Source organism: Schistocerca americana, unplaced genomic scaffold (assembly GCF_021461395.2).
Source record: "Schistocerca americana isolate TAMUIC-IGC-003095 unplaced genomic scaffold, iqSchAmer2.1 HiC_scaffold_17, whole genome shotgun sequence".
NCBI classification, from domain to species: domain Eukaryota; kingdom Metazoa; phylum Arthropoda; class Insecta; order Orthoptera; family Acrididae; genus Schistocerca; species Schistocerca americana.
In genome coordinates, this window is record NW_025725790.1 from 9,197,514 (window position 1) to 9,341,692 (window position 144,179).

The following is a 144,179-nucleotide window of genomic DNA, read 5'->3' on the forward strand; positions in this document are numbered from 1 at the left end:
CGATGGAACACTCAAATTGCGTCGATATTCAATACATCGGCCTCCAGTCGACTTGTCTCCAAGGGCCTGTTGCTGCCTCGAGCACCTTATGGTCGTTCTCCTGTGAGTTAGATTTTCGAATACGACGCAAAAATGATAGTGAATAGTAACGTTCAGGGCCTCCTAATGACGATAGAAGATTCAAATTGCGTCGAGATTCAATACATCGACCTCCAGCCGACTTGTATCCAAGGGGATATTGCAGTCTCGTGCACCATATGATCCTTCTCCTGTTAGTAGATTTTCGAATCCGACGCTAAAATTATAGTTAACTGTAACGTTCAGGGCCTTGTAATGCCGATGGAACACTCAAATTGCGTCGAGATTCAATACATCGGCCTCCAGCCGACTTGTCTCAAAGGGGATATTGCTGTCTCGGGCACCTTATGGTCGTTCTCCTGTGAGTATAGATTTTCGAATCCGACGCAAAAATGATAGTTAATTGTAACGTACAGGGCCTTGTAATGACGATGGAACACTCTAATTGCGTCGAGATTCAATACATAGACCTCCAGCCGATTTGTCTCCAAGGGGATCTTGCTGCCTCGGGTACCAAATGGTCCGTCTGCTGTGAGTCTAGATTTTCGAATCCGACGAGAAACTGATAGTTAATTGTAACATTCAGGGCCTCCAAATGACGATGGAACACTCAAATTGCTTCGCGATCCAATACATCGACCTCCAACCGACTTTTCTCCAACGGTCTACTGCTGACTCGGGCACCTTATGGTCGTTCTCCTGTGAATTTAGACTATCGAATCCGACGCAAAAATGTTAGTTAATTGTAACGTTTAGGGCCTCCTAATGACGATGGAACACTTAAATTGCGTCGATATTCAATACATCGGCCTCCAGCCGACTTGTCTCCAAGGGTCTATTGCTGCCTCGGGCACCTTATGGTCGTTCTCCTGTGAGTCTAGATTTTCGAATCCGACGCGAAACTGATAGTTAATTGTAACGTTCAGGGCCTCCTAATGACGATGGAACACTCAAATTGCGTCGAGATTTAATTCATCGGCCTCCAGCCGACTTGTCTCCAAGGGTAATTGCTGTCTCGGGCACAATATGATCCTTCTTCTGTGAGTCTAGATTTTCGATTCCGACGCAAAAATGATAGTTAATTGTATCGTTCAGGGCCTTGTAATGACGATGGTACACTCAAATTGCGTCGAGATTCAATACATCGGCCTCCAGCCGACTTGTCTCCAAGAGTCTGTTGCTGCCTCGGGCACCTTATGGTCGTCTCCTGTGAGTTTAGATTATCGAATCCGACGCAAAAATGATAGTTAGTTGTAACGTTTAGGGCCTCCTAATGACGATGGAACACTCAAATTACGTCGAGATTCAATACATCGGCCTCCAGCCGACTTGTCTCCAAGTGTCTGTTGCTGCCTCGGGCACCTTATGGTCGTTCTCCTGTGAGTTTAGATTAACGAATCCGACGCAAAAATGATAGTTAGTTGTAACGTTTAGGGCCTCCTAATGACGATGGAACACTCAAATTTCGTCGATATTCAATACATCGGCCTCCAGTCGAATTGTCTCCAAGGGTCTGTTGCTGCCTCGGGCACCTTATGGTCGTTCTCCTGTGAGTTTAGATTATCGAATCCGACGCAAAAATGATAGTTAATTGTAACGTTTAGGGCCTCCTAATGACGATAGAAGACTCAAATTGCGTCGAGATTCAATACATCGGCCTCCAGCCGACTTGTCTCCAAGGGTCTGTTGCTGCCTCGGGCACTTTATGGTCGTTCTCGTGTGAGTTTAGATTGTCGAATCCGACGCAAAATTGATAGTTAATTGTAACGTTTAGGGCCTCCTAATGACGATGGGACACACAAATTGCGTCGAGATTCAATACATCGTCCTCCAGCCGACTTGTCTCCATGGGGATATTACTGCCTCCGGCCTCTTATGTTCGCTCTCATGTGAGTCTAGATTTTCGAATCCGACGCAAAAATGATAGTTAATTGTAGCGTTTAGGGCCTCCTAATGACCATGGGGCACTCAAATTGCGTCGAGATTCAATACATCGGCCTAAAGCCGACTTGTCTCCAAGGGTTTGTTGCTGCCTCGGGCACCTTATGTTCGCTCTCTTGTGAGTCTAGATTTTCGAATCCGACGTGAAACTGATTCTTAAATGTAACGTTCAGGGCCTCCTAATGCCGATGGAACACTCAAATTGCGTCGAGATTCAATACATCGGCCTCCAGCCGACTTGTCTCCAAGGGTCTATTGCTGTCTCGGGCACCTTATGGTCGTTCTCCTGTGAGTTTGGATTTTCGAATCCGACGCAAAAATGATAGTGAATAGTAACGTTCAGGGCCTCCTAATGACGATAGAAGATTCAAATTGCGTCGAGATTCAATACATAGACCTCCAGCCGACTTGTATCCAAGGGGATATTGCAGTCTCGTGCACCATATGATCCTTCTCCTGTTAATAGATTTTCGAATCCGACGCTAAAATGATAGTTAACTGTAACGTTCAGGGCCTCCTAATGCCGTTGGAACACTCAAATTGCGTCGAGATTCAATACATCGAACTCCAGCCGACTTGTCTCCAAGGGGATATCGCTGTCTCGGGCACCTTATGGTTGTTCTCCTGTGAGTCTAGATTTTCGAATCCGACGCAAAAATGATAGTTAATTGTAACGTACAGGGCCTTGTAATGACGATGGAACACTCAAATTGCGTCGAGATTCAATACATCGTCCTCCAGCTGACTTGTCTCAAAGGGGATATTGCTGTCTCGGGCACCTTATGGTCCTTATCCTGTGAGTATAGATTTTCGAATCCGACGCAAAAATGATAGTGAATAGTAACGTTCAGGGCCTCCTAATGACGATAGAACACTCAAATTGCGTCGAGATTCAATACATCGTCTTCCAGCCGATTTGTCTCCAAGGGGATCTTGCTGCCTCGGGCACCAAATGGTCCGTCTGCTGTGAGTCTAGATTGTCGAATCCGACGTGAAACTGATAGTTAATTGTAACATTCAGGCCTCCAAATGACGATGGAACACTCATATTGCGTCGCGATCCAATACATCGACCTCCAGCCGACTTTTCTCCAACGGTCTATTGCTGCCTCGGGCACCTTATGGTCGTTCTCCTGTGAGTTTAGACTATTGAATCCGACGCAAAAAAGATAGTTAATTGTAACGTTTAGGGCCTCCTAATGACGATGGAAGTCTCAAATTGCGTCGATATTCAATACATCGGCCTCGAGCCGACTTGTCTCCAAGGGTCTATTCCTGCCTCGGGCACCTTACGGTCGTTCTCCTGTGAGTCTAGATTTTGGAATCCGACGCGAAACTGATAGTTAATTGTAACGTTCAGGGCCTCCTAATGACGATGGAACACTGAAACTGCGTCGAGATTCAATACATCGGCCTCCAGCCGACTTGTCTCCAAGTGTCTGTTGCTGCCTCGGGCACCTTATGTTCGTTCTCCTGTGAGTTTAGATTATCGAATCCGACGTAAAAATGATAGTTAATTGTAACGTTTAGGGCCTCCTAATGACGATGGAACACTCAAATTGCGTCGCGATCCAATACATCGACCTAAAGCCGATTTGTCTCCAAGGGTCTGTTGCTGCCTCGGGCACCTTATGTTCGCTCTCATGTGAGTCTAGATTTTGGAATCCGACGTGAAACTGATTCTTAAATGTAACGTCCAGGGCCTCCTAATGCCGATGGAACACTCAAATTGCGTCGAGATTCAATACATCGGCCTCCAGCCGACTTGTCTCCAAGGGTCTATTGCTGTCTCGGGCACCTTATGGTCGTTCTCCTGTGAGTTTGGATTTTCGAATCCGACGCAAAAATGATAGTGAATAGTAACGTTCAGGGCCTCCTAATGACGATAGAAGATTCAAATTGCGTCGAGATTCAATACATAGACCTCCAGCCGACTTGTATCCAAGGGGATATTGCAGTCTCGTGCACCATATGATCCTTCTCCTGTTAGTAGATTTTCGAATCCGACGCTAAAATGATAGTTAACTGTAACGTTCAGGGCCTCCTAATGCCGTAGGGACACTCAAATTGCGTCGAGATTCAATACATCGGCCTCCAGCCGACTTGTGTCCAAGGGGATATTGCTGTCTCGGGCACCTTATGGTTGTTCTCCTGTGAGTCTAGATTTTCGAATCCGACGCAAAAATGATAGTTAATTGTAACGTACAGGGCCTTGTAATGACGATGGAACACTCAAATTGCGTCGAGATTCAATACATCGTCCTCCAGCTGACTTGTCTCAAAGGGGATATTGCTGTCTCGGGCACCTTATGGTCCTTCACCTGTGAGTATAGATTTTCGAATCCGACGCAAAAATGATAGTGAATAGTAACGTTCAGGGCCTCCTAATGACGATAGAAAACACAAATTGCGTCGAGATTCAATACATCGTCTTCCAGCCGATTTGTCTCCAAGGGGATCTTGCTGCCTCGGGCACCAAATGGTCCGTCTGCTGTGAGTCTAGATTTTCGAATCCGACGTGAAACTGATAGTTAATTGTAACATTCAGGCCTCCAAATGACGATGGAACACTCAAATTGCGTCGCGATCCAATACATCGACCTCCAGCCGACTTTTCTCCAACGGTCTATTGCTGCCTCGGGCACCTTATGGTCGTTCTCCTGTGAGTTTAGACTATTGAATCCGACGCAAAAAAGATAGTTAATTGTAACGTTTAGGGCCTCCTAATGACGATGGAACACTCAAATTGCGTCGATATTCAATACATCGGCCTCGAGCCGACTTGTCTCCAAGGGTCTATTCCTGCCTCGGGCACCTTACGGTCGTTCTCCTGTGAGTCTAGATTTTGGAATCCGACGCGTAACTGATAGTTAATTGTAACGTTCAGGGCCTCCTAATGACGATGGAACACTGAAATTGCGTCGAGATTCAATACATCGGCCTCCAGCCGACTTGTCTCCAAGTGTCTGTTGCTGCCTCGGGCACCTTATGTTCGTTCTCCTGTGAGTTTAGATTATCGAATCCGACGTAAAAATGATAGTTAATTGTAACGTTTAGGGCCTCCTAATGACGATGGAACACTCAAATTGCGTCGCGATCCAATACATCGACCTAAAGCCGATTTGTCTCCAAGGGTCTGTTGCTGCCTCGGGCACCTTATGTTCGCTCTCATGTGAGTCTAGATTTTGGAATCCGACGTGAAACTGATTCTTAAATGTAACGTTCAGGGCCTCCTAATGCCGATGGAACACTCAAATTGCGTCGAGATTCAATACATCGGCCTCCAGCCGACTTGTCTCCAAGGGTCTATTGCTGTCTCGGGCACCTTATGGTCGTTCTCCTGTGAGTTTGGATTTTCGAATCCGACGCAAAAATGATAGTGAATAGTAACGTTCAGGGCCTCCTAATGACGATAGAAGATTCAAATTGCGTCGAGATTCAATACATAGACCTCCAGCCGACTTGTATCCAAGGGGATATTGCAGTCTCGTGCACCATATGATCCTTCTCCTGTTAGTAGATTTTCGAATCCGACGCTAAAATGATAGTTAACTGTAACGTTCAGGGCCTCCTAATGCCGTAGGGACACTCAAATTGCGTCGAGATTCAATACATCGGCCTCCAGCCGACTTGTGTCCAAGGGGATATTGCTGTCTCGGGCACCTTATGGTTGTTCTCCTGTGAGTCTAGATTTTCGAATCCGACGCAAAAATGATAGTTAATTGTAACGTACAGGGCCTTGTAATGACGATGGAACACTCAAATTGCGTCGAGATTCAATACATCGTCCTCCAGCTGACTTGTCTCAAAGGGGATATTGCTGTCTCGGGCACCTTATGGTCCTTCACCTGTGAGTATAGATTTTCGAATCCGACGCAAAAATGATAGTGAATAGTAACGTTCAGGGCCTCCTAATGACGATAGAACACTCAAATTGCGTCGAGATTCAATACATCGTCTTCCAGCCGATTTGTCTCCAAGGGGATCTTGCTGCCTCGGGCACCAAATGGTCCGTCTGCTGTGAGTCTAGATTTTCGAATCCGACGTGAAACTGATAGTTAATTGTAACATTCAGGCCTCCAAATGACGATGGAACACTCAAATTGCGTCGCGATCCAATACATCGACCTCCAGCCGACTTTTCTCCAACGGTCTATTGCTGCCTCGGGCACCTTATGGTCGTTCTCCTGTGAGTTTAGACTATTGAATCCGACGCAAAAAAGATAGTTAATTGTAACGTTTAGGGCCTCCTAATGACGATGGAACACTCAAATTGCGTCGATATTCAATACATCGGCCTCGAGCCGACTTGTCTCCAAGGGTCTATTCCTGCCTCGGGCACGTTATGGTCGTTCTCCTGTGAGTCTAGATTTTGGAATCCGACGCGAAACTGATAGTTAATTGTAACGTTCAGGGCCTCCTAATGACGATGGAACACTGAAATTGCGTCGAGATTCAATACATCGGCCTCCAGCCGACTTGTCTCCAAGTGTCTGTTGCTGCCTCGGGCACCTTATGTTCGCTCTCATGTGAGTCTAGATTTTCGAATCCGACGTGAAACTGATTCTTAAATGTAACGTTCAGGGCCTCCTAATGCCGATGGAACACTCAAATTGCGTCGAGATTCAATACATCGGCCTCCAGCCGACTTGTCTCCAAGGGGATATTGCTGTCTCGGGCACCTTATAGTCGTTCTCCTGTGAGTCTAGATTTTCGAATCCGACGCAAAAATCATAGTTAATTGTAACGTTCAGGGCCTCCTAATGACGATAGAACACTCAAATTGCGTCGACATTCAATACATCGTCTTCCAGCCGATTTGTCTCCAAGTGGATCTTGTTGCCTGGGGCACCAAATGGTCCGTCTGCTGTGAGTCTAGATTTTCGAATCCGACGAGAAACTGATAGTTAATTGTATCATTCAGGGCCTCCAAATGACGATGGAACACTCAAATTGCGTTGCGATCCAATACATCGACCTCCAGCCGACTTTTCTCCAACGGTCTATTGCTGCCTCGGGCACCTTATGGTCGTTCTCCTGTGAGTTTAGACTATCGAATCCGACGCAAAAATGATAGTTAATTGTAACGTTCAGGGCCTCCTAATGACGATGGAACACTCAAATTGCGTCGAGATTCAATACATCGGCCTCCAGCCGACTTGTCTCCAAGTGTCTATTGCTGCCTCGGGCACCTTATGGTCGTTCTCCTGTGAGTTTAGATTATCGGATCCGATGCAAAAATGATAGTTAATTGTAACGTTTAGGGCCTCCTAATGACGATGGAACACTCAAATTGCGTCGCGATCCAATACATCGACCTAAAGCCGACTTGTCTCCAAGGGTCTGTTGCTGCCTCGGGCACCTTATGTTCGCTCTCATGTGAGTCTAGATTTTCGAATCCGACGTGAAACTGATTCTTAAATGTAACGTTCAGGGCCTCCTAATGCCGATGGAACACTCAAATTGCGTCGAGATTCAATACATCGGCCTCCAGCCGACTTGTCTCCAAGGGGATATTGCTGTCTCGGGCACCTTATGGTCGTTCTCCTGTGAGTCTAGATTTTCGAATCCGACGCAAAAATGATAGTTAATTGTAACGTACAGGGCCTTGTAATGACGATGGAACACTCAAATTGCGTCGAGATTCAATACATCGGCCTCCAGCCGACTTGTCTCAAAGGGGATATTGCTGTCTCGGGCACCTTATGGTCCTTCTCCTGTGAGTATAGATTTTCGAATCCGACGCAAAAATGATAGTGAATAGTAACGTTCATGGCCTCCTAATGACGATAGAACACTCAAATTGCGTCGAGATTCAATACATCGTCTTCCAGCCGATTTGTTTCCAAGGGGATCTTGCTGCCTCGGGCACCAAATGGTCCGTCTGCTGTGAGTCTAGATTTTCGAATCCGACGAGAAACTGATAGTTAATTGTAACATTCAGGGCCTCCAAATGACGATGGAACACTCAAATTACGTCGCGATCCAATACATCGACCTCCAGCCGACTTTTCTCCAACGGTCTATTGCTGCCTCGGGCACCTTATGGTCGTTCTCCTGTGAGTTTAGACTATCGAATCCGACGCAAAAATGATAGTTAATTGTAACGTTTAGGGCCTCCTAATGACGATGGAACACTCAAATTGCGTCGATATTCAATACATCGGCCTAAAGCCGACTTGTCTCCAAGGGTTTGTTGCTGCCTCGGCACCTTATGTTCGCTCTCTTGTGAGTCTAGATTTTCGAATCCGACGTGAAACTGATTCTTAAATGTAACGTTCAGGGCCTCCTAATGCCGATGGAACACTCAAATTGCGTGGAGATTCAATACATCGGCCTCCAGCCGACTTGTCTCCAAGGGTCTATTGCTGCCTCGGGCACCTTATGGTCGTTCTCCTGTGAGTTTGGATTTTCGAATCCGACGCAAAAATTATAGTGAATAGTAACGTTCAGGGCCTCCTAATGACGATAGAAGATTCAAATTGCGTTGAGATTCAATACATAGACCTCCAGCCGACTTGTATCCAAGGGGAAATTGCTGTCTCGTGCACCATATGATCCTCCTCCTGTTAGTAGATTTTCGAATCCGACGCTAAAATGATAGTTAACTGTAACGTTCAGGGCCTCCTAATGCCGTTGGAACACTCAAATTGCGTCGAGATTCAATACATCGGCCTCCAGCCGACTTGTCTCCAAGAGTCTGTTGCTGCCTCGGGCACCTTATGGTCGTCTCCTGTGAGTTTAGATTATCGAATCCGACGAAAAAATGATAGTTAATTGTAACGTTTAGGGCCTCCTAATGACGATGGAAAACTCAAATCACGTCGAGATTCAATACATCGGCCTCCAGCCGACTTGTCTCCAAGGGTCTGTTGCTGCCTCGGGCACCTTATGGTCGTTCTCCTGTGAGTTTAGATTATCGAATCCGAGGCAAAAATGATAGTTAATTGTAACGTTTAGGGCCTCCTAATGATGATGGAACACTCAAATTTCGTCGATATTCAATATATCGGCCTCCAGTCGACTTGTCTCCAAGGGTCTGTTGCTGCCTCGGGCACCTTATGGTCGTTCTCCTGTGAGTTTAGATTATCGAATCCGACGCAAAAATGATAGTTAATTGTAACGTTTAGGGCCTCCTAATGACGATAGAAGACTCAAATTGCGTCGAGATTCAATACATCGGCCTCCAGCCGACTTGTCTCCAAGGGGATATTGCTGTCTCGGGCACCTTATGGTCGTTCTCTTGTGAGTCTAGATTTTCGAATCCGACGCAAAAATGATAGTTAATTGTAACGTACAGGGCCTTGTAATGACGATGGAACACTCAAATTGCGTCGAGATTCAATACATCGGCCTCCAGCCGACTTGTCTCAAAGGGGATATCGCTGTCTCGGGCACCTTATGGTCGTTCTCCTGTGAGTATAGATTTTCGAATCCGACGCAAAAATGATAGTGAATAGTAACGTTCAGGGCCTCCTAATGACGATAGAACACTCAAATTGCGTCGAGATTCAATACATCGGCCTCCAGCCGACTGGTCTCCAAGGGTAATTGCTGTCTCGGGCAGAATATGATCCTTCTTCTGTGAGTCTAGATTTTCGAATCCGACGCAAAATTGATAGTTAATTGTAACGTTTACGGCCTCCTAATGACGATGGGACACACAAATTGCGTCGAGATTCAATACATCGTCCTCCAGCCGACTTGTCTCCATTGGGATATTACTGCCTCCGGCCTCTTATGTTCGCTCTCATGTGAGTCTAGATTTTCGAATCCGACGCAAAAATGATAGTTAATTGTAACGTTTAGGGCCTCCTAATGACCATGGGACACTCAAATTGCGTCGAGATTCAATACATCGGCCTAAAGCCGACTTGTCTCCAAGGGTTTGTTGCTGCCTCGGGCACCTTATGTTCGCTCTCTTGTGAGTCTAGATTTCGAATCCGACGTGAAACTGATTCTTAAATTTAACGTTCAGGGCCTCCTAATGCCGATGGAACACTCAAATTGCGTCGAGATTCAATACATCGGCCTCCAGCCGACTTGTCTCCAAGGTGATATTGCTGTCTCGGGCACCTTATGGTCGTTCTCCTGTGAGTCTAGATTTTCGAATCCGACGCAAAAATGATAGTTAATTGTAACGTACAGGGCCTTGTAATGACGATGGAACACTCAAATTGCGTCGAGATTCAATACATCGGCCTCCAGCCGACTTGTCTCAAAGGGGATATTGCTGTCTCGGGCACCTTATGGTCCTTCTCCTGTGAGTATAGATTTTTGTATCCGACGCAAAAATTATAGTGAATAGTAACGTTAAGGGCCTCCTAAAGACGATAGAACACTCAAATTACGTCGTGATTCAATACATCGTCCTCCAGCTGATTTGTCTCCAAGGGGATCTTGCTGCCTCGGGCACCAAATGGTCCGTCTGCTGTGAGTCTAGATTTTCGAATCCGACGAGAAACTGATAGTTAATTGTAATATTCAGGGCCTCCAAATGACGATGGAACACTCAAATTGCGTCGCGATCCAATACATCGACCTCCAGCCGACTTTTCTCCAACGGTCTATTGCTGCCTCGGGCACCTTATGGTCGTCTCCTGTGAGTTTAGACTATCGAATCCGACGCAAAAATGATAGTTAATTGTAACGTTCAGGGCCTCCTAATGACGATGGAACACTCAAATTGCGTCGAGATTCAATACATCGGCCTCCAGCCGACTTGTCTCCAAGAGTCTGTTGCTGCCTCGGGCACCTTATGAGTTTAGATTATCGCATCCGACGTAAAACTGATAGATAGTTGTAACGTTTAGGGCCTCCTAATGACGATGGAACACTCAAATTGCGTCGATATTCAATACATCGGCCTCCAGTCGACTTGTCTCCAAGGGTCTGTTGCTGCCTCGAGCACCTTATGGTCGTTCTCCTGTGAGTTTAGATTTTCGAATACGACGCAAAAATCATAGTGAATAGTAACGTTCAGGGCCTCCTAATGACGATAGAAGATTCAAATTGCGTCGAGATTCAATACATCGACCTCCAGCCGACTTGTATCCAAGGGGATATTGCAGTCTCGTGCACCATATGATCCTTCTCCTGTTAGTAGATTTTCGAATCCGACGCTAAAATGATAGTTAACTGTAACGTTCAGGGCCTTGTAATGCCGATGGAACACTCAAATTGCGTCGAGATTCAATACATCGGCCTCCAGCCGACTTGTCTCAAAGGGGATATTGCTGTCTCGGGCACCTTATGGTCGTTCTCCTGTGAGTATAGATTTTCGAATCCGACGCAAAAATGATAGTTAATTGTAACGTACAGGGCCTTGTAATGACGATGGAACACTCTAATTGCGTCGAGATTCAATACATAGACCTCCAGCCGATTTGTCTCCAAGGGGATCTTGCTGCCTCGGGTACCAAATGGTCCGTCTGCTGTGAGTCTAGATTTTCGAATCCGACGAGAAACTGATAGTTAATTGTAACATTCAGGGCCTCCAAATGACGATGGAACACTCAAATTGCTTCGCGATCCAATACATCGACCTCCAACCGACTTTTCTCCAACGGTCTACTGCTGACTCGGGCACCTTATGGTCGTTCTCCTGTGAATTTAGACTATCGAATCCGACGCAAAAATGTTAGTTAATTGTAACGTTTAGGGCCTCCTAATGACGATGGAACACTTAAATTGCGTCGATATTCAATACATCGGCCTCCAGCCGACTTGTCTCCAAGGGTCTATTGCTGCCTCGGGCACCTTATGGTCGTTCTCCTGTGAGTCTAGATTTTCGAATCCGACGCGAAACTGATAGTTAATTGTAACGTTCAGGGCCTCCTAATGACGATGGAACACTCAAATTGCGTCGAGATTTAATTCATCGGCCTCCAACCGACTTGTCTCCAAGGGTAATTGCTGTCTCGGGCACAATATGATCCTTCTTCTGTGAGTCTAGATTTTCGATTCCGACGCAAAAATGATAGTTAATTGTATCGTTCAGGGCCTTGTAATGACGATGGTACACTCAAATTGCGTCGAGATTCAATACATCGGCCTCCAGCCGACTTGTCTCCAAGAGTCTGTTGCTGCCTCGGGCACCTTATGGTCGTCTCCTGTGAGTTTAGATTATCGAATCCGACGCAAAAATGATAGTTAGTTGTAACGTTTAGGGCCTCCTAATGACGATGGAACACTCAAATTACGTCGAGATTCAATACATCGGCCTCCAGCCGACTTGTCTCCAAGTGTCTGTTGCTGCCTCGGGCACCTTATGGTCGTTCTCCTGTGAGTTTAGATTAACGAATCCGACGCAAAAATGATAGTTAGTTGTAACGTTTAGGGCCTCCTAATGACGATGGAACACTCAAATTTCGTCGATATTCAATACATCGGCCTCCAGTCGAATTGTCTCCAAGGGTCTGTTGCTGCCTCGGGCACCTTATGGTCGTTCTCCTGTGAGTTTAGATTATCGAATCCGACGCAAAAATGATAGTTAATTGTAACGTTTAGGGCCTCCTAATGACGATAGAAGACTCAAATTGCGTCGAGATTCAATACATCGGCCTCCAGCCGACTTGTCTCCAAGGGTCTGTTGCTGCCTCGGGCACTTTATGGTCGTTCTCGTGTGAGTTTAGATTGTCGAATCCGACGCAAAATTGATAGTTAATTGTAACGTTTAGGGCCTCCTAATGACGATGGGACACACAAATTGCGTCGAGATTCAATACATCGTCCTCCAGCCGACTTGTCTCCATGGGGATATTACTGCCTCCGGCCTCTTATGTTCGCTCTCATGTGAGTCTAGATTTTCGAATCCGACGCAAAAATGATAGTTAATTGTAGCGTTTAGGGCCTCCTAATGACCATGGGACACTCAAATTGCGTCGAGATTCAATACATCGGCCTAAAGCCGACTTGTCTCCAAGGGTTTGTTGCTGCCTCGGGCACCTTATGTACGCTCTCTTGTGAGTCTAGATTTTCGAATCCGACGTGAAACTGATTCTTAAATGTAACGTTCAGGGCCTCCTAATGCCGATGGAACACTCAAATTGCGTCGAGATTCAATACATCGGCCTCCAGCCGACTTGTCTCCAAGGGTCTATTGCTGTCTCGGGCACCTTATGGTCGTTCTCCTGTGAGTTTGGATTTTCGAATCCGACGCAAAAATGATAGTGAATAGTAACGTTCAGGGCCTCCTAATGACGATAGAAGATTCAAATTGCGTCGAGATTCAATACATAGACCTCCTGCCGACTTGTATCCAAGGGGATATTGCAGTCTCGTGCACCATATGATCCTTCTCCTGTTAATAGATTTTCGAATCCGACGCTAAAATGATAGTTAACTGTAACGTTCAGGGCCTCCTAATGCCGTTGGAACACTCAAATTGCGTCGAGATTCAATACATCGGCCTCCAGCCGACTTGTCTCCAAGGGGATATTGCTGTCTCGGGCACCTTATGGTTGTTCTCCTGTGAGTCTAGATTTTCGAATCCGACGCAAAAATGATAGTTAATTGTAACGTACAGGGCCTTGTAATGACGATGGAACACTCAAATTGCGTCGAGATTCAATACATCGTCCTCCAGCTGACTTGTCTCAAAGGGGATATTGCTGTCTCGGGCACCTTATGGTCCTTATCCTGTGAGTATAGATTTTCGAATCCGACGCAAAAATGATAGTGAATAGTAACGTTCAGGGCCTCCTAATGACGATAGAACACTCAAATTGCGTCGAGATTCAATACATCGTCTTCCAGCCGATTTGTCTCCAAGGGGATCTTGCTGCCTCGGGCACCAAATGGTCCGTCTGCTGTGAGTCTAGATTGTCGAATCCGACGTGAAACTGATAGTTAATTGTAACATTCAGGCCTCCAAATGACGATGGAACACTCATATTGCGTCGCGATCCAATACATCGACCTCCAGCCGACTTTTCTCCAACGGTCTATTGCTGCCTCGGGCACCTTATGGTCGTTCTCCTGTGAGTTTAGACTATTGAATCCGACGCAAAAAAGATAGTTAATTGTAACGTTTAGGGCCTCCTAATGACGATGGAAGTCTCAAATTGCGTCGATATTCAATACATCGGCCTCGAGCCGACTTGTCTCCAAGGGTCTATTCCTGCCTCGGGCACCTTACGGTCGTTCTCCTGTGAGTCTAGATTTTGGAATCCGACGCGAAACTGATAGTTAATTGTAACGTTCAGGGCCTCCTAATGACGATGGAACACTGAAACTGCGTCGAGATTCAATACATCGGCCTCCAGCCGACTTGTCTCCAAGTGTCTGTTGCTGCCTCGGGCACCTTATGTTCTTTCTCCTGTGAGTTTAGATTATCGAATCCGACGTAAAAATGATAGTTAATTGTAACGTTTAGGGCCTCCTAATGACGATGGAACACTCAAATTGCGTCGCGATCCAATACATCGACCTAAAGCCGATTTGTCTCCAAGGGTCTGTTGCTGCCTCGGGCACCTTATGTTCGCTCTCATGTGAGTCTAGATTTTGGAATCCGACGTGAAACTGATTCTTAAATGTAACGTTCAGGGCCTCCTAATGCCGATGGAACACTCAAATTGCGTCGAGATTCAATACATCGGCCTCCAGCCGACTTGTCTCCAAGGGTCTATTGCTGTCTCGGGCACCTTATGGTCGTTCTCCTGTGAGTTTGGATTTTCGAATCCGACGCAAAAATGATAGTGAATAGTAACGTTCAGGGCCTCCTAATGACGATAGAAGATTCAAATTGCGTCGAGATTCAATACATAGACCTCCAGCCGACTTGTATCCAAGGGGATATTGCAGTCTCGTGCACCATATGATCCTTCTCCTGTTAGTAGATTTTCGAATCCGACGCTAAAATGATAGTTAACTGTAACGTTCAGGGCCTCCTAATGCCGTAGGGACACTCAAATTGCGTCGAGATTCAATACATCGGCCTCCAGCCGACTTGTGTCCAAGGGGATATTGCTGTCTCGGGCACCTTATGGTTGTTCTCCTGTGAGTCTAGATTTTCGAATCCGACGCAAAAATGATAGTTAATTGTAACGTACAGGGCCTTGTAATGACGATGGAACACTCAAATTGCGTCGAGATTCAATACATCGTCCTCCAGCTGACTTGTCTCAAAGGGGATATTGCTGTCTCGGGCACCTTATGGTCCTTCACCTGTGAGTATAGATTTTCGAATCCGACGCAAAAATGATAGTGAATAGTAACGTTCAGGGCCTCCTAATGACGATAGAAAACACAAATTGCGTCGAGATTCAATACATCGTCTTCCAGCCGATTTGTCTCCAAGGGGATCTTGCTGCCTCGGGCACCAAATGGTCCGTCTGCTGTGAGTCTAGATTTTCGAATCCGACGTGAAACTGATAGTTAATTGTAACATTCAGGCCTCCAAATGACGATGGAACACTCAAATTGCGTCGCGATCCAATACATCGACCTCCAGCCGACTTTTCTCCAACGGTCTATTGCTGCCTCGGGCACCTTATGGTCGTTCTCCTGTGAGTTTAGACTATTGAATCCGACGCAAAAAAGATAGTTAATTGTAACGTTTAGGGCCTCCTAATGACGATGGAACACTCAAATTGCGTCGATATTCAATACATCGGCCTCGAGCCGACTTGTCTCCAAGGGTCTATTCCTGCCTCGGGCACCTTACGGTCGTTCTCCTGTGAGTCTAGATTTTGGAATCCGACGCGTAACTGATAGTTAATTGTAACGTTCAGGGCCTCCTAATGACGATGGAACACTGAAATTGCGTCGAGATTCAATACATCGGCCTCCAGCCGACTTGTCTCCAAGTGTCTGTTGCTGCCTCGGGCACCTTATGTTCGTTCTCCTGTGAGTTTAGATTATCGAATCCGACGTAAAAATGATAGTTAATTGTAACGTTTAGGGCCTCCTAATGACGATGGAACACTCAAATTGCGTCGCGATCCAATACATCGACCTAAAGCCGATTTGTCTCCAAGGGTCTGTTGCTGCCTCGGGCACCTTATGTTCGCTCTCATGTGAGTCTAGATTTTGGAATCCGACGTGAAACTGATTCTTAAATGTAACGTTCAGGGCCTCCTAATGCCGATGGAACACTCAAATTGCGTCGAGATTCAATACATCGGCCTCCAGCCGACTTGTCTCCAAGGGTCTATTGCTGTCTCGGGCACCTTATGGTCGTTCTCCTGTGAGTTTGGATTTTCGAATCCGACGCAAAAATGATAGTGAATAGTAACGTTCAGGGCCTCCTAATGACGATAGAAGATTCAAATTGCGTCGAGATTCAATACATAGACCTCCAGCCGACTTGTATCCAAGGGGATATTGCAGTCTCGTGCACCATATGATCCTTCTCCTGTTAGTAGATTTTCGAATCCGACGCTAAAATGATAGTTAACTGTAACGTTCAGGGCCTCCTAATGCCGTAGGGACACTCAAATTGCGTCGAGATTCAATACATCGGCCTCCAGCCGACTTGTGTCCAAGGGGATATTGCTGTCTCGGGCACCTTATGGTTGTTCTCCTGTGAGTCTAGATTTTCGAATCCGACGCAAAAATGATAGTTAATTGTAACGTACAGGGCCTTGTAATGACGATGGAACACTCAAATTGCGTCGAGATTCAATACATCGTCCTCCAGCTGACTTGTCTCAAAGGGGATATTGCTGTCTCGGGCACCTTATGGTCCTTCACCTGTGAGTATAGATTTTCGAATCCGACGCAAAAATGATAGTGAATAGTAACGTTCAGGGCCTCCTAATGACGATAGAACACTCAAATTGCGTCGAGATTCAATACATCGTCTTCCAGCCGATTTGTCTCCAAGGGGATCTTGCTGCCTCGGGCACCAAATGGTCCGTCTGCTGTGAGTCTAGATTTTCGAATCCGACGTGAAACTGATAGTTAATTGTAACATTCAGGCCTCCAAATGACGATGGAACACTCAAATTGCGTCGCGATCCAATACATCGACCTCCAGCCGACTTTTCTCCAACGGTCTATTGCTGCCTCGGGCACCTTATGGTCGTTCTCCTGTGAGTTTAGACTATCGAATCCGACGCAAAAATGATAGTTAATTGTAACGTTCAGGGCCTCCTAATGACGATGGAACACTCAAATTGCGTCGAGATTCAATACATCGGCCTCCAGCCGACTTGTCTCCAAGTGTCTATTGCTGCCTCGGGCACCTTATGGTCGTTCTCCTGTGAGTTTAGATTATCGGATCCGATGCAAAAATGATAGTTAATTGTAACGTTTAGGGCCTCCTAATGACGATGGAACACTCAAATTGCGTCGCGATCCAATACATCGACCTAAAGCCGACTTGTCTCCAAGGGTCTGTTGCTGCCTCGGGCACCTTATGTTCGCTCTCATGTGAGTCTAGATTTTCGAATCCGACGTGAAACTGATTCTTAAATGTAACGTTCAGGGCCTCCTAATGCCGATGGAACACTCAAATTGCGTCGAGATTCAATACATCGGCCTCCAGCCGACTTGTCTCCAAGGGGATATTGCTGTCTCGGGCACCTTATGGTCGTTCTCCTGTGAGTCTAGATTTTCGAATCCGACGCAAAAATGATAGTTAATTGTAACGTACAGGGCCTTGTAATGACGATGGAACACTCAAATTGCGTCGAGATTCAATACATCGGCCTCCAGCCGACTTGTCTCAAAGGGGATATTGCTGTCTCGGGCACCTTATGGTCCTTCTCCTGTGAGTATAGATTTTCGAATCCGACGCAAAAATGATAGTGAATAGTAACGTTCATGGCCTCCTAATGACGATAGAACACTCAAATTGCGTCGAGATTCAATACATCGTCTTCCAGCCGATTTGTTTCCAAGGGGATCTTGCTGCCTCGGGCACCAAATGGTCCGTCTGCTGTGAGTCTAGATTTTCGAATCCGACGAGAAACTGATAGTTAATTGTAACATTCAGGGCCTCCAAATGACGATGGAACACTCAAATTACGTCGCGATCCAATACATCGACCTCCAGCCGACTTTTCTCCAACGGTCTATTGCTGCCTCGGGCACCTTATGGTCGTTCTCCTGTGAGTTTAGACTATCGAATCCGACGCAAAAATGATAGTTAATTGTAACGTTTAGGGCCTCCTAATGACGATGGAACACTCAAATTGCGTCGATATTCAATACATCGGCCTAAAGCCGACTTGTCTCCAAGGGTTTGTTGCTGCCTCGGCACCTTATGTTCGCTCTCTTGTGAGTCTAGATTTTCGAATCCGACGTGAAACTGATTCTTAAATGTAACGTTCAGGGCCTCCTAATGCCGATGGAACACTCAAATTGCGTGGAGATTCAATACATCGGCCTCCAGCCGACTTGTCTCCAAGGGTCTATTGCTGCCTCGGGCACCTTATGGTCGTTCTCCTGTGAGTTTGGATTTTCGAATCCGACGCAAAAATGATAGTGAATAGTAACGTTCAGGGCCTCCTAATGACGATAGAAGATTCAAATTGCGTTGAGATTCAATACATAGACCTCCAGCCGACTTGTATCCAAGGGGATATTGCAGTCTCGTGCACCATATGATCCTCCTCCTGTTAGTAGATTTTCGAATCCGACGCTAAAATGATAGTTAACTGTAACGTTCAGGGCCTCCTAATGCCGTTGGAACACTCAAATTGCGTCGAGATTCAATACATCGGCCTCCAGCCGACTTGTCTCCAAGAGTCTGTTGCTGCCTCGGGCACCTTATGGTCGTCTCCTGTGAGTTTAGATTATCGAATCCGACGCAAAAATGATAGTTAATTGTAACGTTTAGGGCCTCCTAATGACGATGGAAAACTCAAATCACGTCGAGATTCAATACATCGGCCTCCAGCCGACTTGTCTCCAAGGGTCTGTTGCTGCCTCGGGCACCTTATGGTCGTTCTCCTGTGAGTTTAGATTATCGAATCCGAGGCAAAAATGATAGTTAATTGTAACGTTTAGGGCCTCCTAATGATGATGGAACACTCAAATTTCGTCGATATTCAATATATCGGCCTCCAGTCGACTTGTCTCCAAGGGTCTGTTGCTGCCTCGGGCACCTTATGGTCGTTCTCCTGTGAGTTTAGATTATCGAATCCGACGCAAAAATGATAGTTAATTGTAACGTTTAGGGCCTCCTAATGACGATAGAAGACTCAAATTGCGTCGAGATTCAATACATCGGCCTCCAGCCGACTTGTCTCCAAGGGGATATTGCTGTCTCGGGCACCTTATGGTCGTTCTCCTGTGAGTCTAGATTTTCGAATCCGACGCAAAAATGATAGTTAATTGTAACGTACAGGGCCTTGTAATGACGATGGAACACTCAAATTGCGTCGAGATTCAATACATCGGCCTCCAGCCGACTTGTCTCAAAGGGGATATCGCTGTCTCGGGCACCTTATGGTCCTTCTCCTGTGAGTATAGATTTTCGAATCCGACGCAAAAATGATAGTGAATAGTAACGTTCATGGCCTCCTAATGACGATAGAACACTCAAATTGCGTCGAGATTCAATACATCGTCTTCCAGCCGATTTGTTTCCAAGGGGATCTTGCTGCCTCGGGCACCAAATGGGCCGTCTGCTGTGAGTCTAGATTTTCGAATCCGACGAGAAACTGATAGTTAATTGTAACATTCAGGGCCTCCAAATGACGATGGAACACTCAAATTACGTCGCGATCCAATACATCGACCTCCAGCCGACTTTTCTCCAACGGTCTATTGCTGCCTCGGGCACCTTATGGTCGTTCTCCTGTGAGTTTAGACTATCGAATCCGACGCAAAAATGATAGTTAATTGTAACGTTTAGGGCCTCCTAATGACGATGGAACACTCAAATTGCGTCGATATTCAATACATCGGCCTAAAGCCGACTTGTCTCCAAGGGTTTGTTGCTGCCTCGGCACCTTATGTTCGCTCTCTTGTGAGTCTAGATTTTCGAATCCGACGTGAAACTGATTCTTAAATGTAACGTTCAGGGCCTCCTAATGCCGATGGAACACTCAAATTGCGTGGAGATTCAATACATCGGCCTCCAGCCGACTTGTCTCCAAGGGTCTATTGCTGCCTCGGGCACCTTATGGTCGTTCTCCTGTGAGTTTGGATTTTCGAATCCGACGCAAAAATGATAGTGAATAGTAACGTTCAGGGCCTCCTAATGACGATAGAAGATTCAAATTGCGTCGAGATTCAATACATAGACCTCCAGCCGACTTGTATCCAAGGGGATATTGCAGTCTCGTGCACCATATGATCCTCCTCCTGTTAGTAGATTTTCGAATCCGACGCTAAAATGATAGTTAACTGTAACGTTCAGGGCCTCCTAATGCCGTTGGAACACTCAAATTGCGTCGAGATTCAATACATCGGCCTCCAGCCGACTTGTCTCCAAGAGTCTGTTGCTGCCTCGGGCACCTTATGGTCGTCTCCTGTGAGTTTAGATTATCGAATCCGACGCAAAAATGATAGTTAATTGTAACGTTTAGGGCCTCCTAATGACGATGGAAAACTCAAATCACGTCGAGATTCAATACATCGGCCTCCAGCCGACTTGTCTCCAAGGGTCTGTTGCTGCCTCGGGCACCTTATGGTCGTTCTCCTGTGAGTTTAGATTATCGAATCCGAGGCAAAAATGATAGTTAATTGTAACGTTTAGGGCCTCCTAATGATGATGGAACACTCAAATTTCGTCGATATTCAATATATCGGCCTCCAGTCGACTTGTCTCCAAGGGTCTGTTGCTGCCTCGGGCACCTTATGGTCGTTCTCCTGTGAGTTTAGATTATCGAATCCGACGCAAAAATGATAGTTAATTGTAACGTTTAGGGCCTCCTAATGACGATAGAAGACTCAAATTGCGTCGAGATTCAATACATCGGCCTCCAGCCGACTTGTCTCCAAGGGGATATTGCTGTCTCGGGCACCTTATGGTCGTTCTCCTGTGAGTCTAGATTTTCGAATCCGACGCAAAAATGATAGTTAATTGTAACGTACAGGGCCTTGTAATGACGATGGAACACTCAAATTGCGTCGAGATTCAATACATCGGCCTCCAGCCGACTTGTCTCAAAGGGGATATCGCTGTCTCGGGCACCTTATGGTCCTTCTCCTGTGAGTATAGATTTTCGAATCCGACGCAAAAATGATAGTGAATAGTAACGTTCAGGGCCTCCTAATGACGATAGAACACTCAAATTGCGTCGAGATTCAATACATCGTCTTGCAGCCGATTTGTCTCCAAGGGGATCTTGCTGCCTCAGGCACCAAATGGTCCGTCTGCTGTGAGTCTAGATTTTCGAATCCGACGAGAAACTGGTAGTTAATTGTAACATTCAGGGCCTCCAAATGACGATGGAACACTCAAATTGCGTCGCGATCCAATACATCGACCTCCAGCCGACTTGTATCCAAGGGGATATTGCAGTCTCGTGCACCATATGATCCTTCTCCTGTTAGTAGATTTTCGAATCCGACGCTAAAATGATAGTGAATAGTAACGTTCAGGGCCTCCTAATGACGATAGAAGATTCAAATTGCGTCGAGATTCAATACATCGACCTCCAGCCGACTTGTATCCAAGGGGATATTGCAGTCTCGTGCACCATATGATCCTTCTCCTGTTAGTAGATTTTCGAATCCGACGCTAAAATGATAGTTAACTGTAACGTTCAGGGCCTCCTAATGCCGTTGGAACACTCAAATTGCGTCGAGATTCAATACATCGGCCTCCAGCCGACTTGTCTCCAAGGGGATATTGCTGTCTCTGGCACCTTATGGTTGTTCTCCTGTGAGTCTAGATTTTCGAATCCGACGCAAAAATGATAGTTAATTGTAACGTACAGGGCCTTGTTATGACGATGGAACACTCAAATTGCGTCGAGATTCAATACATCGGCCTCCAGCCGACTTGTCTCAAAGGGGATATTGCTGTCTCGGGCACCTTATGGTCCTTCTCCTGTGAGTACAGATTTTCGAATCCGACGCAAAAATGATAGTGAATAGTAACGTTCAGGGCCTCCTAATGACGATAGAACACTCAAATTGCGTCGAGATTCAATACATCGTCTTCCAGCCGATTTGTCTCCAAGGGGATCTTGCTGCCTCGGGCACCAAATGGTCCGTCTGCTGTGAGTCTAGATTTTCGAATCCGACGAGACACTGATAGTTAATTGTAACATTCAGGGCCTCCAAATGACGATGGAACACTCAAATTGCGTCGCGATCCAATACATCGACCTCCAGCCGACTTTTCTCCAACGGTCTATTGCTGCCTCGGGCACCTTATGGTCGTTCTCCTGTGAGCTTAGACTATCGAATCCGACGCAAAAATGATAGTTAATTGTAACGTTTAGGGCCTCCTAATGACGATGGAACACTCAAATTGCGTCGATATTCAATACATCGGCCTCGAGCCGACTTGTCTCCAAGGGTCTATTGCTGCCTCGGGCACCTTATGGTCGTTCTCCTGTGAGTCTAGATTTTCGAATCCGACGCGAAACTGATAGTTACTTGTAACGTTCAGGGCCTCCTAATGCCGATGGAACACTCAAATTGCGTCGAGATTCAATACATCGGCCTCCAGCCGACTTGTCTTCAAGGGGATATTGCTGTCTCGGGCTCCTTATGGTCGTTCTCCTGTGAGTCTAGATTTTCGAATCCGACGCAAAATTGATAGTTAATTGTAACGTACAGGGCCTTGTAATGACGATGGAACACTCTAATTGCGTCGAGATTCAATACATCGGCCTCCAGCCGACTTGTCTCAAAGGGGATATAGCTGTCTCGGGCACCTTATGGTCCTTCTCCTGTGAGTATAGATTTTCGAATCCGACGCAAAAATGATAGTGAATAGTAACGTTCAGGGCCTCCTAAAGACGATAGAACACTCAAATTGCGTCGAGATTCAATACATCGTCCTCCAGCTGATTTGTCTCCAAGGGGATCTAGCTGCCTCGGGCACCAACTGGTCCGTCTGCTGTGAGTCTAGATTTTCGAATCCGACGAGAAACTGATAGTTAATTGTAACATTCAGGGCCTCCAAATGACGATGGAACACTCAAATTGCGTCGCGATCCAATACATCGACCTCCAGCCGACTTTACTCCAACGGTCTATTGCTGCCTTGGGCACCTTATGGTCGTTCTCCTGTGAGTTTCGATTATCGAATCCGACGCAAAAATGATAGTTCATTGTAACGTTTAGGGCCCCCTAATGACGATGGAACACTCAAATTGCGTCGATAATCAATACATCGGCCTCGAGCCGACTTGTCTCCAAGGGTCTATTGCTGCCTCGGGCACCTTATGGTCGTTCTCCTGTGAGTCTAGATTTTCGAATCCGACGCGAAACTGATAGTTAATTGTAACGTTCAGGGCCTCCTAATGACGATGGAACACTCAAATTGCGTCGAGATTCAATACATCGGCCTCCAGCCGACTTGTCTCCAAGGGAAATTGCTGTCTCGGGCACAATATGATCCTTCTTCTGTGCGTCTAGATTTTCGAATCCGACGCAAAAATGATAGTTAATTGTATCGTTCAGGGCCTTGTAATGACGATGGAACACTCAAATTGCGTCGAGATTCAATACATCGGCCTCCAGCCGAATTGTCTCCAAGAGTCTGTTGCTGCCTCGGGCAACTTATGGTCGTCTCCTGTGAGTTTAGATTATCGAATCCGACGCAAAAATGATAGTTAGTTGTAACGTTTAGGGCTTCCTAATGACGAGGGAACGCTCAAATTGCGTCGAGATTCAATACATCGGCCTCCAGCCGACTTGTCTCCAAGAGTGTGTTGCTGCCTCGGGCACCTTATGGTCGTTCTCCTGTGAGTTTAGATTATCGAATCCGACGCAAAAATGATAGTTAATTGTAACGTTTAAGGCGTCCTAATGACGATGGAACACTCAAATTTCGTCGATATTCAATACATCGGTCTCCAGTCGACTTGTCTCCAAGGGTCTGTTGCTGCCTCGAGCACCTTATGGTCGTTCTCCTGTGAGTTTAGATTTTCGAATCCGACGCAAAAATGATAGTGAATAGTAACGTTCAGGGCCTCCTAATGACGATAGAAGATTCAAATTGCGTCGAGATTCAATACATCGACCTCCAGCCGACTTGTATCCAAGGGGATATTGCAGTCTCGTGCACCATATGATCCTTCTCCTGTTAGTAGATTTTCGAATCCGACGCTAAAATGATAGTTAACTGTAACGTTCAGGGCCTCCTAATGCCGATGGAACACTCAAATTGCGTCGAGATTCAATACATCGGCCTCCAGCCGACTTGTCTCCAAGGGGATATTGCTGTCTCGGGCACCTTATGGTCGTTCTCCTGTGAGTCTACATTTTCGAATCCGACGCAAAAATGATAGTTAATTGTAACGTACAGGGCCTTGTAATGACGATGGAACACTCAAATTGCGTCGAGATTCAATACATCGTCCTCCAGCCGATTTGTCTCCAAGGGGATCTTGCTGCCTCGGGCACCAAATGGTTCGTCTGCTGTGAGTCTAGATTTTCGAATCCGACGAGAAACTGATAGTTAATTGTAACATTCAGGGCCTCCAAATGACGATGGAACACTCAAATTGCGTCGCGATCCAATACATAGACCTCCAGCCGACTTTTCTCCAACGGTCTATTGCTGGCTCGGGCACCTTATGGTCGTTCTCCTGTGAGTTTAGACTATCGAATCCGACGCAAAAATGATAGTTAATTGTAACGTTTAGGGCCTCCTAATGACGATGGGACACTCAAATTGCGTCGAGATTCAATACATCGGCCTAAAGCCGACTTGTCTCTAAGGGTCTGTTGCTGCCTCGGGCACCTTATGGTCGTTCTCCTGTGAGTTTGGATTTTCGAATCCGACGCGAAACTGATAGTTACTTGTAACGTTCAGGGCCTCCTAATGCCGATGGAACACTCAAATTGCGTCGAGATTCAATACATCGGCCTCCAGCCGACTTGTCTTCAAGGGGATATTGCTGTCTCGGGCTCCTTATGGTCGTTCTCCTGTGAGTCTAGATTTTCGAATCCGACGCAAAATTGATAGTTAATTGTAACGTACAGGGCCTTGTAATGACGATGGAACACTCTAATTGCGTCGAGATTCAATACATCGGCCTCCAGCCGACTTGTCTCAAAGGGGATATAGCTGTCTCGGGCACCTTATGGTCCTTCTCCTGTGAGTATAGATTTTCGAATCCGACGCAAAAATGATAGTGAATAGTAACGTTCAGGGCCTCCTAAAGACGATAGAACACTCAAATTGCGTCGAGATTCAATACATCGTCCTCCAGCTGATTTGTCTCCAAGGGGATCTAGCTGCCTCGGGCACCAACTGGTCCGTCTGCTGTGAGTCTAGATTTTCGAATCCGACGAGAAACTGATAGTTAATTGTAACATTCAGGGCCTCCAAATGACGATGGAACACTCAAATTGCGTCGCGATCCAATACATCGACCTCCAGCCGACTTTACTCCAACGGTCTATTGCTGCCTTGGGCACCTTATGGTCGTTCTCCTGTGAGTTTCGATTATCGAATCCGACGCAAAAATGATAGTTCATTGTAACGTTTAGGGCCCCCTAATGACGATGGAACACTCAAATTGCGTCGATAATCAATACATCGGCCTCGAGCCGACTTGTCTCCAAGGGTCTATTGCTGCCTCGGGCACCTTAATTTTCGTTCTCCTGTGAGTCTAGATTTTCGAATCCGACGCGAAACTGATAGTTAATTGTAACGTTCAGGGCCTCCTAATGACGATGGAACACTCAAATTGCGTCGAGATTCAATACATCGGTCTCCAGCCGACTTGTCTCCAAGGGAAATTGCTGTCTCGGGCACAATATGATCCTTCTTCTGTGCGTCTAGATTTTCGAATCCGACGCAAAAATGATAGTTAATTGTATCGTTCAGGGCCTTGTAATGACGATGGAACACTCAAATTGCGTCGAGATTCAATACATCGGCCTCCAGCCGAATTGTCTCCAAGAGTCTGTTGCTGCCTCGGGCAACTTATGGTCCTCTCCTGTGAGTTTAGATTATCGAATCCGACGCAAAAATGATAGTTAGTTGTAACGTTTAGGGCCTCCTAATGACGATGGAACGCTCAAATTGCGTCGAGATTCAATACATCGGCCTCCAGCCGACTTGTCTCCAAGAGTGTGTTGCTGCCTCGGGCACCTTATGGTCGTTCTCCTGTGAGTTTAGATTATCGAATCCGACGCAAAAATGATAGTTAATTGTAACGTTTAAGGCGTCCTAATGACGATGGAACACTCAAATTTCGTCGATATTCAATACATCGGTCTCCAGTCGACTTGTCTCCAAGGGTCTGTTGCTGCCTCGAGCACCTTATGGTCGTTCTCCTGTGAGTTTAGATTTTCGAATCCGACGCAAAAATGATAGTGAATAGTAACGTTCAGGGCCTCCTAATGACGATAGAAGATTCAAATTGCGTCGAGATTCAATACATCGACCTCCAGCCGACTTGTATCCAAGGGGATATTGCAGTCTCGTGCACCATATGATCCTTCTCCTGTTAGTAGATTTTCGAATCCGACGCTAAAATGATAGTTAACTGTAACGTTCAGGGCCTCCTAATGCCGATGGAACACTCAAATTGCGTCGAGATTCAATACATCGGCCTCCAGCCGACTTGTCTCCAAGGGGATATTGCTGTCTCGGGCACCTTATGGTCGTTCTCCTGTGAGTCTACATTTTCGAATCCGACGCAAAAATGATAGTTAATTGTAACGTACAGGGCCTTGTAATGACGATGGAACACTCAAATTGCGTCGAGATTCAATACATCGTCCTCCAGCCGATTTGTCTGCAAGGGGATCTTGCTGCCTCGGGCACCAAATGGTTCGTCTGCTGTGAGTCTAGATTTTCGAATCCGACGAGAAACTGATAGTTAATTGTAACATTCAGGGCCTCCAAAAGACGATGGAACACTCAAATTGCGTCGCGATCCAATACATAGACCTCCAGCCGACTTTTCTCCAACGGTCTATTGCTGGCTCGGGCACCTTATGGTCGTTCTCCTGTGAGTTTAGACTATCGAATCCGACGCAAAAATGATAGTTAATTGTAACGTTTAGGGCCTCCTAATGACGATGGGACACTCAAATTGCGTCGAGATTCAATACATCGGCCTAAAGCCGACTTGTCTCTAAGGGTCTGTTGCTGCCTCGGGCACCTTATGGTCGTTCTCCTGTGAGTTTGGATTTTCGAATCCGACGCAAAAATGATAGTGAATAAAAACGTTCAGGGCCTCCTAATGACGATAGAAGATTCAAATTGCGTCGAGATTCAATACATCGACCTCCAGCCGACTTGTATCCAAGGGGATATTGCAGTCTCGTGCACCATATGATCCTTCTCCTGTTAGTAGATTTTCGAATCCGACGCAAAAATGATAGTTAATTGTAACGTTTAGGGCCTCCTAATGACGATGGAACACTCAAATTGCGTCGCGATCCAATACATCGACCTAAAGCCGACTTGTCTCCAAGGATCTGTTGCTGCCTCGGGCACCATATGATCGCTCTCATGTGAGTCTAGATTTTCGAATCCGACGTGAAACTGATTCTCAAATGTAACGTTCAGTGCCTCGTAATGCCGATGGAACACTCAAATTGCGTCGAGATTCAATACATCGGCCTCCAGCCGACTTGTCTCCAAGGGGATATTGCTGTCTCGGGCACCTTATGGTCGTTCTCCTGTGAGTCTAGATTTTCGAATCCGACGCAAAAATGATAGTTAATTGTAACGTACAGGGCCTTGTAATGACGATGGAACACTCAAATTGCGTCGAGATTCAATACATCGGCCTCCAGACGACTTGTCTCAAAGGGGATATTGCTGTCTCGGGCACCTTATGGTCCTTCTCCTGTGAGTATAGAATTTCGAATCCGACGCAAAAATGATAGTGAATAGTAACGTTCAGGGCCTCCTAATGACGATAGAACACTCAAATTGCGTCGAGATTCAATACATCGTCTTCCAGCCGATTTGTCTCCAAGGGGATCTTGCTGCCTTCAGGCACCAAATGGTCCGTCTGCTGTAAGTCTAGATTTTCGAATCCGACGAGAAACTAATAGTTAATTGTAACATTCAGGGCCTCCAAATGACGATGGAACACTCAAATTGCGTCGCGATCCAATACATCGACCTCCAGCCGACTTTTCTCCAACGGTCTATTGCTGCCTCGGGCACCTTATGGTCGTTCTCCTGTGAGTTTAGACTATCGATTCCGACGCAAAAATGATAGTTAATTGTAACGTTTAGGGCCTCCTAATGACGATGGAACACTCAAATTGCGTCGAGATTCAATACATCGGCCTCCAGCCGACTTGTCTCCAAGGGTATTTGCTGTCTCGGGCACAATATGATCCTTCTTCTGTGAGTCTAGATTTTCGAATCCGACGCAAAAATTATAGTTAATGGCGTCGTTCAGGGCCTTGTAATGACGATGGAACACTCAAATTGCGTCGAGATTCAATACATCGGCCTCCAGCCGACTTGTCTCCAAGAGTCTGTTGCTGCCTCGGGCACCTTATGGTCGTCTCCTGTGAGTTTAGATTATCGAATCCGACGCAAAAATGATAATTAGTTGTAACGTTTAGGGCTTCCTAATGACGATGGAACGCTCAAATTGCGTCGAGATTCAATACATCGGCCTCCAGCCGACTTGTCTCCAAGAGTCTGTTGCTGCCTCGGGCACCTTATGGTCGTTCTCCTGTGAGTTTAGATTTTCGAATCCGACGCAAAAATGATAGTGAATAGTAACGTTCAGGGCCTCCTAATGACGATAGAAGATTCAAATTGCGACGAGATTCAATACATCGGCCTCCAGCCGACTTGTCTCCAAGGGGATATTGCTGTCTCGGGCACCTTATGGTCGTTCTCCTGTGAGTCTAGATTTTCGAATCCGACGCATAAATGGTAGTTAATTGTAACGTACAGGGCCTTGTAATGACGATGGAACACACAAATTGCGTCGAGATTCAATACATCGGCCTCCAGCCGACTTGTCTCAAAGGGGATGTTGCTGTCTCGGGCGCCTTATGGTCCTTCTCCTGTGAGTATAGATTTTCGAATCCGACGCAAAAATGATAGTGAATAGTAACGTTCAGGGCTTCCTAATGACGATAGAACACTCAAATTGCGTCGAGATTCAATACATCGTCTTCCAGCCGATTTGTCTCGAAGGGGATCTTGCTGCCTCGGGCACCAAATGGTCCGTCTGCTGTGAGTCTAGATTTTCGAATCCGACGAGAAACTGATAGTTAATTGTAACATTCAGGGCCTCCAAATGACGATGGAACACTCAAATTGCGTCGCGATCCAATACATCGACCTCCAGCCGACTTTTCTCCAACGGTCTATTGCTGCCTCGCGCACCTTATGGTCGTTCTCCTGTGAGTTTAGACTATCGAATCCGACGCAAAAATGATAGTTAATTGTAACGTTTAGGGCCTTCTAATGACGATGGAACACTCAAATTGCGTCGATATTCAATACATCGGCCTCCAGCCGACGTGTCTCCAAGGGTCTATTGCTGCCTCGGGCACCTTATGGTCGTTCTCCTGTGAGTCTAGATTTTCGAATCCGACGCGAAACTGATAGTTAATTGTAACGTTCAGGGCCTCCTAATGACATTGGAACACTCAAATTGCGTCGAGATTCAATACATCGGCCTCCAGCCGACTTGTCTCCAAGTGTCTGTTGCTGTCTCGGGCACCTTATGGTCCTTCTCCTGTGAGTATAGATTTTCGAATCCGACGCAAAAATGATAGTGAATAGTAACGGTCAGGGCCTCCTAAAGACGATAGAACACTCAAATTGCGTCGAGATTCAATACATCGTCCTCGAGCTGATTTGTCTCCAAGGGGATCTTGCTGCCTCGGGCACCAAATGGTCCGTCTGCTGTGAGTCTAGATTTTCGAATCCGACGAGAAACTGATAGTTAATTGTAACATTCAGGGCCTCCAAATGACGATGGAACACTCAAATTGCGTCGCGATCCAATACATCGACCTCCAACCGACTTTTCTCCAACGGTCTATTGCTGCCTCGGGCACCTTATGGTCGTTCTCCTGTGAGTTTAGACTATCGAATCCGACGCAAAAATGATAGTTAATTGTAACGTTTAGGGCCTCCTAATGACGATGGAACACTCAAATTGCGTCGAGATTCAATACATCGGCCTCCAGCCGACTTGTATCCAAGGGTAATTGCTGTCTCGGGCACAATATGATCCTTCTTCTGTGAGTCTAGATTTTCGAATCCGACGCAAAAATGATAGTTAATTGTATCGTTCAGGGCCTTGTAATGACGATGGAACACTCAAATTGCGTCGAGATTCAATACATCGGCCTCCAGCCGACTTGTCTCCAAGAGTCTGTTGCTGCCTCGGGCACCTTATGGTCGTCTCCTGTGAGTTTAGATTATCGAATCCGACGCAAAAATGATAGTTAATTGTAACGTTTAGGGCCTCCTAATGACGATGGAACACTCAAATTGCGTCGCGATCCAATACATCGACCTCCAGCCGACTTTTGTCCAACGGTCTATTGCTGCCTCGGGCACCTTATGGTCGTTCTCCTGTGAGTTTAGACTATCGAATCCGACGCAAAAATGATAGTTAATTGTAACGTTTAGGGCCTTCTAATGACGATGGAACACTCAAATTGCGTCGATATTCAATACATCGGCCTCCAGCCGACGTGTCTCCAAGGGTCTATTGCTGCCTCGGGCACCTTATGGTCGTTCTCCTGTGAGTCTAGATTTTCGAATCCGACGCGAAACTGATAGTTAATTGTAACGTTCAGGGCCTCCTAATGACATTGGAACACTCAAATTGCGTCGAGATTCAATACATCGGCCTCCAGCCGACTTGTCTCCAAGTGTCTGTTGCTGTCTCGGGCACCTTATGGTCCTTCTCCTGTGAGTATAGATTTTCGAATCCGACGCAAAAATGATAGTGAATAGTAACGGTCAGGGCCTCCTAAAGACGATAGAACTCTCAAATTGCGTCGAGATTCAATACATCGTCCTCCAGCTGATTTGTCTCCAAGGGGATCTTGCTGCCTCGGGCACCAAATGGTCCGTCTGCTGTGAGTCTAGATTTTCGAATCCGACGAGAAACTGATAGTTAATTGTAACATTCAGGGCCTCCAAATGACGATGGAACACTCAAATTGCGTCGCGATCCAATACATCGACCTCCAGCCGACTTTTCTCCAACGTTCTATTGCTGCCTCGGACACCTTATGGTCGTTCTCCTGTGAGTTTAGACTATCGAATCCGACGCAAAAATGATAGTTAATTGTAACGTTTAGGGCCTCCTAATGACGATGGAACACTCAAATTGCGTCGATATTCAATACATCGGCCTCCAGCCGACTTGTCTCCAAGGGTCTATTGCTGCCTCGGGCACCTTATGGTCGTTCTCCTGTGAGCCTAGATTTTCGAATCCGACGCGAAACTGATAGTTAATTGTAACGTTCAGGGCCTCCTAATGACGATGGAACACTCAAATTGCGTCGAAATTCAATACATCGGCCTGAAGCCGACTTGTCTCCAAGGGTATTTGCTGTCTCGGGCACAATATGATCCTTCTTCTGTGAGTCTAGATTTTCGAATCCGACGCAAAAATAATAGTTAATGGTATCGTTCAGGGCCTTGTAATGACGATGGAACACTCAAATTGCGTCGAGATTCAATACATCGGGCTCCAGCCAACTTGTCTCCAAGAGTCTGTTGCTGCCTCGGGCACCTTATGGTCGTCTCCTGTGAGTTTAGATTATCGAATCCGACGCAAAAATGATAGTTAGTTGTAACGTTTAGGGCCTCCTAATGACGATGGAACGCTCAAATTGCGTCGAGATTCAATACATCGGCCTCCAGCCGACTTGTCTCCAAGAGTCTGTTGCTGCCTCGGGCACCTTATGGTCGGTCTCCTGTGATTTTAGATTTTCGAATCCGACGCAAAGATGATAGTGAATAGTAACGTTCAGGGCCTCCTAATGACGATAGAAGATTCAAATTGCGTCGAGATTCAATACATCGACCTCCAGCCGACTTGTCTCCAAGGGGATATTGCTGTCTCGGGCACCTTATGGCCGTTCTCCTGTGAGTCTAGATTTTCGAATCCGACGCAAAAATGATAGTTAACTGTAACGTTCAGGGCCTCCTAATGCCGATGGAACACTCAAATTGCGTCGAGATTCAATACATCGGCCTCCAGCCGACTTGTCTCCAAGGGGATATTGCTGTCTCGGGCACCTTATGGTCGCTCTCCTGTGAGTCTAGATTTTCGAATCCGACGCAAAAATGATAGTTAATTGTAACGTACAGGGCCTTGTAATGACGATGGAACACACAAATTGCGTCGAGATTCAATACATAGGCCTCCAGCCGACTTGTCTCAAAGGGGATGTTGCTGTCTCGGGCACCTTATGGTCCTTCTCCTGTGAGTATAGATTTTCGAATCCGACGCAAAAATGATAGTGAATAGTAACGTTCAGGGCTTCCTAATGACGATAGAACACTCAAATTGCGTCGAGATTCAATACATCGTCTTCCAGCCGATTTGTCTCGAAGGGGATCTTGCTGCCTCGGGCACCAAATGGCCCGTCTGCTGTGAGTCTAGATTTTCGAATCCGACGAGAAACTGATAGTTAATTGTAACATTCAGGGCCTCCAAATGACGATGGAACACTCAAATTGCGTCGCGATCCAATACATCGACCTCCAGCCGACTTTTCTCCAACGGTCTATTGCTGCCTCGCGCACCTTATGGTCGTTCTCCTGTGAGTTTAGACTATCGAATCCGACGCAAAAATGATAGTTAATTGTAACGTTTAGGGCCTTCTAATGACGATGGAACACTCAAATTGCGTCGATATTCAATACATCGGCCTCCAGCCGACGTGTCTCCAAGGGTCTATTGCTGCCTCGGGCACCTTATGGTCGTTCTCCTGTGAGTCTAGATTTTCGAATCCGACGCGAAACTGATAGTTAATTGTAACGTTCAGGGCCTCCTAATGACATTGGAACACTCAAATTGCGTCGAGATTCAATACATCGGAATCCAGCCGACTTGTCTCCAAGTGTCTGTTGCTGTCTCGGGCACCTTATGGTCGTTCTCCTGTGAGTTTAGACTATCGAATCCGACGCAAAAATGATAGTTAATTGTAACGTTTAGGGCCTCCTAATGACGATGGAACACTCAAATTGCGTCGAGATTCAATACATCGGCCTCCAGCCGACTTGTATCCAAGGGTAATTGCTGTCTCGGGCACAATATGATCCTTCTTCTGTGAGTCTAGATTTTCGAATCCGACGCAAAAATGATAGTTAATTGTATCGTTCAGGGCCTTGTAATGACGATGGAACACTCAAATTGCGTCGAGATTCAATACATCGGCCTCCAGCCGACTTGTCTCCAAGAGTCTGTTGCTGCCTCGGGCACCTTATGGTCGTCTCCTGTGAGTTTAGATTATCGAATCCGACGCAAAAATGATAGTTAATTGTAACGTTTAGGGCCTCCTAATGACGATGGAACACTCAAATTGCGTCGCGATCCAATACATCGACCTCCAGCCGACTTTTGTCCAACGGTCTATTGCTGCCTCGGGCACCTTATGGTCGTTCTCCTGTGAGTTTAGACTATCGAATCCGACGCAAAAATGATAGTTAATTGTAACGTTTAGGGCCTTCTAATGACGATGGAACACTCAAATTGCGTCGATATTCAATACATCGGCCTCCAGCCGACGTGTCTCCAAGGGTCTATTGCTGCCTCGGGCACCTTATGGTCGTTCTCCTGTGAGTCTAGATTTTCGAATCCGACGCGAAACTGATAGTTAATTGTAACGTTCAGGGCCTCCTAATGACATTGGAACACTCAAATTGCGTCGAGATTCAATACATCGGCCTCCAGCCGACTTGTCTCCAAGTGTCTGTTGCTGTCTCGGGCACCTTATGGTCCTTCTCCTGTGAGTATAGATTTTCGAATCCGACGCAAAAATGATAGTGAATAGTAACGGTCAGGGCCTCCTAAAGACGATAGAACTCTCAAATTGCGTCGAGATTCAATACATCGTCCTCCAGCTGATTTGTCTCCAAGGGGATCTTGCTGCCTCGGGCACCAAATGGTCCGTCTGCTGTGAGTCTAGATTTTCGAATCCGACGAGAAACTGATAGTTAATTGTAACATTCAGGGCCTCCAAATGACGATGGAACACTCAAATTGCGTCGCGATCCAATACATCGACCTCCAGCCGACTTTTCTCCAACGTTCTATTGCTGCCTCGGACACCTTATGGTCGTTCTCCTGTGAGTTTAGACTATCGAATCCGACGCAAAAATGATAGTTAATTGTAACGTTTAGGGCCTCCTAATGACGATGGAACACTCAAATTGCGTCGATATTCAATACATCGGCCTCCAGCCGACTTGTCTCCAAGGGTCTATTGCTGCCTCGGGCACCTTATGGTCGTTCTCCTGTGAGCCTAGATTTTCGAATCCGACGCGAAACTGATAGTTAATTGTAACGTTCAGGGCCTCCTAATGACGATGGAACACTCAAATTGCGTCGAAATTCAATACATCGGCCTGAAGCCGACTTGTCTCCAAGGGTATTTGCTGTCTCGGGCACAATATGATCCTTCTTCTGTGAGTCTAGATTTTCGAATCCGACGCAAAAATAATAGTTAATGGTATCGTTCAGGGCCTTGTAATGACGATGGAACACTCAAATTGCGTCGAGATTCAATACATCGGGCTCCAGCCAACTTGTCTCCAAGAGTCTGTTGCTGCCTCGGGCACCTTATGGTCGTCTCCTGTGAGTTTAGATTATCGAATCCGACGCAAAAATGATAGTTAGTTGTAACGTTTAGGGCCTCCTAATGACGATGGAACGCTCAAATTGCGTCGAGATTCAATACATCGGCCTCCAGCCGACTTGTCTCCAAGAGTCTGTTGCTGCCTCGGGCACCTTATGGTCGGTCTCCTGTGATTTTAGATTTTCGAATCCGACGCAAAGATGATAGTGAATAGTAACGTTCAGGGCCTCCTAATGACGATAGAAGATTCAAATTGCGTCGAGATTCAATACATCGACCTCCAGCCGACTTGTCTCCAAGGGGATATTGCTGTCTCGGGCACCTTATGGCCGTTCTCCTGTGAGTCTAGATTTTCGAATCCGACGCAAAAATGATAGTTAACTGTAACGTTCAGGGCCTCCTAATGCCGATGGAACACTCAAATTGCGTCGAGATTCAATACATCGGCCTCCAGCCGACTTGTCTCCAAGGGGATATTGCTGTCTCGGGCACCTTATGGTCGTTCTCCTGTGAGTCTAGATTTTCGAATCCGACGCAAAAATGATAGTTAATTGTAACGTATAGGGCCTTGTAATGACGATGGACCACACAAATTGCGTCGAGATTCAATACATAGGCCTCCAGCCGACTTGTCTCAAAGGGGATGTTGCTGTCTCGGGCACCTTATGGTCCTTCTCCTGTGAGTATAGATTTTCGAATCCGACGCAAAAATGATAGTGAATAGTAACGTTCAGGGCTTCCTAATGACGATAGAACACTCAAATTGCGTCGAGATTCAATACATCGTCTTCCAGCCGATTTGTCTCGAAGGGGATCTTGCTGCCTCGGGCACCAAATGGTCCGTCTGCTGTGAGTCTAGATTTTCGAATCCGACGAGAAACTGATAGTTAATTGTAACATTCAGGGCCTCCAAATGACGATGGAACACTCAAATTGCGTCGCGATCCAATACATCGACCTCCAGCCGACTTTTCTCCAACGGTCTATTGCTGCCTCGCGCACCTTATGGTCGTTCTCCTGTGAGTTTAGACTATCGAATCCGACGCAAAAATGATAGTTAATTGTAACGTTTAGGGCCTTCTAATGAGGATGGAACACTCAAATTGCGTCGATATTCAATACATCGGCCTCCAGCCGACGTGTCTCCAAGGGTCTATTGCTGCCTCGGGCACCTTATGGTCGTTCTCCTGTGAGTCTAGATTTTCGAATCCGACGCGAAACTGATAGTTAATTGTAACGTTCAGGGCCTCCTAATGACATTGGAACACTCAAATTGCGTCGAGATTCAATACATCGGCCTCCAGCCGACTTGTCTCCAAGTGTCTGTTGCTGTCTCGGGCACCTTATGGTCCTTCTCCTGTGAGTATAGATTTTCGAATCCGACGCAAAAATGATAGTGAATAGTAACGGTCAGGGCCTCCTAAAGACGATAGAACACTCAAATTGCGTCGAGATTCAATACATCGTCCTCCAGCTGATTTGTCTCCAAGGGGATCTTGCTGCCTCGGGCACCAAATGGTCCGTCTGCTGTGAGTCTAGATTTTCGAATCCGACGAGAAACTGATAGTTAATTGTAACATTCAGGGCCTCCAAATGACGATGGAACACTCAAATTGCGTCGCGATCCAATACATCGACCTCCAACCGACTTTTCTCCAACGGTCTATTGCTGCCTCGGGCACCTTATGGTCGTTCTCCTGTGAGTTTAGACTATCGAATCCGACGCAAAAATGATAGTTAATTGTAACGTTTAGGGCCTTCTAATGACGATGGAACACTCAAATTGCGTCGATATTCAATACATCGGCCTCCAGCCGACGTGTCTCCAAGGGTCTATTGCTGCCTCGGGCACCTTATGGTCGTTCTCCTGTGAGTCTAGATTTTCGAATCCGACGCAAAAATGATAGTTAATTGTAACGTTCAGGGCCTCCTAATGACGATGGAACACTCAAATTGCGTCGAAATTCAATACATCGGCCTGAAGCCGACTTGTCTCCAAGGGTATTTGCTGTCTCGGGCACAATATGATCCTTCTTCTGTGAGTCTAGATTTTCGAATCCGACGCAAAAATAATAGTTAATGGTATCGTTCAGGGCCTTGTAATGACGATGGAACACTCAAATTGCGTCGAGATTCAATACATCGGGCTCCAGCCAACTTGTCTCCAAGAGTCTGTTGCTGCCTCGGGCACCTTATGGTCGTCTCCTGTGAGTTTAGATTATCGAATCCGACGCAAAAATGATAGTTAGTTGTAACGTTTAGGGCCTCCTAATGACGATGGAACGCTCAAATTGCGTCGAGATTCAATACATCGGCCTCCAGCCGACTTGTCTCCAAGAGTCTGTTGCTGCCTCGGGCACCTTATGGTCGGTCTCCTGTGATTTTAGATTTTCGAATCCGACGCAAAGATGATAGTGAATAGTAACGTTCAGGGCCTCCTAATGACGATAGAAGATTCAAATTGCGTCGAGATTCAATACATCGACCTCCAGCCGACTTGTCTCCAAGGGGATATTGCTGTCTCGGGCACCTTATGGCCGTTCTCCTGTGAGTCTAGATTTTCGAATCCGACGCAAAAATGATAGTTAACTGTAACGTTCAGGGCCTCCTAATGCCGATGGAACACTCAAATTGCGTCGAGATTCAATACATCGGCCTCCAGCCGACTTGTCTCCAAGGGGATATTGCTGTCTCGGGCACCTTATGGTCGTTCTCCTGTGAGTCTAGATTTTCGAATCCGACGCAAAAATGATAGTTAATTGTAACGTATAGGGCCTTGTAATGACGATGGAACACACAAATTGCGTCGAGATTCAATACATAGGCCTCCAGCCGACTTGTCTCAAAGGGGATGTTGCTGTCTCGGGCACCTTATGGTCCTTCTCCTGTGAGTATAGATTTTCGAATCCGACGCAAAAATGATAGTGAATAGTAACGTTCAGGGCTTCCTAATGACGATAGAACACTCAAATTGCGTCGAGATTCAATACATCGTCTTCCAGCCGATTTGTCTCGAAGGGGATCTTGCTGCCTCGGGCACCAAATGGTCCGTCTGCTGTGAGTCTAGATTTTCGAATCCGACGAGAAACTGATAGTTAATTGTAACATTCAGGGCCTCCAAATGACGATGGAACACTCAAATTGCGTCGCGATCCAATACATCGACCTCCAGCCGACTTTTCTCCAACGGTCTATTGCTGCCTCGCGCACCTTATGGTCGTTCTCCTGTGAGTTTAGACTATCGAATCCGACGCAAAAATGATAGTTAATTGTAACGTTTAGGGCCTTCTAATGAGGATGGAACACTCAAATTGCGTCGATATTCAATACATCGGCCTCCAGCCGACGTGTCTCCAAGGGTCTATTGCTGCCTCGGGCACCTTATGGTCGTTCTCCTGTGAGTCTAGATTTTCGAATCCGACGCGAAACTGATAGTTAATTGTAACGTTCAGGGCCTCCTAATGACATTGGAACACTCAAATTGCGTCGAGATTCAATACATCGGCCTCCAGCCGACTTGTCTCCAAGTGTCTGTTGCTGTCTCGGGCACCTTATGGTCCTTCTCCTGTGAGTATAGATTTTCGAATCCGACGCAAAAATGATAGTGAATAGTAACGGTCAGGGCCTCCTAAAGACGATAGAACACTCAAATTGCGTCGAGATTCAATACATCGTCCTCCAGCTGATTTGTCTCCAAGGGGATCTTGCTGCCTCGGGCACCAAATGGTCCGTCTGCTGTGAGTCTAGATTTTCGAATCCGACGAGAAACTGATAGTTAATTGTAACATTCAGGGCCTCCAAATGACGATGGAACACTCAAATTGCGTCGCGATCCAATACATCGACCTCCAACCGACTTTTCTCCAACGGTCTATTGCTGCCTCGGGCACCTTATGGTCGTTCTCCTGTGAGTTTAGACTATCGAATCCGACGCAAAAATGATAGTTAATTGTAACGTTTAGGGCCTTCTAATGACGATGGAACACTCAAATTGCGTCGATATTCAATACATCGGCCTCCAGCCGACGTGTCTCCAAGGGTCTATTGCTGCCTCGGGCACCTTATGGTCGTTCTCCTGTGAGTCTAGATTTTCGAATCCGACGCGAAACTGATAGTTAATTGTAACGTTCAGGGCCTCCTAATGACATTGGAACACTCAAATTGCGTCGAGATTCAATACATCGGCCTCCAGCCGACTTGTCTCCAAGTGTCTGTTGCTGTCTCGGGCACCTTATGGTCCTTCTCCTGTGAGTATAGATTTTCGAATCCGACGCAAAAATGATAGTGAATAGTAACGATCAGGGCCTCCTAAAGACGATAGAACTCTCAAATTGCGTCGAGATTCAATACATCGTCCTCCAGCTGATTTGTCTCCAAGGGGATCTTGCTGCCTCGGGCACCAAATGGTCCGTCTGCTGTGAGTCTAGATTTTCGAATCCGACGAGAAACTGATAGTTAATTGTAACATTCAGGGCCTCCAAATGACGATGGAACACTCAAATTGCGTCGCGATCCAATACATCGACCTCCAGCCGACTTTTCTCCAACGTTCTATTGCTGCCTCGGACACCTTATGGTCGTTCTCCTGTGAGTTTAGACTATCGAATCCGACGCAAAAATGATAGTTAATTGTAACGTTTAGGGCCTCCTAATGACGATGGAACACTCAAATTGCGTCGATATTCAATACATCGGCCTCCAGCCGACTTGTCTCCAAGGGTCTATTGCTGCTTCGGGCACCTTATGGTCGTTCTCCTGTGAGCCTAGATTTTCGAATCCGACGCGAAACTGATAGTTAATTGTAACGTTCAGGGCCTCCTAATGACGATGGAACACTCAAATTGCGTCGAAATTCAATACATCGGCCTGAAGCCGACTTGTCTCCAAGGGTATTTGCTGTCTCGGGCACAATATGATCCTTCTTCTGTGAGTCTAGATTTTCGAATCCGACGCAAAAATAATAGTTAATGGTATCGTTCAGGGCCTTGTAATGACGATGGAACACTTAAATTGCGTCGAGATTCAATACATCGGGCTCCAGCCAACTTGTCTCCAAGAGTCTGTTGCTGCCTCGGGCACCTTATGGTCGTCTCCTGTGAGTTTAGATTATCGAATCCGACGCAAAAATGATAGTTAGTTGTAACGTTTAGGGCCTCCTAATGACGATGGAACGCTCAAATTGCGTCGAGATTCAATACATCGGCCTCCAGCCGACTTGTCTCCAAGAGTCTGTTGCTGCCTCGGGCACCTTATGGTCGGTCTCCTGTGATTTTAGATTTTCGAATCCGACGCAAAGATGATAGTGAATAGTAACGTTCAGGGCCTCCTAATGACGATAGAAGATTCAAATTGCGTCGAGATTCAATACATCGACCTCCAGCCGACTTGTCTCCAAGGGGATATTGCTGTCTCGGGCACCTTATGGCCGTTCTCCTGTGAGTCTAGATTTTCGAATCCGACGCAAAAATGATAGTTAACTGTAACGTTCAGGGCCTCCTAATGCCGATGGAACACTCAAATTGCGTCGAGATTCAATACATCGGCCTCCAGCCGACTTGTCTCCAAGGGGATATTGCTGTCTCGGGCACCTTATGGTCGTTCTCCTGTGAGTCTAGATTTTCGAATCCGACGCAAAAATGATAGTTAATTGTAACGTACAGGGCCTCCTAATGACATTGGAACACTCAAATTGCGTCGAGATTCAATACATCGGCCTCCAGCCGACTTGTCTCCAAGTGTCTGTTGCTGTCTCGGGCACCTTATGGTCCTTCTCCTGTGAGTATAGATTTTCGAATCCGACGCAAAAATGATAGTGAATAGTAACGGTCAGGGCCTCCTAAAGACGACAGAACACTCAAATTGCGTCGAGATTCAATACATCGTCCTCCAGCTGATTTGTCTCCAAGGGGATCTTGCTGCCTCGGGCACCAAATGGTCCGTCTGCTGTGAGTCTAGATTTTCGAATCCGACGAGAAACTGATAGTTAATTGTAACATTCAGGGCCTCCAAATGACGATGGAACACTCAAATTGCGTCGCGATCAAATACATCGACCTCCAACCGACTTTTCTCCAACGGTCTATTGCTGCCTCGGGCACCTTATGGTCGTTCTCCTGTGAGTTTAGACTATCGAATCCGACGCAAAAATGATAGTTAATTGTAACGTTTAGGGCCTCCTAATGACGATGGAACACTCAAATTGCGTCGAGATTCAATACATCGGCCTCCAGCCGACTTGTATCCAAGGGTAATTGCTGTCTCGGGCACAATATGATCCTTCTTCTGTGAGTCTAGATTTTCGAATCCGACGCAAAAATGATAGTTAATTGTATCGTTCAGGGCCTTGTAATGACGATGGAACACTCAAATTGCGTCGAGATTCAATACATCGGCCTCCAGCCGACTTGTCTCCAAGAGTCTGTTGCTGCCTCGGGCACCTTATGGTCGTCTCCTGTGAGTTTAGATTATCGAATCCGACGCAAAAATGATAGTTAATTGTAACGTTTAGGGCCTCCTAATGACGATGGAACACTCAAATTGCGTCGCGATCCAATACATCGACCTCCAGCCGACTTTTGTCCAACGGTCTATTGCTGCCTCGGGCACCTTATGGTCGTTCTCCTGTGAGTTTAGACTATCGAATCCGACGCAAAAATGATAGTTAATTGTAACGTTTAGGGCCTTCTAATGACGATGGAACACTCAAATTGCGTCGATATTCAATACATCGGCCTCCAGCCGACGTGTCTCCAAGGGTCTATTGCTGCCTCGGGCACCTTATGGTCGTTCTCCTGTGAGTCTAGATTTTCGAATCCGACGCGAAACTGATAGTTAATTGTAACGTTCAGGGCCTCCTAATGACATTGGAACACTCAAATTGCGTCGAGATTCAATACATCGACCTCCAGCCGACTTGTCTCCAAGTGTCTGTTGCTGTCTCGGGCACCTTATGGTCCTTCTCCTGTGAGTATAGATTTTCGAATCCGACGCAAAAATGATAGTGAATAGTAACGGTCAGGGCCTCCTAAAGACGATAGAACTCTCAAATTGCGTCGAGATTCAATACATCGTCCTCCAGCTGATTTGTCTCCAAGGGGATCTTGCTGCCTCGGGCACCAAATGGTCCGTCTGCTGTGAGTCTAGATTTTCGAATCCGACGAGAAACTGATAGTTAATTGTAACATTCAGGGCCTCCAAATGACGATGGAACACTCAAATTGCGTCGCGATCCAATACATCGACCTCCAGCCGACTTTTCTCCAACGTTCTATTGCTGCCTCGGACACCTTATGGTCGTTCTCCTGTGAGTTTAGACTATCGAATCCGACGCAAAAATGATAGTTAATGGTATCGTTCAGGGCCTTGTAATGACGATGGAACACTCAAATTGCGTCGAGATTCAATACATCGGGCTCCAGCCAACTTGTCTCCAAGAGTCTGTTGCTGCCTCGGGCACCTTATGGTCGTCTCCTGTGAGTTTAGATTATCGAATCCGACGCAAAAATGATAGTTAGTTGTAACGTTTAGGGCCTCCTAATGACGATGGAACGCTCAAATTGCGTCGAGATTCAATACATCGGCCTCCAGCCGACTTGTCTCCAAGAGTCTGTTGCTGCCTCGGGCACCTTATGGTCGGTCTCCTGTGATTTTAGATTTTCGAATCCGACGCAAAGATGATAGTGAATAGTAACGTTCAGGGCCTCCTAATGACGATAGAAGATTCAAATTGCGTCGAGATTCAATACATCGACCTCCAGCCGACTTGTCTCCAAGGGGATATTGCTGTCTCGGGCACCTTATGGCCGTTCTCCTGTGAGTCTAGATTTTCGAATCCGACGCAAAAATGATAGTTAACTGTAACGTTCAGGGCCTCCTAATGCCGATGGAACACTCAAATTGCGTCGAGATTCAATACATCGGCCTCCAGCCGACTTGTCTCCAAGGGGATATTGCTGTCTCGGGCACCTTATGGTCGTTCTCCTGTGAGTCTAGATTTTCGAATCCGACGCAAAAATGATAGTTAATTGTAACGTACAGGGCCTTGTAATGACGATGGAACACACAAATTGCGTCGAGATTCAATACATAGGCCTCCAGCCGACTTGTCTCAAAGGGGATGTTGCTGTCTCGGGCACCTTATGGTCCTTCTCCTGTGAGTATAGATTTTCGAATCCGACGCAAAAATGATAGTGAATAGTAACGTTCAGGGCTTCCTAATGACGATAGAACACTCAAATTGCGTCGAGATTCAATACATCGTCTTCCAGCCGATTTGTCTCGAAGGGGATCTTGCTGCCTCGGGCACCAAATGGTCCGTCTGCTGTGAGTCTAGATTTTCGAATCCGACGAGAAACTGATAGTTAATTGTAACATTCAGGGCCTCCAAATGACGATGGAACACTCAAATTGCGTCGCGATCCAATACATCGACCTCCAGCCGACTTTTCTCCAACGGTCTATTGCTGCCTCGCGCACCTTATGGTCGTTCTCCTGTGAGTTTAGACTATCGAATCCGACGCAAAAATGATAGTTAATTGTAACGTTTAGATCCTTCTAATGAGGATGGAACACTCAAATTGCGTCGATATTCAATACATCGGCCTCCAGCCGACGTGTCTCCAAGGGTCTATTGCTGCCTCGGGCACCTTATGGTCGTTCTCCTGTGAGTCTAGATTTTCGAATCCGACGCGAAACTGATAGTTAATTGTAACGTTCAGGGCCTCCTAATGACATTGGAACACTCAAATTGCGTCGAGATTCAATACATCGGCCTCCAGCCGACTTGTCTCCAAGTGTCTGTTGCTGTCTCGGGCACCTTATGGTCCTTCTCCTGTGAGTATAGATTTTCGAATCCGACGCAAAAATGATAGTGAATAGTAACGGTCAGGGCCTCCTAAAGACGATAGAACACTCAAATTGCGTCGAGATTCAATACATCGTCCTCCAGCTGATTTGTCTCCAAGGGGATCTTGCTGCCTCGGGCACCAAATGGTCCGTCTGCTGTGAGTCTAGATTTTCGAATCCGACGAGAAACTGATAGTTAATTGTAACATTCAGGGCCTCCAAATGACGATGGAACACTCAAATTGCGTCGCGATCCAATACATCGACCTCCAACCGACTTTTCTCCAACGGTCTATTGCTGCCTCGGGCACCTTATGGTCGTTCTCCTGTGAGTTTAGACTATCGAATCCGACGCAAAAATGATAGTTAATTGTAACGTTTAGGGCCTTCTAATGACGATGGAACACTCAAATTGCGTCGATATTCAATACATCGGCCTCCAGCCGACGTGTCTCCAAGGGTCTATTGCTGCCTCGGGCACCTTATGGTCGTTCTCCTGTGAGTCTAGATTTTCGAATCCGACGCGAAACTGATAGTTAATTGTAACGTTCAGGGCCTCCTAATGACATTGGAACACTCAAATTGCGTCGAGATTCAATACATCGGCCTCCAGCCGACTTGTCTCCAAGTGTCTGTTGCTGTCACGGGCACCTTATGGTCCTTCTCCTGTGAGTATAGATTTTCGAATCCGACGCAAAAATGATAGTGAATAGTAACGGTCAGGGCCTCCTAAAGACGATAGAACTCTCAAATTGCGTCGAGATTCAATACATCGTCCTCCAGCTGATTTGTCTCCAAGGGGATCTTGCTGCCTCGGGCACCAAATGGTCCGTCTGCTGTGAGTCTAGATTTTCGAATCCGACGAGAAACTGATAGTTAATTGTAACATTCAGGGCCTCCAAATGACGATGGAACACTCAAATTGCGTCGCGATCCAATACATCGACCTCCAGCCGACTTTTCTCCAACGTTCTATTGCTGCCTCGGACACCTTATGGTCGTTCTCCTGTGAGTTTAGACTATCGAATCCGACGCAAAAATGATAGTTAATTGTAACGTTTAGGGCCTCCTAATGACGATGGAACACTCAAATTGCGTCGATATTCAATACATCGGCCTCCAGCCGACTTGTCTCCAAGGGTCTATTGCTGCCTCGGGCACCTTATGGTCGTTCTCCTGTGAGCCTAGATTTTCGAATCCGACGCGAAACTGATAGTTAATTGTAACGTTCAGGGCCTCCTAATGACGATGGAAAACACAAATTGCGTCGAAATTCAATACATCGGCCTGAAGCCGACTTGTCTCCAAGGGTATTTGCTGTCTCGGGCACAATATGATCCTTCTTCTGTGAGTCTAGATTTTCGAATCCGACGCAAAAATAATAGTTAATGGTATCGTTCAGGGCCTTGTAATGACGATGGAACACTTAAATTGCGTCGAGATTCAATACATCGGGCTCCAGCCAACTTGTCTCCAAGAGTCTGTTGCTGCCTCGGGCACCTTATGGTCGTCTCCTGTGAGTTTAGATTATCGAATCCGACGCAAAAATGATAGTTAGTTGTAACGTTTAGGGCCTCCTAATGACGATGGAACGCTCAAATTGCGTCGAGATTCAATACATCGGCCTCCAGCCGACTTGTCTCCAAGAGTCTGTTGCTGCCTCGGGCACCTTATGGTCGGTCTCCTGTGATTTTAGATTTTCGTATCCGACGCAAAGATGATAGTGAATAGTAACGTTCAGGGCCTCCTAATGACGATAGAAGATTCAAATTGCGTCGAGATTCAATACATCGACCTCCAGCCGACTTGTCTCCAAGGGGATATTGCTGTCTCGGGCACCTTATGGCCGTTCTCCTGTGAGTCTAGATTTTCGAATCCGACGCAAAAATGATAGTTAACTGTAACGTTCAGGGCCTCCTAATGCCGATGGAACACTCAAATTGCGTCGAGATTCAATACATCGGCCTCCAGCCGACTTGTCTCCAAGGGGATATTGCTGTCTCGGGCACCTTATGGTCGTTCTCCTGTGAGTCTAGATTTTCGAATCCGACGCAAAAATGATAGTTAATTGTAACGTACAGGGCCTTGTAATGACGATGGAACACACAAATTGCGTCGAGATTCAATACATAGGCCTCCAGCCGACTTGTCTCAAAGGGGATGTTGCTGTCTCGGGCACCTTATGGCCCTTCTCCTGTGAGTATAGATTTTCGAATCCGACGCAAAAATGATAGTGAATAGTAACGTTCAGGGCTTCCTAATGACGATAGAACACTCAAATTGCGTCGAGATTCAATACATCGTCTTCCAGCCGATTTGTCTCGAAGGGGATCTTGCTGCCTCGGGCACCAAATGGTCCGTCTGCTGTGAGTCTAGATTTTCGAATCCGACGAGAAACTGATAGTTAATTGTAACATTCAGGGCCTCCAAATGACGATGGAACACTCAAATTGCGTCGCGATCCAATACATCGACCTCCAGCCGACTTTTCTCCAACGGTCTATTGCTGCCTCGGGCACCTTATGGTCGTTCTCCTGTGAGTTTAGACTATCGAATCCGACGCAAAAATGATAGTTAATTGTAACGTTTAGGGCCTTCTAATGACGATGGAACACTCAAATTGCGTCGATATTCAATACATCGGCCTCTAGCCGACGTGTCTCCAAGGGTCTATTGCTGCCTCGGGCACCTTATGGTCGTTCTCCTGTGAGTCTAGATTTTCGAATCCGACGCGAAACTGATAGTTAATTGTAACGTTCAGGGCCTCCTAATGACATTGGAACACTCAAATTGCGTCGAGATTCAATACATCGGCCTCCAGCCGACTTGTCTCCAAGTGTCTGTTGCTGTCTCGGGCACCTTATGGTCCTTCTCCTGTGAGTATAGATTTTCGAATCCGACGCAAAAATGATAGTGAATAGTAACGGTCAGGGCCTCCTAAAGACGACAGAACACTCAAATTGCGTCGAGATTCAATACATCGTCCTCCAGCTGATTTGTCTCCAAGGGGATTTTGCTGCCTCGGGCACCAAATGGTCCGTCTGCTGTGAGTCTAGATTTTCGAATCCGACGAGAAACTGATAGTTAATTGTAACATTCAGGGCCTCCAAATGACGATGGAACACTCAAATTGCGTCGCGATCAAATACATCGACCTCCAACCGACTTTTCTCCAACGGTCTATTGCTGCCTCGGGCACCTTATGGTCGTTCTCCTGTGAGTTTAGACTATCGAATCCGACGCAAAAATGATAGTTAATTGTAACGTTTAGGGCCTCCTAATGACGATGGAACACTCAAATTGCGTCGAGATTCAATACATCGGCCTCCAGCCGACTTGTATCCAAGGGTAATTGCTGTCTCGGGCACAATATGATCCTTCTTCTGTGAGTCTAGATTTTCGAATCCGACGCAAAAATGATAGTTAATTGTATCGTTCAGGGCCTTGTAATGACGATGGAACACTCAAATTGCGTCGAGATTCAATACATCGGCCTCCAGCCGACTTGTCTCCAAGAGTCTGTTGCTGCCTCGGGCACCTTATGGTCGTCTCCTGTGAGTTTAGATTATCGAATCCGACGCAAAAATGATAGTTAATTGTAACGTTTAGGGCCTCCTAATGACGATGGAACACTCAAATTGCGTCGCGATCCAATACATCGACCTCCAGCCGACTTTTGTCCAACGGTCTATTGCTGCCTCGGGCACCTTATGGTCGTTCTCCTGTGAGTTTAGACTATCGAATCCGACGCAAAAATGATAGTTAATTGTAACGTTTAGGGCCTTCTAATGACGATGGAACACTCAAATTGCGTCGATATTCAATACATCGGCCTCCAGCCGACGTGTCTCCAAGGGTCTATTGCTGCCTCGGGCACCTTATGGTCGTTCTCCTGTGAGTCTAGATTTTCGAATCCGACGCGAAACTGATAGTTAATTGTAACGTTCAGGGCCTCCTAATGACATTGGAACACTCAAATTGCGTCGAGATTCAATACATCGACCTCCAGCCGACTTGTCTCCAAGTGTCTGTTGCTGTCTCGGGCACCTTATGGTCCTTCTCCTGTGAGTATAGATTTTCGAATCCGACGCAAAAATGATAGTGAATAGTAACGGTCAGGGCCTCCTAAAGACGATAGAACTCTCAAATTGCGTCGAGATTCAATACATCGTCCTCCAGCTGATTTGTCTCCAAGGGGATCTTGCTGCCTCGGGCACCAAATGGTCCGTCTGCTGTGAGTCTAGATTTTCGAATCCGACGAGAAACTGATAGTTAATTGTAACATTCAGGGCCTCCAAATGACGATGGAACACTCAAATTGCGTCGCGATCCAATACATCGACCTCCAGCCGACTTTTCTCCAACGTTCTATTGCTGCCTCGGACACCTTATGGTCGTTCTCCTGTGAGTTTAGACTATCGAATCCGACGCAAAAATGATAGTTAATTGTAACGTTTAGGGCCTCCTAATGACGATGGAACATTCAAATTGCGTCGATATTCAATACATCGGCCTCCAGCCGACTTGTCTCCAAGTGTCTGTTGCTGTCTCGGGCACCTTATGGTCCTTCTCCTGTGAGTATAGATTTTCGAATCCGACGCAAAAATGATAGTGAATAGTAACGGTCAGGGCCTCCTAAAGACGATAGAACACTCAAATTGCGTCGAGATTCAATACATCGTCCTCCAGCTGATTTGTCTCCAAGGGGATCTTGCTGCCTCGGGCACCAAATGGTCCGTCTGCTGTGAGTCTAGATTTTCGAATCCGACGAGAAACTGATAGTTAATTGTAACATTCAGGGCCTCCAAATGACGATGGAACACTCAGATTGCGTCGCGATCCAATACATCGACCTCCAACCGACTTTTCTCCAACGGTCTATTGCTGCCTCGGGCACCTTATGGTCGTTCTCCTGTGAGTTTAGACTATCGAATCCGACGCAAAAATGATAGGTAATTGTAACGTTTAGGACCTCCTAATGACGATGGAACACTCAAATTGCGTCGAGATTCAATACATCGGCCTCCAGCCGACTTGTATCCAAGGGTAATTGCTGTCTCGGGCACAATATGATCCTTCTTCTGTGAGTCTAGATTTTCGAATCCGACGCAAAAATGATAGTTAATTGTATCGTTCAGGGCCTTGTAATGACGATGGAACACTCAAATTGCGTCGAGATTCAATACATCGGCCTCCAGCCGACTTGTCTCCAAGAGTCTGTTGCTGCCTCGGGCACCTTATGGTCGTCTCCTGTGAGTTTAGATTATCGAATCCGACGCAAAAATGATAGTTAATTGTAACGTTTAGGGCCTCCTAATGACGATGGAACACTCAAATTGCGTCGCGATCCAATACATCGACCTCCAGCCGACTTTTGTCCAACGGTCTATTGCTGCCTCGGGCACCTTATGGTCGTTCTCCTGTGAGTTTAGACTATCGAATCCGACGCAAAAATGATAGTTAATTGTAACGTTTATGGCCTTCTAATGACGATGGAACACTCAAATTGCGTCGATATTCAATACATCGGCCTCCAGCCGACGTGTCTCCAAGGGTCTATTGCTGCCTCGGGCACCTTATGGTCGTTCTCCTGTGAGTCTAGATTTTCGAATCCGACGCGAAACTGATAGTTAATTGTAACGTTCAGGGCCTCCTAATGACATTGGAACACTCAAATTGCGTCGAGATTCAATACATCGGCCTCCAGCCGACTTGTCTCCAAGTGTCTGTTGCTGTCTCGGGCACCTTATGGTCCTTCTCCTGTGAGTATAGATTTTCGAATCCGACGCAAAAATGATAGTGAATAGTAACGTTCAGGGCTTCCTAATGACGATAGAACACTCAAATTGCGTCGAGATTCAATACATCGTCTTCCAGCCGATTTGTCTCGAAGGGGATCTTGCTGCCTCGGGCACCAAATGGTCCGTCTGCTGTGAGTCTAGATTTTCGAATCCGACGAGAAACTGATAGTTAATTGTAACATTCAGGGCCTCCAAATGACGATGGAACACTCAAATAGCGTCGCGATCCAATACATCGACCTCCAGCCGACTTTTCTCCAACGGTCTATTGCTGCCTCGGGCACCTTATGGTCGTTCTCCTGTGAGTTTAGACTATCGAATCCGACGCAAAAATGATAGTTAATTGTAACGTTTAGGGCCTTCTAATGACGATGGAACACTCAAATTGCGTCGATATTCAATACATCGGCCTCCAGCCGACGTGTCTCCAAGGGTCTATTGCTGCCTCGGGCACCTTATGGTCGTTCTCCTGTGAGTCTAGATTTTCGAATCCGACGCGAAACTGATAGTTAATTGTAACGTTCAGGGCCTCCTAATGACATTGGAACACTCAAATTGCGTCGAGATTCAATACATCGGCCTCCAGCCGACTTGTCTCCAAGTGTCTGTTGCTGTCTCGGGCACCTTATGGTCCTTCTCCTGTGAGTATAGATTTTCGAATCCGACGCAAAAATGATAGTGAATAGTAACGGTCAGGGCCTCCTAAAGACGACAGAACACTCAAATTGCATCGAGATTCAATACATCGTCCTCCAGCTGATTTGTCTCCAAGGGGATCTTGCTGCCTCGGGCACCAAATGGTCCGTCTGCTGTGAGTCTAGATTTTCGAATCCGACGAGAAACTGATAGTTAATTGTAACATTCAGGGCCTCCAAATGACGATGGAACACTCAAATTGCGTCGCGATCCAATACATCGACCTCCAACCGACTTTTCTCCAACGGTCTATTGCTGCCTCGGGCACCTTATGGTCGTTCTCCTGTGAGTTTAGACTATCGAATCCGACGCAAAAATGATAGTTAATTGTAACGTTTAGGGCCTCCTAATGACGATGGAACACTCAAATTGCGTCGAGATTCAATACATCGGCCTCCAGCCGACTTGTATCCAAGGGTAATTGCTGTCTCGGGCACAATATGATCCTTCTTCTGTGAGTCTAGATTTTCGAATCCGACGCAAAAATGATAGTTAATTGTATCGTTCAGGGCCTTGTAATGACGATGGAACACTCAAATTGCGTCGAGATTCAATACATCGGCCTCCAGCCGACTTGTCTCCAAGAGTCTGTTGCTGCCTCGGGCACCTTATGGTCGTCTCCTGTGAGTTTAGATTATCGAATCCGACGCAAAAATGATAGTTAATTGTAACGTTTAGGGCCTCCTAATGACGATGGAACACTCAAATTGCGTCGCGATCCAATACATCGACCTCCAGCCGACTTTTGTCCAACGGTCTATTGCTGCCTCGGGCACCTTATGGTCGTTCTCCTGTGAGTTTAGACTATCGAATCCGACGCAAAAATGATAGTTAATTGTAACGTTTAGGGCCTTCTAATGACGATGGAACACTCAAATTGCGTCGATATTCAATACATCGGCCTCCAGCCGACGTGTCTCCAAGGGTCTATTGCTGCCTCGGGCACCTTATGGTCGTTCTCCTGTGAGTCTAGATTTTCGAATCCGACGCGAAACTGATAGTTAATTGTAACGTTCAGGGGCTCCTAATGACATTGGAACACTCAAATTGCGTCGAGATTCAATACATCGGCCTCCAGCCGACTTGTCTCCAAGTGTCTGTTGCTGTCTCGGGCACCTTATGGTCCTTCTCCTGTGAGTATAGATTTTCGAATCCGACGCAAAAATGATAGTGAATAGTAACGGTCAGGGCCTCCTAAAGACGATAGAACTCTCAAATTGCGTCGAGATTCAATACATCGTCCTCCAGCTGATTTGTCTCCAAGGGGATCTTGCTGCCTCGGGCACCAAATGGTCCGTCTGCTGTGAGTCTAGATTTTCGAATCCGACGAGAAACTGATAGTTAATTGTAACATTCAGGGCCTCCAAATGACGATGGAACACTCAAATTGCGTCGCGATCCAATACATCGACCTCCAGCCGACTTTTCTCCAACGTTCTATTGCTGCCTCGGACACCTTATGGTCGTTCTCCTGTGAGTTTAGACTATCGAATCCGACGCAAAAATGATAGTTAATTGTAACGTTTAGGGCCTCCTAATGACGATGGAACACTCAAATTGCGTCGATATTCAATACATCGGCCTCCAGCCGACTTGTCTCCAAGGGTCTATTGCTGCCTCGGGCACCTTATGGTCGTTCTCCTGTGAGTCTAGATTTTCGAATCCGACGCGAAACTGATAGTTAATTGTAACGTTCAGGGCCTCCTAATGACGATGGAACACTCAAATTGCGTCGAAATTCAATACATCGGCCTGAAGCCGACTTGTCTCCAAGGGTATTTGCTGTCTCGGGCACAATATGATCCTTCTTCTGTGAGTCTAGATTTTCGAATCCGACGCAAAAATAATAGTTAATGGTATCGTTCAGGGCCTTGTAATGACGATGGAACACTCAAATTGCGTCGAGATTCAATACATCGGCCTCCAGCCGACTTGTCTCCAAGAGTCTGTTGCTGCCTCGGGCACCTTATGGTCGTCTCCTGTGAGTTTAGATTATCGAATCCGACGCAAAAATGATAGTTAGTTGTAACGTTTAGGGCCTCCTAATGACGATGGAACGCTCAAATTGCGTCGAGATTCAATACATCGGCCTCCAGCCGACTTGTCTCCAAGAGTCTGTTGCTGCCTCGGGCACCTTATGGTCGGTCTCCTGTGATTTTAGATTTTCGAATCCGACGCAAAGATGATAGTGAATAGTAACGTTCAGGGCCTCCTAATGACGATAGAAGATTCAAATTGCGTCGAGATTCAATACATCGACCTCCAGCCGACTTGTCTCCAAGGGGATATTGCTGTCTCGGGCACCTTATGGCCGTTCTCCTGTGAGTCTAGATTTTCGAATCCGACGCAAAAATGATAGTTAACTGTAACGTTCAGGGCCTCCTAATGACGATGGAACGCTCAAATTGCGTCGAGATTCAATACATCGGCCTCCAGCCGACTTGTCTCCAAGAGTCTGTTGCTGCCTCGGGCACCTTATGGTCGTTCTCCTGTGAGTTTAGATTTTCGAATCCGACGCAAAAATGATAGTGAATAGTAACGTTCAGGGCCTCCTAATGACGATAGAAGATTCAAATTGCGACGAGATTCAATACATCGACCTCCAGCCGACTTGTCTCCAAGGGGATATTGCTGTCTCGGGCTCCTTATGGTCGTTCTCCTGTGAGTCTAGATTTTCGAATCCGACCCAAAAATGATAGTTAACTGTAACGTTCAGGGCCTCCTAATGCCGATGGAACACTCAAATTGCGTCGAGATTCAATACATCGGCCTCCAGCCGACGTGTCTCCAAGGGTCTATTGCTGCCTCGGGCACCTTATGGTCGTTCTCCTGTGAGTCTAGATTTTCGAATCCGACGCGAAACTGATAGTTAATTGTAACGTTCAGGGCCTCCTAATGACATTGGAACACTCAAATTGCGTCGAGATTCAATACATCGGCCTCCAGCCGACTTGTCTCCAAGTGTCTGTTGCTGTCTCGGGCACCTTATGGTCCTTCTCCTGTGAGTATAGATTTTCGAATCCGACGCAAAAATGATAGTGAATAGTAACGTTCAGGGCTTCCTAATGACGATAGAACACTCAAATTGCGTCGAGATTCAATACATCGTCTTCCAGCCGATTTGTCTCGAAGGGGATCTTGCTGCCTCGGGCACCAAATGGTCCGTCTGCTGTGAGTCTAGATTTTCGAATCCGACGAGAAACTGATAGTTAATTGTAACATTCAGGGCCTCCAAATGACGATGGAACACTCAAATTGCGTCGCGATCCAATACATCGACCTCCAGCCGACTTTTCTCCAACGGTCTATTGCTGCCTCGCGCACCTTATGGTCGTTCTCCTGTGAGTTTAGACTATCGAATCCGACGCAAAAATGATAGTTAATTGTAACGTTTAGGGCCTTCTAATGACGATGGAACACTCAAATTGCGTCGATATTCAATACATCGGCCTCCAGCCGACGTGTCTCCAAGGGTCTATTGCTGCCTCGGGCACCTTATGGTCGTTCTCCTGTGAGTCTAGATTTTCGAATCCGACGCGAAACTGATAGTTAATTGTAACGTTCAGGGCCTCCTAATGACATTGGAACACTCAAATTGCGTCGAGATTCAATACATCGGCCTCCAGCCGACTTGTCTCCAAGTGTCTGTTGCTGTCTCGGGCACCTTATGGTCCTTCTCCTGTGAGTATAGATTTTCGAATCCGACGCAAAAATGATAGTGAATAGTAACGGTCAGGGCCTCCTAAAGACGATAGAACACTCAAATTGCGTCGAGATTCAATACATCGTCCTCCAGCTGATTTGTCTCCAAGGGGATCTTGCTGCCTCGGGCACCAAATGGTCCGTCTGCTGTGAGTCTAGATTTTCGAATCCGACGAGAAACTGATAGTTAATTGTAACATTCAGGGCCTCCAAATGACGATGGAACACTCAAATTGCGTCGCGATCCAATACATCGACCTCCAACCGACTTTTCTCCAACGGTCTATTGCTGCCTCGGGCACCTTATGGTCGTTCTCCTGTGAGTTTAGACTATCGAATCCGACGCAAAAATGATAGTTAATTGTAACGTTTAGGGCCTCCTAATGACGATGGAACACTCAAATTGCGTCGAGATTCAATACATCGGCCTCCAGCCGACTTGTATCCAAGGGTAATTGCTGTCTCGGGCACAATATGATCCTTCTTCTGTGAGTCTAGATTTTCGAATCCGACGCAAAAATGATAGTTAATTGTATCGTTCAGGGCCTTGTAATGACGATGGAACACTCAAATTGCGTCGAGATTCAATACATCGGCCTCCAGCCGACTTGTCTCCAAGAGTCTGTTGCTGCCTCGGGCACCTTATGGTCGTCTCCTGTGAGTTTAGATTATCGAATCCGACGCAAAAATGATAGTTAATTGTAACGTTTAGGGCCTCCTAATGACGATGGAACACTCAAATTGCGTCGCGATCCAATACATCGACCTCCAGCCGACTTTTGTCGAACGGTCTATTGCTGCCTCGGGCACCTTATGGTCGTTCTCCTGTGAGTTTAGACTATCGAATCCGACGCAAAAATGATAGTTAATTGTAACGTTTAGGGCCTTCTAATGACGATGGAACACTCAAATTGCGTCGATATTCAATACATCGGCCTCCAGCCGACGTGTCTCCAAGGGTCTATTGCTGCCTCGGGCACCTTATGGTCGATCTCCTGTGAGTCTAGATTTTCGAATCCGACGCGAAACTGATAGTTAATTGTAACGTTCAGGGCCTCCTAATGACATTGGAACACTCAAATTGCGTCGAGATTCAATACATCGGCCTCCAGCCGACTTGTCTCCAAGTGTCTGTTGCTGTCTCGGGCACCTTATGGTCCTTCTCCTGTGAGTATAGATTTTCGAATCCGACGCAAAAATGATAGTGAATAGTAACGGTCAGGGCCTCCTAAAGACGATAGAACTCTCAAATTGCGTCGAGATTCAATACATCGTCCTCCAGCTGATTTGTCTCCAAGGGGATCTTGCTGCCTCGGGCACCAAATGGTCCGTCTGCTGTGAGTCTAGATTTTCGAATCCGACGAGAAACTGATAGTTAATTGTAACATTCAGGGCCTCCAAATGACGATGGAACACTCAAATTGCGTCGCGATCCAATACATCGACCTCCAGCCGACTTTTCTCCAACGTTCTATTGCTGCCTCGGACACCTTATGGTCGTTCTCCTGTGAGTTTAGACTATCGAATCCGACGCAAAAATGATAGTTAATTGTAACGTTTAGGGCCTCCTAATGACGATGGAACACTCAAATTGCGTCGATATTCAATACATCGGCCTCCAGCCGACTTGTCTCCAAGGGTCTATTGCTGCCTCGGGCACCTTATGGTCGTTCTCCTGTGAGTCTAGATTTTCGAATCCGACGCGAAACTGATAGTTAATTGTAACGTTCAGGGCCTCCTAATGACGATGGAACACTCAAATTGCGTCGAAATTCAATACATCGGCCTGAAGCCGACTTGTCTCCAAGGGTATTTGCTGTCTCGGGCACAATACGATCCTTCTTCTGTGAGTCTAGATTTTCGAATCCGACGCAAAAATAATAGTTAATGGTATCGTTCAGGGCCTTGTAATGACGATGGAACACTCAAATTGCGTCGAGATTCAATACATCGGCCTCCAGCCGACTTGTCTCCAAGAGTCTGTTGCTGCCTCGGGCACCTTATGGTCGTCTCCTGTGAGTTTAGATTATCGAATCCGACGCAAAAATGATAGTTAGTTGTAACGTTTAGGGCCTCCTAATGACGATGGTACGCTCAAATTGCGTCGAGATTCAATACATCGGCCTCCAGCCGACTTGTCTCCAAGAGTCTGTTGCTGCCTCGGGCACCTTATGGTCGGTCTCCTGTGATTTTAGATTTTCGAATCCGACGCAAAGATGATAGTGAATAGTAACGTTCAGGGCCTCCTAATGACTATAGAAGATTCAAATTGCGTCGAGATTCAATACATCGACCTCCAGCCGACTTGTCTCCAAGGGGATATTGCTGTCTCGGGCACCTTATGGCCGTTCTCCTGTGAGTCTAGATTTTCGAATCCGACGCAAAAATGATAGTTAACTGTAACGTTCAGGGCCTCCTAATGCCGATGGAACACTCAAATTGCGTCGAGATTCAATACATCGGCCTCCAGCCGACTTGTCTCCAAGGGGATATTGCTGTCTCGGGCACCTTATGGTCGTTCTCCTGTGAGTCTAGATTTTCGAATCCGACGCAAAAATGATAGTTAATTGTAACGTACAGGGCCTTGTAATGACGATGGAACACACAAATTGCGTCGAGATTCAATACATAGGCCTCCAGCCGACTTGTCTCAAAGGGGATGTTGCTGTCTCGGGCACCTTATGGTCCTTCTCCTGTGAGTATAGATTTTCGAATCCGACGCAAAAATGATAGTGAATAGTAACGTTCAGGGCTTCCTAATGACGATAGAACACTCAAATTGCGTCGAGATTCAATACATCGTCTTCCAGCCGATTTGTCTCGAAGGGGATCTTGCTGCCTCGGGCACCAAATGGTCCGTCTGCTGTGAGTCTAGATTTTCGAATCCGACGAGAAACTGATAGTTAATTGTAACATTCAGGGCCTCCAAATGACGATGGAACACTCAAATTGCGTCGCGATCCAATACATCGACCTCCAGCCGACTTTTCTCCAACGGTCTATTGCTGCCTCGGGCACCTTATGGTCGTTCTCCTGTGAGTTTAGACTATCGAATCCGACGCAAAAATGATAGTTAATTGTAACGTTTAGGGCCTTCTAATGACGATGGAACACTCAAATTGCGTCGATATTCAATACATCGGCCTCCAGCCGACGTGTCTCCAAGGGTCTATTGCTGCCTCGGGCACCTTATGGTCGTTCTCCTGTGAGTCTAGATTTTCGAATCCGACGCGAAACTGATAGTTAATTGTAACGTTCAGGGCCTCCTAATGACATTGGAACACTCAAATTGCGTCGAGATTCAATACATCGGCCTCCAGCCGACTTGTCTCCAAGTGTCTGTTGCTGTCTCGGGCACCTTATGGTCCTTCTCCTGTGAGTATAGATTTTCGAATCCGACGCAAAAATGATAGTGAATAGTAACGGTCAGGGCCTCCTAAAGACGACAGAACACTCAAATTGCGTCGAGATTCAATACATCGTCCTCCAGCTGATTTGTCTCCAAGGGGATCTTGCTGCCTCGGGCACCAAATGGTCCGTCTGCTGTGAGTCTAGATTTTCGAATCCGACGAGAAACTGATAGTTAATTGTAACATTCAGGGCCTCCAAATGACGATGGAACACTCAAATTGCGTCGCGATCCAATACATCGACCTCCAACCGACTTTTCTCCAACGGTCTATTGCTGCCTCGGGCACCTTATGGTCGTTCTCCTGTGAGTTTAGACTATCGAATCCGACGCAAAAGTGATAGTTAATTGTAACGTTTAGGGCCTCCTAATGACGATGGAACACTCAAATTGCGTCGAGATTCAATACATCGGCCTCCAGCCGACTTGTATCCAAGGGTAATTGCTGTCTCGGGCACAATATGATCCTTCTTCTGTGAGTCTAGATTTTCGAATCCGACGCAAAAATGATAGTTAATTGTATCGTTCAGGGCCTTGTAATGACGATGGAACACTCAAATTGCGTCGAGATTCAATACATCGGCCTCCAGCCGACTTGTCTCCAAGAGTCTGTTGCTGCCTCGGGCACCTTATGGTCGTCTCCTGTGAGTTTAGATTATCGAATCCGACGCAAAAATGATAGTTAATTGTAACGTTTAGGGCCTCCTAATGACGATGGAACACTCAAATTGCGTCGCGATCCAATACATCGACCTCCAGCCGACTTTTGTCCAACGGTCTATTGCTGCCTCGGGCACCTTATGGTCGTTCTCCTGTGAGTTTAGACTATCGAATCCGACGCAAAAATGATAGTTAATTGTAACGTTTAGGGCCTTCTAATGACGATGGAACACTCAAATTGCGTCGATATTCAATACATCGGCCTCCAGCCGACGTGTCTCCAAAGGTCTATTGCTGCCTCGGGCACCTTATGGTCGTTCTCCTGTGAGTCTAGATTTTCGAATCCGACGCGAAACTGATAGTTAATTGTAACGTTCAGGGCCTCCTAATGACATTGGAACACTCAAATTGCGTCGAGATTCAATACATCGGCCTCCAGCCGACTTGTCTCCAAGTGTCTGTTGCTGTCTCGGGCACCTTATGGTCCTTCTCCTGTGAGTATAGATTTTCGAATCCGACGCAAAAATGATAGTGAATAGTAACGGTCAGGGCCTCCTAAAGACGATAGAACACTCAAATTGCGTCGAGATTCAATACATCGTCCTCCAGCTGATTTGTCTCCAAGGGGATCTTGCTGCCTCGGGCACCAAATGGTCCGTCTGCTGTGAGTCTAGATTTTCGAATCCGACGAGAAACTGATAGTTAATTGTAACATTCAGGGCCTCCAAATGACGATGGAACACTCAAATTGCGTCGCGATCCAATACATCGACCTCCAGCCGACTTTTCTCCAACGTTCTATTGCTGCCTCGGACACCTTATGGTCGTTCTCCTGTGAGTTTAGACTATCGAATCCGACGCAAAAATGATAGTTAATTGTAACGTTTAGGGCCTCCTAATGACGATGGAACACTCAAATTGCGTCGATATTCAATACATCGGCCTCCAGCCGACTTGTCTCCAAGGGTCTATTGCTGCCTCGGGCACCTTATGGTCGTTCTCCTGTGAGTCTAGATTTTCGAATCCGACGCGAAACTGATAGTTAATTGTAACGTTCAGGGCCTCCTAATGACGATGGAACACTCAAATTGCGTCGAAATTCAATACATCGGCCTGAAGCCGACTTGTCTCCAAGGGTATTTGCTGTCTCGGGCACAATACGATCCTTCTTCTGTGAGTCTAGATTTTCGAATCCGACGCAAAAATAATAGTTAATGGTATCGTTCAGGGCCTTGTAATGACGATGGAACACTCAAATTGCGTCGAGATTCAATACATCGGCCTCCAGCCGACTTGTCTCCAAGAGTCTGTTGCTGCCTCGGGCACCTTATGGTCGTCTCCTGTGAGTTTAGATTATCGAATCCGACGCAAAAATGATAGTTAGTTGTAACGTTTAGGGCCTCCTAATGACGATGGAACGCTCAAATTGCGTCGAGATTCAATACATCGGCCTCCAGCCGACTTGTCTCCAAGAGTCTGTTGCTGCCTCGGGCACCTTATGGTCGGTCTCCTGTGATTTTAGATTTTCGAATCCGACGCAAAGATGATAGTGAATAGTAACGTTCAGGGCCTCCTAATGACTATAGAAGATTCAAATTGCGTCGAGATTCAATACATCGACCTCCAGCCGACTTGTCTCCAAGGGGATATTGCTGTCTCGGGCACCTTATGGCCGTTCTCCTGTGAGTCTAGATTTTCGAATCCGACGCAAAAATGATAGTTAACTGTAACGTTCAGGGCCTCCTAATGCCGATGGAACACTCAAATTGCGTCGAGATTCAATACATCGGCCTCCAGCCGACTTGTCTCCAAGGGGATATTGCTGTCTCGGGCACCTTATGGTCGTTCTCCTGTGAGTCTAGATTTTCGAATCCGACGCAAAAATGATAGTTAATTGTAACGTACAGGGCCTTGTAATGACGATGGAACACACAAATTGCGTCGAGATTCAATACATAGGCCTCCAGCCGACTTGTCTCAAAGGGGATGTTGCTGTCTCGGGCACCTTATGGTCCTTCTCCTGTGAGTATAGATTTTCGAATCCGACGCAAAAATGATAGTGAATAGTAACGTTCAGGGCTTCCTAATGACGATAGAACACTCAAATTGCGTCGAGATTCAATACATCGTCTTCCAGCCGATTTGTCTCGAAGGGGATCTTGCTGCCTCGGGCACCAAATGGTCCGTCTGCTGTGAGTCTAGATTTTCGAATCCGACGAGAAACTGATAGTTAATTGTAACATTCAGGGCCTCCAAATGACGATGGAACACTCAAATTGCGTCGCGATCCAATACATCGACCTCCAGCCGACTTTTCTCCAACGGTCTATTGCTGCCTCGGGCACCTTATGGTCGTTCTCCTGTGAGTTTAGACTATCGAATCCGACGCAAAAATGATAGTTAATTGTAACGTTTAGGGCCTTCTAATGACGATGGAACACTCAAATTGCGTCGATATTCAATACATCGGCCTCCAGCCGACGTGTCTCCAAGGGTCTATTGCTGCCTCGGGCACCTTATGGTCGTTCTCCTGTGAGTCTAGATTTTCGAATCCGACGCGAAACTGATAGTTAATTGTAACGTTCAGGGCCTCCTAATGACATTGGAACACTCAAATTGCGTCGAGATTCAATACATCGGCCTCCAGCCGACTTGTCTCCAAGTGTCTGTTGCTGTCTCGGGCACCTTATGGTCCTTCTCCTGTGAGTATAGATTTTCGAATCCGACGCAAAAATGATAGTGAATAGTAACGGTCAGGGCCTCCTAAAGACGACAGAACACTCAAATTGCGTCGAGATTCAATACATCGTCCTCCAGCTGATTTGTCTCCAAGGGGATCTTGCTGCCTCGGGCACCAAATGGTCCGTCTGCTGTGAGTCTAGATTTTCGAATCCGACGAGAAACTGATAGTTAATTGTAACATTCAGGGCCTCCAAATGACGATGGAACACTCAAATTGCGTCGCGATCCAATACATCGACCTCCAACCGACTTTTCTCCAACGGTCTATTGCTGCCTCGGGCACCTTATGGTCGTTCTCCTGTGAGTTTAGACTATCGAATCCGACGCAAAAGTGATAGTTAATTGTAACGTTTAGGGCCTCCTAATGACGATGGAACACTCAAATTGCGTCGAGATTCAATACATCGGCCTCCAGCCGACTTGTATCCAAGGGTAATTGCTGTCTCGGGCACAATATGATCCTTCTTCTGTGAGTCTAGATTTTCGAATCCGACGCAAAAATGATAGTTAATTGTATCGTTCAGGGCCTTGTAATGACGATGGAACACTCAAATTGCGTCGAGATTCAATACATCGGCCTCCAGCCGACTTGTCTCCAAGAGTCTGTTGCTGCCTCGGGCACCTTATGGTCGTCTCCTGTGAGTTTAGATTATCGAATCCGACGCAAAAATGATAGTTAATTGTAACGTTTAGGGCCTCCTAATGACGATGGAACACTCAAATTGCGTCGCGATCCAATACATCGACCTCCAGACGACTTTTGTCCAACGGTCTATTGCTGCCTCGGGCACCTTATGGTCGTTCTCCTGTGAGTTTAGACTATCGAATCCGACGCAAAAATGATAGTTAATTGTAACGTTTAGGGCCTTCTAATGACGATGGAACACTCAAATTGCGTCGATATTCAATACATCGGCCTCCAGCCGACGTGTCTCCAAAGGTCTATTGCTGCCTCGGGCACCTTATGGTCGTTCTCCTGTGAGTCTAGATTTTCGAATCCGACGCGAAACTGATAGTTAATTGTAACGTTCAGGGCCTCCTAATGACATTGGAACACTCAAATTGCGTCGAGATTCAATACATCGGCCTCCAGCCGACTTGTCTCCAAGTGTCTGTTGCTGTCTCGGGCACCTTATGGTCCTTCTCCTGTGAGTATAGATTTTCGAATCCGACGCAAAAATGATAGTGAATAGTAACGGTCAGGGCCTCCTAAAGACGATAGAACACTCAAATTGCGTCGAGATTCAATACATCGTCCTCCAGCTGATTTGTCTCCAAGGGGATCTTGCTGCCTCGGGCACCAAATGGTCCGTCTGCTGTGAGTCTAGATTTTCGAATCCGACGAGAAACTGATAGTTAATTGTAACATTCAGGGCCTCCAAATGACGATGGAACACTCAAATTGCGTCGCGATCCAATACATCGACCTCCAGCCGACTTTTCTCCAACGTTCTATTGCTGCCTCGGACACCTTATGGTCGTTCTCCTGTGAGTTTAGACTATCGAATCCGACGCAAAAATGATAGTTAATTGTAACGTTTAGGGCCTCCTAATGACGATGGAACACTCAAATTGCGTCGATATTCAATACATCGGCCTCCAGCCGACTTGTCTCCAAGGGTCTATTGCTGCCTCGGGCACCTTATGGTCGTTCTCCTGTGAGTCTAGATTTTCGAATCCGACGCGAAACTGATAGTTAATTGTAACGTTCAGGGCCTCCTAATGACGATGGAACACTCAAATTGCGTCGAAATTCAATACATCGGCCTGAAGCCGACTTGTCTCCAAGGGTATTTGCTGTCTCGGGCACAATATGATCCTTCTTCTGTGAGTCTAGATTTTCGAATCCGACGCAAAAATAATAGTTAATGGTATCGTTCAGGGCCTTGTAATGACGATGGAACACACAAATTGCGTCGAGATTCAATACATCGGCCTCCAGCCGACTTGTCTCCAAGAGTCTGTTGCTGCCTCGGGCACCTTATGGTCGTCTCCTGTGAGTTTAGATTATCGAATCCGACGCAAAAATGATAGTTAGTTGTAACGTTTAGGGCCTCCTAATGACGATGGAACGCTCAAATTGCGTCGAGATTCAATACATCTTCCTCCAGCCGACTTGTCTCCAAGAGTCTGTTGCTGCCTCGGGCACCTTATGGTCGGTCTCCTGTGAGTTTAGATTTTCGAATCCGACGCAAAGATGATAGTGTATAGTAACGTTCAGGGCCTCCTAATGACGATAGAAGATTCAAATTGCGTCGAGATTCAATACATCGACCTCCAGCCGACTTGTCTCCAAGGGGATATTGCTGTCTCGGGCACCTTATGGCCGTTCTCCTGTGAGTCTAGATTTTCGAATCCGACGCAAAAATGATAGTTAACTGTAACGTTCAGGGCCTCCTAATGCCGATGGAAAACTCAAATTGCGTCGAGATTCAATACACCGGCCTCCAGCTGACTTGTCTCCAAGGGGATATTGCTGTCTCGGGCACCTTATGGTCGTTCTCCTGTGAGTCTAGATTTTCGAATCCGACGCAAAAATGATAGTTAATTGTAACGTACAGGGCCTTGTAATGACGATGGAACACTCAAATTGCGTCGAGATTCAATGCATCGTCCTCCAGCCGATTTGTCTCCAAGGGGATCTTGCTGCCTCGGGCACCAAATGGTCCGTCTGCTGTGAGTCTAGATTTTCGAATCCGACAAGAAACTGATAGTTAATTGTAACATTCAGGGCCTCCAAATGACGATGGAACACTCAAATTGCGTCGCGATCCAATACATCGACCTCCAACCGACTTTTCTCCAACGGTCTATTGCTGCCTCGGGCACCTTATGGTCGTTCTCCTGTGAGTTTAGACTATCGAATCCGAGGCAAAAATGATAGTTAATTGTAACGTTTAGGGCCTCCTAATGACGATGGAACACTCAAATTGCGTCGAGATTCAATACATCGGCCTCCAGCCGACTTGTATCCAAGGGTAATTGCTGTCTCGGGCACAATATGATCCTTCTTCTGTGAGTCTAGATTTTCGAATCCGACGCGAAACTGATAGTTAATTGTAACGTTCAGGGCCTCCTAATGACATTGGAACACTCAAATTGCGTCGAGATTCAATACATCGGCCTCCAGCCGACTTGTCTCCAAGTGTCTGTTGCTGCCTCGGGCACCTTATGGTCGTTCTCCTGTGAGTTTAGATTATCGAATCCGACGCAAAAATGATAGTTAATTGTAACGTTTAGGGCCTCCTAACGACGATGGAACACTCAAATTGCGTCGCGATCCAATACATCGACCTAAAGCCGACTTGTCTCCAAGGGTCTGTTGCTGCCTCGGGCACCTTATGTTCGCTCTCATGTGAGTCTAGATTTTCGAATCCGACGTGAAACTGATTCTTAAATGTAACGTTCAAGGCCTCCTAATGCCGATGGAACACTCAAATTGCGTCGAGATTCAATACATCGGCCTCCAGCCGACTTGTCTCCAAGGGGATATTGCTGTCTCGGGCACCTTATGGTCGTTCTCCTGTGAGTCTAGATTTTCGAATCCGACCCAAAAATGATAGTTAATTGTAACGTACAGGGCCTTGTAATGACGATGGAACACTCAAATTGCGTCGAGATTCAATACATCGGCCTCCAGCCGACTTGTCTCCAAGAGTCTGTTGCTGCCTCGGGCACCTTATGGTCGTTCTCCTGTGAGTTTAGACTATCGAATCCGACGCAAAAATGATAGTTAATTGATACGTTTAGGGCCTCCTAATGACGATGGAACACTCAAATTGCGTCGAGATTCAATACATCGGCCTCCAGCCGACTTGTATCCAAGGGTAATTGCTGTCACGGGCACAATATGATCCTTCTTCTGTGAGTCTAGATTTTCGAATCCGACGCAAAAATGATAGTTAATTGTATCGTTCAGGGCCTTGTAATGACGATGGAACACTCAAATTGCGTCGAGATTCAATACATCGGCCTCCAGCCGACTTGTCTCCAAGAGTCTGTTGCTGCCTCGGGCACCTTATGGTCGTCTCCTGTGAGTTTAGATTATCGAATCCGACGCAAAAATGATAGTTAATTGTAACGTTTAGGGCCACCTAATGACGATGGAACACTCAAATTGCGTCGCGATCCAATACATCGACCTCCAGCCGACTTTTCTCCAACGGTCTATTGCTGCCTCGGGCACCTTATGGTCGTTCTCCTGTGAGTTTAGACTATCGAATCCGACGCAAAAATGATAGTTAATTGTAACGTTTAGGGCCTTCTAATGACGATGGAACACTCAAATTGCGTCGATATTCAATACATCGGCCTCCAGCCGACGTGTCTCCAAGGGTCTATTGCTGCCTCGGGCACCTTATGGTCGTTCTCCTGTGAGTCTAGATTTTCGAATCCGACGCGAAACTGATAGTTAAATGTAACGTTCAGGGCCTCCTAATGACATTGGAACACTCAAATTGCGTCGAGATTCAATACATCGGCCTCCAGCCGACTTGTCTCCAAGTGTCTGTTGCTGTCTCGGGCACCTTATGGTCCTTCTCCTGTGAGTATAGATTTTCGAATCCGACGCAAAAATGATAGTGAATAGTAACGGTCAGGGCCTCCTATAGACGATAGAACACTCAAATTGCGTCGAGATTCAATACATCGTCCTCCAGCTGATTTGTCTCCAAGGGGATCTTGCTGCCTCGGGCACCAAATGGTCCGTCTGCTGTGAGTCTAGATTTTCGAATCCGACGAGAAACTGATAGTTAATTGTAACATTCAGGGCCTCCAAATGACGATGGAACACTCAAATTGCGTCGCGATCCAATACATCGACCTCCAGCCGACTTTTCTCCAACGTTCTATTGCTGCCTCGGACACCTTATGGTCGTTCTCCTGTGAGTTTAGACTATCGAATCCGACGCAAAAATGATAGTTAATTGTAACGTTTAGGGCCTCCTAATGACGATGGAACACTCAAATTGCGTCGATATTCAATACATCGGCCTCCAGCCGACTTGTCTCCAAGGGTCTATTGCTGCCTCGGGCACCTTATGGTCGTTCTCCTGTGAGTCTAGATTTTCGAATCCGACGCGAAACTGATAGTTAATTGTAACGTTCTGGGCCTCCTAATGACGATGGAACACTCAAATTGCGTCGAGATTCAATACATCGGCCTGAAGCCGACTTGTCTCCAAGGGTATTTGCTGTCTCGGGCACAATATGATCCTTCTTCTGTGAGTCTAGATTTTCGAATCCGACGCAAAAATGATAGTTAATGGTATCGTTCAGGGCCTTGTAATGACGATGGAACACTCAAATTGCGTCGAGATTCAATACATCGGCCTCCAGCCGACTTGTCTCCAAGAGTCTGTTGCTGCCTCGGGCACCTTATGGTCGTCTCCTGTGAGTTTAGATTATCGAATCCGACGCAAAAATGATAGTTAGTTGTAACGTTTAGGGCCTCCTAATGACGATGGAACGCTCAAATTGCGTCGAGATTCAATACATCGGCCTCCAGCCGACTTGTCTCCAAGAGTCTGTTGCTGCCTCGGGCACCTTATGGTCGTTCTCCTGTGAGTTTAGATTTTCGAATCCGACGCAAAGATGATAGTGAATAGTAACGTTCAGGGTCTCCTAATGACGATAGAAGATTCAAATTGCGTCGAGATTCAATACATCGACCTCCAGCCGACTTGTATCCAAGGGGATATTGCAGTCTCGTGCACCATATGATCCTTCTCCTGTTTGTAGATTTTCGAATCCGACGCTAAAATGATAGTTAACTGTAACGTTCAGGGCCTCCTAATGCCGTTGGAACACTCAAATTGCGTCGAGATTCAATACATCGGCCTCCAGCTGACTTGTCTCCAAGTGTCTGTTGCTGCCTCGGGCATCTTATGGTCGTTCTCCTGTGAGTTTAGATTATCGAATCCGACGCAAAAATGATAGTTAATTGTAACGTTTAGGGCCTCCTAATGACGATGGAACACTCAAATTTCTTCGATATTCAATACATCGTCTTCCAGCCGATTTGTCTCAAAGGGGATATTGCTGTCTCGGGCACCTTATGGTTGTTCTCCTGTGAGTCTAGATTTTCGAATCCGACGCAAAAATGATGGTTAATTGTAACGTACAGGGCCTTGTAATGACGATGAAACACTCAAATTGCGTCGAGATTCAATACATCGGCCTCCAGCAGACTAGTCTCAAAGTGGATATTGCTGTCTCGGGCACCTTATGGTGCTTCTCTTGTGAGTATAGATTTTCGAATCCGACGCAAAAATGATAGTGAATAGTAACGTTCAGGGCCTCCTAATGACGATAGAACACTCAAATTGCGTCGAGATTCAGTACATCGTCTTCCAGCCGATTTGTCTCCAAGGGGATCTTGCTGCCTCGGGCACCAAATGGTCCGTCTGCTGTGAGTCTAGATTTTCGAATCCGACGAGAAACTGATAGTTTAATGTAACATTCAGGGCCTCCAAATGAAGATGGAACACTCAAATTGCGTCGCGATTAAATACATCGACCTCCAGCCGACTTTTCTCCAACGGTCTATTGCTGCCTCGGGCACCTTATGGTCGTTCTCCTGTGAGTTTAGACTATCGAATCCGACGCAAAAATGATAGTTAATTGCAACGTTTAGGGCCTGCTAATGACGATGGAACACTCAAATTGCGTCGATATTCAATACATCGGCCTCCAGCCGACTTGTCTCCAAGGGTCTATTGCTGCCTCGGGCACCTTATGGTCGTTCTCCTGTGAGTCTAGATTTTCGAATCCGACGCGAAACTGATAGTTAATTGTAACGTTCAGGGCCTCCTAATGACGATAGAACACTCAAATTGCGTCGAGATTCAATACATCGGCCTCCAGCCGACTTGTCTCCAAGTGTCTGTTGCTGCCTCGGGCACCTTATGGTCGTTCTCCTGTGAGTTTAGATTATCGAATCCGACGCAAAAATGATAGTTAATTGTAACGTTTAGGGCCTCCTAATGACGATGGAACACTCAAATTGCGTCGCGATCCAATACATCGACCTAAAGCCGACTTGTCTCCAAGGGTCTGTTGCTGCCTCGGGCACCTTATGTTCGCTCTCATGTGAGTCTAGATTTTCGAATCCGACGTGAAACTGATTCTTAAATGTAACGTTCAGGGCCTCCTAATGCCGATGGAACACTCAAATTGCGTCGAGATTCAATACATCGGCCTCCAGCCGACTTGTCTCCAAGGGTAATTGCTGTCTCGGGCACCTTATGGTCCTTCTCCTGTGAGTATAGATTTTCGAATCCGACGCAAAAATGATAGTGAATAGTAACGTTCTTGGCCTCCTAAAGACGATAGAACACTCAAATTGCGTCGAGATTCAATACATCGTCCTCCAGCTGATTTGTCTCCAAGGGGATCTTGCTGCCTCGGGCACCAAATGGTCCGTCTGCTGTGAGTCTAGATTTTCGAATCCGACGAGAAACTGATAGTTAATTGTAACATTCAGGGCCTCCAAATGACGATGGAACACTCAAATTGCGTCGCGATCCAATACATCGACCTCCAGCCGACTTGTCTCCAAAGGTAATTGCTGTCTCGGGCACAATATGATCCTTCTTCTGTGAGCCTAGATTTTCGAATCCGACGCAAAAATGATAGTTAATTGTATCGTTCAGGGCCTTGTAATGACGATGGAACACTCAAATTGCATCGAGATTCAATACATCGGCCTCCAGCCGACTTGTCTCCAAGAGTCTGTTGCTGCCTCGGGCACCTTATGGTCGTCTCCTGTGAGTTTAGATTATCGAATCCGACGCAAAAATGATAGTTGTAACGTTTAGGGCCTCCTAATGACGATGGAACACTCAAATTGCGTCGAGATTCAATACAACGGCCTCCAGCCGACTTGTCTCCAAGAGTCTGTTGCTGCCTCGGGCACCTTATGGTCGTTCTCCTGTGAGTTTAGATTATCGAAGCCGACGCAAAAATGATAGTTAATTGTAACGTTTAGGGCCTCCTAATGACGATGGAACACTCAAATTTCGTCGAGATTCAATACATCGGCCTCCAGCCGACTTGTCTCCAAGGGTAATTGCTGTCTCGGGCACCTTATGGTCGTTCTCCTGTGAGTCTAGATTTTCGAATCCGACGCAAAAATGATAGTTAATTGTAACGTACAGGGCCTCCAAATGACGATGGAACACTCAAATTACGTCGAGATTCAATACATCGGCCTCCAGCCGACTTGTCTCCAAGTGTTTGTTGCTGCCTCGGGCACCTTATGGTCGTTCTCCTGTGAGTTTAGATTATCGAATCCGGCGCAAAAATGATAGTTAATTGTAACGTTCAGGGCCTCCTAATGACGATGGAACACTCAAATTGCGTCGAGATTCAATACATCGTCTTCCAGCCGATTTGTCTCCAAGGGGATCTTGCTGCCTCGGGCACCAAATGGTCCGTCTGCTGTGAGTCTAGATTTTCGAATCCGACGAGAAACTGATAGTTAATTGTAACATTCAGGGCCTCCAAATGACGATGGAACACTCAAATTGCGTCGAGATTCAATACATCGTCCTCCAGCCGACTTGTCTCCAAGGGTAATTGCTGTCTCGGGCACCTTATGGTCGTTCTCCTGTGAGTCTAGATTTTCGAATCCGACGCAAAAATGATAGTTAATTGTAACGTACAGGGCCTCCAAATGACGATGGAACACTCAAATTACGTCGAGATTCAATACATCGGCCTCCAGCCGACTTGTCTCCAAGTGTTTGTTGCTGCCTCGGGCACCTTATGGTCGTTCTCCTGTGAGTTTAGATTATCGAATCCGACGCAAAAATGATAGTTAATTGTAACGTACAGGGCCTCCAAATGACGATGGAACACTCAAATTACGTCGAGATTCAATACATCGGCCTCCAGCCGACTTGTCTCCAAGTGTTTGTTGCTGCCTCGGGCACCTTATGGTCGTTCTCCTGTGAGTTTAGATTATCGAATCCGACGCAAAAATGATAGTTAATTGTAACGTTCAGGGCCTCCTAATGACGATGGAACACTCAAATTTCTTCGATATTCAATACATCGTCCTCCAGTCGACTTGTCTCCAAGGGTCTGTTGCTGCCTCGGGCACCTTATGGTCGTTCTCCTGTGAGTTTAGATTATCGAATCCGACGCAAAAATGATAGTTAATTGTAACGTTTAGGGCCTCCTAATGACGATAGAAATCTCAAATTGCGTCGAAATTCAATACATCGGCCTCCAGCCGACTTGCCTCCAAGGGTCTGTTGCTGCCTCGGGCACCTTATGGTCGTTCTCGTGTGAGTTTAGATTGTCGAATCCGACGCAAAATTGATAGTTAATTGTAACGTTTAGGGCCTCCTAATGACGATGGGACACACAAATTGCGTCGAGATTCAATACATCGTCCTCCAGCCGACTTGTCTCCATGGGGATATTACTGCCTCCGGCCTCTTATGTTCGCTCTCATGTGAGTCTAGATTTTCGAATCCGACGCAAAAATGATAGTTAATTGTAACGTTTAGGGCCTCCTAATGACGATGGGACACTCAAATTGCGTCGAGATTCAATACATCGGCCTAATGCCGACTTGTCTCCAAGGGTCTGTTGCTGCCTCGGGCACCTTATGTTCGCTCTCTTGTGAGTCTAGATTTTCGAATCGGACGTGAAACTGATTCTTAAATGTAACGTTCAGGGCCTCCTAATGCCGATGGAACACTCAAATTGCGTCGAGATTCAATACATCGGCCTCCAGCCGACTTGTCTCCAAGGGTCTATTGCAGCCTCGGGCACCTTATGGTCGTTCTCCTGTGAGTTTGGATTTTCGAATCCGACGCAAAAATGATAGTGAATAGTAACGTTTAGGGCCTCCTAATGACGATAGAAGATTCAAATTGCGTCGAGATTCAATACATCGACCTCCAGCCGACTTGTATCCAAGGGGATATTGCAGTCTCGTGCACCATATGATCCTTCTCCTGTTAGTAGATTTTCGAATCCGACGCTAAAATGATAGTTAACTGTAACGTTCAGGGCCTCCTAATGCCGTTGGAACACTCAAATTGCGTCGAGATTCAATACATCGGCCTCCAGCCGACTTGTCTCAAAGGGGATATTGCTGTCTCGGGCACCTTATGGTTGTTCTCCTGTGAGTCTAGATTTTCGAATCCGACGCAAAAATGATAGTTAATTGTAACGTACAGGGCCTTGTAATGACGATGGAACACTCAAATTGCGTCGAGATTCAATACATCGGCCTCCAGCCGACTTGTCTCAAAGGGGATATTGCTGTCTCGGGCACCTTATGGTCCTTCTCCTGTGAGTATAGATTTTCGAATCCGACGCAAAAATGATAGTGAATAGTAACGTTCAGGGCCTCCTAATGACGATAGAACACTCAAATTGCGTCGAGATTCAATACATCGTCTTCCAGCCGATTTGTCTCCAAGGGGATCTTGCTGCCTCGGGCACCAAATGGTCCGTCTGCTGTGAGTCTAGATTTTCGAATCCGACGAGAAACTGATAGTTAATTGTAACATTCAGGGCCTCCAAATGACGATGGAACACTCAAATTGCGTCGAGATTCAATACATCGGCCTCCAGCCGACTTGTCTCCAAGAGTCTGTTGCTGCCTCGGGCACCTTATGGTCGTCTCCTGTGAGTTTAGATTATCGAATTCGACGCAATAATGATAGTTAATTGTAACGTTTAGGGCCTCCTAATGACGATGGAACACTCAAATTACGTCGAGATTCAATACATCGGCCTCCAGCCGACTTGTCTCCAAGTGTCTGTTGCTGCCTCGGGCACCTTATGGTCGTTCTCCTGTGAGTTTAGATTATCGAATCCGACGCAAAAATGATAGTTAATTGTAACGTTTAGGGCCTCCTAATGACGATGGAACACTCAAATTGCGTCGATATTCAATACATCGGCCTCCAGCCGACTTGTCTCCAAGGGTCTATTGCTGCCTCGGGCACCTTATGGTCGTTCTCCTGTGAGTCTAGATTTTCGAATCCGACGCGAAACTGATAGTTAATTGTAACGTTCAGGGCCTCCTAATGACGATGGAACACTCAAATTGCGTCGAGATTCAATACATCGGCCTCCAGCCGACTTGTCTCCAAGGGTAATTGCTGTCTCGGGCACAATATGATCCTTCTTCTGTGAGTCTAGATTTTCGAATCCGACGCAAAAATGATAGTTAATTGTATCGTTCAGGGCCTTGTAATGACGATGGAACACTCAAATTGCGTCGAGATTCAATACATCGGCCTCCAGCCGACTTGTCTCCAAGAGTCTGTTGCTGCCTCGGGCACCTTATGGTCGTCTCCTATGAGTTTAGATTATCGAATTCGACGCAATAATGATAGTTAATTGTAACGTTTAGGGCCTCCTAATGACGATGGAACACTCAAATTACGTCGAGATTCAATACATCGGCCTCCAGCCGACTTGTCTCCAAGTGTCTGTTGCTGCCTCGGGCACCTTATGGTCGTTCTCCTGTGAGTTTAGATTATCGAATCCGACGCAAAAATGATAGTTAATTGTAACGTTTAGGGCCTCCTAATGACGATGGAACACTCAAATTGCGTCGATATTCAATACATCGGCCCCCAGCCGACTTGTCTCCAAAGGTAATTGCTGTCTCGGGCACAATATGATCCTTCTTCTGTGAGCCTAGATTTTCGAATCCGACGCAAAAATGATAGTTAATTGTATCGTTCAGGGCCTTGTAATGACGATGGAACACTCAAATTGCATCGAGATTCAATACATCGGCCTCCAGCCGACTTGTCTCCAAGAGTCTGTTGCTGCCTCGGGCACCTTATGGTCGTCTCCTGTGAGTTTAGATTATCGAATCCGACGCAAAAATGATAGTTGTAACGTTTAGGGCCTCCTAATGACGATGGAACACTCAAATTGCGTCGAGATTCAATACAACGGCCTCCAGCCGACTTGTCTCCAAGAGTCTGTTGCTGCCTCGGGCACCTTATGGTCGTTCTCCTGTGAGTTTAGATTATCGAAGCCGACGCAAAAATGATAGTTAATTGTAACGTTTAGGGCCTCCTAATGACGATGGAACACTCAAATTTCGTCGAGATTCAATACATCGGCCTCCAGCCGACTTGTCTCCAAGGGTAATTGCTGTCTCGGGCACCTTATGGTCGTTCTCCTGTGAATCTAGATTTTCGAATCCGACGCAAAAATGATAGTTAATTGTAACGTACAGGGCCTCCAAATGACGATGGAACACTCAAATTACGTCGAGATTCAATACATCGGCCTCCAGCCGACTTGTCTCCAAGTGTTTGTTGCTGCCTCGGGCACCTTATGGTCGTTCTCCTGTGAGTTTAGATTATCGAATCCGGCGCAAAAATGATAGTAATTGTAACGTTCAGGGCCTCCTAATGACGATGGAACACTCAAATTGCGTCGAGATTCAATACATCGTCCTCCAGCCGATTTGTCTCCAAGGGGATCTTGCTGCCTCGGGCACCAAATGGTCCGTCTGCTGTGAGTCTAGATTTTCGAATCCGACGAGAAACTGATAGTTAATTGTAACATTCAGGGCCTCCAAATGACGATGGAACACTCAAATTGCGTCGAGATTCAATACATCGGCCTCCAGCCGACTTGTCTCCAAGGGTAATTGCTGTCTCGGGCACCTTATGGTCGTTCTCCTGTGAGTCTAGATTTTCGAATCCGACGCAAAAATGATAGTTAATTGTAACGTACAGGGCCTCCAAATGACGATGGAACACTCAAATTACGTCGAGATTCAATACATCGGCCTCCAGCCGACTTGTCTCCAAGTGTTTGTTGCTGCCTCGGGCACCTTATGGTCGTTCTCCTGTGAGTTTAGATTATCGAATCCGACGCAAAAATGATAGTTAATTGTAACGTACAGGGCCTCCAAATGACGATGGAACACTCAAATTACGTCGAGATTCAATACATCGGCCTCCAGCCGACTTGTCTCCAAGTGTTTGTTGCTGCCTCGGGCACCTTATGGTCGTTCTCCTGTGAGTTTAGATTATCGAATCCGACGCAAAAATGATAGTTAATTGTAACGTTCAGGGCCTCCTAATGACGATGGAACACTCAAATTTCTTCGATATTCAATACATCGTCCTCCAGTCGACTTGTCTCCAAGGGTCTGTTGCTGCCTCGGGCACCTTATGGTCGTTCTCCTGTGAGTTTAGATTATCGAATCCGACGCAAAAATGATAGTTAATTGTAACGTTTAGGGCCTCCTAATGACGATAGAAATCTCAAATTGCGTCGAGATTCAATACATCGGCCTCCAGCCGACTTGCCTCCAAGGGTCTGTTGCTGCCTCGGGCACCTTATGGTCGTTCTCGTGTGAGTTTAGATTGTCGAATCCGACGCAAAATTGATAGTTAATTGTAACGTTTAGGGCCTCCTAATGACGATGGGACACACAAATTGCGTCGAGATTCAATACATCGTCCTCCAGCCGACTTGTCTCCATGGGGATATTACTGCCTCCGGCCTCTTATGTTCGCTCTCATGTGAGTCTAGATTTTCGAATCCGACGCAAAAATGATAGTTAATTGTAACGTTTAGGGCCTCCTAATGACGATGGGACACTCAAATTGCGTCGAGATTCAATACATCGGCCTCCAGCCGACTTGTCTCCAAGGGTAATTGCTGTCTCGGGCACAATATGATCCTTCTTCTGTGAGTCTAGATTTTCGAATCCGACGCAAAAATGATAGTTAATTGTATCGTTCAGGGCCTTGTAATGACGATGGAACACTCAAATTGCGTCGAGATTCGATACATCGGCCTCCAGCCGACTTGTCTCCAAGAGTCTGTTGCTGCCTCGGGCACCTTATGGTCGTCTCCTATGAGTTTAGATTATCGAATTCGACGCAATAATGATAGTTAATTGTAACGTTTAGGGCCTCCTAATGACGATGGAACACTCAAATTACGTCGAGATTCAATACATCGGCCTCCAGCCGACTTGTCTCCAAGTGTCTGTTGCTGCCTCGGGCACCTTATGGTCGTTCTCCTGTGAGTTTAGATTATCGAATCCGACGCAAAAATGATAGTTAATTGTTACGTTTAGGGCCTCCTAATGACGATGGAACACTCAAATTGCGTCGATATTCAATACATCGGCCCCCAGGCGACTTGTCTCCAAAGGTAATTGCTGTCTCGGGCACAATATGATCCTTCTTCTGTGAGCCTAGATTTTCGAATCCGACGCAAAAATGATAGTTAATTGTATCGTTCAGGGCCTTGTAATGACGATGGAACACTCAAATTGCATCGAGATTCAATACATCGGCCTGCAGCCGACTTGTCTCCAAGAGTCTGTTGCTGCCTCGGGCACCTTATGGTCGTCTCCTGTGAGTTTAGATTATCGAATCCGACGCAAAAATGATAGTTGTAACGTTTAGGGCCTCCTAATGACGATGGAACACTCAAATTGCGTCGAGATTCAATACAACGGCCTCCAGCCGACTTGTCTCCAAGAGTCTGTTGCTGCCTCGGGCACCTTATGGTCGTTCTCCTGTGAGTTTAGATTATCGAAGCCGACGCAAAAATGATAGTTAATTGTAACGTTTAGGGCCTCCTAATGACGATGGAACACTCAAATTTCGTCGAGATTCAATACATCGGCCTCCAGCCGACTTGTCTCCAAGGGTAATTGCTGTCTCGGGCACCTTATGGTCGTTCTCCTGTGAGTCTAGATTTTCGAATCCGACGCAAAAATGATAGTTAATTGTAACGTACAGGGCCTCCAAATGACGATGGAACACTCAAATTACGTCGAGATTCAATACATCGGCCTCCAGCCGACTTGTCTCCAAGTGTTTGTTGCTGCCTCGGGCACCTTATGGTCGTTCTCCTGTGAGTTTAGATTATCGAATCCGGCGCAAAAATGATAGTTAATTGTAACGTTCAGGGCCTCCTAATGACGATGGAACACTCAAATTGCGTCGAGATTCAATACATCGTCCTCCAGCCGATTTGTCTCCAAGGGGATCTTGCTGCCTCGGGCACCAAATGGTCCGTCTGCTGTGAGTCTAGATTTTCGAATCCGACGAGAAACTGATAGTTAATTGTAACATTCAGGGCCTCCAAATGACGATGGAACACTCAAATTGCGTCGAGATTCAATACATCGGCCTCCAGCCGACTTGTCTCCAAGGGTAATTGCTGTCTCGGGCACCTTATGGTCGTTCTCCTGTGAGTCTAGATTTTCGAATCCGACGCAAAAATGATAGTTAATTGTAACGTACAGGGCCTCCAAATGACGATGGAACACTCAAATTACGTCGAGATTCAATACATCGGCCTCCAGCCGACTTGTCTCCAAGTGTTTGTTGCTGCCTCGGGCACCTTATGGTCGTTCTCCTGTGAGTTTAGATTATCGAATCCGACGCAAAAATGATAGTTAATTGTAACGTACAGGGCCTCCAAATGACGAAGGAACACTCAAATTACGTCGAGATTCAATACATCGGCCTCCAGCCGACTTGTCTCCAAGTGTTTGTTGCTGCCTCGGGCACCTTATGGTCGTTCTCCTGTGAGTTTAGATTATCGAATCCGACGCAAAAATGATAGTTAATTGTAACGTTCAGGGCCTCCTAATGACGATGGAACACTCAAATTTCTTCGATATTCAATACATCGTCCTCCAGTCGACTTGTCTCCAAGGGTCTGTTGCTGCCTCGGGCACCTTATGGTCGTTCTCCTGTGAGTTTAGATTATCGAATCCGACGCAAAAATGATAGTTAATTGTAACGTTTAGGGCCTCCTAATGACGATAGAAATCTCAAATTGCGTCGAGATTCAATACATCGGCCTCCAGCCGACTTGCCTCCAAGGGTCTGTTGCTGCCTCGGGCACCTTATGGTCGTTCTCGTGTGAGTTTAGATTGTCGAATCCGACGCAAAATTGATAGTTAATTGTAACGTTTAGGGCCTCCTAATGACGATGGGACACACAAATTGCGTCGAGATTCAATACATCGTCCTCCAGCCGACTTGTCTCCATGGGGATATTACTGCCTCCGGCCTCTTATGTTCGCTCTCATGTGAGTCTAGATTTTCGAATCCGACGCAAAAATGATAGTTAATTGTAACGTTTAGGGCCTCCTAATGACGATGGGACACTCAAATTGCGTCGAGATTCAATACATTGGCCTAATGCCGACTTGTCTCCAAGGGTCTGTTGCTGCCTCGGGCACCTTATGTTCGCTCTCTTGTGAGTCTAGATTTTCGAATCGGACGTGAAACTGATTCTTAAATGTAACGTTCAGGGCCTCCTAATGCCGATGGAACACTCAAATTGCGTCGAGATTCAATACATCGGCCTCCAGCCGACTTGTCTCCAAGGGTCTATTGCTGCCTCGGGCACCTTATGGTCGTTCTCCTGTGAGTTTGGATTTTCGAATCCGACGCAAAAATGATAGTCAATAGTAACGTTTAGGGCCTCCTAATGACGATAGAAGATTCAAATTGCGTCGAGATTCAATACATCGACCTCCAGCCGACTTGTATCCAAGAGGATATTGCAGTCTCGTGCACCATATGATCCTTCTCCTGTTAGTAGATTTTCGAATCCGACGCTAAAATGATAGTTAACTGTAACGTTCAGGGCCTCCTAATGCCGTTGGAACACTCAAATTGCGTCGAGATTCAATACATCGGCCTCCAGCCGACTTGTCTCAAAGGGGATATTGCTGTCTCGGGCACCTTATGGTTGTTCTCCTGTGAGTCTAGATTTTCGAATCCGACGCAAAAATGATAGTTAATTGTAACGTACAGGGCCTTGTAATGACGATGGAACACTCAAATTGCGTCGAGATTCAATACATCGGCCTCCAGCCGACTTGTCTCAAAGGGGATATTGCTGTCTCGGGCACCTTATGGTCCTTCTCCTGTGAGTATAGATTTTCGAATCCGACGCAAAAATGATAGTGAATAGTAACGTTCAGGGCCTCCTAATGACGATAGAACACTCAAATTGCGTCGAGATTCAATACATCGTCTTCCAGCCGATTTGTCTCCAAGGGGATCTTGCTGCCTCGGGCACCAAATGGTCCGTCTGCTGTGAGTCTAGATTTTCGAATCCGACGAGAAACTGATAGTTAATTGTAACATTCAGGGCCTCCAAATGACGATGGAACACTCAAATTGCGTCGAGATTCAATACATCGGCCTCCAGCCGACTTGTCTCCAAGAGTCTGTTGCTGCCTCGGGCACCTTATGGTCGTCTCCTGTGAGTTTAGATTATCGAATTCGACGCAATAATGATAGTTAATTGTAACGTTTAGGGCCTCCTAATGACGATGGAACACTCAAATTGCGTCGAGATTCAATACATCGGCCTCCAGCCGACTTGTCTCCAAGAGTCTGTTGCTGCCTCGGGCACCTTATGGTCGTCTCCTGTGAGTTTAGATTATCGAATCCGACGCAAAAATGATAGTTGTAACGTTTAGGGCCTCCTAATGACGATGGAACACTCAAATTGCGTCGAGATTCAATACAACGGCCTCCAGCCGACTTGTCTCCAAGAGTCTGTTGCTGCCTCGGGCACCCTATGGTCGTTCTCCTGTGAGTTTAGATTATCGAAGCCGACGCAAAAATGATAGTTAATTGTAACGTTTAGGGCCTCCTAATGACGATGGAACACTCAAATTTCGTCGAGATTCAATACATCGGCCTCCAGCCGACTTGTCTCCAAGGGTAATTGCTGTCTCGGGCACCTTATGGTCGTTCTCCTGTGAATCTAGATTTTCGAATCCGACGCAAAAATGATAGTTAATTGTAACGTACAGGGCCTCCAAATGACGATGGAACACTCAAATTACGTCGAGATTCAATACATCGGCCTCCAGCCGACTTGTCTCCAAGTGTTTGTTGCTGCCTCGGGCACCTTATGGTCGTTCTCCTGTGAGTTTAGATTATCGAATCCGGCGCAAAAATGATAGTTAATTGTAACGTTCAGGGCCTCCTAATGACGATGGAACACTCAAATTGCGTCGAGATTCAATACATCGTCCTCCAGCCGATTTGTCTCCAAGGGGATCTTGCTGCCTCGGGCACCAAATGGTCCGTCTGCTGTGAGTCTAGATTTTCGAATCCGACGAGAAACTGATAGTTAATTGTAACATTCAGGGCCTCCAAATGACGATGGAACACTCAAATTGCGTCGAGATTCAATACATCGGCCTCCAGCCGACTTGTCTCCAAGGGTAATTGCTGTCTCGGGCACCTTATGGTCGTTCTCCTGTGAGTCTAGATTTTCGAATCCGACGCAAAAATGATAGTTAATTGTAACGTACAGGGCCTCCAAATGACGATGGAACACTCAAATTACGTCGAGATTCAATACATCGGCCTCCAGCCGACTTGTCTCCAAGTGTTTGTTGCTGCCTCGGGCACCTTATGGTCGTTCTCCTGTGAGTTTAGATTATCGAATCCGACGCAAAAATGATAGTTAATTGTAACGTACAGGGCCTCCAAATGACGATGGAACACTCAAATTACGTCGAGATTCAATACATCGGCCTCCAGCCGACTTGTCTCCAAGTGTTTGTTGCTGCCTCGGGCACCTTATGGTCGTTCTCCTGTGAGTTTAGATTATCGAATCCGACGCAAAAATGATAGTTAATTGTAACGTTCAGGGCCTCCTAATGACGATGGAACACTCAAATTTCTTCGATATTCAATACATCGTCCTCCAGTCGACTTGTCTCCAAGGGTCTGTTGCTGCCTCGGGCACCTTATGGTCGTTCTCCTGTGAGTTTAGATTATCGAATCCGACGCAAAAATGATAGTTAATTGTAACGTTTAGGGCCTCCTAATGACGATAGAAATCTCAAATTGCGTCGAGATTCAATACATCGGCCTCCAGCCGACTTGCCTCCAAGGGTCTGTTGCTGCCTCGGGCACCTTATGGTCGTTCTCGTGTGAGTTTAGATTGTCGAATCCGACGCAAAATTGATAGTTAATTGTAACGTTTAGGGCCTCCTAATGACGATGGGACACACAAATTGCGTCGAGATTCAATACATCGTCCTCCAGCCGACTTGTCTCCATGGGGATATTACTGCCTCCGGCCTCTTATGTTCGCTCTCATGTGAGTCTAGATTTTCGAATCCGACGCAAAAATGATAGTTAATTGTAACGTTTAGGGCCTCCTAATGACGATGGGACACTCAAATTGCGTCGAGATTCAATACATCGGCCTCCAGCCGACTTGTCTCCAAGGGTAATTGCTGTCTCGGGCACAATATGATCCTTCTTCTGTGAGTCTAGATTTTCGAATCCGACGCAAAAATGATAGTTAATTGTATCGTTCAGGGCCTTGTAATGACGATGGAACACTCAAATTGCGTCGAGATTCGATACATCGGCCTCCAGCCGACTTGTCTCCAAGAGTCTGTTGCTGCCTCGGGCACCTTATGGTCGTCTCCTATGAGTTTAGATTATCGAATTCGACGCAATAATGATAGTTAATTGTAACGTTTAGGGCCTCCTAATGACGATGGAACACTCAAATTACGTCGAGATTCAATACATCGGCCTCCAGCCGACTTGTCTCCAAGTGTCTGTTGCTGCCTCGGGCACCTTATGGTCGTTCTCCTGTGAGTTTAGATTATCGAATCCGACGCAAAAATGATAGTTAATTGTAACGTTTAGGGCCTCCTAATGACGATGGAACACTCAAATTGCGTCGATATTCAATACATCGGCCCCCAGGCGACTTGTCTCCAAAGGTAATTGCTGTCTCGGGCACAATATGATCCTTCTTCTGTGAGCCTAGATTTTCGAATCCGACGCAAAAATGATAGTTAATTGTATCGTTCAGGGCCTTGTAATGACGATGGAACACTCAAATTGCATCGAGATTCAATACATCGGCCTGCAGCCGACTTGTCTCCAAGAGTCTGTTGCTGCCTCGGGCACCTTATGGTCGTCTCCTGTGAGTTTAGATTATCGAATCCGACGCAAAAATGATAGTTGTAACGTTTAGGGCCTCCTAATGACGATGGAACACTCAAATTGCGTCGAGATTCAATACAACGGCCTCCAGCCGACTTGTCTCCAAGAGTCTGTTGCTGCCTCGGGCACCTTATGGTCGTTCTCCTGTGAGTTTAGATTATCGAAGCCGACGCAAAAATGATAGTTAATTGTAACGTTTAGGGCCTCCTAATGACGATGGAACACTCAAATTTCGTCGAGATTCAATACATCGGCCTCCAGCCGACTTGTCTCCAAGGGTAATTGCTGTCTCGGGCACCTTATGGTCGTTCTCCTGTGAGTCTAGATTTTCGAATCCGACGCAAAAATGATAGTTAATTGTAACGTACAGGGCCTCCAAATGACGATGGAACACTCAAATTACGTCGAGATTCAATACATCGGCCTCCAGCCGACTTGTCTCCAAGTGTTTGTTGCTGCCTCGGGCACCTTATGGTCGTTCTCCTGTGAGTTTAGATTATCGAATCCGGCGCAAAAATGATAGTTAATTGTAACGTTCAGGGCCTCCTAATGACGATGGAACACTCAAATTGCGTCGAGATTCAATACATCGTCCTCCAGCCGATTTGTCTCCAAGGGGATCTTGCTGCCTCGGGCACCAAATGGTCCGTCTGCTGTGAGTCTAGATTTTCGAATCCGACGAGAAACTGATAGTTAATTGTAACATTCAGGGCCTCCAAATGACGATGGAACACTCAAATTGCGTCGAGATTCAATACATCGGCCTCCAGCCGACTTGTCTCCAAGGGTAATTGCTGTCTCGGGCACCTTATGGTCGTTCTCCTGTGAGTCTAGATTTTCGAATCCGACGCAAAAATGATAGTTAATTGTAACGTACAGGGCCTCCAAATGACGATGGAACACTCAAATTACGTCGAGATTCAATACATCGGCCTCCAGCCGACTTGTCTCCAAGTGTTTGTTGCTGCCTCGGGCACCTTATGGTCGTTCTCCTGTGAGTTTAGATTATCGAATCCGACGCAAAAATGATAGTTAATTGTAACGTACAGGGCCTCCAAATGACGAAGGAACACTCAAATTACGTCGAGATTCAATACATCGGCCTCCAGCCGACTTGTCTCCAAGTGTTTGTTGCTGCCTCGGGCACCTTATGGTCGTTCTCCTGTGAGTTTAGATTATCGAATCCGACGCAAAAATGATAGTTAATTGTAACGTTCAGGGCCTCCTAATGACGATGGAACACTCAAATTTCTTCGATATTCAATACATCGTCCTCCAGTCGACTTGTCTCCAAGGGTCTGTTGCTGCCTCGGGCACCTTATGGTCGTTCTCCTGTGAGTTTAGATTATCGAATCCGACGCAAAAATGATAGTTAATTGTAACGTTTAGGGCCTCCTAATGACGATAGAAATCTCAAATTGCGTCGAGATTCAATACATCGGCCTCCAGCCGACTTGCCTCCAAGGGTCTGTTGCTGCCTCGGGCACCTTATGGTCGTTCTCGTGTGAGTTTAGATTGTCGAATCCGACGCAAAATTGATAGTTAATTGTAACGTTTAGGGCCTCCTAATGACGATGGGACACACAAATTGCGTCGAGATTCAATACATCGTCCTCCAGCCGACTTGTCTCCATGGGGATATTACTGCCTCCGGCCTCTTATGTTCGCTCTCATGTGAGTCTAGATTTTCGAATCCGACGCAAAAATGATAGTTAATTGTAACGTTTAGGGCCTCCTAATGACGATGGGACACTCAAATTGCGTCGAGATTCAATACATCGGCCTAATGCCGACTTGTCTCCAAGGGTCTGTTGCTGCCTCGGGCACCTTATGTTCGCTCTCTTGTGAGTCTAGATTTTCGAATCGGACGTGAAACTGATTCTTAAATGTAACGTTCAGGGCCTCCTAATGCCGATGGAACACTCAAATTGCGTCGAGATTCAATACATCGGCTTCCAGCCGACTTGTCTCCAAGGGTCTATTGCTGCCTCGGGCACCTTATGGTCGTTCTCCTGTGAGTTTGGATTTTCGAATCCGACGCAAAAATGATAGTCAATAGTAACGTTTAGGGCCTCCTAATGACGATAGAAGATTCAAATTGCGTCGAGATTCAATACATCGACCTCCAGCCGACTTGTATCCAAGAGGATATTGCAGTCTCTTGCACCATATGATCCTTCTCCTGTTAGTAGATTTTCGAATCCGACGCTAAAATGATAGTTAACTGTAACGTTCAGGGCCTCCTAATGCCGTTGGAACACTCAAATTGCGTCGAGATTCAATACATCGGCCTCCAGCCGACTTGTCTCAAAGGGGATATTGCTGTCTCGGGCACCTTATGGTTGTTCTCCTGTGAGTCTAGATTTTCGAATCCGACGCAAAAATGATAGTTAATTGTAACGTACAGGGCCTTGTAATGACGATGGAACACTCAAATTGCGTCGAGATTCAATACATCGGCCTCCAGCCGACTTGTCTCAAAGGGGATATTGCTGTCTCGGGCACCTTATGGTCCTTCTCCTGTGAGTATAGATTTTCGAATCCGACGCAAAAATGATAGTGAATAGTAACGTTCAGGGCCTCCTAATGACGATAGAACACTCAAATTGCGTCGAGATTCAATACATCGTCTTCCAGCCGATTTGTCTCCAAGGGGATCTTGCTGCCTCGGGCACCAAATGGTCCGTCTGCTGTGAGTCTAGATTTTCGAATCCGACGAGAAACTGATAGTTAATTGTAACATTCAGGGCCTCCAAATGACGATGGAACACTCAAATTGCGTCGAGATTCAATACATCGGCCTCCAGCCGACTTGTCTCCAAGAGTCTGTTGCTGCCTCGGGCACCTTATGGTCGTCTCCTGTGAGTTTAGATTATCGAATTCGACGCAATAATGATAGTTAATTGTAACGTTTAGGGCCTCCTAATGACGATGGAACACTCAAATTGCGTCGAGATTCAATACATCGGCCTCCAGCCGACTTGTCTCCAAGAGTCTGTTGCTGCCTCGGGCACCTTATGGTCGTCTCCTGTGAGTTTAGATTATCGAATCCGACGCAAAAATGATAGTTGTAACGTTTAGGGCCTCCTAATGACGATGGAACACTCAAATTGCGTCGAGATTCAATACAACGGCCTCCAGCCGACTTGTCTCCAAGAGTCTGTTGCTGCCTCGGGCACCCTATGGTCGTTCTCCTGTGAGTTTAGATTATCGAAGCCGACGCAAAAATGATAGTTAATTGTAACGTTTAGGGCCTCCTAATGACGATGGAACACTCAAATTTCGTCGAGATTCAATACATCGGCCTCCAGCCGACTTGTCTCCAAGGGTAATTGCTGTCTCGGGCACCTTATGGTCGTTCTCCTGTGAATCTAGATTTTCGAATCCGACGCAAAAATGATAGTTAATTGTAACGTACAGGGCCTCCAAATGACGATGGAACACTCAAATTACGTCGAGATTCAATACATCGGCCTCCAGCCGACTTGTCTCCAAGAGTCTGTTGCTGCCTCGGGCACCTTATGGTCGTCTCCTGTGAGTTTAGATTATCGAATCCGACGCAAAAATGATAGTTGTAACGTTTAGGGCCTCCTAATGACGATGGAACACTCAAATTGCGTCGAGATTCAATACAACGGCCTCCAGCCGACTTGTCTCCAAGAGTCTGTTGCTGCCTCGGGCACCTTATGGTCGTCTCCTGTGAGTTTAGATTATCGAATCCGACGCAAAAATGATAGTTGTAACGTTTAGGGCCTCCTAATGACGATGGAACACTCAAATTGCGTCGAGATTCAATACATCGGCCTCCAGCCGACTTGTCTCCAAGAGTCTGTTGCTGCCTCGGGCACCTTATGGTCGTCTCCTGTGAGTTTAGATTATCGAATCCGACGCAAAAATGATAGTTGTAACGTTTAGGGCCTCCTAATGACGATGGAACACTCAAATTGCGTCGAGATTCAATACAACGGCCTCCAGCCGACTTGTCTCCAAGAGTCTGTTGCTGCCTCGGGCACCCTATGGTCGTTCTCCTGTGAGTTTAGATTATCGAAGCCGACGCAAAAATGATAGTTAATTGTAACGTTTAGGGCCTCCTAATGCCGATGGAACACTCAAATTGCGTCGAGATTCAATACATCGGCTTCCAGCCGACTTGTCTCCAAGGGTCTATTGCTGCCTCGGGCACCTTATGGTCGTTCTCCTGTGAGTTTGGATTTTCGAATCCGACGCAAAAATGATAGTCAATAGTAACGTTTAGGGCCTCCTAATGACGATAGAAGATTCAAATTGCGTCGAGATTCAATACATCGACCTCCAGCCGACTTGTATCCAAGAGGATATTGCAGTCTCGTGCACCATATGATCCTTCTCCTGTTAGTAGATTTTCGAATCCGACGCTAAAATGATAGTTAACTGTAACGTTCAGGGCCTCCTAATGCCGTTGGAACACTCAAATTGCGTCGAGATTCAATACATCGGCCTCCAGCCGACTTGTCTCAAAGGGGATATTGCTGTCTCGGGCACCTTATGGTTGTTCTCCTGTGAGTCTAGATTTTCGAATCCGACGCAAAAATGATAGTTAATTGTAACGTACAGGGCCTTGTAATGACGATGGAACACTCAAATTGCGTCGAGATTCAATACATCGGCCTCCAGCCGACTTGTCTCAAAGGGGATATTGCTGTCTCGGGCACCTTATGGTCCTTCTCCTGTGAGTATAGATTTTCGAATCCGACGCAAAAATGATAGTGAATAGTAACGTTCAGGGCCTCCTAATGACGATAGAACACTCAAATTGCGTCGAGATTCAATACATCGTCTTCCAGCCGATTTGTCTCCAAGGGGATCTTGCTGCCTCGGGCACCAAATGGTCCGTCTGCTGTGAGTCTAGATTTTCGAATCCGACGAGAAACTGATAGTTAATTGTAACATTCAGGGCCTCCAAATGACGATGGAACACTCAAATTGCGTCGAGATTCAATACATCGGCCTCCAGCCGACTTGTCTCCAAGAGTCTGTTGCTGCCTCGGGCACCTTATGGTCGTCTCCTGTGAGTTTAGATTATCGAATTCGACGCAATAATGATAGTTAATTGTAACGTTTAGGGCCTCCTAATGACGATGGAACACTCAAATTGCGTCGAGATTCAATACATCGGCCTCCAGCCGACTTGTCTCCAAGAGTCTGTTGCTGCCTCGGGCACCTTATGGTCGTCTCCTGTGAGTTTAGATTATCGAATCCGACGCAAAAATGATAGTTGTAACGTTTAGGGCCTCCTAATGACGATGGAACACTCAAATTGCGTCGAGATTCAATACAACGGCCTCCAGCCGACTTGTCTCCAAGAGTCTGTTGCTGCCTCGGGCACCCTATGGTCGTTCTCCTGTGAGTTTAGATTATCGAAGCCGACGCAAAAATGATAGTTAATTGTAACGTTTAGGGCCTCCTAATGACGATGGAACACTCAAATTTCGTCGAGATTCAATACATCGGCCTCCAGCCGACTTGTCTCCAAGGGTAATTGCTGTCTCGGGCACCTTATGGTCGTTCTCCTGTGAATCTAGATTTTCGAATCCGACGCAAAAATGATAGTTAATTGTAACGTACAGGGCCTCCAAATGACGATGGAACACTCAAATTACGTCGAGATTCAATACATCGGCCTCCAGCCGACTTGTCTCCAAGTGTTTGTTGCTGCCTCGGGCACCTTATGGTCGTTCTCCTGTGAGTTTAGATTATCGAATCCGGCGCAAAAATGATAGTTAATTGTAACGTTCAGGGCCTCCTAATGACGATGGAACACTCAAATTGCGTCGAGATTCAATACATCGTCCTCCAGCCGATTTGTCTCCAAGGGGATCTTGCTGCCTCGGGCACCAAATGGTCCGTCTGCTGTGAGTCTAGATTTTCGAATCCGACGAGAAACTGATAGTTAATTGTAACATTCAGGGCCTCCAAATGACGATGGAACACTCAAATTGCGTCGAGATTCAATACATCGGCCTCCAGCCGACTTGTCTCCAAGGGTAATTGCTGTCTCGGGCACCTTATGGTCGTTCTCCTGTGAGTCTAGATTTTCGAATCCGACGCAAAAATGATAGTTAATTGTAACGTACAGGGCCTCCAAATGACGATGGAACACTCAAATTACGTCGAGATTCAATACATCGGCCTCCAGCCGACTTGTCTCCAAGTGTTTGTTGCTGCCTCGGGCACCTTATGGTCGTTCTCCTGTGAGTTTAGATTATCGAATCCGACGCAAAAATGATAGTTAATTGTAACGTACAGGGCCTCCAAATGACGATGGAACACTCAAATTACGTCGAGATTCAATACATCGGCCTCCAGCCGACTTGTCTCCAAGTGTTTGTTGCTGCCTCGGGCACCTTATGGTCGTTCTCCTGTGAGTTTAGATTATCGAATCCGACGCAAAAATGATAGTTAATTGTAACGTTCAGGGCCTCCTAATGACGATGGAACACTCAAATTTCTTCGATATTCAATACATCGTCCTCCAGTCGACTTGTCTCCAAGGGTCTGTTGCTGCCTCGGGCACCTTATGGTCGTTCTCCTGTGAGTTTAGATTATCGAATCCGACGCAAAAATGATAGTTAATTGTAACGTTTAGGGCCTCCTAATGACGATAGAAATCTCAAATTGCGTCGAGATTCAATACATCGGCCTCCAGCCGACTTGCCTCCAAGGGTCTGTTGCTGCCTCGGGCACCTTATGGTCGTTCTCGTGTGAGTTTAGATTGTCGAATCCGACGCAAAATTGATAGTTAATTGTAACGTTTAGGGCCTCCTAATGACGATGGGACACACAAATTGCGTCGAGATTCAATACATCGTCCTCCAGCCGACTTGTCTCCATGGGGATATTACTGCCTCCGGCCTCTTATGTTCGCTCTCATGTGAGTCTAGATTTTCGAATCCGACGCAAAAATGATAGTTAATTGTAACGTTTAGGGCCTCCTAATGACGATGGGACACTCAAATTGCGTCGAGATTCAATACATCGGCCTCCAGCCGACTTGTCTCCAAGGGTAATTGCTGTCTCGGGCACAATATGATCCTTCTTCTGTGAGTCTAGATTTTCGAATCCGACGCAAAAATGATAGTTAATTGTATCGTTCAGGGCCTTGTAATGACGATGGAACACTCAAATTGCGTCGAGATTCAATACATCGGCCTCCAGCCGACTTGTCTCCAAGAGTCTGTTGCTGCCTCGGGCACCTTATGGTCGTCTCCTATGAGTTTAGATTATCGAATTCGACGCAATAATGATAGTTAATTGTAACGTTTAGGGCCTCCTAATGACGATGGAACACTCAAATTACGTCGAGATTCAATACATCGGCCTCCAGCCGACTTGTCTCCAAGTGTCTGTTGCTGCCTCGGGCACCTTATGGTCGTTCTCCTGTGAGTTTAGATTATCGAATCCGACGCAAAAATGATAGTTAATTGTAACGTTTAGGGCCTCCTAATGACGATGGAACACTCAAATTGCGTCGATATTCAATACATCGGCCCCCAGCCGACTTGTCTCCAAAGGTAATTGCTGTCTCGGGCACAATATGATCCTTCTTCTGTGAGCCTAGATTTTCGAATCCGACGCAAAAATGATAGTTAATTGTATCGTTCAGGGCCTTGTAATGACGATGGAACACTCAAATTGCATCGAGATTCAATACATCGGCCTCCAGCCGACTTGTCTCCAAGAGTCTGTTGCTGCCTCGGGCACCTTATGGTCGACTCCTGTGAGTTTAGATTATCGAATCCGACGCAAAAATGATAGTTGTAACGTTTAGGGCCTCCTAATGACGATGGAACACTCAAATTGCGTCGAGATTCAATACAACGGCCTCCAGCCGACTTGTCTCCAAGAGTCTGTTGCTGCCTCGGGCACCTTATGGTCGTTCTCCTGTGAGTTTAGATTATCGAAGCCGACGCAAAAATGATAGTTAATTGTAACGTTTAGGGCCTACTAATGACGATGGAACACTCAAATTTCGTCGAGATTCAATACATCGGCCTCCAGCCGACTTGTCTCCAAGGGTAATTGCTGTCTCGGGCACCTTATGGTCGTTCTCCTGTGAGTCTAGATTTTCGAATCCGACGCAAAAATGATAGTTAATTGTAACGTACAGGGCCTCCAAATGACGATAGAAATCTCAAATTGCGTCGAGATTCAATACATCGGCCTCCAGCCGACTTGCCTCCAAGGGTCTGTTGCTGCCTCGGGCACCTTATGGTCGTTCTCGTGTGAGTTTAGATTGTTGAATCCGACGCAAAATTGATAGTTAATTGTAACGTTTAGGGCCTCCTAATGACGATGGGACACACAAATTGCGTCGAGATTCAATACATCGTCCTCCAGCCGACTTGTCTCCATGGGGATATTACTGCCTCCGGCCTCTTATGTTCGCTCTCATGTGAGTCTAGATTTTCGAATCCGACGCAAAAATGATAGTTAATTGTAACGTTTAGGGCCTCCTAATGACGATGGGACACTCAAATTGCGTCGAGATTCAATACATCGGCCTCCAGCCGACTTGTCTCCAAGGGTAATTGCTGTCTCGGGCACAATATGATCCTTCTTCTGTGAGTCTAGATTTTCGAATCCGACGCAAAAATGATAGTTAATTGTATCGTTCAGGGCCTTGTAATGACGATGGAACACTCAAATTGCGTCGAGATTCAATACATCGGCCTCCAGCCGACTTGTCTCCAAGAGTCTGTTGCTGCCTCGGGCACCTTATGGTCGTCTCCTATGAGTTTAGATTATCGAATTCGACGCAATAATGATAGTTAATTGTAACGTTTAGGGCCTCCTAATGACGATGGAACACTCAAATTACGTCGAGATTCAATACATCGGCCTCCAGCCGACTTGTCTCCAAGTGTCTGTTGCTGCCTCGGGCACCTTATGGTCGTTCTCCTGTGAGTTTAGATTATCGAATCCGACGCAAAAATGATAGTTAATTGTAACGTTTAGGGCCTCCTAATGACGATGGAACACTCAAATTGCGTCGATATTCAATACATCGGCCCCCAGCCGACTTGTCTCCAAAGGTAATTGCTGTCTCGGGCACAATATGATCCTTCTTCTGTGAGAATAGATTTTCGAATCCGACGCAAAAATGATAGTTAATTGTATCGTTCAGGGCCTTGTAATGACGATGGAACACTCAAATTGCATCGAGATTCAATACATCGGCCTCCAGCCGACTTGTCTCCAAGAGTCTGTTGCTGCCTCGGGCACCTTATGGTCGTCTCCTGTGAGTTTAGATTATCGAATCCGACGCAAAAATGATAGTTGTAACGTTTAGGGCCTCCTAATGACGATGGAACACTCAAATTGCGTCGAGATTCAATACAACGGCCTCCAGCCGACTTGTCTCCAAGAGTCTGTTGCTGCCTCGGGCACCTTATGGTCGTTCTCCTGTGAGTTTAGATTATCGAAGCCGACGCAAAAATGATAGTTAATTGTAACGTTTAGGGCCTACTAATGACGATGGAACACTCAAATTTCGTCGAGATTCAATACATCGGCCTCCAGCCGACTTGTCTCCAAGGGTAATTGCTGTCTCGGGCACCTTATGGTCGTTCTCCTGTGAGTCTAGATTTTCGAATCCGACGCAAAAATGATAGTTAATTGTAACGTACAGGGCCTCCAAATGACGATGGAACACTCAAATTACGTCGAGATTCAATACATCGGCCTCCAGCCGACTTGTCTCCAAGTGTTTGTTGCTGCCTCGGGCACCTTATGGTCGTTCTCCTGTGAGTTTAGATTATCGAATCCGACGCAAAAATGATAGTTAATTGTAACGTTCAGGGCCTCCTAATGACGATGGAACACTCAAATTTCTTCGATATTCAATACATCGTCCTCCAGTCGACTTGTCTCCAAGGGTCTGTTGCTGCCTCGGGCACCTTATGGTCGTTCTCCTGTGAGTTTAGATTATCGAATCCGACGCAAAAATGATAGTTAATTGTAACGTTTAGGGCCTCCTAATGACGATAGAAATCTCAAATTGCGTCGAGATTCAATACATCGGCCTCCAGCCGACTTGCCTCCAAGGGTGTGTTGCTGCCTCGGGCACCTTATGGTCGTTCTCGTGTGAGTTTAGATTGTCGAATCCGACGCAAAATTGATAGTTAATTGTAACGTTTAGGGCCTCCTAATGACGATGGGACACACAAATTGCGTCGAGATTCAATACATCGTCCTCCAGCCGACTTGTCTCCATGGGGATATTACTGCCTCCGGCCTCTTATGTTCGCTCTCATGTGAGTCTAGATTTTCGAATCCGACGCAAAAATGATAGTTAATTGTAACGTTTAGGGCCTCCTAATGACGATGGGACACTCAAATTGCGTCGAGATTCAATACATCAGCCTAATGCCGACTTGTCTCCAAGGGTCTGTTGCTGCCTCGGGCACCTTATGTTCGCTCTCTTGTGAGTCTAGATTTTCGAATCGGACGTGAAACTGATTCTTAAATGTAACGTTCAGGGCCTCCTAATGCCGATGGAACACTCAAATTGCGTCGAGATTCAATACATCGGCCTCCAGCCGACTTGTCTCCAAGGGTCTATTGCTGCCTCGGGCACCTTATGGTCGTTCTCCTGTGAGTTTGGATTTTCGAATCCGACGCAAAAATGATAGTGAATAGTAACGTTTAGGGCCTCCTAATGACGATAGAAGATTCAAATTGCGTCGAGATTCAATACATCGACCTCCAGCCGACTTGTATCCAAGGGGATATTGCAGTCTCGTGCACCATATGATCCTTCTCCTGTTAGTAGATTTTCGAATCCGACGCAAAAATGATAGTTAATTGTAACGTACAGGGCCTTGTAATGACGATGGAACACTCAAATTTCGTCGAGATTCAATACATCGGCCTCCAGCCGACTTGTCTCCAAGGGTAATTGCTGTCTCGGGCACCTTATGGTCGTTCTCCTGTGAGTCTAGATTTTCGAATCCGACGCAAAAATGATAGTTAATTGTAACGTACAGGGCCTCCAAATGACGATGGAACACTCAAATTACGTCGAGATTCAATACATCGGCCTCCAGCCGACTTGTCTCCAAGTGTTTGTTGCTGCCTCGGGCACCTTATGGTCGTTCTCCTGTGAGTTTAGATTATCGAATCCGACGCAAAAATGATAGTTAATTGTAACGTTCAGGGCCTCCTAATGACGATGGAACACTCAAATTTCTTCGATATTCAATACATCGTCCTCCAGTCGACTTGTCTCCAAGGGTCTGTTGCTGCCTCGGGCACCTTATGGTCGTTCTCCTGTGAGTTTAGATTATCGAATCCGACGCAAAAATGATAGTTAATTGTAACGTTTAGGGCCTCCTAATGACGATAGAAATCTCAAATTGCGTCGAGATTCAATACATCGGCCTCCAGCCGACTTGCCTCCAAGGGTGTGTTGCTGCCTCGGGCACCTTATGGTCGTTCTCGTGTGAGTTTAGATTGTCGAATCCGACGCAAAATTGATAGTTAATTGTAACGTTTAGGGCCTCCTAATGACGATGGGACACACAAATTGCGTCGAGATTCAATACATCGTCCTCCAGCCGACTTGTCTCCATGGGGATATTACTGCCTCCGGCCTCTTATGTTCGCTCTCATGTGAGTCTAGATTTTCGAATCCGACGCAAAAATGATAGTTAATTGTAACGTTTAGGGCCTCCTAATGACGATGGGACACTCAAATTGCGTCGAGATTCAATACATCAGCCTAATGCCGACTTGTCTCCAAGGGTCTGTTGCTGCCTCGGGCACCTTATGTTCGCTCTCTTGTGAGTCTAGATTTTCGAATCGGACGTGAAACTGATTCTTAAATGTAACGTTCAGGGCCTCCTAATGCCGATGGAACACTCAAATTGCGTCGAGATTCAATACATCGGCCTCCAGCCGACTTGTCTCCAAGGGTCTATTGCTGCCTCGGGCACCTTATGGTCGTTCTCCTGTGAGTTTGGATTTTCGAATCCGACGCAAAAATGATAGTGAATAGTAACGTTTAGGGCCTCCTAATGACGATAGAAGATTCAAATTGCGTCGAGATTCAATACATCGACCTCCAGCCGACTTGTATCCAAGGGGATATTGCAGTCTCGTGCACCATATGATCCTTCTCCTGTTAGTAGATTTTCGAATCCGACGCAAAAATGATAGTTAATTGTAACGTACAGGGCCTTGTAATGACGATGGAACACTCAAATTGCGTCGAGATTCAATACATCGGCCTCCAGCCGACTTGTCTCAAAGGGGATATTGCTGTTTCGGGCACCTTATGGTTGTTCTCCTGTGAGTATAGATTTTCGAATCCGACGCAAAAATGATAGTGAATAGTAACGTTCAGGGCCTCCTAATGACGATAGAACACTCAAATTGCGTCGAGATTCAATACATCGTCTTCCAGCCGATTTGTCTCCAAGGGGATCTTGCTGCCTCGGGCACCAAATGGTCCGTCTGCTGTGAGTCTAGATTTTCGAATCCGAGGAGAAACTGATAGTTAATTGTAACATTCAGGGCCTCCAAATGACGATGGAACACTCAAATTGCGTCGAGATTCAATACATCGGCCTCCAGCCGACTTGTCTCCAAGAGTCTGTTGCTGCCTCGGGCACCTTATGGTCGTCTCCTGTGAGTTTAGATTATCGAATTCGACGCAATAATGATAGTTAATTGTAACGTTTAGGGCCTCCTAATGACGATGGAACACTCAAATTACGTCGAGATTCAATACATCGGCCTCCAGCCGACTTGTCTCCAAGTGTCTGTTGCTGCCTCGGGCACCTTATGGTCGTTCTCCTGTGAGTTTAGATTATCGAATCCGACGCAAAAATGATAGTTAATTGTAACGTTTAGGGCCTCCTAATGACGATGGAACACTCAAATTGCGTCGATATTCAATACATCGGCCTCCAGCCGACTTGTCTCCAAGGGTCTATTGCTGCCTCGGGCACCTTATGGTCGTTCTCCTGTGAGTCTAGATTTTCGAATCCGACGCGAAACTGATAGTTAATTGTAACGTTCAGGGCCTCCTAATGACGATGGAACACTCAAATTGCGTCGAGATTCAATACACCGGCCTCCAGCCGACTTGTCTCCAAGGGTAATTGCTGTCTCGGGCACAATATGATCCTTCTTCTGTGAGTCTAGATTTTCGAATCCGACGCAAAAATGATAGTTAATTGTATCGTTCAGGGCCTTGTAATGACGATGGAACACTCAAATTGCGTCGAGATTCAATACATCGGCCTCCAGCCGACTTGTCTCCAAGAGTCTGTTGCTGCCTCGGGCACCTTATGGTCGTCTCCTATGAGTTTAGATTATCGTATTCGACGCAATAATGATAGTTAATTGTAACGTTTAGGGCCTCCTAATGACGATGGAACACTCAAATTACGTCGAGATTCAATACATCGGCCTCCAGCCGACTTGTCTCCAAGTGTCTGTTGCTGCCTCGGGCACCTTATGGTCGTTCTCCTGTGAGTTTAGATTATCGAATCCGACGCAAAAATGATAGTTAATTGTAACGTTTAGGGCCTCCTAATGACGATGGAACACTCAAATTGCGTCGATATTCAATACATCGGCCCCCAGCCGACTTGTCTCCAAGGGTCTATAGCTGCCTCGGGCACCTTATGGTCGTTCTCCTGTGAGTCTAGATTTTCGAATCCGACGCGAAACTGATAGTTAATTGTAACGTTCAGGGCCTCCTAATGACGATGGAACACTCAAATTGCGTCGAGATTCAATACATCGGCCTCCAGCCGACTTGTCTCCAAGGGTAATTGCTGTCTCGGGCACAATTTGATCCTTCTTCTGTGAGTCTAGATTTTCGAATCCGACGCAAAAATGATAGTTAATTGTATCGTTCAGGGCCTTGTAATGACGATGGAACACTCAAATTGCGTCGAGATTCAATACATCGGCGTCCAGCCGACTTGTCTCCAAGAGTCTGTTGCTGCCTCGGGCACCTTATGGTCGTCTCCTGTGAGTTTAGATTATCGAATCCGACGCAAAAATGATAGTTAATTGTAACGTTTAGGGCCTCCTAATGACGATGGAACACTCAAATTACGTCGAGATTCAATACATCGGCCTCCAGCCGACTTGTCTCCATGGGAATATTACTGCCTCCGGCCTCTTATGTTCGCTCTAATGTGAGTCTAGATTTTCGAATCCGACGCAAAAATGATAGTTAATTGTAACGTTTAGGGCCTCCTAATGACGATGGGACACTCAAATTGCGTCGAGATCCAATACATCGGCCTAAAGCCGACTTGTCTCCAACGGTCTGTTGCTGCCTCGGGCACCTTATGTTCGCTCTCTTGTGAGTCTAGATTTTCGAATCCGACGTGAAACTGATTCTTAAATGTAACGTTCAGGGCCTCCTAATGCCGAAGGAACACTCAATTTGCGTCGAGATTCAATACATCGGCCTCCAGCCGACCTGTCTCCAAGGGTCTATTGCTGCCTCGGGCACCTTATGGTCGTTCTCCTGTGAGTTTGGATTTTCGAATCCGACGCTAAAATGATAGTGAATAGTAACGTTCAGGGCCTCCTAATGACGATAGAAGATTCAAATTGCGTCGAGATTCAATACATCGACCTCCAGCCGACTTGTATCCAAGGGGATATTGCAGTCTCGTGCACCATATGATCCTTCTCCTGTTAGTAGATTTTCGAATCCGACGCTAAAATGATAGTTAACTGTAACGTTCAGGGCCCCCTAATGCCGATGGAACACTCAAATTGCGTCGAGATTCAATACATCGGCCTCCAGCCGACTTGTCTCCAAGGGGGTATTGCTGTCTCCGGCACCTTATGGTCGTTCTCCTGTGAGTCTAGATTTTCGAATCCGACGCAAAAATGATAGTTAATTGTAACGTACAGGGCCTTGTAATGACGATGGAACACTCAAATTGCGTCGAGATTCAATACATCGTCCTCCAGCCGATTTGTCTCCAAGGGGATCTTGCTGCCTCGGGCACCAAATGGTCCGTCTGCTGTGAGTCTAGATTTTCGAATCCGACGAGAAACTGATAGTTAATTGTAACATTCAGGGCCTCCAAATGACGATGGAACACTCAAATTGCGTCGCGATCCAATACATCGACCTCCAGCCGACTTTTCTCCAACGGTCTATTGCTGCCTCGGGCACCTTATGGAGGTTCTCCTGTGAGTTTAGACTATCGAATCCGACGCAAAAATGATAGTTAATTGTAACGTTTAGGGCCTCCTAATGACGATGGAACACTCAAATTGCGTCGATATTCAATACATCGGCCTCCAGCCGACTTGTCTCCAAGGGTCTATTGCTGCCTCGGGCACCTTATGGTCGTTCTCCTGTGAGTTTAGATTATCGAATCCGACGCAAAAATGATAGTTAATTGTAACGTTTAGGGCCTCTTAATGACGATAGAAGACTCAAATTGCGTCGAGATTCAATACATCGGCCTCCAGCCGACTTGTCTCCAAGGGTCTGTTGCTGCCTCGGGCGCCTTATGGTCGTTCTCGTGTGAGTTTAGATTGTCGAATCCGACGCAAAATTGATAGTTAATTGTAACGTTTAGGGCCTCCTAATGACGATGGGACACACAAATTGCGTCGAGATTCAATACATCGTCCTCCAGCCGACTTGTCTCCATGGGAATATTACTGCCTCCGGCCTCCGCTCTCATGTGAGTCTAGATTTTCGAATCCGACGCAAAAATGATAGTTAATTGTAACGTTTAGGGCCTCCTAATGACGATGGAACACTCAAATTGCGTCGATATTCAATACATCGGCTCCCAGCCGACTTGTCTCCAAGGGTCTATTGCTGCCTCGGGCACCTTATGGTCGTTCTCCTGTGAGTCTAGATTTTCGAATCCGACGCGAAACTGATAGTTAATTGTAACGTTCAGGGCCTCCTAATGACGATGGAACACTCAAATTGCGACGAGATTCAATACATCGGCCTCCAGCCGACTTGTCTCCAAGGGTAATTGCTGTCTCGGGCACAGAATGATCCTTCTTCTGTGAGTCTAGATTTTCGAATCCGACGCAAAAATGATAGTTAATTGTATCGTTCAGGGCCTTGTAATGACGATGGAACACTCAAATTGCGTCGAGATTCAATACATCGGCCTCCAGCCGACTTGTCTCCAAGAGTCTGTTGCTGCCTCGGGCACCTTATGGTCGTCTCCTGTGAGTTTAGATTATCGAATCCGACGCAAAAATGATAGTTAATTGTAACGTTTAGGGCCTCCTAATGATGATGGAACACTCAAATTACGTCGAGATTCAATACATCGGCCTCCAGCCGACTTGTCTCCAAGTGTCTGTTGCTGCCTCGGGCACCTTATGGTCGTTCTCCTGTGAGTTTAGATTATCGAATCCGACGCAAAAATGATAGTTAATTGTAACGTTTAGGGCCTCCTAATGACGATGGAACACTCAAATTGCGTCGATATTCAATACATCGGCCTCCAGCCGACTTGTCTCCAAGGGTCTATTGCTGCCTCGGGCACCTTATGGTCGTTCTCCTGTGAGTCTAGATTTTCGAATCCGACGCGAAATTGATAGTTAATTGTAACGTTCAGGGCCTCCTAATGACGATGGAACACTCAAATTGCGTCGAGATTCAATACATCGGCCTCCAGCCGACTTGTCTCCAAGGGTAATTGCTGTCTCGGGCACAATATGATCCTTCTTCTGTGAGTCTAGATTTTCGAATCCGACGCAAAAATGATAGTTAATTGTATCGTTCAGGGCCTTGTAATGACGATGGAACACTCAAATTGCGTCGAGATTTAATACATCTGCCTCCAGCCGACTTGTCTCCAAGAGTCTGTTGCTGCCTCAGGCACCTTATGGTCGTCTCCTGTGAGTTTAGATTATCGAATCCGACGCAAAAATGATAGTTAATTGTAACGTTTAGGGCCTCCTAATGACGATGGAACACTCAAATTACGTCGAGATTCAATACATCGGCCTCCAGCCGACTTGTCTCCAAGTGTCTGTTGCTGCCTCGGGCACCTTATGGTCGTTCTCCTGTGAGTTTAGATTATCGAATCCGACGCAAAAATGATAGGTAATTGTAACGTTTAGGGACTCCTAATGACAATGGAACACTCAAATTTCGTCGATATTCAATACATCGGCATCCAGTCGACTTGTCTCCAAGGGTCTGTTGCTGCCTCGGGCACCTTATGGTCGTTCTCCTGTGAGTTTAGATTATCGAATCCGACGCAAAAATGATAGTTAATTGTAACGTTTAGGGCCTCCTAATGACGATAGAAGACTCAAATTGCGTCGAGATTCAATACATCGGCCTCCAGCCGACTTGTCTCCAAGGGTCTGTTGCTGCCTCGGGCACCTTATGGTCGTTCTCCTGTGAGTTTAGATTATCGAAGCCGACGCAAAAATGATAGTTAATTGTAACGTTTAGGGCCTCCTAATGACGATGGAACACTCAAATTGCGTCGATATTCAATACATCGGCCCCCAGCCGACTTGTCTCCAAAGGTAATTGCTGTCTCGGGCACAATATGATCCTTCTTCTGTGAGCCTAGATTTTCGAATCCGACGCAAAAATGATAGTTAATTGTATCGTTCAGGGCCTTGTAATGACGATGGAACACTCAAATTGCATCGAGATTCAATACATCGGCCTCCAGCCGACTTGTCTCCAAGAGTCTGTTGCTGCCTCGGGCACCTTATGGTCGTCTCCTGTGAGTTTAGATTATCGAATCCGACGCAAAAATGATAGTTGTAACGTTTAGGGCCTCCTAATGACGATGGAACACTCAAATTGCGTCGAGATTCAATACAACGGCCTCCAGCCGACTTGTCTCCAAGAGTCTGTTGCTGCCTCGGGCACCTTATGGTCGTTCTCCTGTGAGTTTAGATTATCGAAGCCGACGCAAAAATGATAGTTAATTGTAACGTTTAGGGCCTACTAATGACGATGGAACACTCAAATTTCGTCGAGATTCAATACATCGGCCTCCAGCCGACTTGTCTCCAAGGGTAATTGCTGTCTCGGGCACCTTATGGTCGTTCTCCTGTGAGTCTAGATTTTCGAATCCGACGCAAAAATGATAGTTAATTGTAACGTACAGGGCCTAAAAATGACGATGGAACACTCAAATTACGTCGAGATTCAATACATCGGCCTCCAGCCGACTTGTCTCCAAGTGTTTGTTGCTGCCTCGGGCACCTTATGGTCGTTCTCCTGTGAGTTTAGATTATCGAATCCGGCGCAAAAATGATAGTTAATTGTAACGTTCAGGGCCTCCTAATGACGATGGAACACTCAAATTGCGTCGAGATTCAATACATCGTCCTCCAGCCGATTTGTCTCCAAGGGGATCTTGCTGCCTCGGGCACCAAATGGTCCGTCTGCTGTGAGTCTAGATTTTCGAATCCGACGAGAAACTGATAGTTAATTGTAACATTCAGGGCCTCCAAATGACGATGGAACACTCAAATTGCGTCGAGATTCAATACATCGGCCTAATGCCGACTTGTCTCCAAGGGTCTGTTGCTGCCTCGGGCACCTTATGTTCGCTCTCTTGTGAGTCTAGATTTTCGAATCGGACGTGAAACTGATTGTTAAATGTAACGTTCAGGGCCTCCTAATGCCGATGGAACACACAAATTGCGTCGAGATTCAATACATCGGCCTCCAGCCGACTTGTCTCCAAGGGTCTATTGCTGCCTCGGGCACCTTATGGTCGTTCTCCTGTGAGTTTGGATTTTCGAATCCGACGCAAAAATGATAGTGAATAGTAGCGTTTAGGGCCTCCTAATGACGATAGAAGATTCAAATTGCGTCGAGATTCAATACATCGACCTCCAGCCGACTTGTATCCAAGGGGATATTGCAGTCTCGTGCACCATATGATCCTTCTCCTGTTAGTAGATTTTCGAATCCGACGCTAAAATGATAGTTAACTGTAACGTCCAGGGCCTCCTAATGCCGTTGGAACACTCAAATTGCGTCGAGATTCAATACATCGGCCTCCAGCCGACTTGTCTCAAAGGGGATATTGCTGTCTCGGGCACCTTATGGTTGTTCTCCTGTGAGTCTAGATTTTCGAATCCGACGCAAAAATGATAGTTAATTGTAACGTACAGGGCCTTGTAATGACGATGGAACACTCAAATTGCGTCGAGATTCAATACATCGGCCTCCAGCCGACTTGTCTCAAAGGGGATATTGCTGTCTCGGGCACCTTATGGTCCTTCTCCTGTGAGTATAGATTTTCGAATCCGACGCAAAAATGATAGTGAATAGTAACGTTCAGGGCCTCCTAATGACGATAGAACACTCAAATTGCGTCGAGATTCAATACATCGTCTTCCAGCCGATTTGTCTCCAAGGGGATCTTGCTGCCTCGGGCACCAAATGGTCCGTCTGCTGTGAGTCTAGATTTTCGAATCCGACGAGAAACTGATAGTTAATTGTAACATTCAGGGCCTCCAAATGACGATGGAACACTCAAATTGCGTCGAGATTCAATACATCGGCCTCCAGCCGACTTGTCTCCAAGAGTCTGTTGCTGCCTCGGGCACCTTATGGTCGTCTCCTGTGAGTTTAGATTATCGAATTCGACGCAATAATGATAGTTAATTGTAACGTTTAGGGCCTCCTAATGACGATGGAACACTCAAATTACGTCGAGATTCAATACATCGGCCTCCAGCCGACTTGTCTCCAAGTGTCTGTTGCTGCCTCGGGCACCTTATGGTCGTTCTCCTGTGAGTTTAGATTATCGAATCCGACGCAAAAATGATAGGTAATTGTAACGTTTAGGGCCTCCTAATGACGATGGAACACTCAAATTGCGTCGATATTCAATACATCGGCCTCCAGCCGACTTGTCTCCAAGGGTCTATTGCTGCCTCGGGCACCTTATGGTCGTTCTCCTGTGAGTCTAGATTTTCGAATCCGACGCGAAACTGATAGTTAATTGTAACGTTCAGGGCCTCCTAATGACGATGGAACACTCAAATTGCGTCGAGATTCAATACATCGGCCTCCAGCCGACTTGTCTCCAAGGGTAATTGCTGTCTCGGGCACAATATGATCCTTCTTCTGTGAGTCTAGATTTTCGAATCCGACGCAAAAATGATAGTTAATTGTATCGTTCAGGGCCTTGTAATGACGATGGAACACTCAAATTGCGTCGAGATTCAATACATCGGCCTCCAGCCGACTTGTCTCCAAGAGTCTGTTGCTGCCTCGGGCACCTTATGGTCGTCTCCTATGAGTTTAGATTATCGAATTCGACGCAATAATGATAGTTAATTGTAACGTTTAGGGCCTCCTAATGACGATGGAACACTCAAATTACGTCGAGATTCAATACATCGGCCTCCAGCCGACTTGTCTCCAAGTGTCTGTTGCTGCCTCGGGCACCTTATGGTCGTTCTCCTGTAAGTTTAGATTATCGAATCCGACGCAAAAATGATAGTTAATTGTAACGTTTAGGGCCTCCTAATGACGATGGAACACTCAAATTGCGTCGATATTCAATACATCGGCCCCCAGCCGACTTGTCTCCAAGGGTCTACAGCTGCCTCGGGCACCTTATGGTCGTTCTCCTGTGAGTCTAGATTTTCGAATCCGACGCGAAACTGATAGTTAATTGTAACGTTCAGGGCCTCCTAATGACGATGGAACACTCAAATTGCGTCGAGATTCAATACATCGGCGTCCAGCCGACTTGTCTCCAAGAGTCTGTTGCTGCCTCGGGCACCTTATGGTCGTCTCCTGTGAGTTTAGATTATCGAATCCGACGCAAAAATGATAGTTAATTGTAACGTTTAGGGCCTCCTAATGACGATGGAACACTCAAATTACGTCGAGATTCAATACATCGGCCTCCAGCCGACTTGTCTCCATGGGAATATTACTGCCTCCGGCCTCTTATGTTCGCTCTAATGTGAGTCTAGATTTTCGAATCCGACGCAAAAATGATAGTTAATTGTAACGTTTAGGGCCTCCTAATGACGATGGGACACTCAAATTGCGTCGAGATCCAATACATCGGCCTAAAGCCGACTTGTCTCCAACGGTATGTTGCTGCCTCGGGCACCTTATGTTCGCTCTCTTGTGAGTCTAGATTTTCGAATCCGACGTGAAACTGATTCTTAAATGTAACGTTCAGGGCCTCCTAATGCCGAAGGAACACTCAATTTGCGTCGAGATTCAATACATCGGCCTCCAGCCGACTTGTCTCCAAGGGTCTATTGCTGCCTCGGGCACCTTATGGTCGTTCTCCTGTGAGTTTGGATTTTCGAATCCGACGCTAAAATGATAGTGAATAGTAACGTTCAGGGCCTCCTAATGACGATAGAAGATTCAAATTGCGTCGAGATTCAATACATCGACCTCCAGCCGACTTGTATCCAAGGGGATATTGCAGTCTCGTGCACCATATGATCCTTCTCCTGTTAGTAGATTTTCGAATCCGACGCTAAAATGATAGTTAACTGTAACGTTCAGGGCCCCCTAATGCCGATGGAACACTCAAATTGCGTCGAGATTCAATACATCGGCCTCCAGCCGACTTGTCTCCAAGGGGATATTGCTGTCTCCGGCACCTTATGGTCGTTCTCCTGTGAGTCTAGATTTTCGAATCCGACGCAAAAATGATAGTTAATTGTAACGTACAGTGCCTTGTAATGACGATGGAACACTCAAATTGCGTCGAGATTCAATACATCGTCCTCCAGCCGATTTGTCTCCAAGGGGATCTTGCTGCCTCGGGCACCAAATGGTCCGTCTGCTGTGAGTCTAGATTTTCGAATCCGACGAGAAACTGATAGTTAATTGTAACATTCAGGGCCTCCAAATGACGATGGAACACTCAAATTGCGTCGCGATCCAATACATCGACCTCCAGCCGACTTTTCTCCAACGGTCTATTGCTGCCTCGGGCACCTTATGGAGGTTCTCCTGTGAGTTTAGACTATCGAATCCGACGCAAAAATGATAGTTAATTGTAACGTTTAGGGCCTCCTAATGACGATGGAACACTCAAATTGCGTCGATATTCAATACATCGGCCTCCAGCCGACTTGTCTCCAAGGGTCTATTGCTGCCTCGGGCACCTTATGGTCGTTCTCCTGTGAGTTTAGATTATCGAATCCGACGCAAAAATGATAGTTAATTGTAACGTTTAGGGCCTCTTAATGACGATAGAAGACTCAAATTGCGTCGAGATTCAATACATCGGCCTCCAGCCGACTTGTCTCCAAGGGTCTGTTGCTGCCTCGGGCACCTTATGGTCGTTCTCGTGTGAGTTTAGATTGTCGAATCCGACGCAAAATTGATAGTTAATTGTAACGTTTAGGGCCTCCTAATGACGATGGGACACACAAATTGCGTCGAGATTCAATACATCGTCCTCCAGCCGACTTGTCTCCATGGGAATATTACTGCCTCCGGCCTCCGCTCTCATGTGAGTCTAGATTTTCGAATCCGACGCAAAAATGATAGTTAATTGTAACGTTTAGGGCCTCCTAATGACGATGGAACACTCAAATTACGTCGAGATTCAATACATCGGCTCTCCAGCCGACTTGTCTCCAAGTGTCTGTTGCTGCCTCGGGCACCTTATGGTCGTTCTCCTGTGAGTTTAGATTATCGAATCCGACGCAAAAATGATAGTTAATTGTAACGTTTAGGGCCTCCTAATGACGATGGAACACTCAAATTGCGTCGAGATTCAATACATCGTTCTCCAGCCGACTTGTCTCCATGGGAATATTACTGCCTCCGGCCTCTTATGTTCGCTCTCATGTGAGTCTAGATTTTCGAATCCGACGCAAAAATGATAGTTAATTGTAACGTTTAGGGCCTCCTAATGACGATGGAACACTCAAATTGCGTCGATATTCAATACATCGGCCTCCAGCCGACTTGTCTCCAAGTGTCTGTTGCTGCCTCGGGCACCTTATGGTCGTTCTCCTGTGAGTTTAGATTATCGAATCCGACGCAAAAATGATAGTTAATTGTAACGTTTAGGGCCTCCTAATGACGATGGAACACTCAAATTGCGTCGATATTCAATACATCGGCCTCCAGCCGACTTGTCTCCAAGGGTCTATTGCTGCCTCGGGCACCTTATGGTCGTTCTCCTGTGAGTCTAGATTTTCGAATCCGACGCGAAATTGATAGTTAATTGTAACGTTCAGGGCCTCCTAATGACGATGGAACACTCAAATTGCGTCGAGATTCAATACATCGGCCTCCAGCCGACTTGTCTCCAAGGGTAATTGCTGTCTCGGGCACAATATGATCCTTCTTCTGTGAGTCTAGATTTTCGAATCCGACGCAAAAATGATAGTTAATTGTATCGTTCAGGGCCTTGTAATGACGATGGAACACTCAAATTGCGTCGAGATTTAATACATCTGCCTCCAGCCGACTTGTCTCCAAGAGTCTGTTGCTGCCTCAGGCACCTTATGGTCGTCTCCTGTGAGTTTAGATTATCGAATCCGACGCAAAAGTGATAGTTAATTGTAACGTTTAGGGCCTCCTAATGACGATGGAACACTCAAATTACGTCGAGATTCAATACATCGGCCTCCAGCCGACTTGTCTCCAAGTGTCTGTTGCTGCCTCGGGCACCTTATGGTCGTTCTCCTGTGAGTTTAGATTATCGAATCCGACGCAAAAATGATAGGTAATTGTAACGTTTAGGGCCTCCTAATGACAATGGAACACTCAAATTTCGTCGATATTCAATACATCGGCATCCAGTCGACTTGTCTCCAAGGGTCTGTTGCTGCCTCGGGCACCTTATGGTCGTTCTCCTGTGAGTTTAGATTGTCGAATCCGACGCAAAATTGATAGTTAATTGTAACGTTTAGGGCCTCCTAATGACGATGGGACACACAAATTGCGTCGAAATTCAATACATCGTCCTCCAGCCGACTTGTCTCCATGGGAATATTACTGCCTCCGGCCTCTTATGTTCGCTCTCATGTGAGTCTAGATTTTCGAATCCTACGCAAAAATGATAGTTAATTGTAACGTTTAGGGCCTCCTAATGACGATGGGACACTCAAATTGCGTCGAGATCCAATACATCGGCCTAAAGCCGACTTGTCTCCAACGGTCTTTTGCTGCCTCGGGCACCTTATGTTCGCTCTCTTGTGAGTCTAGATTTTCGAATCCGACGTGAAACTGATTCTTATATGTAACGTTCAGGGCCACCTAATGCCGATGGAACACTCAATTTGCGTCGAGATTCAATACATCGGCCTCCAGCCGACTTGTCTCCAAGGGTCTATTGCTGCCTCGGGCACCTTATGGTCGTTCTCCTGTGAGTTTGGATTTTCGAATCCGACGCAAAAATGATAGTGAATAGTAACGTTCAGGGCCTCCTAATGACGATAGAAGATTCAAATTGCGGTGAGATTCAACACATCGACCTCCAGCCGACTTGTATCCAAGGGGATATTGCAGTCTCGTGCACCATATGATCCTTCTCCTGTTAGTAGATTTTCGAATCCGACGCTAAAATGATAGTTAACTGTAACGTTCAGGGCCTCCTAATGCCGATGGAACACTCAAATTGCGTCGAGATTCAATACATCGGCCTCCAGCCGACTTGTCTCCAAGGGGATATTGCTGTCTCCGGCACCTTACGGTCGTTCTCCTGTGAGTATAGATTTTCGAATCCGACGCAAAAATGATAGTTAATTGTAACGTACAGGGCCTTGTAATGACGATGGAACACTCAAATTGCGTCGAGATTCAATACATCGTCCTCCAGCCGATTTGTCTCCAAGGGGATCTTGCTGCCTCGGGCACCAAATGGTCCGTCTGCTGTGAGTCTAGATTTTCGAATCCGACGAGAAACTGATAGTTAATTGTAACGTTCAGGGCCTCCTAATGACGATGGAACACTCAAATTGCGTCGAGATTCAATACATCGGCCTCCAGCCGACTTGTCTCCAAGGGTAATTGCTGTCTCGGGCACAATATGATCCTTCTTCTGTGAGTCTAGATTTTCGAATCCGACGCAAAAATGATAGTTAATTGTATCGTTCAGGGCCTTGTAATGACGATGGAACACTCAAATTGCGTCGAGATTCAATACATCGGCCTCCAGCCGACTTGTCTCCAAGAGTCTGTTGCTGCCTCGGGCACCTTATGGTCGTCTCCTGTGAGTTTAGATTATCGAATCCGACGCAAAAATGATAGTTAATTGTAACGTTTAGGGCCTCCTAATGACGATGGAACACTCAAATTACGTCGAGATTCAATACATCGGCCTCCAGCCGACTTGTCTCCAAGTGTCTGTTGCTGCCTCGGGCACCTTATGGTCGTTCTCCTGTGAGTTTAGATTATCGAATCCGACGCAAAAATGATAGTTAATTGTAACGTTTAGGGCCTCCTAATGACGATGGAACACTCAAATTACGTCGAGATTCAATACATCGGCCTCCAGCCGACTTGTCTCCAAGTGTCTGTTGCTGCCTCGGGCACCTTATGGTCGTTCTCCTGTGAGTTTAGATTATCGAATCCGACGCAAAAATGATAGTTAATTGTAACGTTTAGGGCCTCCTAATGACGATGGAACACTCAAATTTCGTCGATATTCAATACATCGGCCTCCAGTCGACTTGTCCCCAAGGGTCTGTTGCTGCCTCGGGCACCTTATGGTCGTTCTCCTGTGAGTTTACATTATCGAATCCGACGCAAAAATGATAGTTAATTGTAACGTTTAGGGCCTCCTAATGACGATAGAAGACTCAAATTGCGTCGAGATTCAATACATCGGCCTCCAGCCGACTTGTCTCCAAGGGTCTGTTGCTGCCTCGGGCACCTTATGGTCGTTCTCGTGTGAGTTTAGATTGTCGAATCCGACGCAAAATTGATAGTTAATTGTAACGTTTAGGGCCTCCTAACGACGATGGGACACACAAATTGCGTCGAGATTCAATACATCGTCCTCCAGCCGACTTGTCTCCATGGGAATATTACTGCCTCCGGCCTCTTATGTTCGCTCTCATGTGAGTCTAGATTTTCGAATCCGACGCAAAAATGATAGTTAATTGTAACGTTTAGGGCCTCCTAATGACGATGGAACACTCAAATAGCGTCGATATTCAATACATCGTCTCCCAGCCGACTTGTCTCCAAGGGTCTATTGCTGCCTCGGGCACCTTATGGTCGTTCTCCTGTGAGTCTAGATTTTCGAATCCGACGCGAAACTGATAGTTAATTGTAACGTTCAGGGCCTCCTAATGACGATGGAACACTCAAATTGCGTCGAGATTCAATACATCGGCCTCCAGCCGACTTGTCTCCAAGGGTCTATTGCTGCCTCGGGCACCTTATGGTCGTTCTCCTGTGAGTCTAGATTTTCGAATCCGACGCAAAAATGATAGTTAATTGTATCGTTCAGGGCCTTGTAATGACGATGGAACACTCAAATTGCGTCGAGATTCAATACATCGGCCTCCAGCCGGCTTGTCTCCAAGAGTCTGTTGCTGCCTCAGGCACCTTATGGTCGTCTCCTGTGAGTTTAGATTATCGAATCCGACGCAAAAATGATAGTTAATTGTAACGTTTAGGGCCTCCTAATGACGATGGGACACTCAAATTGCGTCGAAATTCAATACATCGTCCTCCAGCCGACTTGTCTCCATGGGAATTTTACTGCCTCCGGCCTCTTATGTTCGCTCTCATGTGAGTCTAGATTTTCGAATCCTACGCAAAAATGATAGTTAATTGTAACGTTTAGGGCCTCCTAATGACGATGGGACACTCAAATTGCGTCGAGATCCAATACATCGGCCTAAAGCCGACTTGTCTCCAACGGTCTTTTGCTGCCTCGGGCACCTTATGTTCGCTCTCTTGTGAGTCTAGATTTTCGAATCCGACGTGAAACTGATTCTTATATGTAACGTTCAGGGCCACCTAATGCCGATGGAACACTCAATTTGCGTCGAGATTCAATACATCGGCCTCCAGCCGACTTGTCTCCAAGGGTCTATTGCTGCCTCGGGCACCTTATGGTCGTTCTCCTGTGAGTTTGGATTTTCGAATCCGACGCAAAAATGATAGTGAATAGTAACGTTCAGGGCCTCCTAATGACGATAGAAGATTCAAATTGCGGTGAGATTCAACACATCGACCTCCAGCCGACTTGTATCCAAGGGGATATTGCAGTCTCGTGCACCATATGATCCTTCTCCTGTTAGTAGATTTTCGAATCCGACGCTAAAATGATAGTTAACTGTAACGTTCAGGGCCTCCTAATGCCGATGGAACACTCAAATTGCGTCGAGATTCAATACATCGGCCTCCAGCCGACTTGTCTCCAAGGGGATATTGCTGTCTCCGGCACCTTACGGTCGTTCTCCTGTGAGTATAGATTTTCGAATCCGACGCAAAAATGATAGTTAATTGTAACGTACAGGGCCTTGTAATGACGATGGAACACTCAAATTGCGTCGAGATTCAATACATCGTCCTCCAGCCGATTTGTCTCCAAGGGGATCTTGCTGCCTCGGGCACCAAATGGTCCGTCTGCTGTGAGTCTAGATTTTCGAATCCGACGAGAAACTGATAGTTAATTGTAACGTTCAGGGCCTCCTAATGACGATGGAACACTCAAATTGCGTCGAGATTCAATACATCGGCCTCCAGCCGACTTGTCTCCAAGGGTAATTGCTGTCTCGGGCACAATATGATCCTTCTTCTGTGAGTCTAGATTTTCGAATCCGACGCAAAAATGATAGTTAATTGTATCGTTCAGGGCCTTGTAATGACGATGGAACACTCAAATTGCGTCGAGATTCAATACATCGGCCTCCAGCCGACTTGTCTCCAAGAGTCTGTTGCTGCCTCGGGCACCTTATGGTCGTCTCCTGTGAGTTTAGATTATCGAATCCGACGCAAAAATGATAGTTAATTGTAACGTTTAGGGCCTCCTAATGACGATGGAACACTCAAATTACGTCGAGATTCAATACATCGGCCTCCAGCCGACTTGTCTCCAAGTGTCTGTTGCTGCCTCGGGCACCATATGGTCGTTCTCCTGTGAGTTTAGATTATCGAATCCGACGCAAAAATGATAGTTAATTGTAACGTTTAGGGCCTCCTAATGACGATGGAACACTCAAATTACGTCGAGATTCAATACATCGGCCTCCAGCCGATTTGTCTCCAAGTGTCTGTTGCTGCCTCGGGCACCTTATGGTCGTTCTCCTGTGAGTTTAGATTATCGAATCCGACGCAAAAATGATAGTTAATTGTAACGTTTAGGGCCTCCTAATGACGATGGAACACTCAAATTTCGTCGATATTCAATACATCGGCCTCCAGTCGACTTGTCCCCAAGGGTCTGTTGCTGCCTCGGGCACCTTATGGTCGTTCTCCTGTGAGTTTACATTATCGAATCCGACGCAAAAATGATAGTTAATTGTAACGTTTAGGGCCTCCTAATGACGATAGAAGACTCAAATTGCGTCGAGATTCAATACATCGGCCTCCAGCCGACTTGTCTCCAAGGGTCTGTTGCTGCCTCGGGCACCTTATGGTCGTTCTCGTGTGAGTTTAGATTGTCGAATCCGACGCAAAATTGATAGTTAATTGTAACGTTTAGGGCCTCCTAATGACGATGGGACAAACAAATTGCGTCGAGATTCAATACATCGTCCTCCAGCCGACTTGTCTCCATGGGAATATTACTGCCTCCGGCCTCTTATGTTCGCTCTCATGTGAGTCTAGATTTTCGAATCCGACGCGAAACTGATAGTTAATTGTAACGTTCAGGGCCTCCTAATGACGATGGAACACTCAAATTGCGTCGAGATTCAATACATCGGCCTCCAGCCGACTTGTCTCCAAGGGTCTATTGCTGCCTCGGGCACCTTATGGTCGTTCTCCTGTGAGTCTAGATTTTCGAATCCGACGCAAAAATGATAGTTAATTGTATCGTTCAGGGCCTTGTAATGACGATGGAACACTCAAATTGCGTCGAGATTCAATACATCGGCCTCCAGCCGGCTTGTCTCCAAGAGTCTGTTGCTGCCTCAGGCACCTTATGGTCGTCTCCTGTGAGTTTAGATTATCGAATCCGACGCAAAAATGATAGTTAATTGTAACGTTTAGGGCCTCCTAATGACGATGGAACACTCAAATTACGTCGAGATTCAATACATCGGCCTCCAGCCGACTTGTCTCCAAGTGTCTGTTGCTGCCTCGGGCACCTTATGGTCGTTCTCCTGTGAGTTTAGATTATCGAATCCGACGCAAAAATGATAGGTAATTGTAACGTTTAGGGCCTCCTAATGACAATGGAACACTCAAATTTCGTCGATATTCAATACATCGGCCTCCAGTCGACTTGTCTCCAAGGGTCTGTTGCTGCCTCTTGCACCTTATGGTCGTTCTCCTGTGAGTTTAGATTATCGAATCCGACGCAAAAATGATAGTTAATTGTAACGTTTAGGGCCTCCTAATGACGATAGAAGACTCAAATTGCGTCGAGATTCAATACATCGGCCTCCAGCCGACTTGTCTCCAAGGGTCTGTTGCTGCCTCGGGCACCTTATGGTCGTTCTCGTGTGAGTTTAGATTGTCGAATCCGACGCAAAATTGATAGTTAATTGTAACGTTTAGGGCCTCCTAATGACGATGGGACACACAAATTGCGTCGAAATTCAATACATCGTCCTCCAGCCGACTTGTCTCCATGGGAATATTACTGCCTCCGGCCTCTTATGTTCGCTCTCATGTGAGTCTAGATTTTCGAATCCGACGCAAAAATGATAGTTAATTGTAACGTTTAGGGCCTCCTAATGACGATGGGACACTCAAATTGCGTCGAGATCCAATACATCGGCCTAAAGCCGACTTGTCTCCAACGGTCTTTTGCTGCCTCGGGCACCTTATGTTCGCTCTCTTGTGAGTCTAGATTTTCGAATCCGACATGAAACTGATTCTTAAATGTAACGTTCAGGGCCACCTAATGCCGATGGAACACTCAATTTGCGTCGAGATTCAATTCATCGGCCTCCAGCCGACTTGTCTACAAGGGTCTATTGCTGCCTCGGGCACCTTATGGTCGTTCTCCTGTGAGTTTGGATTTTCGAATCCGACGCAAAAATGATAGTGAATAGTAACGTTCAGGGCCTCCTAATGACGATAGAAGATTCAAATTGCGGTGAGATTCAATACATCGACCTCCAGCCGACTTGTATCCAAGGGGATATTGCAGTCTCGTGCACCATATGATCCTTCTCCTGTTAGTAGATTTTCGAATCCGACGATAAAATGATAGTTAACTGTAACGTTCAGGGCCTCCTAATGCCGATGGAACACTCAAATTGCGTCGAGATTCAATACATCGGCCTCCAGCCGACTTGTCTCCAAGGGGATATTGCTGTCTCCGGCACCTTATGGTCGTCCTCCTGTGAGTATAGATTTTCGAATCCGACGCAAAAATGATAGTTAATTGTAACGTACAGGGCCTTGTAATGACGATGGAACACTCAAATTGCGTCGAGATTCAATACATCGTCCTCCAGCCGATTTGTCTCCAAGGGGATCTTGCTGCCTCGGGCACCAAATGGTCCGTCTGCTGTGAGTCTAGATTTTCGAATCCGACGTGAAACTGATTCTTATATGTAACGTTCAGGGCCACCTAATGCCGATGGAACACTCAATTTGCGTCGAGATTCAATTCATCGGCCTCCAGCCGACTTGTCTCCAAGGGTCTATTGCTGCCTCGGGCACCTTATGGTCGTTCTCCTGTGAGTTTGGATTTTCGAATCCGACGCAAAAATGATAGTGAATAGTAACGTTCAGGGCCTCCTAATGACGATAGAAGATTCAAATTGCGGTGAGATTCAATACATCGGCCTCCAGCCGACTTGTCTCCAAGGGTCTGTTGCTGCCTCGGGCACCTTATGGTCGTTCTCGTGTGAGTTTAGATTGTCGAATCCGACGCAAAATTGATAGTTAGTTGTAACGTTTAGAGCCTCCTAATGACGATGGGACACACAAATTGCGTCGAAATTCAATACATCGTCCTCCAGCCGACTTGTCTCCATGAGAATATTACTGCCTCCGGCCTCTTATGTTCGCTCTCATGTGAGTCTAGATTTTCGAATCCGACGCAAAAATGATAGTTAATTGTAACGTTTAGGGCCTCCTAATGACGATGGGACACTCAAATTGCGTCGAGATCCAATACATCGGCCTAAAGCCGACTTGTCTCCAACGGTCTTTTGCTGCCTCGGGCACCTTATGTTCGCTCTCTTGTGAGTCTAGATTTTCGAATCCGACGTGAAACTGATTCTTATATGTAGCGTTCAGGGCCACCTAATGCCGATGGAACACTCAATTTGCGTCGAGATTCAATACATCGGCCTCCAGCCGACTTGTCTCCAAGGGTCTATTGCTGCCTCGGGCACCTTATGGTCGTTCTCCTGTGAGTTTGGATTTTCGAATCCGACGCAAAAATGATAGTTAATTGTATCGTTCAGGGCCTTGTAATGACGATGGAACACTCAAATTGCGTCGAGATTCAATACATCGGCCTCCAGCCGACTTGTCTCCAAGTGTCTGTTGCTGCCTCGGGCACCTTATGGTCGTTCTCCTGTGAGTTTAGATTATCGAATCCGACGCAAAAATGATAGTTAATTGTAACGTTTAGGGCCTCCTAATGACGATGGAACACTCAAATTTCGTCGATATTCAATACATCGGCCTCCAGTCGACTTGTCCCCAAGGGTCTGTTGCTGCCTCGGGCACCTTATGGTCGTTCTCCTGTGAGTTTACATTATCGAATCCGACGCAAAAATGATAGTTAATTGTAACGTTTAGGGCCTCCTAATGACGATAGAAGACTCAAATTGCGTCGAGATTCAATACATCGGCCTCCAGCCGACTTGTCTCCAAGTGTCTGTTGCTGCCTCGGGCACCTTATGGTCGTTCTCCTGTGAGTTTAGATTATCGAATCCGACGCAAAAATGATAGTTAATTGTAACGTTTAGGGCCTCCTAATGACGATAGAAGACTCAAATTGCGTCGAGATTCAATACATCGGCCTCCAGCCGACTTGTCTCCAAGGGTCTGTTGCTGCCTCGGGCACCTTATGGTCGTTCTCGTGTGAGTTTAGATTGTCGAATCCGACGCAAAATTGATAGTTAATTGTAACGTTTAGGGCCTCCTAATGACGATGGGACACACAAATTGCGTCGAGATTCAATACATCGTCCTCCAGCCGACTTGTCTCCATGGGAATATTACTGCCTCCGGCCTCTTATGTTCGCTCTCATGTGAGTCTAGATTTTCGAATCCGACGCAAAAATGATAGTTAATTGTAACGTTTAGGGCCTCCTAATGACGATGGGACACTCAAATTGCGTCGAGATCCAATACATCGGCCTAAAGCCGACTTGTCTCCAACGGTCTGTTGCTGCCTCGGGCACCTTATGTTCGCTCTCTTGTGAGTCTAGATTTTCGAATCCGACGTGAAACTGATTCTTAAATGTAACGTTCAGGGCCTCCTAATGCCGATGGAACACTCAATTTGCGTCGAGATTCAATACATCGGCCTCCAGCCGACTTGTCTCCAAGGGTCTATTGCTGCCTCGGGCACCTTATGGTCGTTCTCCTGTGAGTTTGGATTTTCGAATCCGACGCAAAAATGATAGTGAATAGTAACGTTCAGGGCCTCCTAATGACGATAGAAGATTCAAATTGCGTCGAGATTCAATACATCGACCTCCAGCCGACTTGTATCCAAGGGGATATTGCAGTCTCGTGCACCATATGATCCTTCTCCTGTTAGTAGATTTTCGAATCCGACGCTAAAATGATAGTTAACTGTAACGTTCAGGGCCTCCTAATGCCGTTGGAACACTCAAATTGCGTCGAGATTCAATACATCGGCCTCCAGCCGACTTGTCTCCAAGGGGATGTTGCTGTCTCCGGCACCTTATGGTCGTTCTCCTGTGAGTCTAGATTTTCGAATCCGACGCAAAAATGATAGTTAATTGTAACGTACAGGGCCTTGTAATGACGATGGAACACTCAAATTGCGTCGAGATTCAATACATCGTCCTCCAGCCGATTTGTCTCCAAGGGGATCTTGCTGCCTCGGGCACCAAATGGTCCGTCTGCTGTGAGTCTAGATTTTCGAATCCGACGAGAAACTGATAGTTAATTGTAACGTTCAGGGCCTCCTAATGACGATGGAACACTCAAATTGCGTCGAGATTCAATACATCGGCCTCCAGCCGACTTGTCTCCAAGGGTAATTGCTGTCTCGGGCACAATATGATCCTTCTTCTGTGAGTCTAGATTTTCGAATCCGACGCAAAAATGATAGTTAATTGTATCGTTCAGGGCCTTGTAATGACGATGGAACACTCAAATTGCGTCGAGATACAATACATCGGCCTCCAGCCGACTTGTCTCCAAGAGTCTGTTGCTGCCTCGGGCACCTTATGGTCGTCTCCTGTGAGTTTAGATTATCGAATCCGACGCAAAAATGATAGTTAATTGTAACGTTTAGGGCCTCCTAATGACGATAGAAGACTCAAATTGCGTCGAGATTCAATACATCGGCCTCCAGCCGACTTGTCTCCAAGGGTCTGTTGCTGCCTCGGGCACCTTATGGTCGTTCTCGTGTGAGTTTAGATTGTCGAATCAGACGCAAAATTGATAGTTAATTGTAACGTTTAGGGCCTCCTAATGACGATGGGACACACAAATTGCGTCGAAATTCAATACATCGTCCTCCAGCCGACTTGTCTCCATGAGAATATTACTGCCTCCGGCCTCTTATGTTCGCTCTCATGTGAGTCTAGATTTTCGAATCCGACGCAAAAATGATAGTTAATTGTAACGTTTAGGGCCTCCTAATGACGATGGGTCACTCAAATTGCGTCGAGATCCAATACATCGGCCTAAAGCCGACTTGTCTCCAACGGTCTTTTGCTGCCTCGGGCACCTTATGTTCGCTCTCTTGTGAGTCTAGATTTTCGAATCCGACGTGAAACTGATTCTTATATGTAGCGTTCAGGGCCACCTAATGCCGATGGAACACTCAATTTGCGTCGAGATTCAATACATCGGCCTCCAGCCGACTTGTCTCCAAGGGTCTATTGCTGCCTCGGGCACCTTATGGTCGTTCTCCTGTGAGTTTGGATTTTCGAATCCGACGCAAAAATGATAGTTAATTGTATCGTTCAGGGCCTTGTAATGACGATGGAACACTCAAATTGCGTCGAGATTCAATACATCGGCCTCCAGCCGACTTGTCTCCAAGTGTCTGTTGCTGCCTCGGGCACCTTATGGTCGTTCTCCTGTGAGTTTAGATTATCGAATCCGACGCAAAAATGATAGTTAATTGTAACGTTTAGGGCCTCCTAATGACGATGGAACACTCAAATTTCGTCGATATTCAATACATCGGCCTCCAGTCGACTTGTCCCCAAGGGTCTGTTGCTGCCTCGGGCACCTTATGGTCGTTCTCCTGTGAGTTTACATTATCGAATCCGACGCAAAAATGATAGTTAATTGTAACGTTTAGGGCCTCCTAATGACGATAGAAGACTCAAATTGCGTCGAGATTCCATACATCGGCCTCCAGCCGACTTGTCTCCAAGTGTCTGTTGCTGCCTCGGGCACCTTATGGTCGTTCTCCTGTGAGTTTAGATTATCGAATCCGACGCAAAAATGATAGTTAATTGTAACGTTTAGGGCCTCCTAATGACGATAGAAGACTCAAATTGCGTCGAGATTCAATACATCGGCCTCCAGCCGATTTGTCTCCAAGGGTCTGTTGCTGCCTCGGGCACCTTATGGTCGTTCTCGTGTGAGTTTAGATTGTCGAATCAGACGCAAAATTGATAGTTAATTGTAACGTTTAGGGCCTCCTAATGACGATGGGACACACAAATTGCGTCGAGATTCAATACATCGTCCTCCAGCCGACTTGTCTCCATGGGAATATTACTGCCTCCGGCCTCTTATGTTCGCTCTCATGTGAGTCTAGATTTTCGAATCCGACGCAAAAATGATAGTTAATTGTAACGTTTAGGGCCTCCTAATGACGATGGGACACTCAAATTGCGTCGAGATCCAATACATCGGCCTAAAGCCGACTTGTCTCCAACGGTCTGTTGCTGCCTCGGGCACCTTATGTTCGCTCTCTTGTGAGTCTAGATTTTCGAATCCGACGTGAAACTGATTCTTAAATGTAACGTTCAGGGCCTCCTAATGCCGATGGAACACTCAATTTGCGTCGAGATTCAATACATCGGCCTCCAGCCGACTTGTCTCCAAGGGTCTATTGCTGCCTCGGGCACCTTATGGTCGTTCTCCTGTGAGTTTGGATTTTCGAATCCGACGCAAAAATGATAGTGAATAGTAACGTTCAGGGCCTCCTAATGACGATAGAAGATTCAAATTGCGTCGAGATTCAATACATCGACCTCCAGCCGACTTGTATCCGAGGGGATATTGCAGTCTCGTGCACCATATGATCCTTCTCCTGTTAGTAGATTTTCGAATCCGACGCTAAAATGATAGTTAACTGTAACGTTCAGGGCCTCCTAATGCCGGTGGAACACTCAAATTGCGTCGAGATTCAATACATCGGCCTCCAGCCGACTTGTCTCCAAGGGGATGTTGCTGTCTCCGGCACCTTATGGTCGTTCTCCTGTGAGTCTAGATTTTCGAATCCGACGCAAAAATGATAGTTAATTGTAACGTACAGGGCCTTGTAATGACGATGGAACACTCAAATTGCGTCGAGATTCAATACATCGTCCTCCAGCCGATTTGTCTCCAAGGGGATCTTGCTGCCTCGGGCACCAAATGGTCCGTCTGCTGTGAGTCTAGATTTTCGAATCCGACGAGAAACTGATAGTTAATTGTAACATTCAGGGCCTCCAAATGACGATGGAACACTCAAATTGCGTCGCGATCCAATACATCGACCTCCAGCCGACTTTTCTCCAACGGTCTATTGCTGCCTCGGGCACCTTATGGTCGTTCTCCTGTGAGTTTAGACTATCGAATCCGACGCAAAAATGATAGTTAATTGTAACGTTTAGGGCCTCCTAATGACGATGGAACACTCAAATTGCGTCGATATTCAATACATCGGCCTCCAGCCGACTTGTCTCCAAGGGTCTGTTGCTGCCTCGGGCACCTTATGGTCGTTCTCGTGTGAGTTTAGATTGTCGAATCCGACGCAAAATTGATAGTTAATTGTAACGTTTAGGGCCTCCTAATGACGATGGGACACACAAATTGCGTCGAGATTCAATACATCGTCCTCCAGCCGACTTTTCTCCATGGGAATATTACTGCCTCCGGCCTCTTATGTTCGCTCTCATGTGAGTCTAGATTTTCGAATCCGACGCAAAAATGATAGTTAATTGTAACGTTTAGGGCCTCCTAATGACGATGGAACACTCAAATTGCGTCGATATTCAATACATCGTCCTCCAGCCGACTTGTCTCCAAGGGTCTATTGCTGCCTCGGGCACCTTATGGTCGTTCTCCTGTGAGTCTAGATTTTCGAATCCGACGCGAAACTGATAGTTAATTGTAACGCTCAGGGCCTCCTAATGACGATGGAACACTCAAATTGCGTCGAGATTCAATACATCGGCCTCCAGCCGACTTGTCTCCAAGGGTAATTGCTGTCTCGGCACAATATGATCCTTCTTCTGTGAGTCTAGATTTTCGAATCCGACGCAAAAATGATAGTTAATTGTATCGTTCAGGGCCTTGTAATGACGATGGAACACTCAAATTGCGTCGAGATTCAATACATCGGCCTCCAGCCGACTTGTCTCCAAGAGTCTGTTGCTGCCTCGGGCACCTTATGGTCGTCTCCTGTGAGTTTAGATTATCGAATCCGACGCAAAAATGATAGTTAATTGTAACGTTTAGGGCCTCCTAATGACGATGGAACACTCAAATTACGTCGAGATTCAGTACATCGGCCTCCAGCCGACTTGTCTCCAAGTGTCTGTTGCTGCCTCGGGCACCTTATGGTCGTTCTCCTGTGAGTTTAGATTATCGAATCCGACGCAAAAATGATAGGTAATTGTAACGTTTAGGGCCTCCTAATGACAATGGAACACTCAAATTTCGTCGATATTCAATACATCGGCCTCCAGTCGACTTGTCTCCAAGGGTCTGTTGCTGCCTCGGGCACCTTATGGTCGTCTCCTGTGAGTTTAGATTATCGAATCCGACGCAAAAATGATAGTTAATTGTAACGTTTAGGGCCTCCTAATGACGATAGAAGACTCAAATTGCGTCGAGATTCAATACATCGGCCTCCAGCCGACTTGTCTCCAAGGGTCTGTTGCTGCCTCGGGCACCTTATGGTCGTTCTCGTGTGAGTTTAGATTGTCGAATCCGACGCAAAATTGATAGTTAATTGTAACGTTTAGGGCCTCCTAATGACGATGGGACACACAAATTGCGTCGAAATTCAATACATCGTCCTCCAGCCGACTTGTCTCCATGGGAATATTACTGCCTCCGGCCTCTTATGTTCGCTCTCATGTGAGTCTAGATTTTCGAATCCGACGCAAAAATGATAGTTAATTGTAACGTTTAGGGCCTCCTAATGACGATGGGACACTCAAATTGCGTCGAGATCCAATACATCGGCCTAAAGCCGACTTGTCTCCAACGGTCTTTTGCTGCCTCGGGCACCTTATGTTCGCTCTCTTGTGAGTCTAGATTTTCGAATCCGACGTGAAACTGATTCTTATATGTAGCGTTCAGGGCCACCTAATGCCGATGGAACACTCAATTTGCGTCGAGATTCAATACATCGGCCTCCAGCCGACTTGTCTCCAAGGGTCTATTGCTGCCTCGGGCACCTTATGGTCGTTCTCCTGTGAGTTTGGATTTTCGAATCCGACGCAAAAATGATAGTTAATTGTATCGTTCAGGGCCTTGTAATGACGATGGAACACTCAAATTGCGTCGAGATTCAATACATCGGCCTCCAGCCGACTTGTCTCCAAGTGTCTGTTGCTGCCTCGGGCACCTTATGGTCGTTCTCCTGTGAGTTTAGATTATCGAATCCGACGCAAAAATGATAGTTAATTGTAACGTTTAGGGCCTCCTAATGACGATGGAACACTCAAATTTCGTCGATATTCAATACATCGGCCTCCAGTCGACTTGTCCCCAAGGGTCTGTTGCTGCCTCGGGCACCTTATGGTCGTTCTCCTGTGAGTTTACATTATCGAATCCGACGCAAAAATGATAGTTAATTGTAACGTTTAGGGCCTCCTAATGATGATAGAATACTCAAATTGCGTCGAGATTCAATACATCGGCCTCCAGCCGACTTGTCTCCAAGGGTCTGTTGCTGCCTCGGGCACCTTATGGTCGTTCTCGTGTGAGTTTAGACTGTCGAATCAGACGCAGAATTGATAGTTAATTGTAACGTTTAGGGCCTCCTAATGACGATGGGACACACAAATTGCGTCGAGATTCAATACATCGTCCTCCAGCCGACTTGTCTCCATGGGAATATTACTGCCTCCGGCCTCTTATGTTCGCTCTCATGTGAGTCTAGATTTTCGAATCCGACGCAAAAATGATAGTTAATTGTAACGTTTAGGGCCTCCTAATGACGATGGGACACTCAAATTGCGTCGAGATCCAATACATCGGCCTAAAGCCGACTTGTCTCCAACGGTCTGTTGCTGCCTCGGGCACCTTATGTTCGCTCTCTTGTGAGTCTAGATTTTCGAATCCGACGTGAAACTGATTCTTAAATGTAACGTTCAGGGCCTCCTAATGCCGATGGAACACTCAATTTGCGTCGAGATTCAATACATCGGCCTCCAGCCGACTTGTCTCCAAGGGTCTATTGCTGCCTCGGGCACCTTATGGTCGTTCTCCTGTGAGTTTGGATTTTCGAATCCGACGCAAAAATGATAGTGAATAGTAACGTTCAGGGCCTCCTAATGACGATAGAAGATTAAAATTGCGTCGAGATTCAATACATCGACCTCCAGCCGACTTGCATCCAAGGGGATATTGCAGTCTCGTGCACCATATGATCCTTCTCCTGTTAGTAGATTTTCGAATCCGACGCTAAAATGATAGTTAACTGTAACGTTCAGGGCCTCCTAATGCCGTTGGAACACTCAAATTGCGTCGAGATTCAATACATCGGCCTCCAGCCGACTTGTCTCCAAGGGGATGTTGCTGTCTCCGGCACCTTATGGTCGTTCTCCTGTGAGTCTAGATTTTCGAATCCGACGCAAAAATGATAGTTAATTGTAACGTACAGGGCCTTGTAATGACGATGGAACACTCAAATTGCGTCGAGATTCAATACATCGTCCTCCAGCCGATTTGTCTCCAAGGGGATCTTGCTGCCTCGGGCACCAAATGGTCCGTCTGCTGTGAGTCTAGATTTTCGAATCCGACGAGAAACTGATAGTTAATTGTAACATTCAGGGCCTCCAAATGACGATGGAACACTCAAATTTCGTCGATATTCAATACATCGGCCTCCAGTCGACTTGTCCCCAAGGGTCTGTTGCTGCCTCGGGCACCTTATGGTCGTTCTCCTGTGAGTTTACATTATCGAATCCGACGCAAAAATGATAGTTAATTGTAACGTTTAGGGCCTCCTAATGACGATAGAAGACTCAATTTGCGTCGAGATTCAATACATCGGCCTCCAGCCGACTTGTCTCCAAGTGTCTGTTGCTGCCTCGGGCACCTTATGGTCGTTCTCCTGTGAGTTTAGATTATCGAATCCGACGCAAAAATGATAGTTAATTGTAACGTTTAGGGCCTCCTAATGACGATAGAAGACTCAAATTGCGTCGAGATTCAATACATCGGCCTCCAGCCGACTTGTCTCCAAGAGTCTGTTGCTGCCTCGGGCACCTTATGGTCGTTCTCCTGTGAGTTTGGATTTTCGAATCCGACGCAAAAATGATAGTGAATAGTAACGTTCAGGGCCTCCTAATGACGATAGAAGATTCAAATTGCGTCGAGATTCAATACATCGTCCTCCAGCCGATTTGTCTCCAAGGGGATCTTGCTGCCTCGGGCACCAAATGGTCCGTCTGCTGTGAGTCTAGATTTTCGAATCCGACGAGAAACTGATAGTTAATTGTAACATTCAGGGCCTCCAAATGACGATGGAACACTCAAATTTCGTCGATATTCAATACATCGGCCTCCAGTCGACTTGTCCCCAAGGGGATATTGCAGTCTCGTGCACCATATGATCCTTCTCCTGTTAGTAGATTTTCGAATCCGACGCTAAAATGATAGTTAACTGTAACGTTCAGGGCCTCCTAATGCCGATGGAACACTCAAATAGCGTCGAGATTCAATACATCGGCCTCCAGCCGACTTGTCTCCAAGGGTCTATTGCTGCCTCGGGCACCTTATGGTCGTTCTCCTGTGAGTCTAGATTTTCGAATCCGACGCAAAAATGATAGTTAATTGTAACGTACAGGGCCTTGTAATGACGATGGAACACTCAAATTGCGTCGAGATTCAATACATCGTCCTCCAGCCGATTTGCCTCCAAGGGGATCTTGCTGCCTCGGGCACCAAATGGTCCGTCTGCTGTGAGTCTAGATTTTCGAATCCGACGAGAAACTGATAGTTAATTGTAACATTCAGGGCCTCCAAATGACGATGGAACACTCAAATTGCGTCGCGATCCAATACATCGACCTCCAGCCGACTTTTCTCCAACGGTCTATTGCTGCCTCGGGCACCTTATGGTCGTTCTCCTGTGAGTTTAGACTATCGAATCCGACGCAAAAATGATAGTTAATTGTAACGTTTAGGGCCTCCTAATGACGATGGAACACTCAAATTGCGTCGATATTCAATACATCGGCCTCCAGCCGACTTGTCTCCAAGGGTCTATTGCTGCCTCGGGCACCTTATGGTCGTTCTCCTGTGAGTCTAGATTTTCGAATCCGACGCGAAACTGATAGTTAATTGTAACGTTCAGGGCCTCCTAATGACGATGGAACACTCAAATTGCGTCGAGATTCAATACATCGTCCTCCAGCCGACTTGTCTCCAAGGGTAATTGCTGTCTCGGGCACAATATGATCCTTCTTCTGTGAGTCTAGATTTTCGAATCCGACGCAAAAATGATAGTTAATTGTATCGTTCAGGGCCTTTTAATGACGATGGAACACTCAAATTGCGTCGAGATTCAATACATCGGCCTCCAGCCGACTTGTCTCCAAGAGTCTGTTGCTGCCTCGGGCACCTTATGGTCGTCTCCTGTGAGTTTAGATTATCGAATCCGACGCAAAAATGATAGTTAATTGTAACGTTTAGGGCCTCCTAATGACGATGGAACACTCAAATTACGTCGAGATTCAATACATCGGCATCAAGCCGACTTGTCTCCAAGTGTCTGTTGCTGCCTCGGGCACCTTATGGTCGTTCTCCTGTGAGTTTAGATTATCGAATCCGACGCAAAAATGATAGTTAATTGTAACGTTTAGGGCCTCCTAACGACGATGGAACACTCAAATTTCGTCGATATTCAATACATCGGCCTCCAGTCGACTTGTCTCCAAGGGTCTGTTGCTGCCTCGGGCACCTTATGGTCGTTCTCCTGTGAGTTTAGATTATCGAATCCGACGCAAAAATGATAGTTAATTGTAACGTTTAGGGCCTCCTAATGACGATAGAAGACTCAAATTGCGTCGAGATTCAATACATCGGCCTCCAGCCGACTTGTCTCCAAGGGTCTGTTGCTGCCTCGGGCACCTTATGGTCGTTCTCGTGTGAGTTTAGATTGTCGAATCCGACGCAAAATTGATAGTTAATTGTAACGTTTAGGGCCTCCTAATGACGATGGGACACACAAATTGCGTCGAGATTCAATACATCGTCCTCCAGCCGACTTGTCTCCATGGGAATATTACTGCCTCCGGCCTCTTATGTTCGCTCTCATGTGAGCCTAGATTTTCGAATCCGACGCAAAAATGATAGTTAATTGTAACGTTTAGGGCCTCCTAATGACGATAGAAGACTCAAATTGCGTCGAGATTCAATACATCGGCCTCCTGCCGACTTGTCTCCAAGGGTCTGTTGCTGCCTCGGGCACCTTATGGTCGTTCTCGTGTGAGTTTAGATTGTCGAATCCGACGCAAAATTGATAGTTAATTGTAACGTTTAGGGCCTCCTAATGACGATGGGACACACAAATTGCGTCGAGATTCAATACATCGTCCTCCAGCCGACTTGTCTCCATGGGAATATTACTGCCTCCGGCCTCTTATGTTCGCTCTCATGTGAGTCTAGATTTTCGAATCCGACGCAAAAATGATAGTTAATTGTAACGTTTAGGGCCTCCTAATGACGATGGGACACTCAAATTGCGTCGAGATCCAATACATCGGCCTAAAGCCGACTTGTCTCCAACGGTCTGTTGCTGCCTCGGGCACCTTATGTTCGCTCTCTTGTGAGTCTAGATTTTCGAATCCGACGTGAAACTGATTCTTAAATGTAACGTTCAGGGCCTCCTAATGCCGATGGAACACTCAATTTGCGTCGAGATTCAATACATCGGCCTCCAGCCGACTTGTCTCCAAGGGTCTATTGCTGCCTCGGGCACCTTATGGTCGTTCTCCTGTGAGTTTGGATTTTCGAATCCGACGCAAAAATGATAGTGAATAGTAACGTTCAGGGCCTCCTAATGACGATAGAAGATTCAAATTGCGTCGAGATTCAATACATCGACCTCCAGCCGACTTGTATCCAAGGGGATATTGCAGTCTCGTGCACCATATGATCCTTCTCCTGTTAGTAGATTTTCGAATCCGACGCTAAAATGTTATTTAACTGTAACGTTCAGGGCCTCCTAATGCCGATGGAACACTCAAATTGCGTCGAGATTCAATACATCGGCCTCCAGCCGACTTGTCTCCAAGGGGATATTGCTGTCTCCGGCACCTTATGGTCGTTCTCCTGTGAGTCTAGATTTTCGAATCCGACGCAAAAATGATAGTTAATTGTAACGTACAGGGCCTTGTAATGACGATGGAACACTCAAATTGCGTCGAGATTCAATACATCGTCCTCCAGCCGATTTGCCTCCAAGGGGATCTTGCTGCCTCGGGCACCAAATGGTCCGTCTGCTGTGAGTCTAGATTTTCGAATCCGACGAGAAACTGATAGTTAATTGTAACATTCAGGGCCTCCAAATGACGATGGAACACTCAAATTGCGTCGCGATCCAATACATCGACCTCCAGCCGACTTTTCTCCAACGGTCTATTGCTGCCTCGGGCACCTTATGGTCGTTCTCCTGTGAGTTTAGACTATCGAATCCGACGCAAAAATGATAGTTAATTGTAACGTTTAGGGCCTCCTAATGACGATGGAACACTCAAATTGCGTCGATATTCAATACATCGGCCTCCAGCCGACTTGTCTCCAAGGGTCTATTGCTGCCTCGGGCACCTTATGGTCGTTCTCCTGTGAGTCTAGATTTTCGAATCCGACGCGAAACTGATAGTTAATTGTAACGTTCAGGGCCTCCTAATGACGATGGAACACTCAAATTGCGTCGAGATTCAATACATCGTCCTCCAGCCGACTTGTCTCCAAGGGTAATTGCTGTCTCGGGCACAATATGATCCTTCTTCTGTGATCCTAGATTTTCGAATCCGACGCAAAAATGATAGTTAATTGTATCGTTCAGGGCCTTGTAATGACGATGGAACACTCAAATTGCGTCGAGATTCAATACATCGGCCTCCAGCCGACTTGTCTCCAAGAGTCTGTTGCTGCCTCGGGCACCTTATTGTCGTCTCCTGTGAGTTTAGATTATCGAATCCGACGCAAAAATGATAGTTAATTGTAACGTTTAGGGCCTCCTAATGACGATGGAACACTCAAATTACGTCGAGATTCAATACATCGGCCTCAAGCCGACTTGTCTCCAAGTGTCTGTTGCTGCCTCGGGCACCTTATGGTCGTTCTCCTGTGAGTTTAGATTATCGAATCCGACGCAAAAATGATAGTTAATTGTAACGTTTAGGGCCTCCTAACGACGATGGAACACTCAAATTTCGTCGATATTCAATACATCGGCCTCCAGTCGACTTGTCTCCAAGGGTCTGTTGCTGCCTCGGGCACCTTATGGTCGTTCTCCTGTGAGTTTAGACTATCGAATCCGACGCAAAAATGATAGTTAATTGTAACGTTTAGGGCCTTCTAATGACGATGGAACACTCAAATTGGGTCGATATTCAATACATCGGCCTCCAGCCGACGTGTCTCCAAGGGTCTATTGCTGCCTCGGGCACCTTATGGTCGTTCTCCTGTGAGTCTAGATTTTCGAATCCGACGCGAAACTGATAGTTAATTGTAACGTTCAGGGCCTCCTAATGACATTGGAACACTCAAATTGCGTCGAGATTCAATACATCGGCCTCCAGCCGACTTGTCTCCAAGTGTCTGTTGCTGTCTCGGGCACCTTATGGTCCTTCTCCTGTGAGTATAGATTTTCGAATCCGACGCAAAAATGATAGTGAATAGTAACGGTCAGGGCCTCCTAAAGACGATAGAACACTCAAATTGCGTCGAGATTCAATACATCGTCCTCCAGCTGATTTGTCTCCAAGGGGATCTTGCTGCCTCGGGCACCAAATGGTCCGTCTGCTGTGAGTCTAGATTTTCGAATCCGACGAGAAACTGATAGTTAATTGTAACATTCAGGGCCTCCAAATGACGATGGAACACTCAAATTGCGTCGCGATCCAATACATCGACCTCCAGCCGACTTTTCTCCAACGTTCTATTGCTGCCTCGGACACCTTATGGTCGTTCTCCTGTGAGTTTAGACTATCGAATCCGACGCAAAAATGATAGTTAATTGTAACGTTTAGGGCCTCCTAATGACGATGGAACACTCAAATTGCGTCGATATTCAATACATCGGCCACCAGCCGACTTGTCTCCAAGGGTCTACTGCTGCCTCGGGCACCTTATGGTCGTTCTCCTGTGAGTCTAGATTTTCGAATCCGACGCGAAACTGATAGTTAATTGTAACGTTCAGGGCCTCCTAATGACGATGGAACACTCAAATTGCGTCGAGATTCAATACATCGGCCTGAAGCCGACTTGTCTCCAAGGGTATTTGCTGTCTCGGGCACAATATGATCCTTCTTCTGTGAGTCTAGATTTTCGAATCCGACGCAAAAATAATAGTTAATGGTATCGTTCACGGCCTTGTAATGACGATGGAACACTCAAATTGCGTCGAGATTCAATACATCGGCCTCCAGCCGACTTGTCTCCAAGAGTCTGTTGCTGCCTCGGGCACCTTATGGTCGTCTCCTGTGAGTTTAGATTATCGAATCCGACGCAAAAATGATAGTGAATAGTAACGTTCAGGGCCTCCTAATGACGATAGAAGATTCAAATTGCGTCGAGATTCAATACATCGACCTCCAGCCGACTTGTCTCCAAGGGGATATTGCTGTCTCGGGCACCTTATGGTCGTTCTCCTGTGAGTCTAGATTTTCGAATCCGACGCAAAAATGATAGTTAACTGTAACGTTCAGGGCCTCCTAATGCCGATGGAACACTCAAATTGCGTCGAGATTCAATACATCGGCCTCCAGCCGACTTGTCTCCAAGGGGATATTGCTGTCTCGGGCACCTTATGGTCGTTCTCCTGTGAGTCTAGATTTTCGAATCCGACGCAAAAATGATAGTTAATTGTAACGTACAGGGCCTTGTAATGACGATGGAACACTCAAATTGCGTCGAGATTCAATACATCGTCCTCCAGCCTATTTGTCTCCAAGGGGATCTTGCTGCCTCGGGCACCAAATGGTCCGTCTGCTGTGAGTCTAGATTTTCGAATCCGACGAGAAACTGATAGTTAATTGTAACATTCAGGGCCTCCAAATGACGATGGAACACTCAAATTGCGTCGCGATCCAATACATCGACCTCCAACCGACTTTTCTCCAACGGTCTATTGCTGCCTCGGGCACCTTATGGTCGTTCTCCTGTGAGTTTAGACTATCGAATCCGACGCAAAAATGATAGTTAATTGTATCGTTCAGGGCCTTGTAATGACGATGGAACACTCAAATTGCGTCGAGATTCAATACATCGGCCTCCAGCCGACTTGTCTCCAAGAGTCTGTTGCTGCCTCGGGCACCTTATGGTCGTCTCCTGTGAGTTTAGATTATCGAATCCGACGCAAAAATGATAGTTAATTGTAACGTTTAGGGCCTCCTAATGACGATGGAACACTCAAATTACGTCGAGATTCAATACATCGGCCTCCAGCCAACTTGTCTCCAAGTGTTTGTTGCTGCCTCGGGCACCTTATGGTCGTTCTCCTGTGAGTTTAGATTATCGAATCCGACGCAAAAATGATAGTTAATTGTAACGTTTAGGGCCTCCTAATGACGATGGAACACTCAAATTGCGTCGCGATCCAATACATCGACCTAAAGCCGACTTGTCTCCAAGGGTCTGTTGCTGCCTCGGGCACCATATGATCGCTCTCATGTGAGTCTAGATTTTCGAATCCGACGTGAAACCGATTCTCAAATGTAACGTTCAGGGCCTCCTAATGCCGATGGAACACTCAAATTGCGTCGAGATTCAATACATCGGCCTCCAGCCGACGTGTCTCCAAGGGTCTATTGCTGCCTCGGGCACCTTATGGTCGTTCTCATGTGAGTCTAGATTTTCGAATCCGACGCAAAAATGATAGTTAATTGTATCGTTCAGGGCCTTGTAATGACGATGGAACACTCAAATTGCGTCGAGATTCAATACATCGGCCTCCAGCCGACTTGTCTCCAAGAGTCTGTTGCTGCCTCGGGCACCTTATGGTCGTCTCCTGTGAGTTTAGATTATCGAATCCGACGCAAAAATGATAGTTAATTGTAACGTTTAGGGCCTCCTAATGACGATGGAACACTCAAATTGCGTCGCGATCCAATACATCGACCTCCAGCCGACTTTTCTCCAACGGTCTATTGCTGCCTCGGGCACCTTATGGTCGTTCTCCTGTGAGTTTAGACTATCGAATCCGACGCAAAAATGATAGTTAATTGTAACGTTTAGGGCCTTCTAATGACGATGGAACACTCAAATTGCGTCGATATTCAATACATCGGCCTCCAGCCGACGTGTCTCCAAGGGTCTATTGCTGCCTCGGGCACCTTATGGTCGTTCTCCTGTGAGTCTAGATTTTCGAATCCGACGCGAAACTGATAGTTAATTGTAACGTTCAGGGCCTCCTAATGACATTGGAACACTCAAATTGCGTCGAGATTCAATACATCGGCCTCCAGCCGACTTGTCTCCAAGTGTCTGTTGCTGTCTCGGGCACCTTATGGTCCTTCTCCTGTGAGTATAGATTTTCGAATCCGACGCAAAAATGATAGTGAATAGTAACGGTCAGGGCCTCCTAAAGAGGATAGAACACTCAAATTGCGTCGAGATTCAATACATCGTCCTCCAGCTGATTTGTCTCCAAGGGGATCTTGCTGCCTCGGGCACCAAATGGTCCGTCTGCTGTGAGTCTATTTTTTCGAATCCGACGAGAAACTGATAGTTAATTGTAACATTCAGGGCCTCCAAATGACGATGGAACACTCAAATTGCGTCGCGATCCAATACATCGACCTCCAGCCGACTTTTCTCCAACGTTCTATTGCTGCCTCGGACACCTTATGGTCGTTCTCCTGTGAGTTTAGACTATTGAATCCGACGCAAAAATGATAGTTAATTGTAACGTTTAGGGCCTCCTAATGACGATGGAACACTCAAATTGCGTCGATATTCAATACATCGGCCTCCAGCCGACTTGTCTCCAAGGGTCTATTGCTGCCTCGGGCACCTTATGGTCGTTCTCCTGTGAGTCTAGATTTTCGAATCCGACGCGAAACTGATAGTTAATTGTAACGTTCAGGGCCTCCTAATGACGATGGAACACTCAAATTGCGTCGAGATTCAATACATCGGCCTGAAGCCGACTTGTCTCCAAGGGTATTTGCTGTCTCGGGCACAATATGATCCTTCTTCTGTGAGTCTAGATTTTCGAATCCGACGCAAAAATGATAGTTAATGGTATCGTTCAGGGCCTTGTAATGACGATGGAACACTCAAATTGCGTCGAGATTCAATACATCGGCCTCCAGCCGACTTGTCTCCAAGAGTCTGTTGCTGCCTCGGGCACCTTATGGTCGTCTCCTGTGAGTTTAGATTATCGAATCCGACGCAAAAATGATAGTTAGTTGTAACGTTTAGGGCCTCCTAATGACGATGGAACGCTCAAATTGCGTCGAGATTCAATACATCGGCCTCCAGCCGACTTGTCTCCAAGAGTCTGTTGCTGCCTCGGGCACCTAATGGTCGTTCTCCTGTGAGTTTAGATTTTCGAATCCGACGCAAAGATGATAGTGAATAGTAACGTTCAGGGCCTCCTAATGACGATAGAAGATTCAAATTGCGTCGAGATTCAATACATCGGCCTCCAGCCGACTTGTCTCCAAGGGGATATTGCTGTCTCGGGCACCTTATGGTCGTTCTCCTGTGAGTCTAGATTTTCGAATCCGACGCAAAAATGATAGTTAATTGTAACGTACAGGGCCTTGTAATGACGATGGAACACTCAAATTGCGTCGAGATTCAATACATCGGCCTCCAGCCGACTTGTCTCAAAGGGGATATTGCTGTCTCGGGCACCTTATGGTCCTTCTCCTGTGAGTATAGATTTTCGAATCCGACGCAAAAACGATAGTGAATAGTAACGTTCAGGGCCTCCTAAAGACGATAGAACACTCAAATTGCGTCGAGATTCAATACATCGTCCTCCAGCTGATTTGTCTCCAAGGGGATCTTGCTGCCTCGGGCACCAAATGGTCCGTCTGCTGTGAGTCTAGATTTTCGAATCCAACGAGAAACTGATAGTTAATTGTAACATTCAGGGCCTCCAAATGACGATGGAACACTCAAATTGCGTCGCGATCCAATACATCGACCTCCAGCCGACTTTTCTCCAACGGTCTATTGCTGCCTCGGGCACCTTATGGTCGTTCTCCTGTGAGTTTAGACTATCGAATCCGACGCAAAAATGATAGTGAATAGTAACGTTCAGGGCCTCCTAATGACGATAGAAGATTCAAATTGCGTCGAGATTCAATACATCGACCTCCAGCCGACTTGTATCCAAGGGGATATTGCAGTCTCGTGCACCATATGATCCTTCTCCTGTTAGTAGATTTTTCGAATCCGACGCTAAAATGATAGTTAACTGTAACGTTCAGGGCCTCCTAATGCCGTTGGAACACTCAAATTGCGTCGAGATTCAATACATCGGCCTCCAGCTGACTTGTCTCCAAGTGTCTGTTGCTGCCTCGGGCACCTTATGGTCGTTCACCTGTGAGTTTAGATTATCGAATCCGACACAAATATGATAGTTAATTGTAACGTTTAGGGCCTCCTAATGACGATGGAACATTCAAATTGCGTCGCGATCCAATACATCGACCTAAAGCCGACTTGTCTCCAAGGGTCTGTTGCTGCCTCGGGCACCTTATGTTCGCTCTCATGTGAGTCTAGATTTTCGAATCCGACGTGAAACTGATTCTTAAATGTATCGTTCAGGGCCTCCTAATGCCGATGGAACACTCAAATTGCGTCGAGATTCAATACATCGGCCTCCAGCCGACTTGTCTCCAAGGGGATATTGCTGTCTCGGGCACCTTATGGTCGTTCTCCTGTGAGTCTAGATTTTCGAATCCGACGCAAAAATGATATTTAATTGTAACGTACAGGGCCTTGTAATGACGATGGAACACTCAAATTGCGTCGAGATTCAATACATCGGCCTCCAGCCGACTTGTCTCCAAGAGTCTGTTGCTGCCTCGGGCACCTTATGGTCGTCTCCTGTGAGTTTAGATTATCGAATCCGACGCAAAAATGATAGTTAGTTGTAACGTTTAGGGCCTCCTAATGACGATGGAACACTCAAATTGCGTCGAGATTCAATACATCGGCCTCCAGCCGACTTGTCTCCAAGAGTCTGTTGCTGCCTCGGGAACCTTATGGTCGTTCTCCTGTGAGTTTAGATTATCGAAGCCGACGCAAAAATGATAGTTAATTGTAACGTTTAGGGCCTCCTAATGACGATGGAACACTCAAATTTCGTCGATATTCAATACATCGACCTCCAGTCGACTTGTCTCCAAGGGTCTGTTGCTGCCTCGAGCACCTTATGGTCGTTCTCCTGTGAGTTTAGATTTTCGAACCCGACGCAAAAATAATAGTGAATAGTAACGTTCAGGGCCTCCTAATGACGATAGAAGATTCAAATTGCGTCGAGATTCAATACACCGACCTCCAGCCGAGTTGTATCCAAGGGGATATTGCAGTCTCGTGCACCATATGATCCTTCTCCTGTTAGTAGATTTTCGAATCCGACGCTAAAATGATAGTTAACTGTAACGTTCAGGGCCTCCTACTGCCGATGGAACACTCAAATTGCGTCGAGATTCAATACATCGGCCTCCAGCCGTCTTGTCTCCAAGGGGATATTGCTGTCTCGGGCACCTTATGGTCGTTCTCCTGTGAGTTTGGATTTTCGAATCCGACGCAAAAATGATAGTGAATAGTAACGTTTAGGGCCTCCTAATGACGATAGAAGATTCAAATTGCGTCGAGATTCAATACATCGACCTCCAGCCGACTTGTATCCAAGGGGAAATTGCAGTCTCGTGCACCATATGATCCTTCTCCTGTTAGTAGATTTTCGAATCCGACGCTAAAATGATAGTTAACTGTAACGTTCAGGGCCTCCTAATGCCGTTGGAACACTCAAATTGCGTCGAGATTCAATACATCGGCCTCCAGCCGACTTGTCTCCAAGGGGATATTGCTGTCTCGGGCACCTTATGGTTGTTCTCCTGTGAGTCTAGATTTTCGAATCCGACGGAAAATGATGGTTAATTGTAACGTACAGGGCCTTGTAATGACGATGGAACACTCAAATTGCGTCGAGATTCAATACATCGGCCTCCAGCCGACTTGTCTCCAAGTGTCTGTTGCTGCCTCGGGCACCTTATGGTCGTTCTCCTGTGAGTTTAGATTATCGAATCCGACGCAAAAATGATAGTTAATTGTAACGTTTAGGGCCTCCTAATGACGATGGAACACTCAAATTGCGTCGCGATCCAATACATCGACCTAAAGACGACTTGTCTCCAAGGGTCTGTTGCTGCCTCGGGCACCTTATGTTCGCTCTCATGTGAGTCTAGATTTTCGAATCCGACGTGAGACTGATTCTTAAATGTAACGTTCAGGGCCTCCTAATGCCGATGGAACACTCAAATTGCGTCGAGATTCAATACATCGGCCTCCAGCCGACTTGTGTCCAAGGGTAATTGCTGTCTCGGGCACCTTCTGGTCCTTCTCCTGTGAGTATAGATTTTCGAATCCGACGCAAAAATGATAGTGAATAGTAACGTTCAGGGCCTCCTAAAGACGATAGAACACTCACATTGCGTCGAGATTCAATACATCGGCCTCCAGCCGACTTGTCTCCAAGAGTCTGTTGCTGCCTCGGGCACCTTATGGTCGTCTCCTGTGAGTTTAGATTATCGAATCCGACGCAAAAATGATAGTTGTAACGTTTAGGGCCTCCTAATGACGATGGAACACTCAAATTGCGTCGCGATCCAATACATCGACCTCCAGCCGACTTGTCTCCAAGGGTAATTGCTGTCTCGGGCACAATATGATCCTTCTTCTGTGAGCCTAGATTTTCGAATCCGACGCAAAAATGATAGTTAATTGGCTCGTTCAGGGCCTTGTAATGACGATGGAACACTCAAATTGCGTCGAGATTCAATACATCGGCCTCCAGCCGACTTGTCTCCAAGAGTCTGTTGCTGCCTCGGGCACCTTATGGTCGTCTCCTGTGAGTTTAGATTATCGAATCCGACGCAAAAATGATAGTTGTAACGTTTAGGGCCTCCTAATGACGATGGAACACTCACATTGCGTCGAGATTCAATACATCGGCCTCCAGCCGACTTGTCTCCAAGAGTCTGTTGCTGCCTCGGGCAACTTATGGTCGTTCTCCTGTGAGTTTAGATTATCGAAGCCGACGCAAAAATGATAGTGAATAGTAACGTTCAGGGCCTCCTAATGACGACAGAAGATTCAAATTGCGTCGAGATTCAATACATCGACCTCCAGCCGACTTGTATCCAAGGGGATATTGCAGTCTCGTGCACCATATGATCCTTCTCCTGTTAGTAGATTTTCGAATCCGACGCTAAAATGATAGTTAACTGTAACGTTCAGGGCCTCCTAATGCCGATGGAACACTCAAATTGCGTCGAGATTCAATACATCGGCCTCCAGCCGACTTGTCTCCAAGGGGATATAGCTGTCTCGGGCACCTTATGGTCGTTCTCCTGTGAGTCTAGATTTTCGAATCCGACGCAAAAATGATAGTTAATTGTAACGTAAAGGGCCTTGTAATGACGATGGAACACTCAAATTGCGTCGAGATTCAATACATCGTCCTCCTGCCGATTTGTCTCCAAGGGGATCTTGCTGCCTCGGGCACCAAATGGTCCGTCTGCTGTGAGTCTAGATTTTCGAATCCGACGAGAAACTGATAGTTAATTGTAACATTCAGGGCCTCCAAATGACGATGGAACACTGAAAATGCGTCGCGATCCAATACATCGACCTCCAGCCGACTTTTCTCCAACGGTCTATTGCTGCCTCGGGCACCTTATGGTCGTTCTCCTGTGAGTTTAGATTATCGAATCCGACGCAAAAATGATAGTTAATTGTAACGTTTAGGGCCTCCTAATGACGATGGGACACACAAATTGCGTCGAGATTCAATACATCGTCTTCCAGCCGATTTGTCTCAAAGGGGATATTGCTGTCTCGGGCACCTTATGGTTGTTCTCCTGTGAGTCTAGATTTTCGAATCCGACGCAAAAATGATGGTTAATTGTAACGTACAGGGCCTTGTAATGACGATGGAACACTCAAATTGCGTCGAGATTCAATACATCGGCCTCCAGCCGACTTGTCTCAAAGGGGATATTGCTGTCTCGGGCACGTTATGGTCCTTCTCTTGTGAGTATAGATTTTCGAATCCGACGCAAAAATGATAGTGAATAGTAACGTTCAGGGCCTCCTAATGACGATAGAACACTCAAATTGCGTCGAGATTCAATACATCGTCTTCCAGCCGATTTGTCTCCAAGGGGATCTTGCTGCCTCGGGCACCAAATGGTCCGTCTGCTGTGAGTCTAGATTTTCGAATCCGACGAGAAACTGATAGTTAAATGTAACATTCAGGGCCTCCAAATGAAGATGGAACACTCAAATTGCGTCGCGATCCAATACATCGACCTCCAGCCGAATTTTCTCCAACGGTCTATTGCTGCCTCGGGCACCTTATGGTCGTTCTCCTGTGAGTTTAGACTATCGAATCCGACGCAAAAATGATAGTTAATTGCAACGTTTAGGGCCTCCTAATGACGATGGAACACTCAAATTGCGTCGATATTCAATACATCGGCCTCCAGCCGATTTGTCTCCAAGGGTCTATTGCTGCCTCGGGCACCTTATGGTCGTTCTCCTGTGAGTCTAGATTTTCGAATCCGACGCGAAACTGATAGTTAATTGTAACGTTCAGGGCCTCCTAATGACGATAGAACACTCAAATTGCGTCGAGATTCAATACATCGGCCTCCAGCCGACTTGTCTCCAAGTGTCTGTTGCTGCCTCGGGCACCTTATGGTCGTTCTCCTGTGAGTTTAGATTATCGAATCCGACGCAAAAATGATAGTTAATTGTAACGTTTAGGGCCTCCTAATAACGATGGAACACTCAAATTGCGTCGCGATCCAATACATCGACCTAAAGCCGACTTGTCTCCAAGGGTCTGTTGCTGCCTCGGGCACCTTATGTTCGCTCTCATGTGAGTCTAGATTTTCGAATCCGACGTGAAACTGATTCTTAAATGTAACGTTCAGGGCCTCCTAATGCCGATGGAACACTCAAATTGCGTCGAGATTCAATACATCGGCCTCCAGCCGACTTGTCTCCAAGGGTAATTGCTGTCTCGGGCACCTTATGGTCCTTCTCCTGTGAGTATAGATTTTCGAATCCGACGCAAAAATGATAGTGAATAGTAACGTTCTTGGCCTCCTAAAGACGATAGAACACTCAAATTGCGTCGAGATTCAATACATCGTCCTCCAGCTGATTTGTCTCCAAGGGGATCTTGCTGCCTCGGGCACCAAATGGTCCGTCTGCTGTGAGTCTAGATTATCGAATCCGACGAGAAACTGATAGTTAATTGTAACATTCAGGGCCTCCAAATGACGATGGAACACTCAAATTGCGTCGCGATCCAATACATCGACCTCCAGCCGACTTGTCTCCAAAGGTAATTGCTGTCTCGGGCACAATATGATCCTTCTTCTGTGAGCCTAGATTTTCGAATCCGACGCAAAAATGATAGTTAATTGTATCGTTCAGGGCCTTGTAATGACGATGGAACACACAAATTGCGTCGAGATTCAATACATCGGCCTCCAGCCGACTTGTCTCCAAGAGTCTGTTGCTGCCTCGGGCACCTTATGGTCGTCTCCTGTGAGTTTAGATTATCGAATCCGACGCAAAAATGATAGTTGTAACGTTTAGGGCCTCCTAATGACGATGGAACACTCAAATTGCGTCGAGATTCAATACATCGGCCTCCAGCCGACTTGTCTCCAAGAGTCTGTTGCTGCCTCGGGCACCTTATGGTCGTTCTCCTGTGAGTTTAGATTATCGAATCCGACGCAAAAATGATAGTTAATTGTAACGTTTAGGGCCTCCTAATGACGATGGAACACTCAAATTGCGTCGCGATCCAATACATCGACCTAAAGACGACTTGTCTCCAAGGGTCTGTTGCTGCCTCGGGCACCTTATGTTCGCTCTCATGTGAGTCTAGATTTTCGAATCCGACGTGAAACTGATTCTTAAATGTAACGTTCAGGGCCTCCTAATGCCGATGGAACACTCAAATTGCGTCGAGATTCAATACATCGGCCTCCAGCCGACTTGTGTCCAAGGGTAATTGCTGTCTCGGGCACCTTATGGTCCTTCTCCTGTGAGTATAGATTTTCGAATCCGACGCAAAAATGATAGTGAATAGTAACGTTCAGGGCCTCCTAAAGACGATAGAACACTCAAATTGCGTCGAGATTCAATACATCGTCCTCCAGCTGATTTGTCTAAAAGGGGATCTTGCTGCCTCGGGCACCAAATGGTCCGTCTGCTGTGAGTCTAGATTTTCGAATCCGACGAGAAACTGATAGTTAATTGTATCATTCAGGGCCTCCAAATGACGATGGAACACTCAAATTGCGTCGTGATCCAATACATCGACCTCCAGCCGACTTGTCTCCAAGGGTAATTGCTGTCTCGGGCACAATATGATCCTTCTTCTGTGAGCCTAGATTTTCGAATCCGACGCAAAAATGATAGTTAATTGCCTCGTTCAGGGCCTTGTAATGACGATGGAACACTCAAATTGCGTCGAGATTCAATACATCGGCCTCCAGCCGACTTGTCTCCAAGAGTCAGTTGCTGCCTCGGGCACCTTATGGTCGTCTCCTGTGAGTTTAGATTATCGAATCCGACGCAAAAATGATAGTTGTAACGTTTAGGGCCTCCTAATGACGATGGAACACTCACATTGCGTCGAGATTCAATACATCGGCCTCCAGCCGACTTGTCTCCAAGAGTCTGTTGCTGCCTCGGGCACCTTATGGTCGTTCTCCTGTGAGTTTAGATTATCGAAGCCGACGCAAAAATGATAGTGAATAGTAACGTTCAGGGCCTCCTAATGACGACAGAAGATTCAAATTGCGTCGAGATTCAATACATCGACCTCCAGCCGACTAGTATCCAAGGGGATATTGCAGTCTCGTGCACCATATGATCCTTCTCCTGTTAGTAGATTTTCGAATCCGACGCTAAAATGATAGTTAACTGTAACGTTCAGGGCCTCCTAATGCCGATGGAACACTCAAATTGCGTCGAGATTCAATACATCGGCCTCCAGCCGACTTGTCTCCAAGGGGATATAGCTGTCTCGGGCACCTTATGGTCGTTCTCCTGTGAGTCTAGATTTTCGAATCCGACGCAAAAATGATAGTTAATTGTAACGTACAGGGCCTTGTAATGACGATGGAACACTCAAATTGCGTCGAGATTCAATACATCGTCCTCCTGCCGATTTGTCTCCAAGGGGATCTTGCTGCCTCGGGCACCAAATGGTCCGTCTGCTGTGAGTCTAGATTTTCGAATCCGACGAGAAACTGATAGTTAATTGTAACATTCAGGGCCACCAAATGACGATGGAACACTCAAATTGCGTCGCGATCCAATACATCGACCTCCAGCCGACTTTTCTCCAACGGTCTATTGCTGCCTCGGGCACCTTATGGTCGTTCTCCTGTGAGTTTTGACTATCGAATCCGACGAAAAAATGATAGTTAATTGTAAAGTTTAGGGCCTCCTAATGACGATGGAACACTCAAATTGCGTCGATATTCAATACATCGGCCTCCAGCCGACTTGTCTCCAAGGGTCTATTGCTGCCTCGGGCACCTTATGGTCGTTCTCCTGTGAGACTAGATTTTCGAATCCGACGCGAAACTGATAGTTAATTGTAACGTTCAGGGCCTCCTAATGACGATGGAACACTCAAATTGCGTCGAGATTCAATACACCGGCCTCCAGCCGACTTGTCTCCAAGGGTAATTGCTGTCTCGGGCACAATATGATCCTTCTTCTGTGAGTCTAGATTTTCGAATACGACGCAAAAATGATAGTTAATTGTATCGTTCAGGGCCTTGTAATGACGATGGAACACTCAAATTGCGTCGAGATTCAATACATCGGCCTCCAGACGACTTGTCTCCAAGTGTCTGTTGCTGCCTCGGGCATCTTATGGTCGTTCTCCTGTGAGTTTAGATTATCGAATCCGACGCAAAAATGATAGTTAATTGTAACGTTTAGGGCCTCCTAATGACGATGGAACACTCAAATTTCTTCGATATTCAATACATCGGCCTCCAGTCGACTTGTCTCCAATGGTCTGTTGCTGCCTCGGGCACCTTATGGTCGTTCTCCTGTGAGTTTAGATTATCGAATCCGACGCAAAAATGATAGTTAATTGTAACGTTTAGGGCCTCCTAATGACGATGGGACACACAAATTGCGTCGAGATTCAATACATCGTCTTCCAGCCGATTTGTCTCAAAGGGGATATTGCTGTCTCGGGCACCTTATGGTTGTTCTCCTGTGAGTCTAGATTTTCGAATCCGACGCAAAAATGATGGTTAATTGTAACGTACAGGGCCTTGTAATGACGATGGAACACTCAAATTGCGTCGAGATTCAATACATCGGCCTCCAGCCGACTTGTCTCAAAGGGGATATTGCTGTCTCGGGCACCTTATGGTCCTTCTCTTGTGAGTATAGATTTTCGAATCCGACGCAAAAATGATAGTGAATAGTAACGTTCAGGGCCTCCTAATGACGATAGAACACTCAAATTGCGTCGAGATTCAATACATCGTCTTCCAGCCGATTTGTCTCCAAGGGGATCTTGCTGCCTCCGGCACCAAATGGTCCGTCTGCTGTGAGTCTAGATTTTCGAATCCGACGAGAAACTGATAGTTAAATGTAACATTCAGGGCCTGCAAATGAAGATGGAACACTCAAATTGCGTCGCGATCCAATACATCGACCTCCAGCCGAATTTTCTCCAACGGTCTATTGCTGCCTCGGGCACCTTATGGTCGTTCTCCTGTGAGTTTAGACTATCGAATCCGACGCAAAAATGATAGTTAATTGCAACGTTTAGGGCCTCCTAATGACGATGGAACACTCAAATTGCGTCGATATTCAATACATCGGCCTCCAGCCGACTTGTCTCCAAGGGTCTATTGCTGCCTCGGGCACCTTATGGTCGTTCTCCTGTGAGTCTAGATTTTCGAATCCGACGCGAAACTGATAGTTAATTGTAACGTTCAGGGCCTCCTAATGACGATAGAACACTCAAATTGCGTCGAGATTCAATACATCGGCCTCCAGCCGACTTGTCTCCAAGTGTCTGTTGCTGCCTCGGGCACCTTATGGTCGTTCTCCTGTGAGTTTAGATTATCGAATCCGACGCAAAAATGATAGTTAATTGTAACGTTTAGGGCCTCCTAATGACGATGGAACACTCAAATTGCGTCGCGATCCAATACATCGACCTAAAGCCGACTTGTCTCCAAGGGTCTGTTGCTGCCTCGGGCACCTTATGTTCGCTCTCATGTGAGTCTAGATTTTCGAATCCGACGTGAAACTGATTCTTAAATGTAACGTTCAGGGCCTCCTAATGCCGATGGAACACTCAAATTGCGTCGAGATTCAATACATCGGCCTCCAGCCGACTTGTCTCCAAGGGTAATTGCTGTCTCGGGCACCTTATGGTCCTGCTCCTGTGAGTATAGATTTTCGAATCCGACGCAAAAATGATAGTGAATAGTAACGTTCTTGGCCTCCTAAAGACGATAGAACACTCAAATTGCGTCGAGATTCAATACATCGTCCTCCAGCTGATTTGTCTCCAAGGGGATCTTGCTGCCTCGGGCACCAAATGGTCCGTCTGCTGTGAGTCTAGATTATCGAATCCGACGAGAAACTGATAGTTAATTGTAACATTCAGGGCCTCCAAATGACGATGGAACACTCAAATTGCGTCGCGATCCAATACATCGACCTCCAGCCGACTTGTCTCCAAAGGTAATTGCTGTCTCGGGCACAATATGATCCTTCTTCTGTGAGCCTAGATTTTCGAATCCGACGCAAAAATGATAGTTAATTGTATCGTTCAGGGCCTTGTAATGACGATGGAACACACAAATTGCGTCGAGATTCAATACATCGGCCTCCAGCCGACTTGTCTCCAAGAGTCTGTTGCTGCCTCGGGCACCTTATGGTCGTCTCCTGTGAGTTTAGATTATCGAATCCGACGCAAAAATGATAGTTGTAACGTTTAGGGCCTCCTAATGACGATGGAACACTCAAATTGCGTCGAGATTCAATACATCGGCCTCCAGCCGACTTGTCTCCAAGAGTCTGTTGCTGCCTCGGGCACCTTATGGTCGTTCTCCTGTGAGTTTAGATTATCGAAGCCGACGCAAAAATGATAGTTAATTGTAACGTTTAGGGCCTCCTAATGACGATGGAACACTCAAATTTCGTCGAGATTCAATACATCGGCCTCCAGCCGACTTGTCTCCAAGGGTAATTGCTGTCTCGGGCACCTTATGGTCGTTCTCCTGTGAGTCTAGATTTTCGAATCCGACGCAAAAATGATAGTTAATTGTTACGTTTAGGGCCTCCTAATGACGATGGAACACTCAAATTGCGTCGAGATTCAATACATCGGCCTCCAGCCGACTTGTCTCAAAGGGGATATTGCTGTCTCGGGCACCTTATGGTCCTTCTCCTGTGAGTATAGATTTTCGAATCCGACGCAAAAATGATAGTGAATAGTAACGTTCAGGGCCTCCTAATGACGATAGAACACTCAAATTGCGTCGAGATTCAATACATCGTCTTCCAGCCGATTTGTCTCCAAGGGGATCTTGCTGCCTCGGGCACCAAATGGTCCGTCTGCTGTGAGTCTAGATTTTCGAATCCGACGCAAAAATGATAGTTAATTGTAACGTACAGGGCCTTGTAATGACGATGGAACACTCAAATTGCGTCGAGATTCAATACATCGTCCTCCAGCCGATTTGTCTCCAAGGGGATCTTGCTGCCTCGGGCACCAAATGGTCCGTCTGCTGTGAGTCTAGATTTTCGAATCCGACGAGAAACTGATAGTTAATTGTAACATTCAGGGCCTCCAAATGACGATGGAACACTCAAATTGCGTCGCGATCCAATACATCGACCTCCAGCCGACTTTTCTCCAACGGTCTATTGCTGCCTCGGGCACCTTATGGAGGTTCTCCTGTGAGATTAGACTATCGAATCCGACGCAAAAATGATAGTTAATTGTAACGTTTAGGGCCTCCTAATGACGATGGAACACTCAAATTGCGTCGATATTCAATACATCGGCCTCCAGCCGACTTGTCTCCAAGGGTCTATTGCTGCCTCGGGCACCTTATGGTCGTTCTCCTGTGAGTCTAGATTTTCGAATCCGACGCGAAACTGGTAGTTAATTGTAACGTTCAGGTTCTCCTAATGACGATGGAACTCTCAAATTACGTCGAGATTCAATACATCGGCCTCCAGCCGACTTGTCTCCAAGTGTGTGTTGCTGCCTCGGGCACCTTATGGTCGTTCTCCTGTGAGTTTAGATTATCGAATCCGACGCAAAAATGATAGTTAATTGTAACGTTTAGGGCCTCCTAATGACGATGGGACACACAAATTGCGTCGAGATTCAATACATCGTCCTCCAGCCGACTTGTCTCCATGGGAATATTACTGCCTCCGGCCTCTTATGTTCGCTCTCATGTGAGTCTAGATTTTCGAATCCGACGCAAAAATGATAGTTAATTGTAACGTTTAGGGCCTCCTAATGACGATGGAACACTCAAATTGCGTCGAGATTCAATACATCGGCTCCCAGCCGACTTGTCTCCAAGGGTCTATTGCTGCCTCGGGCACCTTATGGTCGTTCTCCTGTGAGTCTAGATTTTCGAATCCGACGCGAAACTGATAGTTATTTGTAACGTTCAGGGCCTCCTAATGACGATGGAACACTCAAATTGCGTCGAGATTCAATACATCGGCCTCCAGCCGACTTGTCTCCAAGGGTAATTGCTGTCTCAGGCACAATATGATCCTTCTTCTGTGAGTCTAGATTTTCGAATCCGACGCAAAAATGATAGTTAATTGTATCGTTCAGGGCCTTGTAATGACGATGGAACACTCAAATTGCGTCGAGATTCAATACATCGGCCTCCAGCCGACTTGTCTATAAGACTCTGTTGCTGCCTCGGGCACCTTATGGTCGTCTCCTGTGAGTTTAGATTATCGAATCCGACGCAAAAATGATAGTTAATTGTGACGTTTAGGGCCTCCTAATGACGATGGAACACTCAAATTACGTCGAGATTCAATACATCGGCCTCCAGCCGACTTGTCTCCAAGTGTCTGTTGCTGCCTCGGGCACCTTATGGTCGTTCTCCTGTGAGTTTAGATTATCGAATCCGACGCAAAAATGATAGTTAATTGTAACGTTTAGGGCCTCCTAATGACGATGGAACACTCAAATTGCGTCGATATTCAATACATCGGCCTGCAGCCGACTTGTCTCCAAGGGTCTCTTGCTGCCTTGGGCACCTTATGGTCGTTCTCCTGTGAGTCTAGATTTTCGAATCCGACGCGAAATTGATAGTTAATTGTAACGTTCAGGGCCTCCTAATGACGATGGAACACTCAAATTGCGTCGAGATTCAATACATCGGCCTCCAGCCGACTTGTCTCCAAGGGTAATTGCTGTCTCGGGCACAATATGATCCTTCTTCTGTGAGTCTAGATTTTCGAATCCGACGCAAAAATGATAGTTAATTGTATCGTTCAGGGCCTTGTAATGACGATGGAACACTCAAATTGCGTCGAGATTCAATACATCGGCCTCCAGCTGACTTGTCTCCAAGAGTCTGTTGCTGCCTCAGGCACCTTATGGTCGTCTCCTGTGAGTTTAGATTATCGAATCCGACGCAAAAATGATAGTTAATTGTAACGTTTAGGGCCTCCTAATGACGATGGAACACTCAAATTACGTCGAGATTCAATACATCGGCCTCCAGCCGACTTGTCTCCAAGTGTCTGTTGCTGCCTCGGGCACCTTATGGTCGTTCTCCTGTGAGTTTAGATTATCGAATCCGACGCAAAAATGATAGGTAATTGTAATGTTTAGGGCCCCCTAATGACAATGGAACACTCAAATTTCGTCGATATTCAATACATCGGCCTCCAGCCGACTTGTCTCCAAGGGTAATTGCTGTCTCGGGCACCTTATGGTCGTTCTCCTGTGAGTCTAGATTTTCGAATCCGACGCAAAAATGATAGTTAATTGTAACGTACAGGGCCTCCAAATGACGATGGAACACTCAAATTACGTCGAGATTCAATACATCGGCCTCCAGCCGACTTGTCTCCAAGTGTTTGTTGCTGCCTCGGGCACCTTATGGTCGTTCTCCTGTGAGTTTAGATTATCGAATCCGACGCAAAAATGATAGTTAATTGTAACGTTCAGGGCCTCCTAATGACGATGGAACACTCAAATTGCGTCGAGATTCAATACATCGGCCTCCAGCCGACTTGCCTCCAAGGGTCTGTTGCTGCCTCGGGCACCTTATGGTCGTTCTCGTGTGAGTTTAGATTGTCGAATCCGACGCAAAATTGATAGTTAATTGTAACGTTTAGGGCCTCCTAATGACGATGGGACACACAAATTGCGTCGAGATTCAATACATCGTCCTCCAGCCGACTTGTCTCCATGGGGATATTACTGCCTCCGGCCTCTTATGTTCGCTCTCATGTGAGTCTAGATTTTCGAATCCGACGCAAAAATGATAGTTAATTGTAACGTTTAGGGCCTCCTAATGACGATGGGACACTCAAATTGCGTCGAGATTCAATACATCGGCCTAATGCCGACTTGTCTCCAAGGGTCTGTTGCTGCCTCGGGCACCTTATGTTCGCTCTCTTGTGAGTCTAGATTTTCGAATCCGACGTGAAACTGATTCTTAAATGTAACGTTCAGGGCCTCCTAATGCCGATGGAACACTCAAATTGCGTCGAGATTCAATACATCGGCCTCCAGCCGACTTGTCTCCAAGGGTCTATTGCTGCCTCGTGCACCTTATGGTCGTTCTCCTGTGAGTTTGGATTTTCGAATCCGACGCAAAAATGATAGTGAATAGTAACGTTTAGGGCCTCCTAATGACGATAGAAGATTCAAATTGCGTCGAGATTCAATACATCGACCTCCAGCCGACTTGTATCCAAGGGGATATTGCAGTCTCGTGCACCATATGATCCTTCTCCTGTGAGTATAGATTTTCGAATCCGACGCAAAAATGATAGTTAATTGTAACGTACAGGGCCTTGTAATGACGATGGAACACTCAAATTGCGTCGAGATTCAATACATCGTCCTCCAGCCGATTTGTCTCCAAGGGGATCTTGCTGCCTCGGGCACCAAATGGTCCGTCTGCTGTGAGTCTAGATTTTCGAATCCGACGAGAAACTGATAGTTAATTGTAACATTCAGGGCCTCCAAATGACGATGGAACACTCAAATTGCGTCGCGATCCAAT